The sequence below is a fragment of the Canis lupus genome, chromosome 37 (assembly GCF_011100685.1).
Source record: "Canis lupus familiaris isolate Mischka breed German Shepherd chromosome 37, alternate assembly UU_Cfam_GSD_1.0, whole genome shotgun sequence".
Classification (NCBI taxonomy): Eukaryota; Metazoa; Chordata; class Mammalia; order Carnivora; family Canidae; genus Canis; species Canis lupus.
The window spans coordinates 23,973,778-24,117,956 of record NC_049258.1 but is presented as its reverse complement, the minus strand read 5'-3'; the positions used below and the strand labels follow the sequence as shown (position 1 = coordinate 24,117,956).

Below are 144,179 nucleotides of genomic sequence, written 5' to 3'. Positions count from 1 at the left end.
CTCTATAGAGAGTAAAGGAAAATTTTATTCAATTTCCCATACTAAAAATTGTTTCCATGAAGGAAAACCAGTGTGTGAATATGATTAAACCTTGGACTTGGTATTAAGACATCTGGCCAGGATCTATCAACCAGCCAAGTAGCTTTGTGTTAGGTGTTTCAGCTCTCTGGGTCCCTGTTTCCTCATCTATCTCAGGAGAGGATGGGAACATCTATATGAAATGAACATATGACAGGTCCACAGCGAAAGAATAACCAGTGTCCAGTGGTATGCTTGTCATTATTTACTTATGTTCCTGACTGAGAGAAGTGCAGATTGAGGAATACCTTGAAATAGAAAAAGAGGTCTTGAAACCTCCTGCACCAACACTGATTAAACTGGTCATGGAGGTCTGTTCACCAAATAAAAGTTCCGGTGTTTGTAGCTTGTGCTTCAGACCAGAATAAAGAGAGTGTCCTTGTTTTAAATTCCTAGGAGCCTTGGCTTCTGCACGCTCGGAAGACACTTCCATTTCCATCTATGCTGGAGCTACCAAAACCAAAGTACCACTGATTGAGTGGCTTAAATAACAGAAATTGTTTGGCTCACAGTTCTGGAGGCCAGAATTCCATGATCAAGGTATCTGCAGGATTGGTTTCTTTGAGGGCTATGAGGGCAGAACCTGCTCCAAGCCTCTCTCCTTAGCTTATAGATGGCATCTTCTTTCCATGTCTCTTCACACTGTCTTCCCTCTATATGTGCTTCTGTGTCAAAATTTCCACTTTTTATAAGGATCCCAGTCTTATTGGATTCGGGTCCACCCCAATGACCTCACTTTAACTTGATTACTTCTGTAAACACCTTATCTCCAAATGAGGTCACCTACTGAGATATTGAAGGTCAGGACTTCAACACATGAATTTGGGCGGGGGACATAATTCTCCTTATAACACCATCCATATGATTGCACCCACTCCACTGCAGTTCCTAGGTCATGTCACAGTTGGCAGGATGCGCCTTTGGTAGTGAGTCCAGAAAATGACCACGTTCTCCTTTAGGCTCATCCATCTCATTTAGCCTCAGTCCTCCTCCCCTCCCCCTAGTTCTTTAAACCAGTATTTGTTTCTTTTTTGTTTTTTATTTAAATTCAATTAGCCAACATATAGTACATCACTAATTTCAGATGTAGGTTTCAGTATTTGTTTCTTATATTCACAGTCCCTTTGATTTGGTGAGTGGCACATACGTATGTGCATGTGTTTGTGTGGGGGAGAGAGAAACATTAGCACTCAGTTCCTTCCGTCAGCGCTCCTGCTCTGTAGAGAAGTGGCACATTCACGTGTAGGCTGTATATGTGTCTAATTCCAAATACCTAACTAGCTTTGGGCTCTTGTCTTAGGGTTTCCCTGGGGGCAATCTTGATAAATGAACAGTAAAGCTCTGACTTCCTGGGGTGAAGCAGTAACCTCACATCCACACCTCCCGGAAAACCGTCTCGGTGTAAATCAAGTCTCATCTCAGCAATGATCTCATCACACATTTATTTTGGGTTGGGTCCCAACGCCCTACCATAATAGCCATCATCTCCATTGTGGACTCAAATGACCCACTTTGCAGTTGAGTTCATCCTGGAATCCCATCGGGAGAATGGGGAGAGTGAGGGCCCCAAGGAAAGTCTGCGACTGGTGTCTCTGGTCCTCAAAGGCTGAGGCCACTAGACTTGGTGGTGTTTAGGATGGAGAAACTATCTAATCAATGTCCACCTGTCCAGGGATCTTAGCAGCACATGACTTCCAAACTTGGGCTCCCAGTACATTTTTGACCTTCTTTTGGGTTTAACTACTAAAGTTAATACATGGTCTTGTTCACCCTATGACTAGTTAAGTATTTAAACTAACTGGGCATAAGTATCTTAAGCCCATTCCCCTAAAAATGTTCCAACTTCATGTACTGGGTCTTTGTAAAGCATGAATGAAGCAGAAGCAGGTGATTTGGAAGAGGTAAGAACTCACGCAGGGAAGGCTAACAGCTGGATTCCCATCTTCATTGACTCAGTACATGAAGATGAAGCCTTTAACTCCTGGTGCCCAGTTGAAAGTCCATTCCAGCAGACAACCCCACTGTCTGATGTGATTCAACTCTGTAAAGCTGCTGGATGAACATTCCAAAGCTGATGGATGAGTATTCTGTTATTCACTTCTCAGTTCTGTCAATCATGATGACACTGGACCTTCCCAGTTTCCAGGGTTGGAGAGAGCTTTCTCATTCTAACACAGCACAGGTGGTACTGGGGCATGCTGGCAAATTACAGCATGAGTTCTACTTATCATCTGAAAGTAAGCAAACAACATAAAGCGAATATGGGATGGACAGAGGGAGGGGTAGGGAAGGGGTCAAAAAGCTCAGGATTCTCCATCCTCTGAAGATCATTGAGAGTTGGTAAGAAATGGACCACACTGTCTACCACTTTCAGAGTGAACAGTAATAATAGGTGATATTTATAAGACATATGTTGTGTGCCAGGCTTTGTGCTAGGTGCTTGTGCATTTTCCCATTGAATCCTAACAAAAATCTTTGGTAGGAACCATTTCTAAGAGTAGTGAAGATCAAATGTGCTAATGAGCGTAAAAGTACTTAGAAATGATGAAGTGTTATCAAGCCACAAAGATTCAACACATGCTACTATTTTTTTAAATGACCCCTGAAATACCTTTTAGTCTAAGACTTACATAGTGAAATAATAGATGCCTAAAAGATATGTGATATGGCCCTATCATATACCACAAAGCGTCACCCAAAGAAATGACATCAGCTTGTTAGAGAAGGAGAGAAATGCTGTGTGACCTGCTCAGGGAACCACAATTATGTAGAACCTTCCTTCTAAAACCATGAGGGGACTCCGGTCAGATAAGTTGGTGACCCACTGAGACATGCATGTGGTCACCCCCTAGCCCTGGTGGAAAAGAGGTCAGATTTTGCACTGTCTTTTGTACTCTGATTAGTGACTCTGATCAGGAATATAGAATTTCCAAGGTTTGATCTCTCCTGGACTCAGTCTTCATATTAGTGGAACAGCACTAAATGAGCTGATGTATTTGAAAACATCTATCAAAGCGCTGACATTCGGGAAGTAATAAAAATAATAATTAAACACCCACTGTTCTAGCTTGGTTGGGAAATGAAGACTCAGAACTGGTGGGGTTTATTTAGACTGACACATTCTATAAAATGGGTGGTGTTTAAAGGAAGTGAGTCTAGAGGCATCGGAGCTAGTGGAGTCTAAATGCCCTTTGGGCAAGAATCTTGTTTGTTCCTATTCATACAATGCCACCCACCTTGTCATTTGATCATTTGCTCTTTGTTGGCAATTGTTTTTTCTGGAGTGTAGAGGCCTCTGAGGCAGTTTGTGAGGGGACATTGTAGAGTTGTCTTTAATCTCATTAAGAAATATTTAGTGAGAGGGGCACTTGGGTGGCTCAGTTGGTTAAATGCCTGCCTTTGGCTAAGGTCATGATCTCAGGGTCATAGGATCAAGCCCACATTAGGCTCCCTGCTCAGTGGGGAGTCTGCTTCTCCCTCTCCCTTTACCCCTCCCCCCTTGTGTTCTCTCTCTCTCTCTTAAATAAATGAATACAATCTTTTTTAAAAAAAAATAAAAAGAAAGAAATCATTAGAGAGGCCAGGACTAAAGCTGAGAACATTCAACTGTATGAGGGAACACCTAAAGAAAATATGTTGACGATGTTGAGCAGCAGCATTAAAACAGGGACTTCAGAATTTGGCAGACTGGTGTGTTTGTGGGCAAATTCCTGAACTTCTCTGAACTTCAGCTTCAATAATGAGCTATGGCAATTCATAGAAACCACTTGACCCATGCATAATAGATGTTCCATATTATTATTTTCAACGTACTTTTAAATACATCGTTTTAAATTGTTTTATTTGGAAGTGAGATGAACAGGGTAGGAACTAGACACAGAGATTTTCAGGTCAATGGGCTTCTTAATACCTCCAGCTCTGTATTCTAGTTCTGACCCTGATAACAACCCGATCCAGCAGCTGTTGATCTGCCCTTTGCTATCGGGTGGAATGAGACTAAATCATCTTCATATGATGTCCTTCAAATGACTGTATAATCACATGTGTTCCAGAAGTGGGAGATGAACTCTGTCAATAATTAGAAGTTGAGGTCTGAGGGCAGAGAGGGTGGAGAGGTGAAGGTCAAATCACATGGCTGCCAGTCAATCACAGGTTCTTTTGAAGGACTGGCTGGTGAGTTCTGGAAGATGGATCATCCCTAGCTCTTGGGCTTCAGAGTTGCAGAGGCAGACTCCCAAATGAAGGAATTCTTGGTTCTTTCCTATGGCCTGACTGCTCCACACAAAGTTGGGGTGTTGGGTTTAGGGGAAGGCCTGGCTACACTGAGATGAAGGAGACAGATGGAGAGATGGAGCTTGGCAGATTTGGTGACTGTGGTGACTGACTTCTTAGGGGCTATAGCTCATCACAGCTAACACCCCAGATACCTGTAGGCTGGCTCTGGTCTGAGACGCCTGGAAATTTTCTTATGCACAGTTTCCCCCAGGTAAACTTAGTTGAGGGGGGAGTCTGATTCCACATTGCCACTGCACTCTGAGAGCTTCTGGTCCCAGCCCAAAGCCCGTCTCAGCAATTTAACCATGGAGAGAGAGTGGGCAGCTCACATGGTTTTGGGAGGGGACATCAGCAGCAGTGCCTGGGATAAACTTGCCTGTTGATTGGATCCAGCCTTCCTGTTACACATGTTCTTGAATACGCTGCTTGTCTTGTCCTCCATATGCTCAGTGTTAAAACTCTGAAGTCAAATGTAGCCACTGGAGATGATAGATCACAATTACGCAGCGTAGGAAAGGCAACATGGTCTTCTGGAAGCCCAGCATCTTCCCTCCCAGCGGAGTAGCAGCAGAAAATTGGTGCTGCCTTCTGCCCATTCTCTACACCCAGATCCAACACGCTGACCCAATGCATTGCAGCAGGCTTTTTTATTTTATGTATATGCAGTGTGTGTATTCTGTGTGTCTGTTGTTGGATTACTTGTTTAAGATAGACTGCTGTACCTCAAACAACACTCTTCTAACAGCAAGGACCCTCTCCTTCAGAGTTAGTCTCTAGAGCTTTGAGTCATGGGTAAACAGTCTGCTCTGCCTATTTGGTGGCTTATTACTCAAAATATATCTTTTTTTTTCCTTTGGCAGGGCAAAGAGAACTTGGCTAGAGTGACAAAACCTAACTTCAGGGCCCCTGAAAAACCTTTATTCTTTGTCACAAAATGGTCTCAGATTTTGTCCTAGAAATGGCAACCTGCAGAAATTCTTTTCTTAAGCTTAAGGCTTTGTTCCCAGGCAAGATGCTAGAAAAGCTCTGTATAAGAGGACACATATTGCTCCTATCTCTCAGGATGAGTATCAGCTTTTACAGAAAATTAATTTTGCCAGGGAAGAGATGAGGTTGTTTGACTGGGTTGTCAGGGAGGAAATGGGAGGAGGCTGGGAAGGCTGGGAAGTGGGACTCCCTTTAAGAGGACTGAGGCACAGAAATAACCCTGCAACGATAAAGAAGCAAAGCTTTCATTTTTCATAATTTCGAGGAAAACCTGCCCTGATAGTGAGGATCTGTGAACACCGAGGTGCGCTGTATTCTGTGCTTCTCTTCAGCCAAGCCACTGTTAAAGGGTAAAGCCACAGCATTACAAAATGGACACAGGTCAAAGATTTTCTGTAACTTAATAATTAATGAGGGAACCGGCAAGATGTGACTACTGGTTTGAAGGAGAGTCAAAGAACTGCACAACCACAGACTATGCAGGATGCCCAAATCAGTAATAAATGGTGACATTTCCTGAACTTGCCCCAACTTGAATGAAACACCCTATCACCAAAAGCCTTCAGTGCCCATTTTATTGATTGTGGGACTTGGTGTCATCTCCAGCAGCACTGCTTCTAGTTTTTGAAAGTGATAATAGCAACCTGATTCTGTTGCAGTTAATCGTAGAGGATTGCTGCAAAGAGGGTTTCCCAGGTGTTGACTTGCAAGCCTCTGGACTGCTTTCTGCAGAGGGAAAGGCCCTGTCTTGGAAGGGATGACAGAGATGCAGGGATCTTTCTTCTTCACCGCTGACGTCCTGTGTGATCTAAAGAGATCCACATCTCAGTTTTCTGTTCCCAAAAAGAGGGATGAAAAGAACAGCTTTGACTTAATTTTCCAAAAGTCTTTGCAGGAAAGCCAGGAAAATGCTTGTCGGGTGAATTTAAACCACCACCGGTCCCATATCCCAGGACATAGAAGTTGTTTGATTAAGAGGAAGAACGTCCATGGCCCTGCCCAACCTGGTTGGTGGAATCCTCCTCAACTCACCAACACCCTTGTCATTTCTCCTGGCAGCCTTCTCCATGCTGTTTGTTTGCAGGGACATGACACGCTGGCGCCTGGAGACAGGGCAGGGCGGGGAAGGCTTTGGAATCTGTGCAAGCCATTGCCCTCCCCACCCCCGCAAAGCTTTGTCCTCAAGCTCTGTCTCTGAGGCCCTTGGATCAGATTGCTTGCTTCCAGGTGCCAGAGAGACACTTTTCTGTTTGCTCTCCCACCCAGGCTGCCCTCGGTTTGTCCTTCCCCTAGGTGGGGGTGGCAAGTGACGGAGGCCGTTGAGAAAGGAGTCTTTCTTCTTTTTCCCCTCCCTTTCTTCCCCCTACCCCCTCAAATTGCAAGAGCATTTTGGCTTCTTTCCATCACTTGGGGCTTGTGTTGGAGATTTGAATCTGCTCTTGTTTCCTGTAAATAGCCCAGAAGTTCAGGTACAAGTGCAGTCTTTACAGGTGAGCTGTTTGTGGAACATAAGCAGGCATGCATGGAGCTGGCTGCATTGCTGATAGAGGATCTCTTCTGAGCCCAGTCCAGTGTAGCCTATGGTCTCCCCAATATTTCCAGCCTGGTCTACGTAGCCTTGTCCCTGGCTTATTTGCTAATTCCCTCAGGCATAAAATATCACGGAATTTGAGCACCGTTCATGCCCCCAAACAGCTGGCAAAGATTCCTTGTCCCGCTGTTAACCTCTCTGGCTTATGCCTCTTTCCTAAGCGTATTGTCTTTTTGAAGAGGGGAACTATTGGTTATTTGGATGGCAGACCTTGTACTTTAGGGAGGAAATTTTATGTTGCAAGTGGATAGAAACCCAGCTCGCACTAGTTTAAGCAAAAACAGGAAGGGAAGACTTCACATAGCTGAGAAGTCCAGGGGTGTAGATGAATGCAGAGATCCAAAAGATGTCACAAAGACCAGGCTTCCTGCTGCTTAGGCTGCCATATTTAGCAAAGAAAAATACAGGACACTCAGAAAAGCTGAATGTTGGAGAAATAACAATTATTTTTTTTTAGTACAGGTATGTCCCATATTGCTTCTTATATTTTATCTGGCTACATCTACCTGACACAGCAGACTGTGTCAGCTTTTTCCTCCTGCATATGTTGGGATTACTCTGAGGCAGGCTCTAGCCATGAGGCAACAGAATGGCTACTGGCAGCCCTACACTCATATTTCAGACCTTAGGCACCATGGAAATAGGGCCCTTTCCCCCAAAGAGTTCTAGCAAAAAACCAAGATTTCATCTCCTTGATCTGGCTTGGGTCTTGTGGCCACCTCAGAAGTGACCACTCTGTCCATGGGAATAAAATACTGGCTAGGTCTGGTCATGTTTCTGCTTCTACTGGGATATAGATTTAGCCATGTATGAACCCCTTGGATTAAGAGTTGGTGGGAGAGTCCCCAAAGGGAAACCAGAGTGCTGTTACTAGAAGAAAGATGTTAGCCAGAGGTCAACTCTGTGGTCCAGTGGTTGGCATGCCCTTGAGCAACGTTCCTTGGAACTCCACACATAACACACTGGCTTCTTAGAGTCTGATGCAGATCACAGAGGAGTGGGGCATGGTTTTTTCCCCTATAGGATGAGTTTGGAGGATGGGTGGCAATCTAGGTAGTTCCTGAACCAAACAGCAATGGCAGTACAAAAACATTTCTTTAGTACCTTCTCTCTGTGGCCTGTGCTACCCAGAATGAGTCCTATGTAAAGATAAAAAGGAAGGCATTGCTGATGTCCATGAACTTACCTTCTAGTGAGAGATATCATCATGTTATACTTTGTTCTAGGATCTCATAATACTTTCTTTGTTTCTATATACAGGTAATTCTGAGTATATAAAGAGGGAGTGAATTAATTCCAGATAAGGCTTACTGGAGGCGATGCATTTGAGCTGGGTCTTAAAGGATGGGTAGAGTTTAGACAGGCAGTGATGAAAGAAAGAAAGAGAAAAATCCCAAACAGGGGAACTAGAAGAAGCAAACCTGTTGACTTCATGTTGCTGCTAGCCTGCATAAGATGGCATGGCCTTGACATCACTCAGGGTCAGACAGATGCTTAGAAATCCCAGGCAAATGAATGGTTGGGTACTCTGGCATTCCTTCAAATACTTGTTCATAGTTAATTTAAAAGAGAAGGCTGAGTGATGGGGTGGGGTGCAAAGGAGAGTATTTGGGGGAAGAGGAACCCTAAGTGGGAACACTCAGCTCCTTTTCTACTGCCCTTGGTAATTCCACTCTGGCTCCAGACCAACATAATCCACTCAACAAAGGAAAGAGTTGTGGATAAGTGGACTCGTCTTCCTTATTTAGCAGCTATCAGGGTAACTTATGCCTAACTCTGGGTGGAAGGGGGGCCTTAGCTCCTTGATCTTGGGTTCCTTTTATACCGTCTTCCTGAGGTGTGTTCTAATCCATTCTATTTTCTTATGTTGCCAAGGTATTTCATTTCCCTGGTGATGTGATGGTCTGCCTCTTCCTCCAAATCTGACACTACTCTAAAGGGCTGAATATTGGAAAACATTTTGCCCCTATAGTCCATGGCTGCCTAAGTGTGCTGCTCAGAGAGATCTGAGTGTATGCTGCTGGCCTCCGAGGCAAGGGCCACACAGAGTGTGAACTTTTCTCCTGGAGAGACCATCAAAGGCTGTAGTAAAGTCTGGGAGCATGGACTGTGTCCCATTAGGATGAAATTCCTGGGTCCTCCATTTACCTTACACTGAGTGATCCTAGAAATTCAGGATAAGAATTGAGATGCCATTGTCCATCTGATTATGCTTCTCTGAGGACTCCCACCTTCAAGGATGCACATCTCTTTGGTGGTGGTAGGAAAAGTATCCAGCCCTTGAGCCCACAGCTCTTCCTACTCACAAGCTGCACTAATCCCTAGCCCAGAGATCTCTTTCACTCATGCCTCCAATTGATATTGGCCTGATGAGGATCCTTACACAAAAAATTCTGGATTAAGTTTTGCTCGAAAAATGTTCTTGTTTCAGGTTTGTGTCTTTGAGATTTTTTTAAATGACAGATTCCCGGATGTACTATATGTCAGCTAATTGAACTTAAATTAAAAAAAAAAAAAATGAAGACACATTTCCCTGTGTTATAGTGAGGATCCCCTAAGAAATGAGCTGGGATATGTGACTCTAAAAAAAAGAGCAATGAACAAAAAACTATCCAGAAAAATAATCATTTTGACCCACATAGGGTCAAGTTATACTTTTGAAACAGTGAGTGGAAATTTAATTAAACTAGACAAGAGAAAAACAACATAATGGAATAATATGGAATGCAATGAAATAATAGATCTAAATGAGGTTGTATCATATTCCTGTCCCCAAAAGAAATCGTCCCTACCCTCCTGGGGCAAAACTGAGTTGTATTCTCTACCAGGGAGGAAATGGACCAAACTTCACTTCATTTTAGGGCTTGGCCATCAAGTTAGTCTTTGTGGACAAACTCAAGGTCCCATGGGCCCCCCCGCCCTACCCTCCCATGGTGTGTGTGTTTATTTGTGCCCCTGCTCTTTACCACGTGCATGTGTTGCTCCTTTTATCTTGGGATTTCCTCCTCCAGAGCGACTTTGTCTTTTGTTTTTCAGCTACTGGGTGCCAAAAACAATAGCTCAGCCTAAAATTTGTCTTTCATCTGTTCTCATTCTCCTCATCTCTCTTGAAAGGCTCTCTTTTCTTAATGTTTTAAAAAGGAGTCCTCCTCAAGGAGCCTTAAACGCACATGGCCAAGTGAAAGAAACCAGTCTGAAAAGGCTGCATACCATATGATTCTGACTATATGATGTTCTGAAAAAGGCAAAACTATAGAAACAGTAAAAAGTTCAGTAGTTTGGGGATATGGGAGAGGAAAGTATAAATACGTGGAGTACAGGATATTTTTAGGACAGTGAAAAATATTCTGTATGCTATCATAATGGTGAGTGTACAACATTTACGCATTTGTCAAAACCCATCGAATGTACAATATGAAGAGCAAACCCTAATGTAAACTATGGTCTTTAGTTAATAACAATGTAATACTATATTGTCAGATGTACCACATTGATGCAAAAATAGGGAAACTGTGCATGGTAGGGAGAGAATATATGGCAACTCTCAGTACTTTCTGTTCAGTTTTTTAATAAACTGAACACTACTCTTTAAAAAAGTCCAATTAATTTTTTTTAAATGTCCTTTTATCCCATGTACTTTCCTCCTATTTTTCCTATCTCTGCGTCTCCCTTCAGGAATGTTTGAGTTGAAAGTACTTAGATTTACGGAGAGTCAAATTTAGATCTTCAAACACTCCTGCATCCTCCACACTTCAAATTATTTCATTAAAACAAAACACAAATTTCTGTTTCTGTGCTAATCATAAATAACTGGCACATGTTCACTTAAAACATGAAGCTGAGTCTTGGGCAAACTTCAAGTTAACAAGATGTTCTTGCTGCCTTTAATTCTGTTCTTTCAGATCACAATGTCGTGGTCCTTTTTTTTTTCCCCCTTTGCCTTCTCACTGACATAAACACTGTCCATAAGAAATTAATGCAAGGTGCTTGTAAGCAGGGATCTTGTGCGTAACTTTACAAAGGCCCTTTACTCTTGGCCTGGTTGGGGAGAACTTGATCGCATCTCTTGCTGACCCCTTCTGACCATCCTTACATGCCTCCCAGGAGCTGACCAGGGAATCCAGTGGGTTTGACTTAAGAGTGTGGTTCATTATCTTAAAAACCCTGGTCACACATATCTGGGATGATCCCTGAAGACTCTCCAGATATTTATTTAATGAGAGCAGCAAACCCAAACAGAGAGCTGTGTGGTTACAAAAAGAATTTTAAACAAAGTCCTTGAGTAGTGTTTGACCCCTCTCTTCTATAAACAGGCCCTCTCTGTCATCACGCTGGCTATTCCACAGGGGCCAGAGTTATCTGTCTTAAGACACTGAAATCATGGGGTACTGTGCTTCCTCAAGACAGAGAAAACAGTCCCAGACCTCAGGGATGGAGGCTCACTGGCAGATGTGTTGGCAAGGCTGTCTTAGGAGCCCCAATATTGTTATTTCCCCACTTTCAGTCCTGAAAGTAGGGTTCCAGGCTGAGAAGTAGAGAAGGAAAACTCCTCTTGGGCATTACAATATGTCAGGCACCGTTTGAGGCATTTTAAATGAGCCGCTCTACTTAGCTCTTGGAGGTGGGTATAAGGATTCCCCTCTTTACAGATGAGGAGAATGATGGGCAGAGAAAGAAAGGAACACATACAAGGTGAAAACATTAGGATCGGGCAGCCCTGGTGGCTCAACGGTTTGGCGCCTGCCTTCAGCCCAGGGCGTGATCCTGGGGTCCCAGGATCGAGTCCCACGTAGGGTTCCCTGCATGGAGCCTGCTTCTCCCTCTGCCTGTGTCTCTGCCTCTCTCTCTGTGTGTCTGTCATTAATAAATAAATAAATAAATAAATAAATAAATAAATAAATAAATAAGAAAACATCAGGATCATCCCTCTAGGGTGACACTATCCAATGGTAACGTAACATAATGCACGAATGGGAGCCACATATATAGTTTTAATTTTCCAGTAACCATGTTTTCTTAAAAATTAAAATAAGCAGGTGAAATTAATCTTAGTATTTTATTTAATCCAATACAGCCAAAATATCATTTAATATCATATGATAATTTTGATGAGGTTATTTCCCCCTTTGGGGTTGTATGAAGACTTCAGAATCTGGTGTGTATTTCAGGCTTACAGTTATCTCATTTCAGACCAGTCACATCTCAAGTCACACAGGGATCAGAGCCTCTATATTAGACAGTGTGTTCTGGATCTTTTGCCCTTATCCTTGGTCTGTTTTGCCCTAGCATCACCTATGGTCTGTTTTGCCCTAGCCTTCCACTGAATTGTGTATTAACGTGATGCCCTTGACTTTGAGGGAAGAACACAGCCATATGGAGTGTCAAAGCCTCTGCTGTGGGAGAATTACTGACTATAGATCATTCACTACCCCTTACAGCCTCATGCTGTATCAAGGAAGTGTTTTATTGTTGTTCGTCCAAAATGGTATGTCCCTTTTTTTTTTCCATTTTGTAGCTGATTCTGCGTTTTGTTTTGCATTGGCTACCAGGAGGCTTGGGGCCAAATTGGACACAATTTTCACTAAGGGGGAGCAATACAATAACATAAATATTTTGGACTTTGTGAAGATGCATGATATGCTCACAGTAAAGTTTTCTTTTTGGTAATGGGCTAAACATACGTGTTTCCCTGCCCAGGCAAAAGTTACTATATATAATTTAATATGTGAATAGCCCTGAGGAATCTGCTGCTAAGTTATGAGATATAGCATGAATAATTTTTTAAAATTTTAATATACTTTTGAGGCTTTTAGTAGGCTTTTCTTTCTTGAAAACTTACACTGTGCTTCCAAAATTAAGTAAACCATGAGGTACTATTCTCGCTTTCCTTTTTGTGATATGAAGAAATACAGAAGAAGAAGAAAGAATAATATTTTTCTGAATGATAGCAAGAAGAAGACTTTCCTACTTCTGTAGAAATGATACATAGCTAACGATCTCTTCCTCTGACTTCTGTTAAATTTACAGGGGTTTAGTACTATTCCCTCTATTTCATGAAGCCAAGCCAGAGAGGTCCTCCCAGCTGGTGTTGCTGCATTGTTGGCTCTATCAAAGGTATTTGCAAATCACTGTAGAAGATAAGGTGATCTTTGGGGTCATCCAGTATAACCCCCTTATTTTACAGAGAAGGAAACCTTAGCCACATCACCCACAGGGATCAATAACATTTGTAACGGTGTCATTTAACAGATTTGCAAAGAGTGGGTGCATTAATGGACCCTGCAAGAGGAAAGGAAGGCCATCTCACAGACATGAGAATTCATAGGATGCATCTTCTTATCCAGACTCCAAACCTGATCATTTGAGCTCAAATGCTTTTTAAATCCTCAGTGGTGTCACCCTGCCAACTGAAGCCCAAGCTCTCACCACTTAAAGAAAGTTTGTTTCTGTCTAAAATGCCTTATATTGTTGGTTTATCCCATCTTTGATGGTTTGGGCCACCAGGTGGAATTGGAGTGCTTGTATATGTATGTGTATGTGCCAGGCATCCACCAGAGTGATGCAGAAAAATAAGATAAGCTCACGTTCCTTGCTTTTAGGTATGCAATGGAACCCCTCTTCTGCCTCCTTTTTATACTCCACCACCAAGTCTTTTTCTCTTTTAGTCTCCTCCATCTTACTAAAATTTGCCATACCACAGTGAGGGACACTGGCCCAAACCAGGGGGTCATCCTTGATTCCAAACTCTGCCTTGCCACCAACCAAAACTCTCATCCAGTCATTTACCTGTGTTTCCAACTCTAACTCCAGCTCACCCTCTCCACTCCTCTCTACCTGCACTGCCATCAGGCTGGATTAGATGCCATCACCTCCACGTGAGCTCCTAGACTGTCCTGGCTCTACTCTCCCTCCTCTACAATCCATTCTTCACAAAGTAGCCAGCAAGGACTCTTAGAGATCGAATCAGATTATGTTACCTCCTGCTGAAGGCCCTTCAGCAGTTTGGGTTACATGCAAACTTTCCAAGACGGACTGTAGCGTTTAGCCCCTTCCCACCTCAGCAGCCTCATCTCACTCTGCTCCTGTCTTCACTAACAAAACCCCAGCCACATGGGGCCCCTCACATCCCCTTGGCTGCATTACCTTGAATTAACCTCACTGTATTTCTGTATAAACAGTGTGATGTACCTGTTAGTTGAGTGTGCAAGTTGGCTTCCATCTGAGCTCTAGGGGGGAAGTTAGATAATATTTTAATCACCCTAATAAAGAATCTATGCTCCAGAAATGGCCTCAGCAAGTGCTTTAAATATCAATTTCTAAATCTGTGTTAGAAGACATATTAATTACCATACATAATGCTAAAAATAAATTTTCACTGATGAAATAAGTGGTGTTCAAGATATATGATGGGCTGGAAGATTGTATAACACCTCCACCTTTGCATAAATAAAATGTGAGAAGCTGGAAGGTCCAATGCCTCTGAACTTTCTGAGTGACATCCTTGGTCTAGACCTCCTTTTGGCCTTGGGTGCCGCTACTTACTAGATGGCCCTGACAACACATCCTAGTGTCAGAATATTGTTGCCTTTACCTCAGCATTCACATTTCAGACAAGGTATTGTGGGTGCCCTGAAGACCAGAGCAGGATGTGTGGCTGTCTTTCTATGTGCTCACTAATAAACATTTGAACATCTGGTGGCATTTGCTCTGAGGCTTGCTTCCATTGCAGTGTGCCACCTGGCACATGGTTGTGGAAGGGCCATGTGGCTAACCTCCTACTCTGATTGTCTAAAGAATGTGATAGAAACAGCCAGATTGGCCTTGGATGAGGCCCTGTCACCTCCAAAAAGACAGAGCTCCTTAACACCTCAGGAACTTCCATTTCTTTTGCCAGGAGTGCTCTCCTTCCATGTCTCCCTTGATGGTCATCTGATTTTGCTAGTTTAAACTTAAATTTCAATTTTTCGGAGTGGCTGTACTTGACCACTCTTTCTAAGTAGGTCCTCCTATGTCAGTCACCCACCTGATTACTCCCTGCTCATTTCCATTCCACTGTGAATCACAGGGAATGGGCTCTGGCTAGATTTGGCCAATGGGAGGCACTAGTAGCATCCTGGAGGGTGGGGAGAAGCCAGGGTATTTTTCTCTCTTCTGCTTTATCTGAGTTGGCATCTCCCAGTAGATCGGCCCTCACTTCTAGTTCTTACTTCCACGGAGAAAAAACCCTTCTATGATTGTAGCTTCCAGACAGTACCAGGTTCTGGGCTCTGCTCATATCACCTCTTTCCACTGCCCTCCAGCCCTGGGGGTGGCAGAGGACTTCCTGTGTTACTAAGCTCTGACGGTTCTCATAGCCCTTTTTCTTTCCATCATGTGTACAACATACTTCTTGTATTTAATTTTCTCTGATTATGATACCTGGATGCCTCTGTTTCCTGAGTGGGCACTATTCTAATACGCCCTGTAATAGCAGAGTATGTCACCTTGTTTTGTTTTTTTCTCCATAGCTCCGTTCACAAGTTGTAATTATTTACTTGTTTATTTGCTTATTAACATCTCATCTGTTTCCCACATCAGACTGGTATCTCCATGAGAAGGGACTCTAGGATGTGGTCACAGCACATCTTCAAAGTCTTCAGAAACCTAGGTGCTTGATAATAATTTATTAAGAGGATAAATAAATCTAGTGCCTGCATTTTGAAATCTTGGATCTATGAGCCACTCAGGGGACCCATGGATGAGCTTCAGGAAATAAATAAACCTTTGACATTGAATGAAAATATTTGTATTAATTTGTTTGTATGTTTACCTCTCATTGGCAAGAGTACATGACTTTCACTAGAGGTTCAGCATAGTAAGACTTGAAAATTAAGACAGTGCACCTAGTAGAAGAGATACCCACATGTTACATTGTTATTAGACTTTTATAATATTGATATTAACTAAAGTACAAGAGGAGGATTGAGAGGCCCTCTTTTCAGTTGTTGAAGCCAAAAATGTAGGAGTCATCCCTGACATCTCATTTTCCCTTATTCTTCACATTCAATCCATCAGCAATTATATCAGTTGGCTCTACCTTCAAAACACACCCAGAATTCGACCTCCACCAACATCACTCTGGTCCAAGCCACCATTATCTCTTTTCTGGACAGATGAAAAATGACTCCTGTCTGCTGCTACAGCTCTTCCCCTTAAATAGTCTATTCTCAACACAGCATCTCAGTCTGACAGAAGGCAGATCATGTTAGCGTTTCCTCCAAATTCTTTAACAGCTCCCATCTCACATAGAGTTAAAGCCGAAGGCCTCCTAAAGCCCTCTATCATGCAGCTTCTTGCTCTTTCTCATTCTCTCTTTCTTTCTCATTTCCTACTTAATTCCTCCATGGTCCAAACAATCTGCCTAGTTGGTCTTTCTTTTCCTACCACAAGACCTCTGCTCTTTTCTGCTGGTATGTTCTTCTCCCATACAGCTTAATTTTTGTTCTTTCAGCTCTCCAACCACGCAACAAATAACACCCATACACCCCTATCTCTCTAGTCTGCTCATCATGCTTCACTTGTATTCATAGCATGAATACATACATTCACAGCCATCAAACACAGTAGAGATTACCACCTGACACAATATAGATCACATCTTACACAGCAGGGATCATCATCTAACATTACACAGCTCACCATCTAACACAACAGGACCACAATCTAACACAGCAGGGATCCCCATCTAACATAGTATAGATCGCCATCTAACACATGAAGGTTCCCTACCTAACATGACAGGGATCACCATCTAACACAGCAGGGATGATTATCTGGCACAGCATGGATCGTCATCTAGCAGAGCAGGGATCACTGTCTAACTTAGTATACATCACCGTCTAACACATTGAGGATCACCATTTAACACATGAGGGATCACCATCTAACACAATGAGGATCACCATCTAACACAGCAGGGATCACCATCTAACACAGCAGGGATCACTATCTTACACAGCAGAAATCAACATCTAACATAGCACAGTCACCATGTAACACAACATAGATCACCATCTAATATAGCATGGGTCACCATCTATTTATTTACTTATTTATTTATCATCTCACTTTTCCAGTAATGTATAAGCTCCACCAGGGCAAAGACTATATAATTCAAGTCCAGAAGAGTGCCTGGCACATGGTAAGTTCTCCCTACACATTTGTTGAATGATTGTGATGGTGGCAACAACATTCATAGAATCCTAAAAGATGAGTCTGATTTGAAGGGGCAAAGAAGGTTGGGTGACCGGGAAGGAGAAAGGTAAGTGACAAGCATCTGTCAAGGCTTGCCTGGGATAGAGTTCTCTCTTTCTCAGTCTGTTTTAGTTTCAGAATTTTTCATTCACCCATCACCCATTTTCCCTCCCCAGAAGTCCTGCCTCCTCTGTAGAATTGGCTCCCCCTTTTAAATTTCTCTTAAACTTTAGGGCTTTGGGGAGGAGGGAGGGGGGAGGGTTGGGAGGGAGGGAGGGAGCGTCGTGAGGGCTGGGGGGGGTTCCGGGGCGGGCGAGGTACGGCGGACGTCTAATTCCTTCCTTTCATTCATTCCTTCTTCCTTCCTTCCTTCCTTCCTTCCTTCCCTTTCTTCCTTTCTTTCTTTTTCTTTCTTTCTTCCTCTTTTCTTAGTCCATGGATATAAGTGGCAGAGGTCAACTACTGACTTAAAGGAAGTCAGGCTAGAGAGTTTTTTATGTTCTTGACTTGAACACTATTGCATTCTTGACAGGTGTGTGCCTGGCATACTGATGAATAATGTAGCAGGTGATTGGATTGGGGGGGGCAGAAATTGTTGATGGGGCAGGGGCAGTTAAAGTTAAAGCTTGAGCAAAGTTAAAAGGACATATATGCATCTTACATATATAAGTGAGAGAGAGAGAGAGAGAGAGAGAGAGGCTGAGGCGAAACAAGACCTTCCTGAACAGTGGAGGAGTTTCAGGTCATCCAGTAACTCTCGTCCAACCTCTCCATCTGTCATCCCGAAATGCTGGTGAGATTGACTTCAAGGAACACAGTCAACTTTTGTTTTTGGAGACTGCAGGGTAAATATTACAGATCTGGAAATTGCTGGCTTACAACTTCAAAGCCTTGAATAAAGCTGCTGGACGATTTGGAAGCCACCTGGCAGGAAATTTAACTTTTGCAGTTTTGGATACTTTTTTCCTTCTCATTCCTTAATTCCTACCTGCCTTCTGCCTCCTTCCCAACTCCAAATTAGCTATTTGGATGCTGTAGATGCAGTTTAGACCTGGGTACCAGCCAAGGTCAGGAGGCTCAGTATATGAGAAGTGAATGCCAGCTGTATTTCAGACAGAATCTCCAAGGCTGGAGAGGCAGAGGAAGGCAGACCTTGGTTTCCTGATGCTGGATTTTCTGCTCTTTTCTATACGCACACGCATGCACATGCACACATGCATGCATGCATGCAATGCACTCTATCCCTTTCTACCTTTTCTACCTTTTCTACTTTTAATTTCTTGCTTTTAGAAAGAATGGTGTGGTGACTCTGTCCCTTTTCTGTCTGGATTCAGTCCTCCTCTCTCAGCCCCCTTCTCCATGGAGGCACTAGCTCTATCCTCGAAAGGGTAAAAATAGAGAACAGTCAGTAGGGAATCAAAGAAACAAAAATAATAAATGGACCAGAGGGTTCTCCAAAGTTTAACAAGGGCTTTTGAAACCTAACTTCACACTCCAGAAGGGAATAATAAGCATTATAAACTGTGATAACTCAATTCAAACAAAGATGTGATTATAATTATCAGGAATCATAGAAACATGGCCCCAATTCATGAGTTTGCTAATTATTGACACTGCTGTCAATGTTGAAACTAAGTTCAGGACTTTCCTCTGGATTATTATATATAACAATAAGCTGTATCTATCTACGTACCCATCTATAGCGCTATAAATAAATATAGATATGATCTATTTCTATGATGGCTCAATGTTCGCACTCTGTGGTCAGCGTACACTCTACAAGCATGTGCTTGGTGTGACCCATAGTCAATCTGTCTCTGCCTTCTAAATACTTAAGATCAACCCTGTTTGTTCTTTATGGTGTTGACCCTTGTACTATAGAATTTTGAAAATCTGTCTGATATGAAAACTAAAATAAAAGCAAAGACTAGGTTTAAGATATGCCTCCTCATTAACTTAATGCAGCCCCTCCTTATGTATCATTGTAAACATCATATTTGATTTGCTTTTAGAAAGGTCATATCTTGGTTCCTTCACAACCCCCCAAAATCTGTATTTAAGCAGTGGGTTTATAAATGTGACACATTCACTCAGCAAACTTTTTTTTTTTTTTTTTTTTAAGTATCTGCTATGTACCAGGAATGGTGACAGACTCTAAGGGTACAGAGTAAATGAAATACTGTTTGCCTCAAGGAGTTCACAGTGCCACAAAGATTCATGCAACAATAGTTCAAGGTGACAGGTGTTGTGATACAAGTAGTTGACACAGGATAGGGTAGGAACCACCAGAAAGTATACCTGACCTCCAAGATGCTCTCCAGGGAAGGGATTCTGGGGGAGGTGATGGAGTTTTGAAAGACTAGCAGGAGTTAAGGTGAAGGGGAGGGTGTGGGAGGTTAGAGAGTGTGTTCAGAGAGTGGGTGTGCAAAGGTGCGATCTCCTCAGCAGGTTGTGTGCCACTGAGACTTTGTACCTGGCATCTCCAGAGCAAGGGTGTGGAGAGATTCAAGGCAAGCAGGCTGACAAGATACTGAGTGAGAAATAAGATCTTAATGGTTTAAAAGAAAAAGAAAAAGAAAAAAAAAAAAAAAGAAAAACCCTAGGTACATTGTGATCTAGAGGCCAAATTTACAGTTGAGAAAAATCCTTTCTTCCTTAACTCTACCCCATCATTGTTTCAAGAACTGGGTCCTTGTTTTACCAGTTTTACCAGCAATGAATATAGCTCCTGAGGAAATGACTTTTTATTTTATTTTATTTTATTTTATTTTATTTATTTTATTTTATTTTATTTTATTTATATTTTTAATGTTACAGTATTTCTTTCTTTTTTTAAAGATTTTATTTATTTATTCTTGAGAAACACAGAGAGGAGAGAGAGAGAGGCAGACACACAGGCAGGGGGAGAAGCAGGCTCCATGCAGGGAGCCTGATGTGGGACTCGATCCCGGATCTCCAGGATCACACCCTGGGCTGAAGGCGGCGCTAAACTGCTGAGCCACCTGGGCTGCTCAATAAATGACTTTTAAAATTAGATTCTACAAAATGATGAGCACCAATTACAAGCAGAACCCAGATCAAATAGAACAGTTGAGTATATCCTAATTTTCAGAGATATAGCAAATGTCACTACCAGATGTCTATTATTTGATTAAGGCTGGTAAACTTTTAAGGATTAGCAGGTTTTTAAAACCCTTGGCAATGTAATGCTAAGAGATGGTGGCCTTTAGGGACTCTAAGACAAGTCCTAGAGTGGAAGGTCATCTTGGTTTCTGACCCTTGCTGGCAATATTAGATGAGAGAAAAGGAAGAAACCTTCCCAGCATGACCTCCGTGAGAGACTATGTGTCCAGGTTGGGGATGGAGAATGTAGTTTGGATCCAGACTGGAAGCTTGGCTTGGGGCTAAGGGTGGAATCTTGGCTCCTCTACCTACTTATCAAGACTCCTTCTCTGTGTCTCTGTCTCCCATCTGTAAAATAAGGATACTTACCACAGCCTACCCTTTGGGGCTATGTGAGAATTAAATATAAGTGAGAGTGTGTCCAACATTTGTACCCATGCCTTTTGGGTGAGAGGTATAAAGGAAGGAATATGGTCCAGGAGCCAGGGGACCACATGACCTACTGGTGGTCCACTCGGCCCTCAACTATGGCTCCCTAAGCAGAGCCAGGGTCTTGTCCATGGTGTGTGAATTGTTGGTTGTTAGTCTGCTGAGCCCTCTGCCCTGCTGCGGGGAGACACACAAAGCACAACTTTGCCCCTGGGAAAACTGCATCCTTGCCATGCCTGGGAGAGTGCTCTGTGCCACTCTGTTCCCCGTTGGCTTTGGATTTTCTCCTTCAGTCCAAATGCATTTGCATTGTTCTCTAAGTCTGACTGAGGCTTGAGAGGATTCCATGTAATCCCTGGGCTGGTTTCCTTTGGTTACACACACACACACACACACACACACACACACACGCATGCTCACACTTCATTCTCACCAGGGTCCCAGGAGGTGAAAAGCCCACTTTAAAATGTGCCAGGTTTAGGCTCCGAGGCGCCCTGAGACTTCCCCATGAGCACAATGGGCTGATTGTGCAGGCTTGTCTCAGTCCTGTGGCAGGTCGGCAGGCCAGCTCCAAGCTCATCTTAAACAACTGCCTCCGACCTTAAACCCAAACACCACGGCTGCGCCCCTGGATCCAGGTCTGTTTTCCTAGAATATCTGGTTACAGCATTTTAAAAATGAGCAACCTCATTATCAATAGTGTTTCTGAGAACCCGGCATTCTTTTAGAAAATGTTAGCTCTCCAGGGCTGGCAAGAGCTGCAAAGTAGACACATTCTCTTGCCTGCCACCCCTCCCTCAGGTGACACCCAGCCAAACCTAACAGCCTGGCTTAGCAAAAATGAACACCAGGACTCCATTTCCACCGAGGAGCTGAGGTCCTGGGTGGCAGAGGGAGGGAGTAGGGTCTCCTTCCCCAGAAGTCTTAAAGAAGAAGAGAGACTTTTTACTTGTGCTGAGTCAGCATCACATTACCCTGTGAACACTGGGTTAGAACCTGGGTTTTGTTCCCCATCTATAGCATGTAGCGTTGTGTAATCTCCAACAAAGTATTGCAATTTACCGAGCCTCTGTTCTTCACCTGGGAAATAATACTTATTGTGAGGACCAAGCGACATAATGTACGGAAAAATGCCTTCCAAATTAGAAAGGCTTCAATGTGTAAAATTACCCCATTCCTCCTAATATGATCTTTCCTTGTTTCATACATATATGTGTATGTATGTGAACACATGGGACTTTCTTATTCCCTTCAACCACGTTAGAATTTTGAAGGAGAGAAATTAATTTGAAATAAATTTAATATTAAAATACTGCTCTTGACATGATCCAGGGCAGGGAGCAGACAAAAAATAAATGTATGAAGGAATGATTAAATTATGTTGTTCATCATCTATTTAAGAAGGTAGGGAGCTATGCACTGAGTTCTTTTTAAATTCCAAATTTATCTCTTTCTATCATGGCTTTCTATCGTGTGTGTGTGTGTGTGTGTGTGTGTGTGTGTGTGTGTTTCTTTAGTTTCAAAAAATAACTATCTCCTTCTAGTAGACCAACACCCAAGGGTTTCTTATGTTTGAGGGAACATAGAGCATGGAATCTTTACTGAGAGATACCATTCAAAAGTCTTGCCCTTGGGGCGCCTGGGTGGCTCAGCAGTCGAGCATCTGCCTTTGGCTCAGGGCATGATCCCGGGGTCCAGGATCGAGTCCCGCATCAGACTCCCTGCAGGGAGCCTACTTCTCCCTCTACCCAAGTCTCTGCCTCTCTCTCTCTCTCTCTCTCTCTGTCTCTCATGAATAAACAGATAAAATCTTTAAAAAAAAAGTCTCTCCCTTTGCTAACTGTGACTTTAAGCATGTTACCTAACCTCTCTGAGCCTCAGATAGGACATCGGTAAAATTGGGTCAATGTCTATCTACCTCACCAAGTCGTGGTGACGATGGAATGAGATAGTATATGCAAAGCATCTTTCATGTTGCCTATTCAATCCAAGTCTGACATTTTACCAATGTGGTGAATAGGGGAGGAGGAGGCGGGGCGTGGCAGACATATGATAGGGATAACACATGAAGTAGGAGCCCAAGGCAGAGAGGAAATGCCCTTTGAAGATCTTTCTAAGAATAGAGCCCGGCCCTATACTGCCATAGCCCTCGGAGTACAAAGAGGATGAAATCAGCATTTTGAGACTGAGTGTACACTCCCATTCTGATGAGAAACTTATGGTCACTCAAGACTGACCTCCCAGGAGACCCATTTGAGAGATATCAATGGGCCCATCCAAGGAAACAGTTGAGGTTCTGACTTAGGCATGTGAAGAACTGAGATGAGAAATGGGGACTACATCATGAACATCTTCTCTTTCTCCATTCTCTCCTGAGGTCATACCACCGCGTCTCAAAGCTTTAGACATCACCTATGTGCTGATGACTGCCACTCTGTACTTCCACTTTGGACATGTCTCCCAAACTTGAGGCTTACAAATTTAGTTGTCTACTTTATATCTACTTATAGATAAAAATACAGATATCAACTTAAAAAGTGCAAAACTCAGTTCCTGGTCTTCCTCTCTTTCTGTATAATTATCTCCTAATATCCCTTAGATCTCATGATTGGGTCCATGTTGTATTGTGTAATTTTTTAAAAAGCATTAATTGAACCATGTATCTATATGGTTTGAGGGACTGTGTTCAGCACTGGGGAAATAGAATAAAATAAAGGATGGTTCCTGCCCTCAAAATGTTCCCTAAGTAGTAAGGTTACATGGCACATTGTCCTGAAAGTATTTTATTATAAGTCTCCACATTGCAACATATGCTGTAGATAGAAAGGACAGAGAGATGTCCCCACAGAGTGATACTGAAGGGGTGACATTTTGAGTTCCTTCTTGAAGAATGACAAAGAGGCTACTGTTTGTGGGTACTGTGGTGTTCCTGTTCTCAATTAGTTACTCTTGACCTATTTGAGAGGATTGCACATACCCACACCATAGATCAGCTTTGGCTGTGGGACTTGAATTTGGCAAATGGAATGTGAGCAGAATTGTTGCAGGCTGTGTCTGAGCAGAAACCTTCAAAGGAATCACCCGGTTGTGTTGCTCCTTTCCTTCTTTTGCAAGCACACTCTTTCCCAGGGAGCAGCGTCTCCTTCAGCCTGGGTCTCAGAATGAAGAAGATCCATAAAGAGCTGCAGCCAGTGTAAAGGTCAGTGAGAAATAAAACTTTGTTGTTGTAAGCCACCAAGATTTTTGAATAGCTTATTGCTACAGCATAAATGAGTAAAGCTGACTAATAAAAATATTGGTACCAGAATTGACGTGCAACAGAAAATCCACAATGTGTGCCATTGGCTTTCAGATTAAGCACTCCTGCAGCAAGGAAACTTCTTTTTCTTAAATTTTTATTTAGATATATTTTAATTAACATATACTGTATTGTCAGTTTTAAAAGTAGAGTTTAGTGATTCATCAGTTGCCTACAAGACCCAATGCTCATTACGTTAAGTTCCCTCCTTAATGCCCGTCACTCGGTTACCCCATCCCTCCCCACCTCCACTCTGGCAACTCTCAGTTTGTTCCCTACTGTTAAGAGTCTCTTATGGTTTGCCCCCCTCCCAGTTTTCATCTTATTTTATTTTTCCTTCCCTTCCCCTATGTTCATCTGTTTTTGTTTCTTAAAATTCTTGATGTCTCCCATTATTCAGAGGAGAAACATTTGGTAGACCTGTTGCTTCTAGTATCTTGGAAGGCAGATTATGTACCTGTATAAGAGCTAAATCTATGTAAAAATCTAGTGAAAAACCACCCCAAGGCTCAGGGTACACAGAAGTAAGCAGTTTTTTTTTTTTTTTTAATTCATGTACCTACAAGTTGTCTAGAGTTCAGATGATCTAAAACTGGATCTGGCTGGGCTTGCTGCCAGCAGTATATTGAGCATATCTACCTTATGTGTTTCTGCAAGTCCTTGGATCAGTGGCTAACTGAGGCATTTGCTTCTTGGGATGGAAGGTAGAAGTAGGGATCTACACTCCTCCCATGGAGTGGGTCAGAGAGGCAGTGGATATTTGCTAAACCATGACCTGGTTTCCTATAGTATCTAATGAACTTGGGACTTTAAGTGAGTAAATGGGAAAGAACACAGAGATTGTAGTCATGTGTACTATTTTATTTGTCATCCAACAGTAAGTAGATGCTTGCCTTGGGCAAGCCACAATTTCTCTAAGTCTCATTTAAAAACCATGAAAAGCAAACCAGTAGTTTTTGCAAGGTATGGAAATCCCAGCTAGCTCAAATAAAGGTAGTGATTGGGTAATGGTGTTTCTCATCAGAAACATTTTGTGGAGTCCAAAGGAAGCTTAACTCTAACTGGGACTTAGGACAGAGGAATCAGCAGCCCAGGGGATCTTCAGTGACCTGCGGATCTTCATTGATTGTTCTGCAATTAATTTGACTTAGATGAATCGCATGTATCTGTTTCTGTTCTAGTGAACTTTAGTTATGTGTGCGTTTGTGTATAGACACACATGTATTGCAATCTTATATACACACAACACTCCCAAATCTTTCTGTGATATAGGAATAGAATTCATTTTGCTCCTTGGAAGGATGGGGATATAAAAAGAGAGCTGTTCGACATGCAGGTTTTCAGTAGAGTTAACTAAAAATATGGTGTTTGGTGCAAGAATAGTTTTTCCTAAAAATAAGTCAGGTGGTGGCATTTCAAGTTTGGGTTGGTGTGAGGCAAAGCAGAAATTGTATTCAGCTGGAGATTAAGGGACCATGAATACATACATTCTGAGAAAATAAGAGATGTTATGCATGAAGCTTTGGGTTTAGAGGGAGTTTGAATTAAGTTTGCCTAAGTCTGATTAGCTCTATTCCAGATCCAGGTGACCAAGGTCCTTATTCTGGGCCCTCCACTTCAGAGGATCCCTTCCTGGCTCTCCTGCAACTGGAACATTCCCTTTGGAGTAAGGAGTTTTCAGAGTCAGTGATATGCACATCTGGGACACATGCCCTTCACAGGACTCTGGAATCTCCAGCCCAAATGGTTTCAAGCTGGTTTCCTAGGTCTGCACAGGTCTCTTGCCTAGGACCCTCTGAAGAGAGCATCACCCCACCAGTTATATACTTCTAGGCCAGAGGAGTGGCTAAGGAGATTTGGTAACAGACATGTGGATATAAGCTGAGTGTTGGAGCCTAAGATGTCTACATTCATACATGTGAGGCCCTTCTGGTATTGATGGGATGGGAAGAGTAATGGTGTGGACAGACGCCTCCATTAGTACTCTGACTCCAGACCCTGCAAATCTGAGAGGAAGGGTTGTATCTGAAGGACAGGGAGCCCCAGCTGACATCCCACAGAATATAATTTGAGGAGCATTGCAAAGCCCTGCCTATAATACAGGGAATGCTTTAGGCAAGCATGCCCTGAGAATTAACCACGAATCTCCTTCCTAACTAGTATAGCAATGAGGCAGTAAGAAAAATCCAGCTACAATTTTAATTTTCGAAAGCTCATTATACATTATGATCTTGTAAGAAAAATATCCCATATGCGGCCATCTGTAGAGTGAAATAGGCAAGACTGGGTACTCACACAAGGCAGTAATTTCTCTATTTGGAATGTTAGCAATGTTCTCTCCTTGGAAAGTTTATAGAGCTTATATCCTGCCTGTATGCCTTTAATAAAGAAATGTTAAATATTTTAAAATAAACTTTCTTTAATAGGCTAGAAATACAAATCCTCCAGGTCTTTTGCTTCTTTAAACATCCTGAGAGCTATAAAACCCCCTGGGTTGGACCTAGTGCCACGTCAGAGTGTGCCCACTTCACTTAGTTTTTGGGGTCCTCTCTGGTTTATGGGACTGCAGCTGGGGCAGGGAGAAGATTCTGGACATCGCCGTTCATTTATTTGTGTCCGTCATCTATCTATACTCTTCCTTCTGCTTGACAGAGTGAACTAAATGCTTTCCAGCTTCTGTCCTTACTTTTCTTTGCCCAAAGAGACTTAAACTCCTCATTATGTGTTCCCCATCCACACAGGACTCTTTCTGTACAAAGCAGTGTCTAACCTCTTATCCCCACTATCCCTCATCCTTCTCCAGGATTCCTCTCCTGACTGTAGCGAGGAAAGGGTACTGTGCTTGGAACCAGATGGCCAAGATTGCAAATCTAAGGCTCTTCATTGACTAACTGGGTAATGTTGGGAAAGTCAGTTGAAATACTTCTATTATAAAGAAGCCAGGCATTCATCAATTCCTTCAAAAAATACTTACCCAGGACTACTACATGTTAGCTGGGGAGGCACCAGGAAAGCAAAGATGAAACTCCCAGGTAAACAGGGAGTGAGCAATTTACCTTATTTCGTTATTTACGTTATTTCTTAAAGAGATGAGTAACACCTCCCTTGTCTTTCTCCCAGGCGAGTGGTGAGGGTCAAATGTGGGACTACTCTAACTGGTCTACTGATACAAGTGGTCAAATAGGAGAATGCAAAAAAACAAAACCAAAAACCAAAAAAACCTAATTTCAGAGTTCTGCACATAGTTGACGTGCAGTAGCTGCCCGAGCCAAGTAAATCTACCTTTCCAGTATTTGTAACTATTGTTTATTTTTTGTCATCTCATCCACAACTTCCTTTAAAAATATGCGCAGGAGAGCAAGAAGGTTGAAATGAATTACAATAAAGTTTGTTTTGATGATTTGAAAATGGGATCCCCCTGGGATATTTCAAAACCAGGCTCAGGACCTCAGTCTTGGAATAAGTGGATGGTCTTTCATATTTAGAGAGGAGGAAAACAGTGGGGAATCTCCAGTCTAACAACAGAGATCATTGTACATGGATGGGGCAATGGGGTCAAGACTTAGAATCAGAATAATCTGAATACAAATCATGATATAGAAAAAGGAAATTTTCCATCTCTACAAACTCTATGAGCCATTGATTAGAGTTACAGATATGCTCTTCCCTCAGCAGAGATGTATTAAGACCATATGTGAAGATAAATATTCTGGTTGGAGCAAGATAGGAAAACAAAAAGCGAAGAGCACATCAGTGGGGCACCTCATGGACTGCTGTGTTTCCACCCACACTAAAGAATACTCAGAACCACAGGGGGTTTAGATCCTGTTCGCCCTTTCATTTGCTCATTTATTCAACAAATATTTATTGAGTGCCTGCTGTGGGCTGGGAATTCAGAAGGAAGCAAAATCTGGCGTGGTCCCTGTTTTCATGTGTGTTAGTAAAGGACACTGACATTAGTCAAATAATCACACAAACCATCTTTAGTTGTGGTGGTGATGGTTGCTGGGAAGGTGAAGCACAGGACACAGGAGGCGACCACGCAGAAGAGATTGGTCCTCTCTGTAAGAGAAGACGCAGTAGGGTCTGCTGAGGATACAAGGCTTGACCTCTCCTCTCATTGTCACATCTTTCTCACTGTGCCTCCTGCCCTTACCTGCCATCTTTTAGGGATCCTTGTGACTACATTGGGCCCACTTGGATAACCCAGGATAACCTCCTCATTTCAAGGTCTTTAACTGAATCACATTGACGAAGTCCTCTTTGATACAATAGGTGACATATTCACAGGTTTGGGGGATTAGGATGTGCATGGACTAGCTTTGGGGAGTCATTATTCCGCCCACAACACCACAGCATCCGTATTTAAACGTGAGAAGGCGTGGAACAGTAAGTGAAATATGGAAAGCCATTTTCGGTTTTAAGTAACTGGAGATCATAGCCTAACGGCATCAGGCTCAGTTGAAGAAAAGTACTGCAGGAGCAGTGCTAAGTAAATGAGATGCAGAACCCAGAACTTAATGCCTGAATGAAATGTTTATGGTGTATAAGGCTGGTTCACTCTAAAGGCAAATAAAATTCTTGATAATCCAAGGGATTTGCGAATTGATTTGAAAGTACATGCATTCTGGCCCTTTGCCTTGCCTTGTATATAGCCGGGCTGCCTGCGACAATCCTGGGGTGTTATTCCTCTAAATGCATCACCTTGCCCTTGGAAGGAGTCTGGTTTCCTGCTTCTTTGAAGATTCCAAGTGTGTGCTGTTTATTAGCACCACGATCCACTCCTCACACATACCTCTTTTCAGAAGAATCTATGGTTTAATCATGTTATATGTTTCCCTAGTAGAATTTTTCCAGTTCTAGCTTTCCCAGTTTGCTTTTATGGTAGTATTTTTTTCTTCCCTCCTCACCTTTCTCAGACATAAAAAATGACTGGCTCCCTTGAGCCCCCCCCCCCCCCCCGCCCGGTGAAAAACTCAAGGGCCTTTAGGAGTAGAAATCAAGGGAGCACCGAGAAGAGATTCTACGCTGCACCTACTGTGCCTGGTAGGCTCAGTGGCAGCTGCGGTTGGCAGTGTTTTGCTAATGTTGACTCAAGCCTTCTCTTTGCCTTCCATTTTCAGGGTATAGGGGAGAGACCCCTCACATTCTCCTGACCTGTAAGAGGCAGATAATGACATCCTATCTCAGGGGAGATGATGTGTGATAATGTATGCGAAGTGCTTATAACAGGCCTGGGATCTAATAAGCTTTTTTTTTTTTTTTTTTTTTTATGATAGTCACAGAGAGAGACAGAGAGAGAGGCGGAGACATAGGCAGAGGGAGAAGCAGGCTCCATACAACGGGAGCCCGACGTGGGATTCGATCCCGGGCCTACCAGGATCGCGCCCTGGGCCAAAGGCAGGCGCTAAACCGCTGCGCCACCCAGGGATCCCTAATAAGCTTTTTTTTTAAGATTGTATTTATTATTTATTCATGATAGACATAGGAGAGAGAGAGGCAGAGACACAGGCAGAGGGAGAAGCAGGCTCCATGCCGGGAGCCTGACACGGGACTCGATCCCGGGACTCCAGGATCACGCCCTGGGCCAAAGGCAGGCACTGAACCACTGAGCCACCCAGGGATCCCCTAATAAGCTTTTAATCCAAGGGGCAGGATGATGATGATCATCATCATGATTCCTCAATTACTTTAACCCTTTTCTTTTGGTTGGGTTCTCTAGCTTCAAAGAGGTGGGGATGCTTAAAAAAAAAAAAAAACCTTTTAGTCCTTTTTCATAACTTGCTATACTGATAAATAAAATTCTAGTAACTAACCCTACCCCTTGCTTATTTGGCCTACACTTTTCTCAAATTTAGCTTCAATTCTTTGTTATTTATGCCTTGGTTGGTTTTCATCAGTTATCATCTCTAAGTGACTGCCGTGTGATGTTGCTTGTCAATTATGATCCTCTGGGAGTAACTCTAGAGAGAGAGAGAGAATTCTATCGTTTCTAGTTCTTTAGGTTGCATTCCTCCCAAAGCACTTTTTAAAAAAATGTGAACTGTGAAACATGCTGAGCTGTTCTGGCTTAAATCATTGGGTTACACATTTCCCTTCTCCTTGTAAGTTGGACAGTTCAAAGTGGGTTGTGAAGATGACCTGCTAAATGTTTGTTGCCCCCCTCAAATAACCAAGTTGATTAGAGACAGACCAGTGTCTCAGATTTTCCTGAAGACCCCTTCATGACCCTTCTGCTCTTTCATGTCTTGCCCCCAAGGAGCCCTTTCCCATCTCCCTCAGAGGGTCTAAATGCTTATTTACAAGACTCACAGAGGGAAGGAAGAAAAAGAACACCAAAATGATGGTTCATTGCTCAGTGCAGCCCCTGACAACAGATCCCCCCAGCTTCCCCTCTTTGCAGCCTATAAACTGCTCTGTAAAAATTAAAAAGCGTGAATTTACAGGGCCCAAGAGGAGCTAAGAGGTAAAGACCCATCTCCAACCAATGGGTCAGGCATGCTGATGAAGCAGGAATATGAGGCCTTGCCAATTTCTGGCCAATAAAATATCTTCCCTGCCTTCCCAGATCCTTGACCTTCTCTTTCCCACGCAAAACTAAGTAGAGACACAAATGAAGGGGAAAGGTCAACAAAAAAACCAGCAAAACAAAGCAAAATACCCAGCATTCCCTGGCTTTGAAGCAAAATAGTTGGGTCACAATGGCCTCCCTTCTGAGCCCTTTATTCCTCTGTGGATCCATTGGCCATCCTGCCTGCTTAAGCGCTTCCTGATTTTCCATTTCAGGGAAGTCTGGGTTGGTCACTAGCAAAGATTGTTGCCAAAAGACTTCCAGCTGGAAATAGAAGCCTAAGGTCCTATGGAAATAGGGGTGATCAAGTGAATCCCTTTGAGGTGATAGAAGAGAGACAGGAAGAGGCTTGAGGGACATGGCTGGACTGTGCCGGCTTTGTGATTGGCAGGCCACTTTAAATATGTTTAAGTCTCAGCTTCCTTATCTATAAAAGGAGGACAGTGGGCTGGAATGGATCTTGAGATTTCTTCATCTGATATCCTCTAGTTCTGAAGCAGGTCTGGGACCAGGGCAGAAGGGGTAGCAGGAATTGGCAGGGAACAAATGGGACAATATGGGACTAAAGCTCTGAGCCTTTGGCTTAACCTGTATGACCACTGTCACCTGCATGTGGCCCATTTATCTAACTCTGGCCAAGATTACAGATCTGTGTTCATATGGCTGGAATGTTTCCAATTCTCTGAGTTTGAGACAGAAAATGAGAGCAAGAGTGGGAAAGAGAGAAGAACAAGATTAAGGATGGACAAACCTGGGTTGGGTAAGAGGAATAACTCTTACAGAGGTACCAAATACTGAGACAGACAAAATTATGATAACATTCCTTGGTTTTTCATTTAAGGATAAGAAGTATCTTCTCTGTAACTTGAGGATGCAGCCAGTTACCCACCCCACACAAACTTCCCGGGCAGGCAATGAATTTGAATTACCACCAATCATCTTGTGGCATGTTGTATACAGGGAGCATAGCAGTGGGGATATTCAGATGAGTTACTGTTTGGGTAATGAGTTGCTGCAGAAACCTGAATTTGATGAAAATAGATATGGCATCCCCTTGACTAAAAACCGCTAGAACCCAGAGAAGGCATCAGTTAAGCCGCTGGGTGGGCTTGGGCTAAAACTAAGGGCTAAATGTTCAAGGTTCATCCAGACCAAGATGTATATGTAAAACAGGGATGGTTCAAAATGGACTTTTCAAGGTAAAAGAAGGTCAAGACAGCCTTCCAGAGATGTACCAACTCCAAGATCCTGGATGCAGTGAAAGAAATACCTGAACTAGAAGACAGGCTCTAGTTTCCTCTGTTGAACAAGATAATCGGAGGTTCAGAAAGCAGAAGTAGTTTATTTAAGGCCACACAAATGGTTAACTAATAGGCTGAAATTCATACCCACGTTCATTCACTCCTTCGCCAATAGATATCAAGTATACCTGTTGTGGGCTCTAGGGTCTGCGCTTCAGTCTCCCAACACCTGCCCAATTCTCTTCCTGGTGGATCATGAAAACTTGATTAAATGTAGAAAATTGGCAAAACTGCATACTTCTTTCCTTGCCGAACCTTTCTTCCTTTTGTTGAGATAATGGGTTGGAGAAAAAAAGCATAGATGATAGATGTTTTCCATTTGGACCGAGAGTTGTGATCCTGAGTTAGGGATGACATCTCTATATGTATTCTATAAATACTCCCAAAGTAGCCTGAGCTTCTTTACCTATGGCCCTTTACCAATAAAGCACTCTAAGGGGCTTTGCAGGGAGTTGGGGTATATCTTAGAGCCAGGGAGACATATTCAGAGGGGAGGTGCAAGTTCAAGCCTTGGAGAAGTGACTCAGGAGAGCAAATCTTTGCTAATGCCCACTAAGTCAAAGTTGTTCTATAAATAATATTTATTGCCTCTGTGGTAAGGTCTTGAGTTTAGTGGTTATGTATTTTTTTTCCTTGTTCAGCTTCTTCCTTGGTCGTATATGTCTTCTGCATCCAAAAATGGGCTTTGGAGCTCCCAATGTATACATCTGGGTGTATGTGTGTGTGAGTCTGTCAAAAGAAGGACATCTGAGCCTTGTTATTTAGGGTAGATAGGGCTCAATGAGGTCAGCCGGGGTTTGAAGAGTTCAGGTCAAGACTCCCACTGGCAGGGAACAGTCACATCTTCCAAGCTTACTAGCCAAGTGCACGCTCTCCTGAAAGTCACTGAGCTGAAGATAAACATGGAGCTTGTAACAGCTTTTTCACTTGATGTCCTTTATTACATGTTCCACACTTTAAATTCCTTTGCTTCACTCCTGTATTCTTCTGGCTCTTTCAGAACAAACATTGAAGTGGTGTGTGTATGGAGAGGGGGGGGAGGCAAACTGCTCTTTCCCCTCCATCCTTCCCATCCTTTCTGAGTGACTCACTTCAACTGGAACAATTAATCTTAATCAAGATGGTATGACAGTAGAACGAAGATATCCATAGCAAAGCCCCTCGGTGCCAGAGACTTGGTGAAACAACCAGCTCCTTCCTCGGAGCTGCAGTGGGGGCAGCCTGGAACTATTTGGTTGTTTTAAAAATAACATTTTGCAAAATTAGAGCTGCTCATATCTGCAGGACAGGCAGGAGTTCAGGAGTTGTGAAATGCCTGTGCTTACCACCAAGTGTGAGCAGGCACTTTTAATAGTGTTGGCTGGGAGGTGAAACGGATCACCAGGCCCAAATGATCAGCTCCACCTTCTCTGGGGGAGACGGAGGACAAATCATTCCTCGTGTTTGCACTCGTGTTTTTCTCTGGAGAACTCAGAGCTTCCGTGCATGTGGCCTTAGCCATTATCCTCATTTTCTGACAGGTACAATTACTCATCTCCTCTGCTCTCCTCTGCCCATCTCCTGTTTTGTTTTTCTCGGCATGGGTCACACTTTCCAACAAGCCAGGGCTACACCTGGAACTCTAGAAAGGCTGGGTGAACAGAGTGTACTTCTTGCAGACAGCTTAGCAAGTCCTGGGACAACCAGAAGGAACCACTTCATCACCTTAAGAATGTGGTCACCTCTTGTAATTTGCAATTAACTGGTCAAATCCTCATTAACAGGAAGACTACTATTCCTCTCTTAAGGTCCAAGAACTCCAGGGACACAGTCCAAAGTGTACAATCTTATTTCCAGATACAAAACTGAGGGAAAACTGGAGCATACTGTCTACCCAATTACAGATGTGTTGTTTTAGCTCCTTCCACAGGTGCCTTTCTTAAAAGTTCCCCGGGTACAGACTGATTACCTGCACTCTGTGCCCTTGGGGGCCAAGATATGAGGTTTTGAGGCCACACATGGGCACCAGGGTTCCAGCCGCAATGACTGATGATGTGAGAAAGGCTGTAATTAGAGGTGATGAGGTGGTGGTGGTGTCGAGGGAGAGGTTGGTAGAAGGGGTTTCCAGTTCATTCAGGCAAATTCTCTCCTTAAGAGGCTGTGGATCCTTGACTCCTAGCAGATCTCAGCTGGGACCATCCCAGTCTTCCTAATGTTCTGACTTAGTCTAGTCAGGCCACTGTAACAGAATACTGTGCACTGGGTGGCTCAAACAACAGAAATTTATTTCTTGCAGTTTTGGAGGCTGAGAAATTAAAATAAGGATGCCAGTAGATCCAGGACCAGTGAAAGCTCTCTTCCTGTATTGCAGATGGCCTCTTCTTCCCAACATGGTGGAGAGCAGAGAGACGGGAAGCTTCTTGTGTATCTTCTGATGAAGGTACTCATCTGATTCATGAGAGCTCTACCCTCATAACCTCATTACCTCCTAAAGGCTCCACTGCCTAATACCATCATGGGGAGGGTTAGGATTTCAACATATGAATTTTGAGGGAACACAAACATCCAGTTCATAATATGTCTCAACAAGGTCCCTCCCTCAGGGAGCTCTTCAGCACTTTTCCCCTCTGCATTTTTGTGAAAGGTATCAGGCCATTAAGGTTTCTTTATACTCTTTCCCCAGAGGAATGGGGAAATACACCGGCTGGCCTTAAATTCACAAAACTAAGAAAAATCCAGTTATCTTTCCTATGATCTGCTACCTGTGGCTTGCTACCTTCTCTTCCAGGAGTTTGAACTAATGATTTTCTATATTCTGTCTTATGGTACACACTGTTGTACTGGGAAGAGGAAAAAAAACATCCTTTGGTTGGATTGTGCTCCAGGGCACCCAACAGCCTTCAGTATTATTCACAAGTACTGGGTGCTATATGAACCCAATGAATTATTGAAGTCTAATCTGAAACTAATGATGTACTATATTTTGTCTAATTAAATTAAAACAACAACAACAAGTCATTGGTTGGAGAACAGAAGTCATAATGTAAGATCAGACTCCCCTGGTATCCCTTCATATTGGGTATGTCAGTTCAGGCGCCTATTGATGGAGCATTTTCCAATTTTAGTATATGTGCTGCCGAAGCGAGCACTGCAAAGTCTATTTTCATTCATGATGTAGGCACTTCTTGAGCACTGACAGTATTCCAGGCACTCATTGGGGGATATTGTAGTACAGAGAGAAAACATTGAAGGTACCTGCAATAGTTACGTAGTCTAGTGAGGTGGGGTTGTGTGCATAAGCAATCGTGACATAAAATAAAAAGTAATAGGTTTGAGTAGACTCTTGAGAACAGAACCAGATGCAAAAGCTATCATGCTACTTCTTTAATGGGGAGTGCAGACCTATGAAAGGAGGAATGAGGAGAAAAATGTGTGAGGAAGGAAAGGGGAACAAATGGTAAGAGGATGTTCTACGCAGCAGAGCAGGATACCACTTGGTAACAAGTGTAACTAATGGCTCAGTTGCATAGGACTTTCTTTCTAGAAGCCTATGAACTGAACTGCCAGGACCCAGGAAAGTACATGAGGGATTGGGAAAGGAGAAGGGAGAAATAATTCACTGTTTCCTGTCTCTTATTGGCCAGAATTTCACTGCAGGAGACATTAAGTCCCTGCACTTATAGGTTTGTGAATGTATATGTTTCATGGATTCATGGATCTCCCATTGGGTTGAATGCCGCAGTAGCAACAGGACTTCCACTAAAATGGAAGACTAGGGGTTCCAAAGAGAGACATGAAGGAAGTCACTGTTGGATTGTACTCATATGAAATTGGTCAGAGGCCACACAGGGCTGCTTGGTGACAACTGAGGCAACATTGGCCCCCTGAAGCACCCTAGAACTGGGGAAATCTGAGGTGATGCATAATGGGAACTTATCCAGTAACATAAGTATGGTCTAGATAAAGTACTTTGGGGATTTAGAAAAGGAATTGTTTCTTAGAAGCAGACTGGGAGTTGAGGGAAGATATTGGAAAAGGTGAACCCTGGGTGGTTGCAGATGGTTGGGATTGAGGGGTAGAGTTGTGTGGGGTGGGGCTGGGTGGAGGCATCCTGAAAAGGGCACTATGATTGCAAGGACATAGGAGAGTACTGAGGATGAGTGAAGACCAGGCTCTCTTGGCCAGGGAATGGGAAATGTGAAGGGATGTCGAAGGATAAGGCTGAAAATGTAGTTGGAGCCAGCTGGTAGAGCTGGGGTGAGGAGTTTTGATTGGAATCTTCTGACAATGGGAACCATTGGTGCTGTTGCAATAAAAGTTTTAATTCAAGGATGTGAGTCCCTCTTCTTCGCTAATTCTGTTCTGTGTAGTCAGCCACTTGAGCACATAGTGACATTTTAAGCAAGAATATTATGGACTAGATTTTTAGAATACCAGATGTCTATGGAATATACTTAAAAGTTCAGTATACTGTCTTTTCCATTTGCCAAAAGAATGCATTGAGACTTGCAACACATCATAATTGAGATTCTTACTTTTACTGGTTCTTGTATTAGAGTCCAGCGGAATAGGTCTGGATCAGGCATGGGCTGAAACTGAGCGCAGATGATGTGGTCAGGACTCTACACACTCCACTTTCTAACTGTCCACCCTCCTGTCCTGGCTTCAATCTCAAATAAACACCCCTTGGTGACAAGGGCCATCAGTGGCTCCAGGCTTTAGCAAGTTCCAAAATTAACAGTGACTGGAGGAATAGAATGCCCCATTTAGAGAGAGAGAGAGCGAGAGCAAGAGAGAGAGAGAGAGAGAGAGAGAGAGATTCTGGCTAGAAGTGGAAATGAAAGAGAATGGTTGTTCACCTCCAAGATCAGAAATGTATTGGCTTTACTGAAATTAGAGCTTAGTTCTCAACTGAGCTGTCTCTTGGAATTGGTGATAGAGAACAGGGTGGAAATAGCCATTACTACTTGTTTTTTATTTTTAAAGTTCTTTGGATAAGACAGCTTAGATTAAGGTTCAGACTTGCTGAAAGAAGTCCTATTCAATGTTTTGTTTTGCTGTGTTTTGTTTTAAAAAGGAGACCATAGCCTTACCCTACATGCAGCATTGCTTATTTCAGCCTTTCTTCTCTTGGGGAACTGAAGTGGGAAGCTTTTCCTCTGCATATTCCATGAGGGGGAACAAGGACTGGAATGTGGCCTTTACTACCCAGCCATTCTGGAAAGGAGCTTAGGCCCTTGCATCAGAGGAGTAGACATAAAAATATAATCCTTTTAGAGAATGAAAGATGGCATGTCACCATTTTGGGTTTTTGTTTCTTTCTTTCTCTCCCCTACTTGAATTAACATGAAGTCAAACCAGATCTTAGAGCAGAATTGGCTGCCACATAATTTAGACATGTTTGCATAACATTCCAAAAATAATTCAATAAGAATAGGTTTTTCTTGGAATTTATCACTGCCTGGCAAATTAGAACCCAAACACAACAACTTTGTGCTAAAAAGGCATGAGACCCAGCAAATGGAAATGACAGTGGCAGAGCAAAAGGAAACCCAACAGCCAGTCGACTTTCATTATCTGTGATGGTGTGAAGCAGAAATAGAAAACAAGAGACAGGAGCAGGGACAGACACAGCCTGTACTTCAGGCTCCCCATCTTATCCCAGACCGGGCAGCAGCTGACAGGCCAAAGTGGCAAGAGAAGGGTATCTTAGGTCTCCAGGAATGGTTCTGAGAAATTCCCTCATGCTGTATTTTTCTGCATCTTCAGCTGAACATTTTTTTTTTTCCTTTTGGGTTCTAAAGGAGAGGATCCATATGTCTAGAAAATAATAAACTGACAGAAACATATAGAAGCAATGAAGAGTAATTTCTGAGGACAGGGACAGCGCAGTAAAACCTAAATCAGAAGATCTGGAATGATTTTAGTGTTTTCCATTCTCACCGGGACAAGTAACGTCTCCCCTTTTAAAATGAGAGAGGATGGGATGCCTGGGTGACTCAGTGGTTGAGTGTCTGCCTTTGTCTCGGGTCGTGATCCTGGAATCCCAGGATCAAGTCCTGCATCGGGCTCCCTGCAGGGTGCCTGCTTCTCCCCCTGCCTATGTCTCTGCCTCTCTCTGTGTGTCTCTCATGAATAAATAAATAAAATCTTAAAATAAAATGGGAGAGGATGCTAGGTAGCTGTGATCACAGGGAGAATCACTATTAGTGTAGTACTTCATAGCTGGGGGGCATTTTAAAACCCACAGGATGTATATAGGAAACCTCGGTGTAACTCTGGCCCTTTCATAGACGGGGGTTCCTTAGGTACCACTGCTGATAGGCCACAAGCTAAAGTCCTTGTAAGGCCGATTATATGCTCAGATCACCTGCCTGTGGTTCAGTGTGTGGCCATTGGACTCTTCCTCACTTTGGACCTTAGTAATTGAGTGCTATGGGCAAAGGGAGGTCTCTGCTCCCTTAATGTTGGTATCCCCAGGACTCATCACACTTTCCCCCATCTCCCTGGTCACCTCATACATGCCATGGTGGTATAGTCCTCCAGATGTACTGCCCAGAACCCATATCTTTAGCTTAGACTTCTCTTCTGATCCCCGTTGTCTACTCAACCCCTTGGACTTCTGGCAGCATCCCACCTGCACTTGTTCCTATCTGAAACTGGAATTGTTCTTCCTCTTCTTCTGTGCCACAGGGTCTTAGGTGAGTTCAGGTAACTATAACAGAATACCATAGACTGGGTGACTTAAATAATAGCACTTATTTCTTACAGTTCTGGAGCCTGGGAAGTCTGTGACAATCAAGGTGTCAGCAGATTTGGTGAAGGACTTCTTCGTGGCTTTCAAATGGCCACCTTGTTACTGTGTCCTCACATAGTGGTGAGAGGAAGCTCTGGTGTCTCTTCTTCTTATAAGGCCACTAATCCCATCATGGGGGCTCCACCATCATGACCTCATCTAAACCTATTTGCCTCCCAAAGGCTCCACCCCCTAATACCATCACATGGAGGGCCAAGGACCCAACATATGGATTTTGGGGGAACACAAACAATCAGTCTATAACACATAGTGAATGATTCTATTATCACTTTAGGTGCTCAAGTCAGGCACCTGGAAGGCAGCCTTGCCTTCTCTCTCTCCTTCACCATCTATTTTAAATATATCAAGGTCATTCTGGTTTCTATCAGCCCTCAAATGTGTCTATTTTTCTCTATGATTGCTACCACCACCCTAGCTCAGGTTCCTGTTCTCTTGTTCTGGACTTTGGTCATAGCCATCAGATTGGTCTTACTGTCTCCAATCTGTCCCCTTCTAGTTCCTTCCCCATGCTGTAGCCAAATGATCTTTCTAAAAAGCAAATCCCATCATGTCTCTCTTCTACTTCATGTTCCTCTCTGGCTTCCCCCTGACCTGAGAATAAACTCTAAATTCTTTAGCATTACTTACAGGCTTCACCTCCTCAGCTTGTCCCACCCCTGCCCTCAGCCCTGTTTAGTGCCTTCCATGCACTGTGGTCTCTGTGCTTCAGAGATCCGAATCTTCATACAGGATGAACAATCTCTTCTATGCCTTTGCCGGGCACTTGCCCATTCTTCAGGTAACTTTTACTTCCTAGAGAAAGCCTGCCTGGATTCTCAGTCTTACTTAACTGCAGTGAAAGAGGAATTTCCTAAGTCCAAGGTAGAAACTAATACCAAGTTCTTTTCCTCTACCTAAGTGACTTTTCTACAGAAGGGACAGGCTCATCAAATCTGAACAAAGCAAAAGTAAGTTTTATTGTCATCTCCCGTCTCTAGTGGACCCACTGAAAGGGGAGTGGGAGTCCCTAGCTCGTGGGAAAGAATATTTAGACTTCTGGGCAGAATGCAATCACTCAGTGTTAAGGGCATATGGTGTCTCAGCACTTGCAGGTCACCATAGGGTTTTGGGTCTAACTTGCCTGGTTGGGGGGAAGTTTGGCAGGTTCACCAGTAGCTTCTATCAGCTATAGTAGCAATGACATAAACAATGAGTGCACATCCTCCATGACAGGAGCAGAGAGAGGCCCCTCCCTCTCAGATGCTGAACTCTTCCAGAGCAGCTAGGATTTAGCTAAATCATCTTTTACAGATAATCATAAACATTCTTAAATATTGCCAAAGCCAACTATATTCTAATAAATTCAAAAGTAGTATGCTGGCTACAACACTTTAAGAGAGATATATCATCTTGTCAAAAACTGAAGGCTATAGTTTTAATTGATTTAGAGAACATTCTGGGGACCAGAAGGAGTCTCATTACAAGGTGGCATTTCCCTGAGACAAATGTCCTGAAGGGGGGTATTTTTCTAGGGACTCCTATGAAGCCTCCTTCTTGGGTGGAGCTAAATGCACCTTCCTGTTCTGGGATACCATATATCTGCATACTTTTCCCATCATAACTCTTGATTCTTTGCCAAGGTGGCTTATGTAATACTTCTCCCTCCCATCAGAGCCTAAACTCTGTAAGTGTAGGGACCTGGAGTGGATTTTTTCAGTGCTATTCCCTAGTCCCTGAGATGAACTATGAACTCAGTAAGTTATGGTGAAAGAAGTGCATTTTTTTTTATTTATTTATTTTTTTTGCTGCTCTTGCTCAGGACACTGGTGGGAAGGGGGAATAAGGCCTCTGCAAGTGCACTGGCTTCCTTCTGAACCAGACAGAACAGCACTTTCATTTGAAGACAGAGTATTCTGTAGAGAAGCTACCCTATCCTTGGGTTAAGAGCAACAAACAGAAAGAAGCTTGTCATCGTAGCAACCATAAAATGAGGTGGTGGTGGGGGAACAGACAGAGGTGACATTAGAAGCCCATAAAGCAAGGAGAACCTGGTGTGTAGGGTCAGAGGGGAGGCAAGTAGGGCAGCAGACACTTGATCAGTTTCTCTCGTGTCACCTCAGGTTTCACCAGCAATTAGACTGATGGAATATGTTCCAAATCCAAACACCTCATGTCCCTGAGGCCCTGGTGGTCTTGATGAATAACCTCCATTGTGAGGCAGGCTACAGGCACTGCCCTGTCTACATATAAATCATGCCGTCTCTCCCTTCACCCATTCTACCCACCTCACCCCCAATCCCAACCCTTTTACTCCCTTTTGTGCCACAAACTATTAGGAAGACATTAGGTAAATCATCCCAGCAGGAGTAAGACTGCAGGAGAAACACTTCATTCATAACCACCTCACCACTCCCTTTGTAAAAAGCAGGGTGAAATGAAGACTCTAGTGTCCTTTGGAAAAACTCAACATCTGGGAAACATGTGCTAGGAAATGCTGTTTCTTCTTCTCCAAATCTTAGGTAAGATGGATGACCCCACTGTGAGAGGGCAAGAAAGCCGGGCTGGGGAAGCCATAGATTGCTGTTCTCACTCAGCACCCCTGAATATCTCCAAGATGGACCATGGTGTTTGGGGATAGGGGTGGGCCTGAAAAGGAACCACAGTGAACTAAGGCACACCTTAAGATCTTACTTGTGGACCCAGATCCACACTACCAAAGTTGGAGTCCCACTTGCACTACAGCATAGCTATGCGATCCTGAGTTAAGTTTCTCAACTCCTGTAAGCCTCAGTTTTTTTTCTGTGAAATGAGGATAATAATCATACCTAAGTAAAGGGTAATTTGGCATATTGAATAAACTGATGCAAGAAGAGGACTCAGTAGAAGGAATAGCACCTAAAAAGTCCTCAGTAAGAATAGATATTATTAATATTGATTCTTGGTAAAGCATCTAAAGTGGCATGCTTAAAAAATTAATATGAAGACATTCACAGAAATGTTAAAAGAAAATATGACTTCAAGGAAATTTCCTGACTGTAGCAGGATACCTGAGGTTATACCCATGATACATAATTTACTTATCTTTTCTTTTTAATGGCTTAATTGGAAAGTTTTTGAAGCCTTGAGTCAAATACCCTCCCCATTCTATTTATCTGTGTGTCTCTCTTTATCCATCCATCCTTCTATCTTCTATCAATATTATTTTGTAGTTATTTAGAAAACAGAATTGAAGATCTAAGAGAACATCTTAAGTTGTGAAACCAGAATCAAAACCTAGAACCCAGAGTTTTTGTTCTTTTTTTAAAAATTTTATTTACTTGTTCATGAGAGACACAGAGAGGTAGAGACACAGGCGGAGGGAGAAGCAGGCCCCCTGCAGGGAGCTCAGTGTGGAACTCCACCCGGATCCCAAGATCATGCCCTGAGCCAAAGGCAGACACTCAACAAGTGAGCCACCCAGGCGTCTCCAGAGTTTTTGTTCTTTTATCCATTCCTATTTATGCTGATGCTCACTATTCCCAGTGAGCTTTTGAGGCACACAGGGAGGGCTTTCTACATGCCATTTGTACTCCTCATCCTGAAAAGTGGGCATGGTTATTTCCATTCTGCAACTGAGAAAACAAAAGTTTGGATAAGTAAAATGAGCTGACTTGAAGGTCATGGTGGCATTAGTCTTTGACCAGTTGAGCTTGGATGTATCAGATGCCTGAGAAAGTGCAAGGAACTTTGCATTCTAGCAAGAGAAGGGAGGATGAAAGCAATAAGAGGGGAAAGATGTTTGAAGGTCTGTCCACTGATATATCCTGAACATCTAAGAACAGTGCCTAGCACTTAACAGATAGTCCATAAATATTTACTGGGAAATGCTAAGTGAATAAACGGATATTAAACATAGTAAAAAGCCAATTCAAATGTTTTTTTTTTTTAAATTTTAAAACTCATGAAAGGCATTTGCATTACTAGTTTGCCTCTTACTAGCATGTTAGTCACTTTCTCTTTTTTAAGAAACAAAAAAGAGTTGCTTCTTTTTCTAGAAGCAACAAAAATTGGTAAAACCCAAAAGGTTTAAGAAAAATTACACTCTATACCTCAGAGATCATAGAACATTCACCTTTTCAATCTAGAAAATCTCTCCTCCGCTGAATTTCTGTGTAATGACACTCTCATGCTTCTTCAATAAAATCATCCCTAAATTTCTGACATCCACTGTCATATTCTTCTGTATTCTTTCCATTGACAGATTCATTCATTGTCACAATTTCTACTACATCCTGTGTGGGGAAGACCCTTAAGTCCCTGGTTTTAGTCCCACCCTTTCCTTCAAGCTTACTACATAATTTTGGTGCTTGACTTGTCAGCCTCATTGTCTTTCTTGCTGGTCAGAAATGGAAGAAATTCTCTTCTCTTCTCCTGGCATGCTCATTTCAGTTAAAGACCTCACCATCCTCCCAAGCACTCCATCCAGAAACTTCTGTCATTAGTGACCTTCTCTCTCCCTGACTCAGCACATCCAATTAGTCACCAGATCCTGGGAATTATACTTCCTCATTTCAGTCCCTTTCTGTCCCTTTCTGAGACTAGTGCAAACTTATACACTATTGTTTGACCAAACATCTTGAAACCCAGCCCATTCCACTTCTCTCCATTGTCCATAGTTTCACATCACTGAAAAATAGTTGGAGCACCTCTCAAGACTCTCGTTATTCAACCTGAACAAAATTTTTACTGATTTCCTCCAACTTGCCTTTATATTATAGTACCAGCATTTCCAAGTTTTCAAGATATGCCTAACTCCTCTGGTCCTGTCTTTTGCTTATGTTGATCCCTTAGCCAAGATGTTACCTTTTTGCTCTTTTTCCTCCTGCAATTTCAGAGCTGGGATAGAAAAGGTGAGTACCACATGAAAAGATTGCCTCCCTGTATCCCCAAATACTGTCTGTCCTCTGAGCCTTATAAAATACCATATTTTCATAAGCTTCTTGTCACATCCAAAGATGTGTCACCATTTTAGATGAATATGTTGTGTCCAGCCTACTAGCTGTGAGTCCTTTAAGATCTATACCTGGTAAATGTTGCGGAGGAGCCAAAGACTGACATGATACCTCACACTTGTGCCAGATTATTAGTTTTTACCCCATCTCCTCTTTTCCCTCTTTCTTTACTTCTTTCTTCTTTACTGAAGATGGACTTTGGCAGGATTTAGTAGATGTTAACATAGTAATTCATCAAAATTTTCCTAAGAGGCAGAATTTATCAGTACAAGGACTAGTTCAAGTAGTTCAGCACTGTGAGGGGGACATGAACATGAAGCAAAAGAGAAAATGAAAATTAAGAGGTTCCATGGGAAACAAGGACACCTCAGCTGAGGTCTGGTGTCTGTGATGTCATCAATATAATTTTTAATGATGTGCATTGATGGATGTTTCCCTCAAAGATGATGAAATCACTTACTGATAAGGTATATCTCTTAATTCTCATGAGCTGTACATTAGGCAAGCATCAAACACTAAGTTGCGTGCTGATAAAGCTGGAACTGGGATATCCCCCTCCACACCCCCGAATCATTTAAAAGTGTGTTTACCTAAAAAGTCACAGAAATCCTATGTAGTTTAAAGACGTAATGATTTCCTTTGCTCACACTGCAAGAAATTCAGAAGTAGGCACACTAGAAGTGGGTATGGCAAGAAATGCAGAAGTGGGCACGCTGTGGATCTGAGATGTATCAGGAACCCAGGCTCTTTCTCTTCTTTCTGTTTTGGAGCATTTACCTTCTGCCTTCTTAGTCACATAGTGTCTGCTGCACCTACTAATTCCACATCTGTGTTTTAGGCTTGAAGAAGGCTGAGAGCCAAAAGGCTTTACTTGAGGCTTTAACTATTTATTCAGACATTCATTTATAACATGTTGGCTGGATTTATGTCACATGAATAATCCAGGCTGGATGATGATTAAGAACATCAAGTAGTTGACTATCTAGCCTCTTTTACATAGGAAAGCAAGAGAGAAGTTGGTTAGAAATGATTTTTAATTGAGCCAAACTATTTTGGTTATTATATCCTCTGACTCTCCTCTACCACTATTATGGTCTTTGGAAACAGTAACATGCATCTAGCTTGCATGTTAAAACTGCATAGTAAAAACTGGGTTCTGGGACATGTATGTATGTCAGTATGTATTTGCATCCCTGCTCTAGTGCTAGGTATTTTGCTTATGAATCCATTGGTATGTGTTATGATAACTCTATTTGTATCAAATTTTCTTATACATTAAAAATAGGGACATAAGAACTTGGCTTTCAGTAATCTAACTCTGGAGACACTAAAGGAATCACCCCATTCCACCATGACCCCATAGATGCTGAAAGAACACTGTTGAGGAATCTGAGAGTCCTGTCATGTGAAACTAAGCACCACTATTTTTTTTAACAAGTGGAGAAGATATTATTTAGACTTTAAGAATCTTGTCCTTAAAAAAGAGAATGTTGCCCTTCAATTTCTCTGGGTTATAATGTAAAGGGCAATTTGAATTTTGGGCTTTAATTCTCCCTGGACGTTTAATACTGGGAGGCAGTTAAATTCAGGTTTGAATCACTCTTATTCTACTTACATCATATTTAAGATTGTATTGCCGTTAACTTTTGATGAATTGTGTTAGGCATCTCGGCCAGTGACAACTTGAGGTGGGATATAGGCAGGGAAATGGATTTCAATTCTGGGATATTTAACTGATGTACCATTCATATCCATTTCAGAGCCTTCCAGAACAAAGGTGAAACTGTCTTCCATGATCCAAGGGGTCTACTACACATGGAGGGGAGGTCAAAACAGGGAGAGACTTCACAAAGTGGGAAGTAGAACTGCCCTGAGAGATTCCAAGGGAATAGTCTAACTCCTGGTAGACCATGAGTTCCTTAACAACCAATGGTTTACAAGAACAAAATCTTGAGAGTGTTGGAGGAAATATGCTCCATTCCTCATGTTTTCAAAAAAGGGCGAACATTTCCACCTCATTACTCAGAAAGGAAAAGTAGGGAAACACTCTCCTCTCCTTCTCCACCTTTGTCTTAAGTGTGTGATTGGGTTTTAAGACATAGGAGCCTGTGACTCAGTCCCTTCTGAGTTTTCTTTTTCATGGGCCTTTGCCCTTTCTTTCCTACTGAGCTCATGAGGGTCAGAGGCCAGATGTGACTAATTACTAGAAGTTGTGCAGGGGACACACTTTCTCTTGACTGCTGGGGCCTTAGTGGCTGTGAGGGAGTGAATGTGGGGAAGGGATTATTTTCAGCAGACCCTCACACTCCATTGAGAATAGGTCCTAAGCTCTAGGTCTGAGAACTGAGAAGTATTTAGAAGGTCAGTTGTGGCCATGGATCCAGGCCATAGTTTCCAAAGTAGTTTTATTAGCCATCAGGCTGATGTTTTTCTCTCCCCATCATCTGAGTCCTGCGTCTAAGTTTCAGTTGGTGCCAAAGTGAGGTGGAAGAGATGACATTAACTATCTTCTCTAAATCCCCAACAAATATTAGCAAGAGAAATGTTTGTTGGTTCAGTAGAACATTCTCCCTGAGGGATCTGACCAGCCACACTTCCAGGGTGAAGCCTGCGTGAATTCTGTAGGGGACAGATAGAGTTGCACAAAGACTGACTGGGTCCCTAGGGAAAGGAAGAAGGAGAGATGCCCAAGAAAGATGGGATCTCAGGTTGTCCCCTGGGGGAAGACTCTGTATAGACTGATAAGTAATTCAATGAAAAAGCAGAGAGAGTTTTTTTTGTTTGTTTGTTTTGTTTTGTTTTGTTTTGTTTTTAAACAGTATCTGGAGCTACCTGGTATTTGTGAATGATTCATAATAACATTTTCTTTCTGGTGCTGTATCAGACCTTCATAGCTTTCCAAATATCACAGGAATTGCTAATGGGATGCATATATCTGAGATAGTTAAGAAATATCTATTAAATGCATTAAATGAATATGAGGATTTCTATTTCATAGAATTAATAAGAAATCTAGCATACACACACACATACACACACAAAGACAAAGAAAAAAAAGACAAAAAAAATCTAATAGGAGATGATTGGAAGGAAAAAGAAAAAAGAAAGAAAGAGAAGAAAGAAAAGAGGGAAGAAGGAAGAGGGAAAGAAGGAAAGAAAGAAAAAAAAGATTTTATATATATATATGATATTTAGTGGCAATTATTACACTATCAAGCTGACCTGACACCTTTATATTGAATACTTTCATATTAAAGTCTTTCTTGCAAATTGTTTCATTGTTACTTCAAGCCTGAGGACAATACCCTAGAATGACCCTAGGTGAGACTGCAAATACAGGAACATTCAAAGTATTTCCTTTGTGTTAAATGGAAAATTGTTAGGGTCACAGATGCCAGGATGAAGGATGGAAAAGAGACAAATCTAATCAGGAAATGCGAAAGCTAAGATTTTAGCAAATTAACTCACCCTGATGACTCATCCCAGATGTATTAAGTTTTCACATTTTACAGCCTCTTCATTGAAAATACTAAATACCATCTGTCTCCAACAGAGGAGTTAATGTTAGTCTTAAAGCCTTAAAGTTCACATTTCCTAATTCTTTTGTTTGGAAATAAATAACCTTTATGTTGCAGTGACATGGTCTCGGGAATGTAGTTTCTTTGCCCAATTGGGAGGAAGAAATGCAAAAATTACCAAACTGAAATCTCAGGTTGTGAAATGTTTTGTGGGTCAAAGGTGGTTGGTCCTGTGTACAAGCTGCCTCCACTGGATTCGTCCCTGGGATTCTTTTTAAGATTATGTTCCTTGCCTTTTTAGCCAAATCTCAGTTCTTGCTAAAGTTGAGCCCACGTGCAACACAGGAAACGGGAAATACCTGTCTGGTCCAATCATGATCCTTGGAAAGTGCTTGCAAAGGACAAACAATGGCCCTTGCATTCATCCCGACCCCTATACTCAACAACACTTTTCTTTTTTTTTTTTTTTTAGTAGAAAAATGCTATTTGGTTTGTGTGAAAATATTTGGCTTTGTACACTTTGGGCGCTTCAAGTAGGAATGGGGAAAGTTATAAAGAAAATTCACTGAAAATCTTTTTCACCCAAGGATAAGAAGAATGATAAAGTGTAATTAAAGGGAGAAAAGACTGGCTCTGCTCTTGGGATTCCAGGGACCCAACTACAGACACAAAGCTATACCGTGAATTTGATGGGGATAACGACTGGGTCTCATTCTAAGGTTAGATTCTGGTTCCAAGCTGGTCACCGACTTGCCAGTGACCATGTGCAGGTGACCTCCTGCCCTGGGCCCAGAGTTTTCCTTCTTCAAGTCTGGAAGTAGGACTGAGAGGGCCTACGGCAATCTACAGATCACACTGAAGCAGAATCTTGAGTACAAAGGGAAAAAATTTATGCATGGACACATGGTTTTTGGTAAACTGGATTGGCAGCCCCGAGACAAGTGCTCTGAGAGCATTTATTTCGCTTTGTCCCATGCTCGTACTTCAGTTCTGGTGCTCCAGGCCTCCTGAAATTGGGCTCCAACTTATCTTTCCAATTTCTGTTACCACGTCTTTCCTGCGCCTGGGTTTTTTCTGCAAACACCTTTTATGTTCCTTTCCTGGCTGTTTATGCTACCTTCCTCCTTTGCTCACCCAAATCCCACTTCATCCCCTAATCACAAATGAGGTTTTCAGTACATCCTTCCTGACATCCCCTTGCTTAACCTTTTCTAACAATTTAATACGACTTATCTTCCTATAATCTAGAGTATCTGAGCCTCGGCATTATTGATATTTTGGACCAATACTATTTTGATGTAGGAGACTGTTCTGCTCATGGTAGGACATCAGTAGCATTCCTGGCCTCTACCAACTAGAGTATCCCCCTCTCATCCTACCCCCAAGCTGTGACAGGTGACAATGTCTCCAGAGATTGCCAAATATCTCTCAGGGGCACAAAATCACCTTCAGTTGAGATCACTGCTCTAACCCTTCACCCTCCTCATGATATTAATGGGTTCAAAACCATGCAGACCTAAATTCAAAACCTGGCTCTGTCACTTCTTACTCCGTGACCTTGGGAAAGTTACTTAACCTCTCTGGACTTTCATTTTCTTCTGTGCAATGTGAAGGTAATAGTTTCTGGCCGGCAGAATTGTGAGGATTATATGAGTTTTAGGAGTAATTCAGACATGTTTGGGATTGTGGATTGTCTGTTCCTTGGGAACAGCCCTCCAGAAGCTGGTTTGCAGTGGGTCTGAGGAGTCTTTTGAGAGAGAATCGCTTCTCAAGGAAGCACTTGGACTCTTAGCAACCACCACACAAGAAAATACTTATGTAGTGCATCCATCAGTGGTCTAGGTGCATTGGATACAGTATATAAATTAATCTATAGCAAAACTTAACAGATGGATGGAGAGTAGGAGTGATCCTGAGAACACCTTGGTGATTCGCATGTAAGTGACATTAGGTACTGTCCCTGTCATCCATGCCTGGGTTGCTGACATTGAGGGCAATGTGACTAAATGCTAACACAGAAGTTTAACTAAACACCATGTTATTTGTCACACAAGTGTCACTCATGTGGGACCTGTTTCCTACTCCTCCCCCAACCCCTCACATGAAGAGAAGGGAGTTAAGTCTCTACCTGACCAAATTTCTTAGTATATTTGTCACAAGGAGGGCTCCAGTTGCAAGGGAGCGGCTGAGGGGCAGTGTCTGAGCCATGTCGGTGACTGAGTTCCCTGGGGGAGCTCTGGTGCTCCCTGGAGCAGAAGGGCAGATGGAAGGCATGTGCAGGTGGAGGGCAGTGTCAGCACGTCAAGTGTAGTACTGCCTTGCTTGGGCTGATGGTAGTATGGCCTCCTGAGGGAATGCGCCATGCCCAGTGGAACAGAGTAACTGCAGGCTAAGCCCTTGTGGAAGTATACTGGGGACTCCGAGAATTCTTCAGCAGCTGAAGGGTGCAACAACCCTGGGAGATTGGAGTTACTATAATCACTATAGTGCAGATATTATGCATCTACCTATTACACATCTATTAGAAAATGTGTCTGACACCCAGTATGGTGTTAGCTCTACCCTTCGCCCTTGAACTAGGTGGTGATCTCCTGGAGCGGTTGAAATCATCTACCATCTTCACTTGCTGTAGGGCCAGCCTGGCTTGGGAGGATGTTATTCACCGTTTCCATTGTGTGGAAAGAACTCTAGCAATCAATTTGCCCATCAAGTAGACAGCAAAAACCATATTTACAGAAATGCTCATAAGTGTTTCATCGTAAGCAGGGAAGTAAGTGACCTAGGTACCCTGAGGGCCATTTCATGCTGAGCTTTGGCTTGGTGCAAAATGGCAAGATGGTGTCAATGATGACATCTGTAACTCATGTACATTCCTGGACTTAAGAAGACCTCCTGCAGGCTCTGGTTTTCCATGTTGATGATTGACTTTGGGAAATGTTAGTGCAGACTCAGGCACCAGCACTACCGTATCTTTTACTCATGTAGATTGGTTCAATTTTATTCACATACACAGATGTGTCATTTGATTATCACTAGCACAATTCACCAGACACTTCAGGCTCTCTGCCTTCTGGGTGAATAGTAGGATTGCACTTCCCAGTGATCTGCGGATTGGGATGGCGCCATGTGACCTGTGCTGACCAATGAGCTGAGAGTGTAAGCGATGGGTGTCACTTCTATGCTAAAGTATTTAATTGTTGGTATGAAGCCACTTAGAGTTTTCTTTCCCTCTGCCACAGTGACCAGCAGTGCCCCAGACGGCAATTGCTTCATGGGGCTGGATCCTATTGTGCGGGTGGTATGGGACAGAATGTACAGCCAAAACACAAGGGAGGTGTAGCATGAATAAGAAATAGATATTTGTTTTTTTGTTTTTTAAGACACTGATATTGGAGGAAAGGGAAGGATTATATCATGGAATGACTTGGCTGGTACTGAATGATGCATATCATGTAGCTATAGGTCTAATATTGCCTGAGCACCTTCTTGTGCCATACACCATGTTAAGCTGTCAGAGAAAGGTATGAAGTTATCAAACCTAGAACTTACGACTAAGCCATCTCTTCCATTCCGATGAAAGACCCCAGACAGCTCCAAATTCTGTAAAGCATAATTCAAAATCTTTTATTTTTACTCTCCCATTTACTTCTAATTTCCACTGACCACACTGTAGTTGCCTGGATATTAGAGGGTCTGGAAGACCTTCTATTCTCAGTGTATATCTACCCTAATATATCCTCAGGCAAGAGAGCGTGTGTTTAAAGATGACAGAGACCCTGGAGTGCATCCAGACCACTGGTGTCAGGAACCTCACATTATACCTCTATTTGCATAATGATACCTTACTAGGACACAGTGACTTTTATTTACTTCAAGGCGCTGTCACATAAATTATCTCACTCAATGGGCTGGTAGTTTTAATCTGACTGGCCTGGTTTTCATTACAAAGGGAAAGGTCACACAGCTAGCTGGTAGTGAAGAGCTAGGATCCTTCCAGATCTTTTTATTTTTTCACTCGACATGGTTCCAAGTCCATGCTACAATGCAGGGTGCCGGGCCAAGATGCCAGCTACCACAACCCAGGGCAAATGGAGTATGTGGAAAATATGTACAGATTTCATGCTCTGACACTTACCACCTACCTCTCAACAAATCTTCCTGCTTAACTTTAGCAAAATAGTGTCTTTGAGTGGAAAAAAAAAAAAAAGAAAAAAAAAGTGCGGATCATCATGTCTGAGTATTTGAAGGTCATTCGTTCTAAAGCTGACCTTTAACCCCCTTCTTTTAACCAGATTGATCATCCAATCTGATCTCTTATAAAATTCATGACCAAAGTGCCAATGCCAGTGCTTTTGTCATGAAACCAAAGGGTTCACTTAAGATATATAAAATACTAGACTTTTGACTTATTCTGGTTTGATATTTTGAAATACTGGCCCATGTCTTGCAAAAACAAGTTCTTCTTTCTTCTTGCATTCTCCCTGGCTTCCTTACTCTGTCGCTCTGTTCCTGCTCATCTGTTTCCTCTCCTGCTTCTCTCCTCCCCTTCATTCCTGTCCCCCTTATGAAGGTATATAAATAGTCTCCTGGGCCACAGCAGGATCTGGGTTTCGAAACATGAGCTGAGCCAATCTCCCACTTAGCAACAGGGTCTCTTTCACAGAATTCTTGACAAAAGTATTTGGCCTCTGTTTAAAGTGTTCAGTGCTCCTTCGTTCTCAAAAGAGCTCATTCTAATGATTGATCATTTTAGTAATTACATAGTTCTCCAGTTTTTAATATTAGCGAGATAGGAAAGAGCATACAGGCTGTTTTGCGGGAGACGCTCAGCTGCCTGGTAACTTCGCTATGTTATTTTCCAAGAGTCCTTGGGCAGAGCGAGTAGCTCGCGCATCTCCCCCTCCCAGGCAATGAGTCTCTGATTTTTAGAAACCACAAAGGCTCAGTGTTTGAGACCACTCTTAAGGGCTTTAGTATGCATTTTGAGTTTCAATAAACTAAAGTGAAGTGGGCCCCAAATTAAGTGTGGTATGCAAGAGAGGGCAAGTTTCAAAGCCCTGAGAGAAGGACAGTTGGCAGCTGTTCTCTGAGATTCTCTGCTTCACCCAAGAGGGTACTTTTTGATGACCTATGACCTCCATACACTTCTGCTGGCTGGCTTGCGAATACCCCTGGCCTCTCCCGCATCACTGCTTCTGCTCCTTGCTGTTCCCTTTGCCTACATCTTTCCAAAGCTTCTCGTGAATTACCAACCTGGGCTTTTCTACCCTCTACTAGAACAATTGATATTCTTGCCTCCACTTCCTACCCATCTCACAGTAATAGAAAATTCTTGCCAGTAAGAAGGCAAGAACTAGATATGACTTATGTTTTTAAATCCCTGCCCAGCACCTAGCCCAGTGCCTTGGCTTCAGAATGGGTCTGCAGTCCTAGAAAAGAGAGTCCGTGCCATTTATGGCCTCATTTATTCAAGGTGAGGTCACTCTGATAGGAATTTCACTCCAAGGAAGTAAGTCCAGCCCATCACTCACTGTGAAAAAAACCACAGCTCATAAATCAGCCCGGGCATGTTGTCCTTCCAACGCAGAAGCCTTTAGGCAGAGGACAAGCTGCCTAACCGAGCAGGAGTAGGGGGTGTTACGGAGGAGTGGCAGCGAGGAAGCTGTTGCATGAACTTCCCTGAACCTCTTATGTCACTGACTTGCCAATAAATTGGCTTAAAAGACAAACAAACAAACAAAAAACTAACATGCCCAGGCCTAAATCTGATCCCTCCCCAGAGAGACAGGAACATCAGGCTGCAAGCCATGCCCACACTGCACCCTCTGGTGTGACCTCAGAGGGCAGGGCCAGGAACTGAAATCCTGATTTAGGGGGAAACAGAGCTGTGTAAACTGTGCCTCTCCACTCGTGAGTGATGCCAACATAATTTAAGGGTGACATTTACCTTCTTCTCCTGGCTCTGGTGATAGCCAGGGTGAAAAGCAGAACAGGACAGACAGGAATGAGGGTTAGCATGTCATTGGTGTATGGGATGTTCTCAGGGTGCGTTGGGGTGGATGCAATTTCCAAGACAGTCGAGGCAGCCCTGACAGCTTCCCCACTAGTGACTGAGAAAACTCTGTGGGGCTATGTGCAAAGGTGGAGTGGGTAAGGTAAGAAGCTGTCAACAACATCCCTATGTAGTATCTTCATGCTACTGGAGGAGCTTTCACTTTTTTTTTTTTAAATGATAGTTGTCTGGTAAAATAGAGAAAAAAGGCTGTGCAGGGATATGGAAGCCTCAGAAACCTCACCTGACTGTGCAGGGGGAGGGGCGGCTGTGAGCAAGTCTGCCACTCCCAACACATGGCTCCGAGTCTGGCTCCATCACCCCTCATTCTCTGTAGAGTTCTAAACCCACAAATAGCACTTTATGATATGTTACCTTACAGTAGAACTGTCCGTAATTACATAATTCACATAGTAGCTTAATCTTTTAGTAATTCAAGATAAGCCTTTTTCTCCTTAAATGGTTGTCAATGTCTAGAAAGCTTTCTGATGTTCTCTTTTGTGGGGTTCTTTTGTGCCCCATCATGGTTGACATAATTCTGGGCACTACCCCGTGGGTATTTGTGAACAGGCTCCGTAAACAGCTTTATTACCTGACGTTGATAGAATTGTCTAATTTTTATTCTGCTGTGACATACGAATGAAGTCTTCTTTATTCTTCTGTGACAGTCTTCTGTGACACTTCTGTGACAGTCTTCTAAGGGCTGATAGCCGAAAATAAGAATGAGCATGGACACTAGCCATTATCCTTGTAACCCTCTCTATACAAGTAAATGAAGGGACAAGGTCATGCTGTTAAAAGAGATGCATGTGAGTGGCTTAGAGTCCTGCATTGGTCCAACCCCCAAGTGGGTGGCCTACAGTCAACGGAAGCACAATACTGATAAGAGCTCACACTTATTGGGCACTTAGTATGTGCCAGACATGTCCCAAGCTCTTTTTATGTTTTCACGCATTTGATCCCCACAACAGACCCTGCAATTATAACTGTGTCAGAGAAAGGAAATTCTGAGGGAAGTTAAGCAGCTGGCTTCCATGGACCGGTGGGCCTGTCTCTGAACACAGGGAGCCTGGATTCCAAAACCATGCTTTTAATCACTGAGCTGTACAAGAAAAAAATACGTCTGCTCACATTTATACCCTATCTCTTGATCTGTTTTAAAATAGATATGGAAAAAAATTGTTTTTATTTCATTGCAATATGGGGAAATTTTGTTTTACTTTGCTTTCTCAACTGAAATGTTAGGCCAAGCACAGGGTTGTTGTTGGCCATCAGTTTGGCATATAGAGCTATCGATTGGCAGCTTGGATCCATGCATGCAGAGAACATCTCTGGGAAGGGATGTACTGATTAAAGATAAAATGAGGCTGATGTACTGCTCCTGGGAAAAGATTACATGTGCCTCACAATGGAACAGTAGACATGACCATAATTAATGAAGCAATAATCACTTTTGGGCTTATATAAGATCTGATTCTTTGGTTACAAGTGTTTCCATTTGAAGAGAGCTGGAAGGACCCTTTGGCCTGTGGTACATAATCCATAAAACTGTTTCATCTTCAGGTGGCAGTTATGCTTGATCAATTTATCTGTCATTTCCAAAGAGCTTCTGAGGCTTTCTTCTTCCTGTCTTTGTGCTTTCAATTGGTTTTAATCAGAGGCAAGATGCTGATTCAGCTTCTAGCCTGGATTTATTCAGCTGGTGCAAAGAGTCAGTTGGAGGGTTACATTTACATTTTTATCACTGTCTTTTTAAGCCTGAATAATTTATCTTGTTCTTCCTAACCCCTTCTCCCCCCTCATTTTGCAGAACCAGAGTGAAGTTCTTGCTTTTGGAATCAAACTTATTTTGGATATGCCTGTCATTTCTTGTGGGCTTCGGACACCATCCCTTTTCCATCAAGGCAAAGTTTGGGGAATCGCTTCTTGGCCTCTTGGCTGAGATCAAGTGTAGGGCAAAGTCTGAGAGAAACCTTTTTTTGTTTTCCCCACTGACTGATTCATGTTAGATTTGTCAAGATTTCTTGGGTTCCCCTTTCTTTGCATGGCTTCCCTTTCTAAGCGTGTGGATTCTGCAACAATTAACTGGTTACTAAATGAAGATTGCTGGCTAGGAATATATATTTTTTAGAGATGTTTTAATTTATTCATGAAAGACACAGAGGGGAGAAGCAGAGACACAGGCAGAGGGAGAAGCAGGCTCCCCCTGGGGAGCCCAATGCAGGACTCAATCCCAGGACCCCGGGATCATGTTCTGAGCATGACTGACCCTTAACTACTGAGCCACGCAAGTATCCCGCTGGCTAGGAATCTGATATGTTCCTTATAAATGTATTTTTTTTAAATGAAGAGTTCAAAAAATGACAGTAAACTCTAGGGACATAATCTTATAGAATTCTACACGGGGGCTTCTTTCTTGAATAATTTCACTGTATAAAAGTAGAAATAATAGTCCTGATAGAGTCAACAAATTATGTTCATGGAAATAAATGCTCCCCATTGTGCCAATAACTGAGATATTATAGTTTATATATGCATGAACATGCTCAGGTGCACACTGGTGGAGTAGATCTGAATGAAATGATCACGTACTTTTGTCAGTTAAGAAACAGGGAGGAATAAACACATATCCATGCACACACACAGCTCAAGCCAAGACATTTAGTGTATAATAGAGAGACATGAATGCTAAAAAAATCACTACTTAATTTATTATTTTCTGAAAAAATTCACCTTAGGTTTGTTAAAAAACGAGCTCTTTTGTATATTTAAAATGGGTGTTGAATTACTAAAACCTTAAGAATCTCTTGATCTTTTTCAGGGACCTGCTTTAGGGTGAGAGCTCATTAGGATTTATGACTCCAAGGGAGTACTAATATTCAGCTGAATTTAGCTGATGTGTTTCCTTCCCCACCACCCCTAGGCACAACTTCCCCAGAGGCACTGAAGCCTGGAGCACATGTGGGAAGAGAGATTCTCACTTCTCACCAATCACGGATTTCTGAGTATAAAATTGGAATCCTTTCTGGGGGAGATTAATAAATGACCAACAATGGGTTAATTTCACATGTCAGCTTGGCTAGGCTGTGGTATGTAGCTGTTTGGTCAGACACCAGTTTAGATGTGGATGAGTGTAGTTAACATGAAAATCAGTAGACTTTGAGTAAAACAGACGACCCTCCATACTGTGGGTGGGCCTCATCCAATCAGTTGAAGGCCTTAAGAGCAAAGACTGAGTTTTCCCAAAGAGGAAGCAGTTCTTCCTCAAGACTGCAGAGTAGAAGCTCTGCCTAAGTTTCCCCACCTGTTGATCTGTCTTGAGGAATTCAGATTTTAAGATGGCATTATCAGCTTTCACTTCTAGCTTGCCAGCCCCCACTTCAGATTTTGTATTTGCTAACCACCGTAATCATGTGACTAATTCCTTAACATCTATTTTGCCCTCCTTCCCCACCCTCCTCTCTTTCCCTCTTCTTCTCTCTCCTCTATCTTCTATTGGTTCGGTTTCTTTGAAGGACCTTGACCAATACAGATGGCAGGCAATCCTCCTCCTTGCTCCCCAGGTTGGTGACACCCCAGCTCAACACACTCTACAGTCCTTTTAACAAAAAAATTTTAGTGCACTTTTCCATGGTCAGATCCAAACTGCAATTTATAGCAGTTGATTTGTAATGGTAAAGAGTGAGATTTCTGCCATTCCCAATGATAAATTTCAACTCTGGCTTCCTTGGACTCAGTTCACAGACCACCTCTTCCATAAAGCCTCCCCTGAGGAATCTTCCCCATCCCTAGCCTGTGGCAGGTTCCCCTCTTCTCTGTTCCCATGGCCCCCTCTGCATATATACTACTTCATCATGTTTAGCATGCTGTTTTGGAATTATTTAAATATATCTTTCCTCTCACTAATCTGAGCTCTGTAAGCCTGGGGTTAGAGTTTACTTATCCTTATATCTCTGGTAGATAGCATAGCATTCCCACAGTGTAGGTGTGCATATATTTTACCCTATAAGTGAATAAATGACAGTTTTATTTCATGTCATCCCTAGAAGGTTTGCTCTATATCTCTAGAATGCATGGAAAGAGTATAGACATTGAGTCAGACACTTCTGTCATCTGTTCCAATTCCCTCAGCATCTAATCTTGGACAAGTCTTTCAATGTCTTTGGCATCTTCCCTAATTTTTAAAACAGAAATGATAAATTGTGCCTCCTTTATTGTATTATCATGGGGACTAAATGAGATAAGACGTGTCTTTTCTCTCCCGTATCACCAAGGATTTGTTCCAACACTCATCTAAGTTCTTCGAAGTTGTGTTTTCAGAATGCACAGTGGTCTCTGGCTATCCCCTTCAGTCCCTCATTTCTGGTCCCTTGCTGGAAGGAGGATCTGAGCACTCTAGGCTCTGACTCAGCTCTGGTTCAGGATAATCTCTCACTCTAACTAGAGGTATTTCTTTGGGGTCTTTTGTGGAGGCAGAGGAATTATTTTATATTTACTCTCTGAGATCCACCTCAATTGGTGATTCTTAACTGGCAGTGATTTGGGCTAGCAGGGACATTGGCAATGTCTGGAGATATTTTGCCACAACTGGGGTGGGTGAAATGATACTGGCATCTAGTGGGTAGAGGCCGGAGATACTGGTCAATAACAATGCAAAGGATGTTCCCAGACAACAAAGAATTATCTGGTCCTAAATGCCAATGGTGCTGGAGTTGAGAAACCCAACGGACACTTCCCTCTTCAATACATAAAGGAAGACACAAGTCACAACCATGCGTCAGAAGGTTGTTCTGCATTTTAAATTGTTAACAAATTTCTCCATCCATCTTCCCACTTTGTTTCCAGACTAGATTACTATTTATTTATTCTTATTCTACACTAACATTATTTTCTTAAAGTGTATATTAATATAAATATGAGTTTCAGTTGGATGCTGGGCCATGGCAGAAATTTATTAGCGTCAGATGGTCATATAGGATAGAAATGAAGTGAGGTGCAACAGCACACTCACCAAATCTTCTAGCTTTATTGGTGGTTGGAGATATTCAACAACGTAACATCACTCCACTCAGGCTGCCCTGGTGTCCTTCCCTGCTCTGCCAGCAGAGAATATAAGCTGTGTGATATCGCACAAGTTACCTGACCTCTCTGTACTTTGGTTTCCTCACTACACAATGGGAATAGTGCTTGCCTCAGACTTGTAAAGATAAGTTACATAAAACAAGGAAGAACTGTCTTTACCTTGGCTCTGCAACTTTGTGATTCTGAACCAGTAATTTACCCTTTTCAGGCCTGAAGTGCCTCACCTATAAGATGCGAATATTGATAGTACCTATTTCTCGTGATTGTTGTAAGCATAAAATGGGTTAACATATGGGAAATGCTTTTGTACAAGTGAGCCTTGATAATCTGTAATAGTTTCTCTTCCTTGAACAGCTGCTGCATGGAATCAGCTGGATAAATCATGGTGATTCATTCACTCAGGATGAAAGATAGGGATTGGTCAAGGGGGCCCAATGATCATCCATGAATGTCACTGTCTGGACTTGCTCTCATTCTCTCTGGGACTAACACAGTGAGGAAGGGCCATCTGTAGAAAATGGGATATAGTAAAGCAAGAGTAACTTCAGTACCATATTTCTTGAAGCACTTAAAATATTTCCTTAAAGCTGAGGAGAAACACAGGCTATAGAGAACAGAATCCTTTCTCTGCTTCCCATCACCAGCAACATGTTCACATTCCCTTATTCCCATGATATTCTGCAAGTCCAGCTTGGAAGACTGGCCTAGTAACAGAATTAACATGGTGGTAATTTGGGGAAAAATTTCTTTCTCAATTGGCAATAATCACTTCTAAGCTAACCCCCTGGGGCCATGATCCTGTCACTGAGTGGGGCTGAGTGATGTTGGCCTTGGACTTATGGGTAAAATGTAAACTGCAACATAGGGCATTAATGTGGATTCGGGCTAATTGGTTGGGGGGAAGAGCAGGGGACCATCAATCTGTCTTTGGGTTTAGGCTTGCCCAAGGGCAATTATAGGCAAATTAGAGACTAATTCTGTGAATAAATGACATCAAGAGAATATCCTACTTGCCTGGTAACTTTTGGCAATAAGACCTACCCTGTATCGGGGTAGAAGATGGATGGGAGGAGCTTCAGAATTTTATTTTTATTAAGGGATTATTATTAGTGTTAATAATTCACAGAGAGTCATGCCTTACGTTATGTTTGGGTTATGTGAATTTTCTGTGGGGTGGTGAAAATTAATCAGAAAGCATCTAAAGCACTAGAAAGAAAAGGAGATATTATAAGTAGGTCTTATTTCCAAGCCAAATTATACCCTCCATATCCCATACAAAAGTGGTTTACTTTATTGAACCTTGCAAAGAAAATGAGCAAAGAGATAATAAAGATGACTGGGGAGATTTGAAAAAGATACAAATAGGACATGAAAATTAAGAATAAAGGTGCCAAAATTAAATATTCAGAGTATGGGAAAATAGCATATTATACACAAACTAAGAGATAGTTATTGAATTGGAAGATTGTGTGAGCAAAGTACCCAGAATGTGACACAAGGAGACATGAAAAGTAGGGGAGTGTGAAGAGAGAAGGAGGCAGAGTGAGGATGTGGTGGGAGAGTAGAGGAGAAAAAAAGAAGTATAAAACAAGTGGAGGAAAAAGTATTAAAAAGGAGATGGTAGAAATAAATGCAATTATTCCAATAATCTCAATAATCTGACTGGACTAGACCTAAAATTTAAAGGCAGAGATCCTTTTTATTGGGGTGAAAGAAGTATCAATGATTCTTTTTACAGGAAACATAAGGAGATGGAATGCCTGAAAGTGAAAGTATAAAAAAAGAAAGAATGGGAAAATGCATGGCAGAAAAAATACCAAAAGAAAAGTCTGGTAACTATTGAAAGCAAAAGGTATTATAACTGTTTGAGAAATACATAAAATTTTTACAATGTTGAGTTTATCAATCCATATTTTTGTGTCTTTAATGTATAAAAAGTATAGATACTGAAGGTATACAATTATATATATAGTGAGAAAAAGCACAATCAAGCTAAATAACTTGCCCATTGTATCTGCATAGTTCCTACTGTGTGTGTGTGTGTGTGTGTGTGTGTGTGTGTGTGTGTGTTTGAGAAGATTTAAGGTCTATCTTCTTAGCAAACTTCAAGTACACAACACAATGTTGCTAACTGTCGTCATTATGCTATAATTCGATCTCCAGAAGATACCATTTAAAAAAATATAAGGGACACCTGGGGGGCTCAGGGGTTGAGCATCTGCCTTTGGCTTGGGGCGTGATCCCAGAGTCCCAGGATCAAGTCACCATCTGGCTCCCTGCATGGAGTCTGCTTCTCCCTCTGCCTGTGTCTCTGCCTCTCTCTCTCTTTAGGTCTCTCATGAATAAATAAATAAAATCTTAAAAAAAATAAGACTAGTCACAGACTTGGAGAAAATGATTTGCCACACATATAGCCTCTTTAGAATGAATGGGTATTTTCAGCTTGGGGGACACAGTCCATTGAAACAATAGGAAAAAATCTTATTTTAATATCTCTCTTTATAATGTCCATAAACATATCTGCATGTTTTAAAAATTTATATAAATGACACATTATATTTATTATTTTGCAAATTAAAAAGGTATTTTTAGTAACAGAAAGAGTTACTACATAATAATAAAAGAGTTAATTACATAAGAACTTTTTTAATACCAGGCAGCCTGGGTGGCTCAGTGGTTTAGCACTTGCCTCCAGCCCAGGACGTGATCCTGGAGACCAGGGATCGAGTCCCACGTTGGGCTCCCTACATGGAGCCTGGTTCTCCCTCTGCCTATATCTCTGCCTCTCCCTCTCTGTGTCTTTCATTAATAAATAAATAAAATCTTAAAAAAATAATACCAATTATAAACTTGTAAATAATTGACTATGCTTGAAATAATGAAAAGAAATTAGATGTACAGTGAGAAAAGTATAAATCTACTGTCTTCATGAGAGATTTCAACATATACTTCTCAATTATTGATAGATCAAGTAAAATAATAGTAATAGTAATAGTAATAGTGATGATGGTTAGCATATTAATAAATGAATATTAAACCACAAACCTGGCTTAATAACATATAGAGAAGCCATATCCAAAAAAGCAGTACCATATATCCATTTGAAGTCTATGTGGAACATTTATAAAGACTGGCCTTATTCTACGCTATGTAAGTTTTCACAGATGTCCAACATGTAGATATTTATTTACAGGGCATGTTCTCTGACAAAGTGAAATTAAAATAGAAATCGTTAACAAAAAGATGAATTAAAATATATCGATTTTTGTTAATTGAAGAAGGTCTAAATGTCTAATGTTCAAAAATAATAACATTAAAATAAATCTTTACAACTAAATGAAAATACTACATATATAACTTTTAAAGATTCAGTGAAAATAGTACTAAGAAGGAAAGTTAGAGCACCGTCTAATTATATTTGACAAGATGAAAAGTTTCTCTTTAGTAACTTTAGTAACTGAAAAGTAATGAGCTAACAATCCAAATAAAGACATTAAAAATAAAATAAAAATAAAATAAATCTCAGGAAGTAGAAGAAAGGAAATAATAAAGATAAGAATAGAAATTAACAAGATGGAAAGCAAATGAAATGAACAAATGAAATAGACCAACAAAGCAAAACTTGACTTCCTTAAATGTTTTCAGAGAAACATCTTTTGCCAAGATTGACTGAGAAAGAGATGGCACAAATAAAAATATGGGACATGAAAAAGGAACATAACTATAAACATAAGAGAGGTATACAAAACAAGAAAATAGCATAAAAATTTTGTGACAATACATTTGGAAACCTAGATGAAATAACATCCCTCAAAACATAATAAAACAAAAAAGGAAGAAAAACATCAAAACTGAGTCAATGAAAAATAGAAAGCCCAAAGGGTTCTATAAAAACTAATGAAATTCAATCTGTAGTTGACAATAAGCCTGTGAAGGAAACAATAAGCCCAAATTATTTTACAGGCTGGTGTGTTGTAAGATGTAATTTAAAATCATTAACAATGAGTATAGCGTGTGTCCTAAACAATCATGTTCAATGCCACTCATGAACAGTCGGCATAGGCATGCTGCTACGCATTTAACCGAATGTCAGCACAAAACTTTCAAGAAAATGATCGTTCCAATATTACGAAAATCTCTAGAGATTAGAGAAAGGGAAACTTTCCCTTAAATCATTCTAGGAGGTCAGCGTAATTTTGATTCAAAATCAGGCACGGACAGAAAGAAAAAATAAAAGTACAGGTCAATCTTACTCTAAACATGGATGTAAAATTGTTAAATAAAACATTAGCAAGATAAATTGAATAGTACATAAAACTATGATACATCATAATAAAATTCAGTACATTCCACAAAGCAATAGTGTTTTCACACTAGAAATCTATAAATGCAATTTACTACATGAACTGAACACAGAAAAAACAATATATAATCATCTCAATAGATGCCAAAAAGCATTTGATGAAATCCAACACATATTTTATAGATTTAAATATACACGGATACATGTGCACTTTATAAATACTTATGTGTATACATAATTACATGTTATATGAATATCCTTATATAATTTTATAAGTATAGTCTTAAAAGTATATATAATGCATATATGATCTATACTTATATAAATGTACAGTTAGATATAAATAGCATATATATGATGATAAATGCAAATATTTATATACATATTTACTTATATATGAATAAAGGTATAGATATGTCATTATATATGAGTATAAACATAGATGTATGGTAGGATTAAGTTCAATTGTATGCTTTTATTTTGGGAGTGACTTGGTTATTCATGGCTCTTTTTACTTCTATCTAAATTTTAGAATTCAGTTGCCAAGTTTCTAAAGAATCATTTAGGGCTACTTTAATGGGAATTATACTGAATGTATAAATCACTAAAGATGGAAATAATTCTATCTATGATATTTAGGCTCTCCTTTCATGTAGCTCTTTTTTCAGTTAAAAAACTGAAAATATAAAGGACAATATTTTTATTTTTCTTATCCTTGAGAAAGGAAGAGATCTCTTAAATAAGACACAGAATGGCTAGCCACAAAGAAATGAATAATAGGTATATAATAAAAATGAAAATTTCTCTTTATTAAAAGATATTATAAAGAAAGTGAAAAAGCAAGCCATACGTTATAAGATGTTTTATTGGCCCAAGAATTAACAATGCCCCTGCATATTTGAAAATGAAAAAAAAAGAACTTCTGCAGGTCAGTAAGAAAAAATATTAACAACAGAAAAACAGAAAACATTTGAAACAGCACTTAATAGATGAAAATGTAAATGGCAAATAAAAATATAAAATGTTTGGTCTTATTAATATACAAGAAGACACAATACTAAGATCAAAATGAAATACCCTTTAAAGTTCTTCAATTGGCAGTATCAAGAAGTCTTATAATTCCAAGTGTTGGTGAGAAAGTACGTTAAAGTGAATTCATAAGTTGAGTCTATATTAATACAACTACTGTGCGAAACAATTTTGTCATTCCTTATAAAATTGAATCTTTGCATTCCTCCAGACCCCATGTTTTTTACATTTAGGGGTATACTCCAGAAAAATCCTCACGTATGTGTACTAGGAGACATGTAAGAGTGTTTATGGCAGCATCATTAATGAGAGTAAAACCAGGAAGTGTACACTGATAAAAAAATGAATATTCATTGGTGGCATTTTGCACAAAAGAAGAGTTTGAGTGGAAATGATTGATCTATAACTACAGGAAGGAACAGCAATCAATTTCAAAAACAGAAGTTGTGTGGGAAAAAAGCCAGGTGTGGAAAATTCTGTAGTAGGCCTTGCCATTTTCATACAGTTTTGAATTTAGCAGAAGTACTAAATTGCGGGGGTGGTGGTGGTGGTGGTGGTGGTGGTGGCAGTTAAGTACAAAAAAAGGCAAGGAAATGATCATGACTGAATTTAAGAGAATGATTAAGATAGGTGGTATGGAATAGGAAGTACACATTGAGATAGAATGGAGTGGGTAATGGTCTAGCTCTGAAATCGATATACAGGTACATGAGTTTCTCTTATTATTGTGGGTCAAAAATGTATAAATATTCTTTTGAATGCATCAGACAGACGTATGTAGATAGATCTACACATATGTAGTATAAGCTATGTTCCTGACATTTGGAATCGAGAGAAGTCCTAACTTTCCACTAAATGGGAGCATTGCTCTTCTTTGATTAAATTACATAGACTAGGCTTTAATGTAATACATCAGACAGAAGAATTTTCCAAATATTTAGAATGAGAGTGAGCTCCTGTAATTTGAAGCGAATTATTGAAATGAGAGCTCCTAGAAGTTTCAAAGTAGATGGTGGGTGGAAGATGAACCATAAGGTGACCCCCAGTGAACCACCCTCTGTGGGTAACTCCCTTGAAAGTGGTCAGAGCTGATGACCTGCTTCTAATCAAGAGTAGAGCAAAGGTGATGAGATGTCAGTCCTGTGATTAGGTTACATTATAAGGTGTAAGTGCGAAGAATGTCTCTCCCTCCATTATGTTTTGTTATATAAGCCTTTGTCTTAGAAAATAATAGAGAGAGGGATGCCTGGGTGGCACCGTTGGTTGAGCCTCCAACTCTTGGTTTCAGCTCAGGTCATGATCTCCCCAATCTGGGGTCGAGCCCTAAATAAGGCTCTGTGCTCAATGGGGAGTCAGCTTGACAGTCTTTCTCATGCTCTCCTTTGCTCCTCCATTCTCTCTCTCTCTCTCTCTCTCTCCCCTGTGAATAAATGAATAAATAAAATGAAATGAATAAATGAATAATGAATAAATGAAACCTTAAAAAGGGCAGCCCCAGTGCCTCAGCAGTTTAGCACTGTCTTCAGCCTGGGGTGTGAAGCTGGAGACCTAGGGTCGAGTCCCACATCAGGCTCCCTGCATGGAACCTACTTCTCCCTTCTGCCTGTGTCTCTGCCTCTCTCTCTCTCTCTCCCCCATCAATAAATTAAAATCTTTAAAAAAACAAAATAAAACCTTAAAAAAAGAAAATAATAGAAATTCTCTATGAAAAAAGAAAAAAAAGAAAATGGTAGAGAGAAATTTTCCTTCTGTCCTTGAGGAAGCAAACAGAGAATGCCATGTCACAGAAAACCGTGGGCTGTCTCTAGGATCCCAGGGCTGAGAGCCAGTAAGGAGCTGGGGCTCTCACCCATATGAAGGAAATGAAGCCTTCTAACAGTCTGCTTGAGCTTGGAGTGGATGAGAAAGTGATTGGGCCGATACCGTACATGCAGCCTGGGGACATCTTGAGCAGAAGACCTAAACATGCTGTGCTGGAACTCTGGACCCCAGAAACTGTGAAGTAGTACATGTGTGTTATTTCAAACTGCTAGATGAGTGGGAACTTGCTATGCAGGAATAGAAAACGAATACATGGATGTGTCTGCTTGTTTCGTATTCCTACAACACAACACAGTGCTTAACTCAGAGACAGCAGAGTGTCAGTGTTTTTTTGTGGCAGACGGATGAATGGAAGAAGTAAAACAAGCACTCCCCCTCTCCAAACCCGTCCACCAGGATGCTGAGCAAATGCTCCTGGCAACAGAGAAAGGCTTCCGTCTTGGAAGGTGGGTGGTAGTGAAGCCAGATCCGTGAATTGGTAGGCAGGGAGAAGGGAGTGTCTGGCCCCAGACTGTTTTCTCAAGCTCTTGACACCTGGAGAAACATTCTCAACAGCAGGGACAACTCTAGCGAGAAGCTGAAGAACGTAAGCATCAGGGCCTCTCCCTAATACCAGCTGGGAGAGTACCTCGCAATTTTGTTTTTGTAATTCTGTAATCATTTCATTTAAGAGGGCCTCATAGACTACATACGCAGAAGGCCCCACAAAACCTGGATCCACCCTGAATAAAACAGAAGGGAACAGGTAGCCTCAAGTTTCACCTTTGAACTTGCAGAAGATCAAATATGATGCTTGCAAATAGAGGTATTAAATAAGTAATTCAACAGCATTGCTAAATCCCCAGAGGAAAGATTTCTTTCATTCATTTGTTCCTTCCTTCCTTCATGTATTCTTAAAACTGGAGTTATTGGTTGCTTATTGTTGTTTATAAATTGTTACAGTGTATAATTGTTACTCTTTGATTTGTTACTTTTTTTCCCTTTGACTTCTGCCTCTAGGCTTCCTTGAGCTTGGTCATTTCTTTAGTGATCTAGTCAGGAGGCAGGGACTTAGACCAAATCATCCAGTGAAGTCCTATCCAAGTTCAGAATCTGATTATCTGATCTATCCAACATTTCTCAGCAAATAAATTGTTTTGTGGAAGAACAGTATCTGTTTTAGGTTTTAGGTCACACTGGTCTCATCTGAGGACCTCGTACATGTTCAAGTAAAAGCCACAGTAGAAATCTGAGTCATGAAAAGCAGATACAAGTATTATTAACATTGTACCTCGTCCCTATTTTTATCAGTGGATTTCTTCCTTTCCTTTCTTTGAATTACCAGTTGTTGGATGTCTGTTATTTTGCCAGGTTGGGGTCCTACTATGTGGGTGGACATTCTTTTGGAAGTCTTTATAACTATCTGTCCCCTCAGAAGTGATAGACAATTAAAGCCATGAATCTCCAATAATATAATGAAAGCATTTGAATGAGGTTATTCCATAAAAAACATCCAGCAGTCATCCCTTCCACCTTCTCCTTCAATCTGTCATAACTGGGAAAAAGACAGACTTTCGTAGAATCTCTGGAATGTTCTATCCTCCTTGCTCATCACATCCTCCCCACGTTCTTATGTCTAGAAGTGTCACTAAAACTTAGTGTCTGGGAAGTGAGTCCATGTAAATACCCCATTTTCTTCAATATTTCTCAGAGCCTCTGATTCCCTCTACCCCCTTTCCCACCCCTGCCACTCCTTTGAGCTTCCTGATTGCTGCACAGACTACTTAATGCCTTGCGGGCTTAGCTGGTACTTGCCAGACTCAAGGCAAATCCAAGCTCCATTTTAGTGGAAATCACTCAGGGCCCTAGATTCTTCTGTGTCTGTCCTTTAGGCACCATGTATCAGTTCCTAGAGCCTCAGGACACACATTTCTCTCCCATGGACTCTTTTGCAACCACTCATGTTCTGCAATGCAAATTGATTATACCATTGGCATACAGGGGAGTGATGTCAGTATAACACGGTCAGTGGGAGTGCAGAAGCCCCCAGAACTGCTGCTACATAGCCTTGAGGAACTTTTCAGCGGTATTTGAAGAAAATTAGAATTTTTCCATTGCACTCAGGGTTTTCTCCCCAGGATCTCACCCCAGAGGCCTGTGGCAAGTTGCAAGAGCTCTTTGGCCACCATAAGAGCAACACCAGCTGCCCAGAGCTCTGCAGCAGTCAGCCTGCCCAGCACCCTCATAGGACCTGCTCTAAATAAAGCAGGCCACCCACAGATCCATTTGACAGTCATTGGGCATTTTTAATGTTCAATGACACCATGGTTCTGATGATTTTTGTTCATGTTCTGGTCACTAGGCAGATTTGAGGTAATGTACCCTCTCCCACTTTTCCATTGGCTCCATTGTTTGTAGTATACAAGGGCTTTGAAATGTTCCTTCTCACATTGGGTCAGAAATGCATATTGTTGATGCAGCTCTGCCCCTCCAGAAGTGTGCGCTGAGGTGCCTAGGATCTTGGAGACCTCCCCTAGGTGCCCCATCTGCTATAAGTTTGCCTGTTTCACAGTCATGAGGTATATTACTTCTTTAAAAAAAAAACAAAAAACAAAAACTTTTTTTTTTGTAGATTTTATTTATTTATTTGAGAGAGAGAGATAGCACAGCAGGGGAAGTGGCAGGCAGAAGGGGAGAGAGAAGCAGGCTCCCTGAAGTAGGAGCCTGATGTGGGACTTGATACCAGGACCCTGGGATCATGACCTGAGCCAAAGGTAGATGCTCAACCGCTGAGCCACCCAGGCGTCCCGGTACATCACTTGCCATGTCGTAGCTTCATGCTGGCCATGCTTATTCCCATCATTTGAGCCCAATGAGCAAAGAACTTCTTTCTCTTAATTTCATCAGCTTCTCACCTGTTGCAGGCTTTCTCCCATACCTCTTGGCCAATGGGGTCATCACTGTCTTTCTAGAAATCACACTGTGCCTGAGTGTCTGGGGATCAATGCTGTGTTTGCTTTGCAGGAGGAGGCTGAAAAGCCCAGTGCGACTATATAGTTTGACACTGCCAATTTCCCCCCAAATCTGTTAATGCGCCCTGGAGCTGAAAGTCATAGGCCACAACTGCTCCACATTGAATGGATAAACAAACCATAAATAACTCCAGGGGCACGTCGTAAAACGTGGGGCCAACTTGCCTTTTCCAGTCCATCTGTCTCTAAAAGCTAAAGGGGTAATGCAAGGGAGGGGGCCTCCTTCCCAGAGGCTTTGAGCAACATGAAGGAATCAAAACTTAAACCAGAAGTTCCTCTGGTGGGAGGGGAGCAGCTGGCCTACACCTTTCCTAAAGCCAGGCTGAGAGGAAGGAGGTTGCTGTAATTGAAGGAAGGGGAAAAGGTAGACCGGAGGAAGAATCAAAGAACCAAGACTTGGTTCTAAGGGGGATGGAAGGGTTTTTTTGGAAAATACTTAAAAATAAATCTTTTGCCAATGCATGGACATGCACACATGTGTGTGTTTACGTGCACACACACACACACACACACACACACTTCTTTGTGACTAGAAGACACTTTGATCCTCGCCTGTAAAAAGAAAAAGAGAAAATTGTAACCAGATCTGAAAATAGGCCAAAAGCAGGTTGAAACTGGCCTGTATGTGGGTTCTCTTTAGTTCACAAAGGTTTATAAATACTTGTGAATAAAATGCCTTCAGAAAGTGTATGTATTCTACAAACTGCCATAGTCTCCACCATTCCCTAATGTCACACCAGACACTCTTCACTGTGTCTGTTGCCTCTCTGGCCCCTAGAACAGGATTTCTCAACTTTGATACTAGCAATTCTTTGTAGTGGGGGCTGTTCGTCCATTATTGTGTGCTCAGCAGCATCCCTGACCTCTGGGGATGCCCATTGAACCCACTAGCTCCCTACCACACCAATATTTAGTGACATCTAAAAATTTCCAGAACAGAATTGCCCCCAGTTGAGAATATCACTCTAGAAATATGTGACTTCACCATCCACAGGCTGGAGGTTTTCTGAGACTGAGAGAGGCAAAGGGATGTACTGGCAGTCCTGTAACTACTTAGTGCCAGTCCCAGAGGTAATTCTGTGAGCTCATACTCTTATCACAGTGCTCCCTCTCCCACAATGTGGACAGTGGATCTCCAAGTCCTTATTTTCCTATTATGTTCCCTGAGTCGGATAAACAGTATTAATCAGAGGTAGCATACTTACCAGTTTCAAAATACAGTTTGGAGTGAAATAGTCAGGTGTATAACTTTGCGATGACTTTCCCCATCTCTGAGCTCAGTTTCCTCACCTGTTCAAGGGAGCCATGGTGGTCCCTGATACCAAGCTATTATGTACACGTATGGCCAGAGTGGTGGCTGAGGTGAGCATTTTCTGATTGGCTTGTGGTTCTGGCATATTTGTTGTTAAATATTTCAAATATCTTCCTATTTTATAATTTATTTATTTGCTGTGAGGATTAAGTAAGATGACACAGTTAACATTCTAAGCTCATGACACTGTTACCTATTATTTTCATTGCCCAAAGTCACAATCAGGTAAAAGGAGGAAGCCATCTACCACTTTGACATTATGTCCTACCTCACTCTACTTTTTGAGGATGACCCACTTTTTCAGGACCAGCTGTAAACTAGCACACAGCTTGCCCTCTTTTTTGCTTCTCAAACCAAACCAAACCAAACCAAAACAAAACACCCACCCTGTTCATTGTAAGACTTTCTATCTAAATGTCATGTAAATGTAGACAGGAATAATGTAAGTACTAAACACAGGGAATCTTATGGATGTCTGTGGATCCTGACTCATTTTCTTAGGTGGTACATTCAAGATTCCTTCTCTTTGAAATCAGTCTGGTTGGCTTTCTCTCCTGAGTGCTAAACAGAGGAGCTTTAATTTTATGTTAGCAGGTGGCTGTTTTTATAGGCTCCTCAGCCCTTCCCAGAGCTCACATTCCAATCAACTCTCCATATACATGCTGCTGGAGCTATGCTCGGACTTTTCTTAGAGAGGAGGAGGCTACTCCCTTGCACTCTCAGAGACTCCCCCCTTCGGTGGGCTGTAGACACTTCGGTCATCTTCAGTTCTCACTCCAAAAGTGCACTTTGTCTTTCCAGATGATCTCCATTGGCCCCACTGCCTGCCCAGGTGACTCAAATCTTGGAACATCATTTTGACCAAACACCAGAAGAATATGTGTAGAAAGACAGTACTCTGCAGACCATCTAGGCTTTGTACATGAAGGAGATGGTTACCCATCTAGGGATCTAAACAGCAGGACAGCTGGATGCTTGAATGGAAATTCAACATCAGAGCAAATCTCTCTATAGAGACTCAATTTGCCACCTACAGGAATGGCCACTCTTCCTTTGATGTTATATTTAAGAGCTAATTCTTGTTACTTCACTCTTGCAGCCCAAGCTATTCAGAGTTTAGCAAGTACATCACAAGATTCATGGCTTTCAGAGTACTGGGAACATGAATGCTAATGGGGCACATGAGTTCCTCAGTGGTCAGTCCAGTGTCATATTACTTCAACACCAAGTGAACCCTGATACTGTGCCAATCTGGTCTTTTTTAAGTGAGAATTAGTTGGGGCCCAAAGATAATATTTTTTCTGAGACTATAAGAGGGAAACATGATCAGTAATAACACAGATCATCTGCTTTTGCTCCTGCTTGCTCAGACACAGCTTCCCCAGGTGTTTCTTGGAGTGTACCCTAGAATTCACTCATATGTTCACCACCCAATCTGTCAACTGTGAGTCACTATCAGCTTAGCCTCTGTATATTTTCTCTCTCATGCCCTGGTCTCCTGATCATTGTTTTCAATTTCCAAAGCCATTTAGAGGACTCCTAAGGATGCCAGTGTTTATACCAAGTGGAGCACCTCTCTCAGTTGTCTGTCAAGCATTGTCATGATGGCCTAGGCCAAGGTAGGGACAGTGACACACTCCTCAGTTCTCTGTTGCATATATTTCAATTGAAATACAGCTCTTTTTACTAGAAGTCTGAACAAACACTATTTTTTTCCCTTTTTATCACTGAAAAACTATTTTGAGTGAATGATCCCCATTCCTTTTCCATAATTATGGTCAGGAGCCTGAAGGGATCCTGATTTTCCCCTTTCCTAGGCTCTCTATTGTGGTTAGAATGAAGATTTTCAGAAGTGTGAAGATTGTAGAGATTTTTATGATTCTTTTGTGATAAAGATACCGAAGGGAAACTGGAGAGATGAGTGATATATGACATCATAATATTAATAATTTGATTATATAAAATATGCTCAATGAAGTATGCAGCATGCAATATGTCTGGTTCAAACAAGGGCTGAAAATATTTAAATACAAGCACATTTAAACATTTACTTTTATTCACTTGCATATTAATTTACTTATTGCTCACTTTGTTCTAAAACTGATTTACGACAAGAGATCTAATTTGGATTTGGTTCATGAGATAGAGGCCTACAAGTTCATTTAACCCACAAATTCAATGTGATCCTAAAGTAATAACCTCTTGGTGACCACACAGTGTAGACCCTGTCTGGAGAGAAGGATTCATCCCTGCATACAGCACCTTATGAGGGCAGACACAGATGGAACAGAGAGCAAGATGTATAGGATGGTTAGAATCGTCATCATATGAAGAATTTTTGAAGAGCTCAGGGATTTGAGATTATTCTTGGGAAGTAAAGAATGAGTCTGTGTCTGATAATATATTCAACTATCAAGAACTTTCAAATGGAGCAAGCAGCACTGCTTTCTAAGGCTGCACCAGGATGGATATCCAAAAGTTGTAGTAATGCAGATTCTCATGCAATAAAAGGAATAATTGCTAAACAAAGATTTCTAACAGAGCACATACTGACTTGTGAGGCCGCATGTTTACCTTTACCAATGAGGCTTAGAGGCTCAGTGACCACCTGCAGTAATATCATATGGAGAGTTTGTCCTCTCTGGTCCTCTGTGAGGACATGAGTCAGGGACGCATGGCCTGGATGCTGAGACAGCCCAAGTGGCAACAGTTACTGGAATAATAACACCCTTTACCTCTTTGGTTAGGTTTATTCCTAGGTATCTTATGCTTTTGGGTACAATTATAAATGGGATTGACTCCTTAATTTTTCTTTCTTCAGTCTCATTGCTAGGGTATAAAAATGCCACTGATTTCTGGGCATTGATTTTGTATCCTGCCACACTGCCGAATTGCTGTATGAGTTGAACCAGCCTTGCATCCTGGGGATAAATCTCACTTGGTCATGGTGAATAATCTTCTTAATGTACTCTTGGATCCTACTGGCTAGTATCTTGTTGAGAATTTTTGCATCTGTGTTCATCAGGGATATTTGTCTATAAAAACTACAGAACACTTCTGAAGGAAATTGAGGAAGACACAAAGAGATGGAAAAATATTCCATGCTCATGGATTAGAAGAATTAATATTGTGAAAATGTCAATGCTACCCAGAGCAATTTACACATTTAATGCAATCTCTATCAAAATACCATGGACTTTTTTCAGGGAGTTGGAATAAATCATCTTAAGATTTGTGTGGAATCAGAAAAGATCCTAAATAGCCAGGGGAATATTAAAAAAGAAAACCAGAGCTAAGGGTATCACAATGCCAGATTTCAGATTGTACTACAAAGCTGTGATCATCAAGACAGTGTGGTACTGGCACAAAAACAGACACATAGATCAATGGAACAGAATAGATAATCTAGAAATGGGCCCTCAACTCTATGGTCAATTAATATTCAACAAAGCAGGAAAGACTATCCACTGGAAAAAAAGACAGTCTCTTCAATAAATGGTGCTGGGAAATTTGGACATCCACATGCAGAAGAATGAAACTAGACCATTCTCTTACACCACACACAAAGATAAACTCAAAATGGATGAAAGATCTAAATGTGAGACAAGAATCCATCAAAATCCTAGAGGAGAACACAGGCAACACCCTTTCTGAACTTGGCCTCAGCAACTTCTTGCAAGATACATCCATGAAGGCAAGGGAAACAAATGCAAAAATGAATTATTGGGACTTCATCAAGATAAAAAGCTTCTGCACCACAAAAGAAACAGTCAACAAAACTAAAAGACACCCTACAGAATGGGAGAAGATATTTGCAAATGACATATCAGATAAAGGGCTAGTATCCAAGATCTGTAAAGAACTTATTAACTCAACAGCAAAGAAACAAACAATCCGACCGTGAAATGGGCAAAAGACATGAACAGAAATTTCACCAAAGAAGACATAGACATGGCCAACAAGCACATAAGAAAATGCTCCACATCACTGGCAATCAGGGAAATATAAATCAAAACCACAATGAGATCCCACCTCACACCAGTGAGAATGGGGAAAATTAACAAGACAGGAAACAACAAAAGTTGGAGAGGATGTGGAGAACGGGGAGCCCTCTTGCACTGTTGGTGGGAATGTGAACTGGTACAGCCACTCTGGAAAACTGTGTGGAGGTTCCTCAAAGAGTTAAAAATAGACCTGCCCTACGACCCAGCAATTGCACTGCTGGGGATTTACCCCAAAGGTGCAGATGCAGTGAAACGCCGGAACTCCTGCACCCCAGTGTTTATAGCAGCAATGTCCACAATAGCCAAACTGTGGAAAGAGCCTCAGTGGCCCTTGAAAGATAAATGGATAAAGAAGCTGTGGTCTATGTATACAATGGCATATTCCTCAGCCATCAGAATCGACCCACCATTTACTTCAACATGGATGGAACTGGAGGGTATGATCCTGAATGAAGTAAGTCAATCAGAGAAGGACAAACATTGTATGGTCACATTCATTTGGGGAATATAAAAAATAGTGAAAGGGATCATAGGGGAAAGGAGAGAAAATGAATGGGAAATATCAGAGAGGGAGACAGAACATGAGAGACTCCTAATGCTGGGAGACGAATAAGGGGTGGTGGAAAGGAAGGCAGGCAGGGGGTTGAGGTGACTGGATGATGGGCACCGAGGGGGCACTTGATGGGATGAGCACTGGGTGATATGCTAAATGTTGGCAAATTGAACTCCAATAAAAAAATTAAAAAAAAAAAATAAATGAAAAAAAAAAAAAATAACAGGACCTCTTAAGAGGTCCTGTGCCAATGAAAGGGATGCAGGCAGTAAACCTGGGAATGACATTGAAGGATGGAGAGCCAGGTGTGTCCTGAATAGGTCACTAAACATGAAGGGCAGGACAATTGGAAACAGGATGAATAGGGTAGGGGTGGCTGGAGACAAATGGGATCTGATTTCATGGACTCAATCCACTGGTAGTTGCATTTTACTAACAGGCAAGTTGATTTGTTTCACTGATCCAGGTGGGTATTTTTAAATCAGACACCCACTCCTGACAGATTCCTGCTTTAGTAGGAGGTTAGATTCCTAGGTGATATCCTACAAGCCAAGAAGTCAATATCCGTTTTTGCTTGGCTCTCTTATTTCTGTCAACGGAGTCCCAAGAATAACCCTATGACTTCATGCATACCCATACCCTTCAGGTTCTTGCATCTTCTCAAAAACTTGAGTATTAGGTTAGGGAGCTAAATACCTGACCTTAACTGCCCTGGTCTTCAGATTCCTTATCTGTAAAAAGAAGGACCTGTGAGAAATTCTCTTTTGTCACTTGCATATATTTTTCCTTACCCCAGGCATCATATTCCACGACAAATATTAGCTAATATATTTTTTTTCCTTGGCCTTCAAGTGCATTCCTCTGGTTCCCAAATGATGTTACAATCTGGTGAACCATTTAAAACATGACTGAATTACTTCTCTAAAAGTACTGGCTCTAGATGTCATGGGACTCTGGAATGTGAAGATTAAACAGAGCCCAAACAAGGTGGTAGGAAAGAAGAGTGTCAAAAGTGTCTACATATGGGAATATATCTTCAAGGCCTAGTTTTAAAGAGATTTGTAGAATGAGAGCAATGTCTAAGTCCAAATAACAAATTCTTACTGTGGGTTCTCCCAAAAGCAGAGTCTTATACAAGGCAGCTGTGTGAGTGGTATACTGAGGAGTGTGATCCTAGAGTGTACATGTGAGTGTCAGGGCAAGTGATTTGGGAAGGAGGAAGAGTCCATCAAAAGTGCATCACTGGCTTGGTAACCACTAGGGGTGGCTAGTTCTTTGGCCCGTTGGACTGTCTGAGAAGCCTTATAAAATGAGTCTTAGAATTATTCCCCTGGGGGAGGAGGGGATGAAAGGACATCTATCCATTAGTTCCCATTTCCCATTTTCAAGGATTACCCCCACCCCCACCCCTGGTATTAACCCTGTAACTCCTTAGAGCTATAAATGGAAGTGCTAAGGGATTGCCATGAGTATCCTAAACTGTGACATTAGCGAAGCTTCAGGGCATGAAGCAAGGAGATGAGAGCTATTGGATAATTCATGGCTAAAGCTTGACAAAGTCTTCAGGGAACTGGTCCCCACAGCCACCGGGGAATCGGAGTGAAATAGATAGGTTGTGCAGTAATACACAAGAGTTGCCCAATAAATATGCATAACCCATGTTTCTTTAGATTTTATCCTTTAGGGTATGAAAATTGAGTGACCCCAAATTCCCTGCCTCTCACTGCTACCCCAAAACTGTAGTTCCCAGCTGGTAATTTCACATGTGCTCTTGAATAAGTCTGATCAGCTTCCCAAAGGATCCACTGAGCACTCCTTCTGCTTCTTTGGGGGACCATTGGTCCCTTTGGGGTGCTGTCTCCTCTGCTGGGCATCTCTTTTAGTCCTGCTAAGTATCACCAGCTCTGTTCCTAGATACCATGATATACTTAAAATCCTTTTTCCTCTGCAATTAACCTCAGGGCTTGGTTATCTGGCCAGACTTCTTATTCCTAACTCATTTATTTTGATGTATCCTTTTCCAAGAGATTTCTCAGGCCTTCAAGGAAATAGATTCTGGGCAATGGGTAAGTGTAAACTTACCTAAATACTAGCCTGAACACTTACTGTAGACATAAAACAAATGTCATTTATGAGATCTATTCAGAGGAGTTCAAAACAGATGAAGCAAGGAGTAGAAGATAAAGAGAGATGATGGGGAAGGTGCGGTAGAGAAGGAGAGTTGATGCTCAGCTAGAAAGCAGAAGAAGTGAAGGGCACTTGGGTGGCTCAGTTGGTTAAGCATCTGCCTTTGGCTCAGGTCATGACCTCAGGGTTCTGGGATCGAGGCTCACATTGGTAGTTGGCATCTTTGCTCAGTGGGGAGTCTGCTTCTCCCTCTCTCTCCCTTTGCTCCTCCCTCCTATCCATGCTCTTTCTCTCTCTCTTCTCTCAAATAAATAAATAAAATCTTAAAAATAGAAGAAAACAAAAGAAGTGAGCATTCCAAGCCTCCTGTATTTTGCCCATGCTACTATGACAATTTCACATCACTTGATACATGAAAAGTGATTAATGGTCTTGGTACAAATTGCTATTCTTGTATAGATTCTGTAAGTCATGTCCTCCATGTTCTCAAGTTTCTAAGATTTTCCAGAGAGGGTATTTCCGTAACTTGCATTAGCTACCTAATCCTATTAAACTGTGCTCACTATCTAGAATTCCTTGCAAAAGATTACTCTAAAGCCCACATCATATCCTGAGCTTATTTCTGAGTCAAAACCCAATAGAAATGGAGAATAGCTGCTATATTCTATGTGCCCTGTGGAGTTTATGAATATGCTTTGACCGATTAAACTAGGTAGTTACTCTTTCCTGCATCTCAATTTCTCATATTTTTTGAGAGCCAGGGATGAGTCGCTACTCAGTCATTCCAGTGCTGTTAATTTTGGTTCCAACAGAAAACACAAGGAAAAGCCATCAACAGGGTTTCAGCCTGCAAAGGCTTCTCCTCTGGGCACCCCTTGTTCTCACTCAGAGTGTCCTTAGGGCGCTGAGGCTGAGGCTCTTTTCAAAGTCACATAGGGGCACCTGGGTGGCTTAGTTTGTTAAGTGTCTGCCTTCAGCTTAGATCATGATCTCATGGTCCTGGGATCGAGCCCTGCATTGGGCTCCCTGCTCGGCAGAGAGTCTGCTTCTCCCTCTCCCCTGGCCTGCCCCTCCTCCTGCTTGTGCTCTCTCTTTTTCTGTCAAATAAATAAAATTAAAATCTTAAACAAAATGAAGCACAACACAAAAAACAAAGTCACCTAAATCCTTTTGAAGATTAAGTTAGCTTATCTTCTTATGCTCCTTGTGGAGGGTGTGAGTGAGAGTGAGAACAGGGTAGAGGCAGGGAGCCATGAAGATGCCTCTTTAGGGTCAGCAAGAAACTGTCAGGAAGGGTGACAATATACAAAATATTGGAGGGTGAGACAAGTTTTTTTTTTTTTTTTTCTTTTGAGAAAGAGATAGAGTGCAAGGAGGGGCAGAGAGGGAGAATCTCAAGCAGGCTCCACACAGCATAGAGCCCGATGTGGGGCTCAATCTCACAACCCTAAGATGATGACCTGAGCTGAAATCAAGATTCAGATGGTTAATCGACTGAGGCACCCAGCCACCCGTTGGGGGCTGAGACAAGTTTGCTATACAAAGTCTTTTCCTGTTTCTTTGAGCTCAGCTCAGCTATTTTTGTCTGTTGATCATGGTCGCTGGACTAGTAGACACTGACAGATAGAAATGGACCCATTATCCTTATTTCATATATGAGAAAAGAAAACTAAGGATCAGTATGTCAACATTTTTCCCCCACAATCACACAGCTACTGAGTGGGAGGGTCAGGCTTGCAACCTAGGATTTAAACTAGTTTCTCTCTCTCTCTCTCTTTTTAAGATTTTGTTTTATTTTGAGAGAGTGCATGAGCAGAGGGAGGAGCAGAGGGAGAGAGAGAATCTCCAGCAAATCTATGCTGAGCACAGAGCCTGATGTGGGGCTCTATCCCACGAGCCTGAGATCATGACCTGAACCTAAATCAAGAGTGAACGTTTAACTGACTGAGCTAACCAGCCACCCTAAATCCGTTTTAAAACTGTTTTAGTTAGTTAGTTAGTTTTTTAAAGATTTATTTATTTATTTATTTATTTATTTATTTATTTATTTATTTAATTGAAGTTCAATTTGCCAACATATAGTATAACACCCAGTGCTCATCCCATCAAATACCCACCTCAGGGCTTGTCACCCAGTTATCCCATCTCCTGGCCTTTTTCCCCTTCCACTACCCTTTGTTCATTTCCCAGAGTTAGGAGTGAAGAAAATCAATCAGAGAAGAACAATCATCATATGGTTTCAGTCATATGGGGAATATAAGAAATAGTGAAAGGGATTATAAGGGAAAGGAGGGAAAATGAGTGGGAAAAATTAGAGAGGGTGACAAAATATGAGAGAGAAGATTTTATTTATTTATTTGTGAGAGACACAGAGAGGGAGACAGAGACATAGGCAGAGGGAGAAGCAGGCTCCCTGCAGGAAGCCAGATGTGGGACTTGATCTCAGGACTCCAGGATCATGCCCTGAGCCGAAGGCAGACGCTCAACCACTGAGCCACCCAGGTGTCCCTTAAAACTGTTTTAAATCTGGCTTTATACAGGTGTCTCTGATCCCAGTGGCCCAGTTCTTAGCTACCAACTAAACTGACCTGATATATATACTTTTTCTTGTTTGCTTTGAATTGTAGCAGATACCACTCTGGCCTTTTAAGGCACAGAGGTAAATAGTAAGGCAGATTCCTTCTGGTTTTCTTAGAAGAAAAGACAACAAAATGAATCATTGTAACATGAAGGAAGGGTACTATAGATTCAGATAAACCACTATTGAAATAGAGCAAATGAACAACCATATAAAGCACTGTAAGCACTGTGGGAATAAAGGATTTAATTAGGAATTAGTCCACTGCTTGAGATTTATGGAAAGGACTCTGGGCTCCTCATCCGTTCTCATTTGCCAGAAGGATCCTTGATTTATGCTCTTTGGGGTTGTGAATCCTTCCTTGGCAGTTCTGTCCCTCCCGGGGACCACAGCCTGAGTTTTGCATAACTAGCTATTAGTAGAAGTGTCACCAGAGACTGGCTATGGCTACCTAGCCAGACCACCACATGCTTCCTCTCCCGGGTATCCATGGCACTTCTTACATGTTCCATTTATACTTTGCTTCCTATACAGCTGGTTCAGCGTGCACCCCCTGCTGGTTTGGGCTTAACAACTGGGAAAATGCAGAAACCCACTTCCCTTCAATATATAAAGGTAGCCTGGGATCATTGTCTGCTTTAACCAAAGCACTCAAAGTCTTTATGAGGATGAATAGAATTGTTACTTCAAATAATGCTTAAATCATTCAGTATTGGGGGATTTGAGTGGAGAGGAGGGAAATTAAAGTGCACAATTAAAATGAACAACTAAAATGAAAGAAAGATGGTTTTCAGAAAATATGCATAAGCAGATGAATGAATGAATGAATGAATGAATGTGGTCAGATGTTGAAGGAACCCTCTGACACGGTGGCCACAGGAGAACGTAAGCTCCACTACTGGGTGGGACTTTGTCCTCACAGCCCACGTGCTACTCTGTAGAGATGCTCAAGCGGCAAGGCTTGCTCAGTGAAGGACTCAACCAAATGAGGCTCATATCTTATGAATTATGCAAAATGAAAAGTCAGTAGAGAGTGGGCTTGTCACTGAGTAGGCTGGAGTCTGATTGCTCTTGGCAAAATAGTTCAGCCTCGTCAGAATAATGTAGGACAAAAAAAAAAAAAAAAAAAAAAAAAAAAAAAAAGAATAATGTAGGACAACATTGGCCGATGAAGGACCGACCAGAACCTCACATCCTGATTCCCAGGCCTGGGCCAATTCAGTGTGACCAGAGAAATTTCACTTCTACACTTCTCCGAGCCTCAGTATCCCCCATTGGCCAAATAACATTGGATTAGGTGGTCTCTAAGAATATTTTGAGCCGTGTGATTGGATAGAGTTGGGAAAACACAGAAAAAGCCAGTATCCATGCTGGGAAGGAAGTGGGAGATAGAGGTGGGAAGGAAGGTGTGATACCTTTGAAAGGCCCCCATCTTTCATCTCCATCCTTTCCCCTTCTTCCCCTCCTTTCCACTCTCAAGGTTAATGGGCTCCTTGCCTGGCCTCTACTCTGCCCGGTGCCGATGTTTCCTGGCATCATGCTTGGCAGGCACCCGTTGGAGTAGAACAGAAGGGGCATCACTGAGCAGAGCAGATGAGGATAGAGGTCACAGACCTCGACGTGGTGCTGGGCTGCGCCAGGCCAGACTCAGAGGGCAATGTGTGTCCCGGCCAGAGCCAGGAAGTGGCAGAGGCAAGCCAAACGAACACCCTAGGTCCCTCTGGACTCCAACCAGCACTGGAAATTTTCACGAATGCTAAATCCACTTGCTACTTGACAGGAAAACTGACCCTTGAGCCATCTTTCCTCCAGCAGTCCCAATTTGTTTTTCCAGTGACCACTGCGATCTGCCCTCGGGCTCATGGAGCTAAATTGACCCCCTTGTTGAGCCCCCAGAGGCACTCGCATGCACACAGGAGGGAAATCACGTGATCACAAACACCCACACTCTCCCATAGGCCAAAACACATTTGTGTGCTTCCTGGAGTCACCCCCAAAATAAATTTCTGGTCATTGAAATTTAAAAAGAACCGAGAAAATTCCAAAGCAGAGTTTCCTGCCATTTGAACACCTAAATTCAAGACCCACCCTCATTCTAGTTCATCATCCTTATCATCATTTTGGAGAGCAAACTCATTAAGGTGACGATAAATTTATTTTGGCATTTCAGATTTTATTGTCTAAGAATTTCCATGTAATCCATCCATTTCTGTGATCCAACGAAATCATCTGGCAGAGACTGGGAAGATGTGTACAAGTATGTACCGACTTTCTGGATCGCTGTTACTGCTACTTATGGTTATCAAGAAGGACAGGGCAGCCCAGGTGGCTCAGCTGTTTAACGTCACCTTCAACCCCGGGGAGAGATCCTGGAAACCAGGGATCGAGTCCCACATTGGGCTCCCTGCATGGAGCCTGCTTCTCCCTCTGCCTATGTCTCTGCCTCTCTCTCTCTCTCTCTCATTCTCTCTCTCTCTCTGTCTCTCATGAATAAATAAATAAAATCTTTAAAAAAAATAATGACAAACAGGAGGATTGTGCTTGAACACAAAAAGTGGTAGGGAGAACACCAGGCTTGGATTCAGAAGCCCCAGTTCAAGTCCTCCTTACCAGCTATGTGGTTTAAGCAGTGTAATCCCTTTGAACTTCAGTTACCTCCTTGGGAAAACTGGAATAACAAAATCCAAGTAAAAGATTTAAAATGAAGTTTAAGAGAAACAACAGAGGTGTGAGTACCTGGCACACACAGACATTCGGTCACCTGTAAATCAACTACGATTCAACCACGCTCAGTAGAATTAATTAATCTCAAGGCTTGGAAAACCTAAATAACCATATTTTCCTCCTTGGTCCTGGTGATAAGTATCGTTCAAGATGACATCTGTGAAGCGTTGCAGAATTTTGGTGTGTTCCACGAGTAACCAAATCAAGATGAAAGCATATGGTTTTTATATTGCAGGGATTACTAATTTTTCAAGAAATTAGCAGGCAATAAAATAATTTGGGTATGAGGCAATGCTCAGATTTCAGATAATGAATGCAGCCAATTAACCAGAATAATTCAGTCTCACTGACACAATCATTTCCATGTAAGGAGCCACACCTGCCAAACTCAGAAAAACAGATCCTTTGTGACTTTTTCCTGGAGCTCTAGCATTGAAGAGCTGCCACGGGGAAAGGAAATGCCCTTTTCAATTCTCTTTAATTCCTTTGACCCATATTCATCAAGATACTGAACATTTTCAGAATGGCTGGACTTCCTCCCTCATTCTCTCCCCTAGTCACTCTGCTACCTAGAGGCTACTGAATGGGACACGACAAAGTGCACTTTTCTCTGAGACGCCAACTGGGCTTTCCTTTGAATTCGATGCCCAACAATGTTTGCAGCCTTAATTCTTTAGTCTCCCATTTAAAGTCACAATTAAAAGAATGTTTTGGGATGATTTCACCCTGGTTGCAGAAGCTTCTGACTAGATAGCCATAGAGGCACTCATGGGGCTGCACTCTCCCTGCAGCCAGGCTCCTGGATGGACTGGGCTATGGCCGGACAGGAACAAAGGTCACTGGAGGAATATGTGTGGGGTTTCTTCGTAATTGTCGGGCCCTTCACACCTAGAAAATTGGGGTTGCTCTACCCTTCTGCATCAGCAAGAGGCGTTAAGCCCCTTTTCAACTTCCTTTCTGCCTCTTGGCTCCCTTAGAAAGACAATCCAGTTATTATCCCTTGACAGAGCTGGATCTGATCAGGAAATCATTTTTTAAAGAGACCGATGAAGTGCTGTGAGGGATAGAGATATCTCCTTCAAGGAAACCCTTCAGTCTTCCTGAATACAAAGAGAGATGGGAAATTCTTTTCTCAGTGAAGTTTTCCTTTTTATTTATTTATTTTTTTGAGTTGGCACAGAAGTATCTTTCTTTAATGAACATGCATGTAGTTTAATTTTCCAGAAAGGAGCATAGTTTACCTGAAATTTTTTTTATTTTTGAATTGGTTCTGTGTACAAAACCTAAATATAAACTAGATAGAGGCATCTCAGAACTTTCAAACATTTACTAAACCTCATTGTTCTGAATGATACCATTTTTGGGGACTTGAGTAGATATATGTCACCTCCCAACTTTGTAATCCTAGATCAACTACCTCAAATGTCATAGGACCTAGACCCTCTAATGATGGATGGGATCCAATAAGACTTTTGTTTGTAGTTCTTATAGTTAAAACATACAAACAGAAAACCAACTTGAGAATCCACATGGGGTTATCCAATCTGGCAACCTGTGTCCTTTATTTGGAGAATACAGCTAATATTTAATGTAATTACTGATATAGTTGAGTTTATATCTGCCTTTCTTTTTCTTTTTCTTTTTTTTTTTTTTGCTATTTGGCTCATCTGTTTTCTGTTTTGTTTTTTTTATGGGTTTTACCCTTTCTTGCCTTATCCTAAATTGAAAATATATTATTACTATTCCATTTTTTCTTCTGTGAACATATTTTTCTTTTTTTTAATAAATGTATTTTTTATTGGTTTTCAATTTGCCAACATACAGAATAACACCCAGTGGTCATCCTGTCAAGTGCCCACCTCAGTGCCCGCCACCCAGTCACCCCTACCCCCCACCCACATCCCCTTCCACCACCCCTAGTTTGTTTCCTAGAGTTAGGAGTCTTTCATGTTCTGTCCCCCTTTCTGATATTTCCCACTTATTTTTTCTCCTTTCCCCTTTATTCCCTTTCACTATTTTTTATATTCCCCAAGTGAATGAGACCATATAATGTTTGTCCTTCTCGGATTTTTCTATTATTTTTTAGTAATTATCCTAGGATTACAACATGCAGCCTTGATTTGTTATGGTCAAACAGATTATTACCTCGACCACTTCCTCAACATTGCTAGAACCTTCTGATTTTATCACTTCCCTTGTAAAGCATTATTTTTGTCATTAATTTTAGTTTTATGTATATTTTAAATATAAAATATTGTAATTACTGTTCTGAAGATAATATTATTTTAGTTTTGCCCATATGTTTACATTTTCCAGTGTTCTTGACTTCTCCTAAGGTTCAGTTTTTATCTGAGATGATCTTTCTTTTGCTAAATTAATTTTTTTTTTTTTGTATTTCCTGTACTGCAAATATAGTAATGCAAACTCTGGTATTTTTTTTTCTGGAAAAATGTTTATCTTTCAGTTTACAGTGTATTTCCACTGGTTATAGATTTCTGTTAGATATTTACATTCTTTCAGTACTTTAGCTGTCTCTTATCCCCTTATTGTCTCCTGGCTTTCATTGTTTCTTCTGCAAAGTTAGCTGTCTGTCTTATTGATGCTCTTTAGAAGGTACATATCTTTTTTTTTATTCTGAGTATTATTACGATTTTTCTCTCTGCCTTTGATTTTCAGCAGTTTGGCCATTTTGTGTTGGACATGTTTTGTTTTGTGTTTATCTTGCTTGGGTTTCTTTTTTAAAAATATTTTATTTATTTATTCATGAGAGACATAGAGAAAGAGGCAGACACAGGGAGAAGCAGGCTCCTTGCGGGAAGCCAGATTCAGGACTCAGTCCCAGGACCCCAGGATCATGACCTGAGCCAAAGGCAGATGCCCAACCACTGAGCTGCCCAGGCATCCCTCTTGCTTGGGTTTCGCTGAACTTTTCAAATCTGTGTCCTTTATTAGTTTTTGAAAATTCTTGGCCATTATTTCTTCTAATATTGCTCTTGGCCACTTTCTCTTTTTACTTCTTCAGGAATGTCAATCATACCTATGTTAATCTTTTGGCATATTCCACATGCCTCCTCCAGTCTTTGTATTTTTCCCCCTCCCTCAACCTCAGTTTAGACACAGCAAAACACTTGAATCAAAAACATCTTACCTGTTATTGAGCCCATTTATTGAATTCTTAATTTCAGACATTTGCACCTTTAAATGCCTACCTGACCCCTTTAAGAAAATATAGATTCATATTGCCTATGAAATTTCTGCATACTTCCAACTCTCCTGTCTATCGTTTCCTCTATTTTCTTAAAATATTGTGTTTATAGGCATACCTCATCTTGTCACACTTTGCTTTATTGTGCTTTGCAGGTATTGTTTTTTTTTGTTTTGTTTTGTTTTGTTTTGTTTTACAAATTGGAGATTCATGGTAACCTTGCATCAATTGAATCTATTGGTACCATTTTTCTAACAACATTTGCTTACTTCATGTGTCTGTGTCACATTTTAGTAATTCTCACATTTCTAATATTTTCATTATTATTATTTCTACTTTGGTAATCTGTGATCAATGATTTCAACTCACTGGAAGCTCAGATGATGGGGAGCATTTTTAGTAATAAAATTTTTTTAAATTAAGGTAGGTACTTTTTAAGACACAATGTTATTGCACACTTAATAGACCATAGTAGAAAGTAAACTTAAATTTTATATGTACTGGAAAACCGAAAAATTCATTTGACTTGCTTTATTGTGATATTTGCTTTATTGTGGTGGTATGAAACTAAACACACAAGGTTTTTGAGGTATGCTTGTATTTCAAAGCCCTTAACTGCTAACTCCAACATCTGAATTATCTCTGGATCTGTTTCTATTATAGAATGTAGGTTGTGTATAAAACAACCACAGATGCTCTGAATGAAATTAACTTCTACCCAAGAAAGACCCACCTTTCCTCTATTAGGTAGAAAAGACAAGTCACTGATCTCAGAACAGTCAGGAATGGAGCTTGGTCCGGGATGGGTTGCAGTTATAAAACTCAATTCACTTCTGATTTTCTTTTGTCAGTTATGAATCCAGGCTTTTGATTGAAAGCCTAAGTCCCAGAATACTATGGAGATTTGGTTCTGACCTTCACAGATTTTTAGCCTTGCTCTTTAGCCCTGTCCCCACATAACTTAACAATTTGGTGATATCTTGAGGCAGGGTTCCTCCCTTGTGGTCTTTGTTTCCTCTGCACCATGTGTGAAATTTCACTTGTCCTCTTTAAAGCTTTCTGCTTAGTTCTCCAGGCTTCCTTACAGACTCACAACTTAGTAAATGTTCCATGCAGCCATGCCTTTGAAACCTAAATTTTCTAACAGATAACTTCTGCTCCATACGACTGTCAAAATCTTTTTATTATTATTATTATTATTCTTTTCCCTTTCCTTCTGTAAATGTTCTCTATCTTGGAAAAGGCAACTCTCATCCTACCACTAAACTTGTCAAATGCCCCCTTTGAAAAAAAGTGAATGATGCTGATTGTATCACCTTAAAATAATTTCTTCTCTCTGGCATTTTAGTTGTTCCAGTACTTATTGCTTCCACAGATCATTCATCCTTTAAAACTGTGACTTCTTTGGTAATTTTTCTGGATTTCTCTGTCTGTGGCAGTAGGAACAATGACCTACTGTGATCTACTGCATTCTTCCCAGAAGACTTTTTGGGAGATTTTTTTCCCAAAAAAAATCATAATTTTCTGAACCATGCCCTCATTGGCTGATTCTAACCATTGTCAATTTTTTATTATAATGAAACATGGGTGCAATAGCATATGAATAAACTCAAGACAGAACTTGCCCTTTTTTTAAGTCCTCCAATCTTTCAAAATTATAAATCTGTTATTTTGGTAGGCACCCAATCAAAATTTAATGCCAGTTTTCTTTCTAAGAACCTGAACATCTATTTAATAGCTAATATAAATTGTAAGATAAATTTGGAATTTTAATACTCAACAACTGAATATTTTGCTTCTAACAGCTTGCAAGAAAATCTCTCTAGAATAATGTGACTATCAGCAACTCTTTTGGACTTTTTATCTATATTTGACACCTATAACAGACACCATTAATAGGGAAAACTACATGATATAGATCCTTCTATGATGTTTTTGATATTGAACATATATCCTTACATCTTAACACAACTATAAAAATAAGTGTTGGGTAAAACTATCTGACAGATTATAGAATACATTCGAGGGCTCTAAAGTATATTGTGTTCTGGTTTCTCTTATTTTTAGCCTACTATTTGATTAAATGAAATAATCTTCAGATGAACAAGACACATGTGCTGATGCAATAAAGAGTAGAGAGTAAATTATGATTTTATACACTGATAATATGGTTTCATTGTCACAAATCAGAGATGATCTTGACAGTTGGATCTAGCCCTTAGTATAGAAAGTTAAGTTCAATATCAGCACTGGCCACATTTTTTTCAAATTTCAGTGGGTTTCTATCAACTTACTCCAAATGGAAAACTAAATTATTTAATTTAGAGAGATGTATTTAGCAGTTATTTCAACATAGTAGATTCTCTAGGAGTCCAGGCACCCCAAATTGGTCATTCCTTAGAAGCATTATTGAGGCTTTAATTTTTTTTTTTTTAACAGAGAAGTGGAGCAACTGGTTGGAACTTTTTTCAGTGGTAACTAACCTTGGCAAAAGCTCCAAAATGAAGCACTTTGAGAAATCAATTGAGCTCTTTTGTGTGCTGGAATCTTATCCAAAGTGCCTTTGAGGAGATGGCAGATGGCAGGCAAAAGGCCTAGGGAGGCTGCTCAACCTTCCCATCAAGACTTGGAATATATGCATCTGCTCTCAGATACTTCCACGAACACTAACTATTCAGTCCTCATCAAGTTCAACCTTGAATTGTCTGCTATTTGACATAATGGAAACTTGACGGACAAGAGAGATTTTAAAATCTGTTTGGTTCAAGTTTGACTTATCTGGGAGAATGGGCATTCTAAGGCTTTAAAAATTGTTTGTTTAATTAATAAAAATTATGTCACTTATGCTCTGCGATGCCATAAAGAACTCAGGAGCACATATGAACTCTTTGCTATATTTATGCTAGCGCTTTGGTCTATATATCTGTTTTCTTCCTTGTCGTGGTCTGATTTTTCTACTTTTCCATTTTTCTTTGTTCTTATTTAACCTTTACTTCATTGAGTATATTTGTGCTATAAGCTACATCAAGTCTTTTTGAGCATGAGGCAGCATATAAATACATATATAAGTTGAATGTAAATTTCCTTGAATCTGTGGTATCTTCACAGCTCTGTGACTCTTGTCAGTTTTGACGGATGTTCAAATGATACAAGTATCTACTAACTCTAATCATAACTCTAGTGGGAACTATCTGGATAAATTCTCCCTTTGAATGATTAAGAAGAGGTCATACATTTTTCTGAGCTTTTAGTTCTCCCAGGGCTTCTTTACTTCTGTCAGGATTTGAAATTATGAGCACTATGATTTTGAAATTGCATAATCCTATTTAATATAGTCACCAAATCTATCATCTATCTATCTATCTATCTATCTATCTATCTATCTATCTATCATAATCATCTATCTATTATCCATCTATCATCTATTTATCTATCTATCTATCTATCTATCTATCATCTATCATCATCATCATCCATCTATCTATCATATCAAATCTGGAGCCAAGATAGATCTGGTGAACCAGGAAGCAGAAACTGGGGGATAATCATTCCCTCAGGACTTTATTTGCATGAAGACCCTTCAAAATGACACCGGAAGGGGAATGTAAAATAACAGCAAAACTCTAGAACACTTAGCTGCTACTTCCCTGCACTTCTATGAGATGAGTACTGACCCAGATATAGAAAGAAAGTGTTAGTAGGAATTGAAAGTGCTGTTCTGGTTGAGCCTTTTTTCCATGATGAAATGTGGGATGTTCAAAGTGATCCTTGAAAACTAGATGTTCAGGGATCCCTGGGTGGCGCAGCGGTTTGGCGCCTGCCTTTGGCCCAGGGCGCGATCCTGGAGACCCGGGATCGAATCCCACGTCGGGCTCCCGGTGCATGGAGCCTGCTTCTCCTTCTGCCTATGTCTCTGCCTCTCTCTCTCTCTCTCTCTCTCTCTCTGTGTGACTATCATAAATAAATAAAAATTTAAAAAAAAAAAAGAAAAAGAAAACTAGATGTTCAAATTCACTACAGAATTAAACACTAGGACAAACCTGTGCAAGGTCTACCACTTGGTGAAGGAGAGAGCACAACAGTAGCATAGCAGGGGACTAGAGGAGCAGCGTTTTCACCAGGGCACCCCCACAGCAGCAGAAGTGGGCAAGCACTTCCCTTGCAAGACCTGTGAGTACCACTTTGCCACAAGGAGATAAGAAGAGACAAGAATTTGAGCATAGGTCAAAGCATGGATGAAAGCAATAGGAAATAACTGGTTTCTGAGTGCAGATGAGACTCTACTAATACCTCTTAGAAACTGTTAGGGGAAGACTTCAAGACTCTGCTAATGCCTCATAGAAACTGCTAGGGGAGACCACAGCAGGTGTGAGAAGTCAGTGCAGTGTTACTAATGTCATTGGTGAGAGTTAGAGCAAAGATGTCTGGTGTTCTCTCTGCCCAGGATTTTGGCCAATCAAATATTAACCCTGAGACTTGAGTCAAATGGGATCAGAACAACAGCTTTGCTGTCCAGATGACAAGGCTTCCTGGAAACTATTTTGGGGATGCAGATTAAGTAGGAGGCCAAAAGTGGGATTCCTATTCTCACATTTTAAACTGAACTAATTGGCTTCCACTATGACTGCCTCTCCCCCATTCTCACCCAGCCACTGGTAGAGAAGCAAGAAAAGAGAGAGAAAAAATCTTATCACTTATCTACTTAATGTGTAAATGAGTGCAAGGCAAGCCCACTACAAATGGGAAAGAGAAAGAGCTTCTTGGTTTTGAAGCCAAGTCACCTTACCTAGTAGCTCAGGGAGGGTGATCTACTGGCAATCAGAGCCTCACCAACTAGAGAATGACTCTTCTTCTTTAAGAGGAGAGCTAGTAAGGGCTAAGAAAGACTCAAAAGGTGACAAGAGTTCCTTTCTCTGTGGGTCAAGACAATCACTTGGTTAGAAAAAGAGAAGGCTTCCTTCATGTATGAATGCTACCTCACTGAGCCCATTGGCTGGTGGGACCTGGCCACATCTGGGTTATATGCAGACAAAGGCAGGCCTTTGTCACAGAGTATCTACAGATATGTCTATGGGGACAGTGGTTACAAGACAGGTACAAGATCAAGAAGGCAATGGGTGGCCTAACTGTGAACAATTATCCAGTGGTGCTATAGATCTGTCTGCTATAACCAAGGCCACGTGGCCAGTATTGGAAGGTGTGACCTGTGCTTTTTACCTGTTGCTCCCCTTCATTGAGCTGTAGCCTTTCAGGCTTTTAGTCAGTCTTTTGTGGTGAAGTTGTCTGAACTGTCAATACAACCAATTCACAGAGGCAGTTCTTCAAAGTCATCTTATGGGGATGGTAATGGACAAGAGCCTTTTGAGGACACCCTGTAAGGGCAAAGGCACAGAAGTATATGTAATGAGGTGTAGGTAAGGGAGAGCTACGAGTACAGTACCATATGTTCTGGATGTTTGTGATATACACATGCCTTGAAAAATCCCCAGTCTACGTCAGTGCTTTTGCTTGTAAGTGTCCCCGTCTCTCTTGTAACAAAGCCCTACTGAGAAACATGCACTTCAGATTCAGTTTGAATCACATCAACTGACACTGTGATACAGGGGCAAAGGACAGAGCTAGATAGTGATTCAGATTCATGCCCCCAAAACATTACAGATTATGCTTGTAACTCGTGTCTTTCAGGGTCATTGGCAAATAGACACAACTAGAGACTGTAGGTTGGTAAGTGATGAGAGTTGTTGGAGATGGGAAATGAGTTGGGAGGATGCGATAGCATGTGAGGTCAGCACGGAGGGCAGATATCAGTCCACTCTCTTTCCAGAGGAAAGCCTTATCCTGAGACAATGTGGAGTCAGGAGAGACCTTGAGGCAGAGCCCTGCCAGGACCATGTCCATGAGCTGTGTGAGGTGAGCTCTGAGCCTGGCAAGGTAGAGGATGCATACAATCAAGGCAAAATGTTTCAGTATTTTAATGATTCCAAATTATATATTCCACAGTACTTCTTTCTTTGAAATTATTTACTATTATCTTGTGGACTATTTGCACAACACCATTCACTTGCTAAAATTAGAACAATTGGATAAGGTACTAAGTGTTGTTTTGCCTATTTGAAATCCCAAAAGTAAATCTGGCAAATAATGCCACAAAATGGCCCAGGTGTTTATTTCGTTGCTGCCATCGTCCCTTGTTTTTTATTTTTATTTTATTTTATTTTATTTTATTTTATTTTTTTATTTTATTTTATTTTATTTTATTTTATTTTATTTTATTTTAATTTTTTCCTGTTTATCTTTATTTCTTCCTTGGTTTGGTTTGGCTTAGTGGTGTGATGCTGGTATTCAAATTTATAAAGCTGTTTCATGGCCTTCTACTTTTCACGTGGAATCCATCCAGTGGGCGGCCTGCCCCAGTAGCCAGTGAGGCCCCTGAGTCCTGTCTTCTGCATCTCATAGTATCTATCTTCTGTTCAGGAGAGTTAAGTGTTAACCTTGTCCTGAATGCATTTGCCTTTCAGGAAGATTGATGGGAGTTCAGCCCGCAGCAGATAAACTCATCTGGGAGGGGCAGGCCAGAACTAAGCTGTGTCAACACAGCCTAAGGGCCAAGGAGAACCAAATTGATTACCCGGGTTATGTTCACCCTCCTCCTAGGTCCCCCTGCATTTTCAAATCTAATATAATGTGATGTCTGTATAAAAGTGGAGGGGGAGTTGCTTGTGTGGCTCAGTTGGTTAAGCTTCTGACTTTGGCTTAGGTCATATTCTCAGGGTCCTGGGATGGAGTTCCACGTTGGGCTCTGTGCTCAGTGGGGAATCTGCTTCTTCCTTTCCTTTGCCCTCTGCCTCTCCCCTGCTCGTACTCTCTATCCCTCTCAAATAAAGAAATAAAATCTTTTTTAAAAAGTAGAGAGAGAGAGAGAGCACAAACTTATGGAGGACTGTTTTAAGTGCTAGTCTTATGAAATGCTAAAATGTACCTAGAAATTCAGCAAAATGGACACACTTGAGTTTCCAAGGAAGAACACCTCAAGGCATTGTGAAGGTTGGAGGAGGGATGCAGGTACAGATAGATGATGTCCTTTCCCTCAATTCCTTTCCAAGGAGGGTGAAACTGTTGAGGATGAGATACACTTTTACTAAAAGAGGGTTACACAAACTGTTTTGCAATAGAGGCAGAGGGCCTCCCCAAGGTCACCCATCCTTTCCTCAGTCAGCAAATGACTATCATCTCAAATAAATTATAAAATAAATATTCAAAGGAAGGCACCCAAAGTATTATGCTGCCAGGGACATCTGTATGGAATTGCATCTCCAGGATCTTTTCTGCCTGGAGACCTTCTTCTGGCTTCTGACATGGATGGGGGTGGTGTTCAGATGGATCTGCTTTCACCTTCTGTGTAGTAATGGTCTCTGCAAGGTGATCGTGGCTTTAAAACTCCTCCTCCAAGATGCCCTTAGTTGCCAACATTTGGAAAGTTTCTTCTCAACATTTCCCCTGGGATTTCCTCCTCTCTCTTAAGGGTCTCTCTGTTTAAATGATGCAGTGGTAGGGTCAACACCTTCAGGGAGGTTTCTGGCTCTCCCTGATTTAACAGCAGTGAGAAGAGCCATTCGCTTGCTGTGAGACTTGAAATGAGCCACTTCTTGGGCCTCCATGTTCTCTTTACAGATGCATTACTATCTCAAGCTATCAAATTTAATTCCCTCATTCACCCAGTCTTGCAGGATTGTCATATAAGATACATGATGCTGACCTATTAAGTAAACATTAGCTCTTGTTAACACTACCGTCACTGCTAATGCCAATAATAATGAGGATAATAGTGTTATTTTGCCAGCATTATAGGAATTAGAAAATACTACAGGACTATGACTTAGTAGTCATATACATATATTTGCATCAGAAAATAGTGCTATCTGCCCCCCTTTACACCTCCTGTCAATATAACTTTATGAATCGTTGCTATGGATGAAATGTTTGTGTCCTTCCCAAAATTCATATGTTGAAACCCTAATCCCCAGTATGAAGGTGTTTGGAGATAAGGCATCCAGGAGGAAATCAGGTCATGAGGATGAAACCCTCACGATGAGATGAGTACCCTTATAAGAGATATGAGCTGACTTTGCTTCCCAATCTGCTATCTAACGTGTGAGAACAAAAGGGGAAGATGGTCATCTGCAAACCAGACAAAGTGCCTGCACCAGACACCAGATCTCCACTGGCACTTTGATCTTGGCCTTCCCAGCCTCCTGAACTATGAGAAATAAATGTCTGTTGTCTAAGCTTCCCAGTCCATGATAATAAGCCAAACTGACTAAAATGATGGTCATGTGCTATAGGAGGTCATGCAGTAAGATTTCTGGCTGATCTCAGGGTCCGCAGCACGGATGCCACAGGCAGTCCTTCTCCCCAAGTCCTCCTTCCTTACCCTCTGCTATAGAAGAATTTTCTTCTGTGGTTCAGTGCTCATGGTAGATGGATATGGGTGACCCCTTACCCTCATGTCCATGGATATACAGAGGGAAGATTGTTGTCCCCCCTCACGTCTGCTAGATTGGAGTGTTCCCAGCTGAGGACAAATGACACTACAGGAGAATGAAACTCCTGAGAAAGAACTTGCTCTAAGTGACAGGGCAGTCTGAACTTAACAACTAGACTCAGCCCCGAGGTCTAGATCATGAGAAGGAGGTAGGGAAAAGGGGCACAATGTGCTGCCTGCACTGGAACTTCCAGATCCAAATGGGCACATGTGTCCTATGAACACAGGCCAGGTGAGTGATACAGTTATTTCAGTATAAACACTGCCCCGTGTTGATGCTCAAGCAGCCAAGTGCAACACAAAGGGGCATTGTCCTTCTCATTGCACAAGGTCCATAAGGAGGACTCTAGCTTTGCCATCTCAGGTCATCATCATTTGATACGGCCGGCCTCCTGAGTAACTGCCACCTGGGCCTCTAGTTTCAGAGTCTTGGCTTGAAGGGAGCAGCTATGCTCCTTGCTTATAGGAGATCGGCTAGGATTGATTTGCAGTCATGGAATATTCTCTGGGATAGTAGACCAGAGGAATCTTGGAATGAGCTAGACATTCTAACTAAGAAAGGCTATATGGTTTCAGAGCATGTTAGCTTGGGCATAAAAATGTGTGAGATCTAATTAGTTAGTACTTGCTATTTGAAGAGTTCTATTGCACAAGGTGACCAGTTCCCTAGTTTGACTGAGGGACTGAGGGTTTCTCAGGACCTGAAACTTTCCACTTTAATAAATAAATAAATAAATAAATAAATAAATAAATAAATATCCATGTACATAGATATAAACATAACAATAAAAATAACCAGACTATATGTGAGACGGTGCAACAGTCGCTGTGGGAAGGCTCATCCTCCTTTTCACTTGTCATGTCTTGGACTTCACTCATATTAAGGAAACATTCACCCAGATTTTCAGGTGGCTTAGACCAGAGAGCTAACCTGCAGAGGGAGGTGAGCTATTCAAGAGCCGAGCTGGAGGAAAGAAGGATTCCCAACGGCAAAGAATAGGACTTGTTGTGCAAAGTCTCCACCACCTGGAACTGCCCCCCTACCATGCATCTCCACCGGCACAACTTTCCTTCCTCTCGCCAGGATATGTTAGAATGGATTCTTTCCAAAAAGGAAAAAACAGAGCCCCCAACAGAAACAGATCTCCATTCAGGGAAAGGAATGCTTTCTAAAATTTTCTATATTGCCCCATTCAGAAGCCCTCCAGGAGGCAGGCTGATTCTCTCCCTTGCAGAAACTGTTACTATGAGGCTTTAATGCGGGACCCTAAAAAACTCCCATTTTCAAATTGAACAGTTTATCTTGTAGGTGGGATTTTGTTTTCTTTTCATGCTGGACCTAAATTTGGCATCCTATGGAAGTTTTATTGCACAGCATTACTTGAGACCTCAGCCAAATCTCCCAGTTCAAGAATGGCAGCTGGGAAAAGTTGAATGAATGGGCTATTTTTTCTTTATTTCTTTCCTTCCCTTAACTCCATATGTTTCTCAATTTCTGGCTCATAAATTTAATTAAATAAATATTTTTAAACACAGAAGATGGAGAATGTGAGAACTTGGTAAATATGAAACGAGATTCTAAGTCTATGGGTGTCCATTTGGAAGCTAGTGCTATGTATTTAGGGAGATAGGTATTGCAAAGCCTTCATAGGGAAGATGAATTGGGATCTCTCTGAAAAAGAAAGATTTTGGCATTGAAACATATAGATAGAGAAGACATGGGAATATGGAGAGCTTGAGGAGGTAAACCTCTTACTATAAACTTGCAAATATATTTTTGGGAAAAGGGGTATTTCTATAATCTATTTTTTTGGATTAACTTCTAGGGTGTTTCCTAGAGACATGGGTTAACTCCTGCAGCAGTATCAGAGCCCCAGGAAGAGATTTGAGCTTATTTTGGAGATAATTGAAACAAGGCTTCAGGGCAATGTCTCAAAGGGATACTCAGGAGGGGAAATAAGCCTGTGCTCCAATCTGATGCTAAAGGAAGAACTAATTCAAGTATTCTTTGACTATATGTGCTCAGGCCAAACAATGAAAGAAGTCTAAGCCATTGTTGTGCTTATAGAATGAGATTTGCTTTTCACAGAGGCATGGATTAGCAATTTTGAAACTAATCTGTATGAATTTTAGTAATGATAAAATAAGTAAATGTAGTAAAAATAATGTGACCCAGTGTCCTTATTTCCAGGACAGGAAGTAACATGGTGAGGAGAACAGATGAATGAATCCAGTGGTGTTGGATTGGAATTGGAGCTCTCAGTGGGAACCCATGGCATTTATTACAGAGGGAGATGGAGGCAAAGACAGAGACAGAGACAGAGATGGATGTGGAAATAAATAAATAAATATATATATATATATATATATATATATATATATATATATGGGTGTAGATATGTTTGTGTGTGTGTATATATGCATCTGTTTCCTAGCTCTGTCCTCTTAAGGAGCATAAAGCCAATAAATCCCCGTAGTAATAAGCACATCTCACTTTCAGATCTTGGTTTCTAAATACCATTCTTTACTAAAAGGAATTCAGGTTCTTTGAAGAAATTGCTAATTCCATGGCTAGAAGGAAAGTAAAAGATGAGTCTAGAATATCTTTGTGTTTCATGAAGTAAGAATATGCTCCATGAATGAAGAAGAAAAGTCAAAAAGAATACAGAAGCAGCTTAAAAGAGCTTCCCCTGGGAAGCTTTGGAACAGTTTGGACATCAAAGTAAATTATGATAGTGAAGGATTATGGTCTGTTGAATAAAACAAGAGTCCACTAACTGAACTTAAATGAGCAACAGAAGAGAAAGCTCTTCCTTACATTAGAGAGTCAACTAATAAATATAGAAGGGATGATGAAAATAGAAATCACTATTTGGCAACTATGGCGGACAGAATGGAGAGCATGTCTGTAGACAGTAAGCCCTTTTAAACTTGTTTGTAGGATCTCACTGAGCTTGCTGACTAACCTTTGAGAGGCAAAGTATTTGAATTTTGCAGCACTGACTATATAAATCTAGACAGAGACACGTCTTGCTGTTTAATAAGACTTGTGTTAAAAGCCTACCATTTCGGATGATGTGCTGGGTGTGGAGTCAGGCACCTCCCCTGCCAGGGACACTGGTGATTTTGCCCCATGTTCAGACTGGTTTCAAGTTGAAGACAAGTGCAAAAGGCCCTCCATAGCCTCACCAAGCCTGTTGGGTTGGAGGGACTGTGCTCCACTCACAGGGAGCAAAACACATCTTTGTATCTTTGTATCTCCTATGGGGCTTTGAGCAGTGTGGTGCACATGGAGAGACCTAATAAATGCTTATTTTTTTAATTTTTATTTTTTATTTATGATAGAGAGAGAGAGAGAGGCAGAGACACAGGCAGAGGGAGAAGCAGGCTCTATGCACCAGGAGCCTGATGTGGGATTCGATCCCGGGACTCCAGGATCGTGCCCTGGGCCAAAGGCAGGTGCCAAACCACTGCGCCACCCAGGGATCCCCTATAAATGCTTATTGAGTGAACACATGGACAAATACATAAAATCATGGGTAAAGTCAGAGTTAAGTCTTCAATTAGTTATTGATAAACCTTAAAAAGAAAAAAAAGTTTCAATTTAATTATACTCCAATAGTAAAATTTATTCTTTTGGAGCCTGAAGACATTCACAATCTCTGTATCTCTATTCTTTAAAAATCTAAGTTCCCCTGCATTTATGAATGACAGAGTGTGCTGTGTGAAATACAGCCTTTGTTAATGCTTCCTGAATTTGAACATTATGTCGCTTTTTGATTCCTTTCACTTGGGATTCCAAATGAGCTCAAGTGGATTTGCTGGGGTCCTTGGATAGCTGGGAAGCAAGGCGATAAGGCACACACACACACTGTACACAAGCACACGTAGGCCAACAACATAAACAGACACCTAACTAGAAACAGCTGTTCAGAGCTATTTAGTAAAATGTTGAGTAGCTGGAACCAGCAGGATTGGGTGGGAATGAGTTCAAACTCCCCCCATGAGGCCTTCCTAAGGCTTTGCAGGAGGGCAAGAACAAGGTCTGGGAAGTGGAGAAATGGAATGGCTCATCCTGTCCTCAGTGTCTCAGTCCCTGCTGACTTTCCAGTTCTGCTCACCCTTGCAATATTACACACTTTTATTTATGTAACATTCAGGCAGAAAGCAGCCTGAAGTACTCTGGGGTTATTAATAAAGAAGAAATACAAATCAGATCTGAACAAAGGAGAAAGAAGCCTCAGATATCTGAATGGGGAATAGGAAGGATGTCACATTTGACTTTACCTGGCCTCTTTCTGGCTCAGGAAAGTCGTGGATAGATGGTAAAATTTACAGCGCATGGCTGAGTGGCAAAAATTTCAGCATTTAAGTCTGAGTTCCTGGCATGAGTATAATATTTGCACTCTCCCCAACTCCCTGTTTCCAAAGGAATCTGGTCCATCACTCAATAACATCTCCTCAGGCTCCTCCATGTTCTGAAGTGGGATGGTAGCAAAGTCATGTCTTTATTTCAAAGGTGAGAAATTTAGATTATTTTCAGTTAAAATGCTGTCTTCTGAGGAACAATATATAGTAGAATCACAGCTTTCAAAAATTGGAAGGATCTTGCAAACCGTATAGTCTAAGCTTCTATCACAGAGGAGATAACTGAAACATGGAAGGAGGAAGGAATTTTCCCAAAGTTTCAGAAAGACTAAGCTGACTTGGCATTGTGAACAAGAGCTAAAATCCCAATTCCAACCCTAAAAAGATTAGGTGGCACACATCACCGTCCATCTCTGAACTGAATCCTCTTTCTTTCTCATCTTCTTCAGCTGTCATCCAAAAATATCCAGCTTGATCGCTCATCTTAGTCATCTGTTGCTCCAGAGCCAAATAAAATTCTCGTTTAGCAGCTACAGGAAGCAATTCCTATTCTGTCCAATTGCCTCAGGGTAGTCAAGACTCTGGATCTGACACGAGGGATTCCAGTAAAGTTTTGAACAATGGTGGCATTGTTGGAAAGACGTGTTATTCCCAAAACGCATGAGTTGTAATTGCGTGTTACGGTGGTTAAGTTCGGAGTTTGAATATTGGCTCTGCCACATTATAGAAGGATAAATTTGGACAAGCTCTGTACTGTCTACCTCATAGGATTAAATAATATAATGTGTATAAAGCACTTAGTACTGTTTTTATTATGTTAAAATAATCATCATTTATTTAAAATGTAGTAATACTCCTTTATCACTTACGCTTCTAGAATAAATCTAAGTCAATATTTTGTTAACTTTCAGACACCGATATGCACTGGGAGTTTGTCTTCTGGCATCAAAGCCATGTGAAGAGACCCAAGCTGGCCTGCTGGAGGGCAGGAGACATGGAGTGCTGTGGCCCCATGGCCCTGATGGGCAGCTCAGCAGCTGTCAGATCATGTGAGCAGGACCATCTTCAATCATCCAGCCTGCAGCTGACCCTCCAACTGATTATATATGCATAAGCAAACTCAGGCAAGGTTAACTGACTAGGCCTAGGCCAGAAGAACTGCTCTGCTGACCCAGAGAATTGTGATTTAAATAAATGACTGTTGATTTAAATCAGTAGTTTTTGAGATCATTTGTTATGTGGCCCAAACTAACAGATACAGCGCCTTGATGTGTTCATGCCCCCAAATGAATGAGAGATGATCTATGTAAAGAAGATGCCAAGAAGTCTCCCTAAGGAGAATTCTTTTTTTCAGCAGACAGGGTAGTTTTACGTGGAGTTATCCCCACACTCTCTCTTGGCCCCTCCTTTTCTGGTGAGGAGAGTAGTCTGTGATCCCAGAATGGAGACTGTTGGTTGGGTGTGGTGGGGGACCAGGGTACGACCTGGCCTCATTAACACCAAGCTCTAACCAGCTGAGCCAATCGGCCTGTCCCTGTCCTTCTGGAAACTTTTACCACCCACTGTCTCCCAGACCAGAGCACTCCACCCATTAGTCTTCCCTGAGAAACAAAGATGCGTGCAAGCACGTAGTGGAAATGCCAGGCAATGAAACTTGGCAGACTCTTGTTTCCCAGTACTCTGTGTTGGGGTTCCATGAGGGCAGATTTGCCACATTGGAGTCACAGGTGCCAGGAAGGCCTTGCTCCTGGCTACAACAGTCTCCTGTGGGGGTGTCTCTAGAAAGAGAAATCCACTTACTCAATAAACTCATTCTTACCTTCCCAGTCTTTTTTGGGAAAAAGGTTCTTACTCATGTTGTTATTTTAATCTATTTTATCCTAATCCTAAGCCATTTCAGGTTCCAATTTTATTAGCACTGAATACTTCAAAGAAAAAGATCTGTTGTCTTGAATGTGTCAGTCAAACCCTAAGATCCTCTTCTTTTTACCAGCATGCAAGGGTAAGCGGAGAACTAAAAATTACATCCTCACACAGGTCAGTTTTACATGGTCTAATTCACTATTGCATGGTTCACCTACTTCTACTCTTGTTTCCCTGGGCTCTTAAAGGTAATGGCATATATCAGAGCGTGATTTTGGCAAGAGCTCCAGGACCTACCTTCTCTGCCCTAACACACTCATGCCTTCAACTCTTAGATCCTAGACACTCTGACTGCCATTTGATGAGTTTGCCAACTATCTCAGCTTTCCCACCTGGTTTGGTTTCTATGCATTCATATCTCTGAATTTAGCTTTCCCTGTTCTGTAAGTGAGAAGCCCCTGCTCTTGACCTTAGTCTCATGGAGCATCACTCCATCTTGGCCAGGACCCACCAGTACTCCTCAATCTGTGACAATCTGGGGACAGTCCCTACCATCTTATCCTCAATCAGTCCGCCTTTCCAAAATCAGTATCTCTAAACTATTATGAATGCTTTAACGTCCACCATTAGAGAATCTTTGTTTTAAGTCAATAGCCAGAAAACTTTTTTTTTTTATTCAGGGCATAATAAATATTTTAGGCTTCACATGCCACATTTGGTCTCTTTCTTTTCTTTTTTCAACCATTTAATAAGGCAAACACCATTCTTTGTTTGAGGACTGTAATAAACAGTTGTGAGCTAGGTTTGGCCCATGGTTTGCCTTAACCTTTCGATTCAGGCAAAGTCTACTTTTAAAACACAAATATGACTGGAAATGGTAAGTGAGCAACTAACAGCTCAGTGTGAATTAGTTCATTTTCCTTCTTTCAAGTTCCAACTGGACGAAACAAGTTTTGAAGAGGGGAGGAGGGAGGTAGGGATGCTTCGGCCAATCCTGTTGTACAGTCAACAGGAAGAATAGGAAATCCTGGAGGCTTGAGCAAGGAGGAGGGAAGAAAAGGACACCAAGTCAAAGTATTCTATCATGTGTTGACGGGGCTAGGGGTGGTGTTCAAGGTATGTCAAAACTGGTAAGGTGTGGGCACTGACCACAAGAGTAGGATGTCAGGCAGCCTTTGTGCTGCAACAAGAACTAGAGGTTCCTGCTTCACTGAGCATTAGTGCTCTGGCTGCTAAATCATACACGGAGAGGTCCAGACTCATCTTGGTAGTGGGGCTGGGAGGTGAGAGGGAGTGTGGATTACAAGGCCTAAAATTCTGTGCTGCTTTGACATCTTTGAGCCTCACAGGGCTCCAAAGGCCTACCCATGAGTTCCTCTGTTCTCACCAGATGCTCCACACTCAGGAGGAAAGGCTCCCCACCTGGCTAGTTCCTCTATCAGCTAGACCAAGTGCACTGTGCCAGGTCTCAACCTAATAGGCTTTAGTTCCCTGCCAGTCCACAAAAGTATTCAAGTAAACCAATTGCATCCTCCTGTGGGAACCAGGGGGCACCTGCTCTCTTGTTACTAAAAAGCCTGCTGTGCATAGGTCCTGCTTATTCAGCTTATCCCCAAGAGCAGCTTTCTGGTGGTCATGTAAGGCATGCCTGTCCTTCTCTGGGCTGTGAGTGTATGTGACTAACACACTGCTGTGAATTTTATCTCCCCAGTGTTGGGTGTTATGCGTTCAGCCATCCCAGGCTATTTTGCGTGTTTATTGAGGGAAGAGAGAGGGGGCTTGGGAATGGATCTGTCCCTCACAAGTGGGTGAATAAGAGATGATCAGAACAGGGTGTCACTCTGGATCCTTTGGACAGTGAGTATTTACCAATTTACCAACCAGAAAAGAAGCATTTTAAGTTTAACAACCAGTATTTGAACAACGGATAGGGTTATAATGTATTTGGATCCCTGCTACTCCCCTCCTTTAGATTTTCTTATTGGACAATGTCACTCTCTAATTAAGGAGACTGTGAACTGATCCCAGTACTTTAGAGGTGACCTGGCCAGAATAGATTAGAGAGGCTATCACATTGTGTTCAAAAGTGTACTTTTCTAAACAGCTCTGCAAGGAAGAAACTCTTAGGCTCCCAACTCATTGGGAGTACAATTTTTGTGTTATTAGGACTTGGAGGAAATAAGGTAGAAATGGTGAGTGGGGTCATCATGGAATCTCAGGACCAGAACTGAACTCGCAGTCATCTGGTGCAGTCCCTTCATTATTCAAATAAGGACACTGAAGCTCAGGGAGGGGAAGTGATCTAAACAAAGTCACCATGGAGGTTGGGAGAGGAACAGCAAAGAGGAAACAGGAAGGGAGAAGGCAGGTATGAAACAGCAAGATAGGAATGATGTCGTAGGGATCCCTGGGTGGCGCAGCGGTTTGGCGCCTGCCTTTGGCCCAGGGACCCTGGAGATGCAGGATCGAATTCCACATCGGGCTCCCGGTGCATGGAGCCTGCTTCTCCCTCTGCCTATGTCTCTGCCTCTCTCTCTCTCTCTCTCTCTCTCTCATAAATAAATAAAAATTAAAAAAAAAAAGGAACGATGTTGTATGTAGTTTATGGTTGCCCAAGAATGAGGAAGTGAAATTAGAGCCCCTCAATGAAAAACTTGTCAACTGCTTGCCTTCTAGTACCCAGAAGCAATTGTTTCAAAAAATACAAGTAGAACTTGCAATTAAAAATATTGATACCATTGCCGTTATTAGCCAAATTTCAGACATACTTATGTTAACTTACTTGACACCGTTACCTACACTGTGAGATAGGCAAGATGCAACTCTGATTTTTATCAACATCATACTCCATACTCCAACATCATACATCCTATGACTTTATCTCCAGTCACACAGCAGGGAGATTCTGACTCCAGGTTTCCCATTAAAGCAATTCCCCATTTTATGCAGGGGAAACTTTATCCTTACTGGATGTGTCTCACTCTTTTAAGTCAGTAGGTTGCTCTATTGTAATGAAATCCAGGGGCTTTTACTGAAAGCAGGTCCTAGACTGTAAGTGAAAGCAGGCATCATGAAGAGCTCTCCCAATTAAGAACTAGAAGAGGCAGATTCTTGCCAAGGCTTTGGCACTGACCAGCTGTGTGATCTTGGACACATCATGCCTGTCAACATAAAACAAGGAATCTGGACCAGGTGATGTCTGAGATGCCATCCAGTCCTACCATCCTGAGGCTGTGATGGTCAGATGGATTTTACTTCCCAGTCAGCTGGTGAATGGATCTGGTCCCAGAGGGAAGCACTCACAGAAAGGCTGTAGGTGGAGCTGTCTCGTTAAGGCACTTCGGAACCCAGAAGAGTCTCACTTCCTCTCAGAAGTTGCAGTGAGTGAGCAGGGTGAGCCCTGGAGTATTTTTCTCTAGGGTCATCCAAACAATAGGCCTTTAAGATCTGTGAAAAATCATAACATTTAATTATGATATGGGCAAACCTGGAGGGAAAACAGACATTTCCCATCTGTTATTTATGGAAATGTACGTTGGTGCCACCGCATTGAAAGCCACTTCATAGTGTCCTTCATAGGATCTCAGGCAATATCCATCAAAAGGACAAACACACATCCTTCCTACCCAGCAATTCATCATCCAGGAATTTATCTGACAATCTGCTAACACACACACCATGTTATCTATCACTGTATTGATTTTAATACAAACGACTGAGCTAAGTATCCATTAATAAGAGACTGATTAGTTAAATGGTTGTTCACTAGCATTCTCCATAACTCTAAGTTAAATGAGAAAGATTTTAATAGAGGATAATTTCTAAAATGGATTATTAGATGAAGAAAGCAACGTGCAAATTAAGGAAGTGCTCAGAAGACCACCCAATGATAAGATGGTTTGGTGATGGGCATTACGGAAAGAATGGGTAAAGAAGCTGTGGTCTACGTATATACAATGGAATATTCCTCAGCCATTAGAAACGACAAATACCCACCATTTGCTTCAACGTGGATAGAACTGGAGGGTATGATGCTGAGTGAAGTAAGTCAATCGGAGAAAGACAAACATTATATGGTCTCATTCATTTGGGGAATATAAAAAATAGTGAAACGGAATAAAGGGGAAAGGAGAGAAAAACGAGTGGGAAATATCAGAGAGGGTGACGGAACATGAGAGACTCCTAACTCTGGGAAACGAACAAGGGGTAGTGGAAAGGGAGGTGGGTGGAGGGTTAGGGTGACTGGGTGATGCGCACTGAGGGGGGAACTTGACGGGATGAGCACTGGGTGTTATGCTATATGTTGGCAAGTTAAACTCCAATTTAAAAAAATAAAAAAAATAAAAGCCTCAATTTAAAAAAAGGAAAGTATGTGATGTGATGAGCACTGGGTGTTAACTGATAGATCATTGCACACTAAATCTGAAATCAAGTATGTACTTTATGTTGGCTAATTGAATTTAAACAAGAAATGAAATAAAAATAAAGATTATATCAAAGGAACACAGGTGTCAACTGAAAGAGTTCTCAGTGGTCCAAATTGGAATAATTTGAGGAGCAAAATAAATAAAGTAGTACTAGATTATGTTATGGCCTGAATTATGTCAATTCATAATTTAGCGACCTACCTCTCAGTATACCTGTATTTGGAAATAGGGTCTTTCAGAAGTAATTAAGGTTAGATGGGGCCATACAGGTGGGGCCCTGATCTGATAGGATTTGTGTCTTTAGAAGAACCCTGAAGGAGCTTGTTCTGTCTCTAAAATGAGGACACAGTGAAGGCGGATCTCTGCTAGCCAGGAAGTTTGCTCTCACCAGAACCTGAGCCAGCCAACACCTTGACCTGGGCTTTCCAGCCTCCAGAGCTGTGAGAAAATAAATTTCTGCTGTTTAAGCCACCCAGTGTACTGCATTTTGTTATGGCAGCCTGAGCTGACTAATACAGATTATAATACAAACTATAAAAGAAATATCCATGGGTCTGTACTGCTATAAATAAATGACTGAATAAATAAATAAATGTGGGAAAAGAGATAAATCACCTGTGTAGAATTCCAAGTAATTTATTCAGATACTTGGTCCTCAAGGAGGAGGTATAGAGTGACATCTTTCCAAATAGCACCAGAAGGAAAGGGAGGAAAATGTGTAAATTTATGGCAGAGAAATCTGCCAGGTGATCATCATCAGCCAGGTGATCTGATCAAGGTTAACATCAAGAGTGCTAAGTCATATTGATGGTGTGTACTTTTCATATGAAAATGGCACTTGATCTCCATGATCTGATTTCTGTAGCCTTCCTCCCCAAATTCATATCCCCACCCTAAACATGAGAAGATCTTCAGAGAAGTCCCAGCTGAAGGACATTCTATGAAATACCTGACCGGCACTTTTCTATAAATTTAAAACTATCCTAAAATTAAGAAAAATTATTTAAAAACAACAAAATGCAGAACAATATGTTCTTCTCTGTTCCCATTTGTGTGTTTGTGTGTGTTTAAAGGGCAACTGGAGAAGATTAGAAAGAAGAAAAAAGGGAAAAACAAATGTCTCTGGAAGAAAACTCACAAAACTAGAAAGAAGCTTGGTAGATAAGAGTTTTTACTGTGTTTTCTTTTGCACATTTTTATTTTTACGAGAATATTTTTATCTCTTTTTTAAAGTATTAAATATTTGAAGTAATGAAATATCTTAAATATTTAATATTAAACATCACTAAAACAATGAAACCTCAATAGGAATTACCCTTGGGAGTGGCATAAGAAGAGAGGGATGATCTTGGAGCTCCCTACAAATTTGGATTTGGGAAGCCAACTACAAGGTGGATGTGTCCATATGGCAGGTGCTTCGTGAGAAAGAAAAACAACATGTGGAGCAAGGTGCCATAAAGGTGATGGAGCTGCAGAGACTTAATGAGTTCAAGACATATAGACCTCAGCATCTGGAGAAGGGAGTTGAGGGACCACAGGGGTAGGAGCTAGGTCACTGCAGCTGCCCATATGGTCTTCACTTGTTTTCGGTCTTCTGCACACTCCTTGTCCTCAGGAAGTGATGTGACAGGAGTGCTAATTGGAAGTAAGAACTTGGATGCTGGAAAAGAAAATGCCCCCAACCTTTGCCCAGAGCTTGACCCAGGGCTCTGGGAGCTGCTAAGGAAGTTCCATGAGCTTCTTTTGTTTATTGCTTTAAATATACATAAATATTTTTGTTTTTTTGGCATTATTCTTCCTTTGGTTGAACTAGTGTCCCATCATTTTCTAGGCTCCAGCCCGGAAACTTTGGTTTGGAGAATTCCGTGGACAAAGTCATATTTCTTTCATCATCTGCACCATATATTTGGGCCCTGGTTAATTAAGCACTCAACGCCATCTGTGCACTTCCTTGTATTGTTCTCCAGAGAAAGCAAAGCGTAAGTCTTGTGTCCTATGCATAATCAGCAAACTCCTTGGGGGAATCATGTCTTGTAAGTCTTATATACCCTGCAGGCAACTCCGGGTTGGACTGACTATTTCATGCTTCTAGACCATCCCGTTACTGGTCTATTCCCCAACTTCTGTGTGAGTGTTGTCTTTCTTAGTTGGGGTGGTGGGGGCATTGCATTTATTGTTCTAAACCAGGACACTTTTGAGAGGGAAAATGTGGTGGTATTAGTAAAACTGAGGGACACCAGTCATAAACTGGAACCGTCTTACGGCAAAACTGGGACATGAGTTTAGGCCCTCTCATAGTATTTGCAATGTCAGGGGAAGAGGACAAATGGAGGCTCACATATCACATCTAAGTATCTAAAGCTATGCATGAAGCTAAGAAAGCATTAATAAATATATACTATCTTTCTGTCTCAAAAAATAGGCCTTTGTAATGACAATACTCATACTTACAGCCTTAGCCTCCTTTCCAATTAATTGGGAAATCCATAGGAAAATACCTGTATTCTGTGTGTAAGTTTGTTTACATATGGGTAGAAGGAGGGGACCAGGGGACTCTTTTATCTCTTGTTAGAGGCTTCACTGACCCCTTCCCTACTGTCCCTCTCTAATCCCCACCATCCAGATGCCTTCAGAAGGGCCTGAGAATAGTGGTCTCAAGCTTTTTATTCACCCTACTCAAGTCCAAGACTGGCAAACTCTGTCCACAAGGTATCCTAACCCACCAGCCCCAACAGTACAAGGCCTTTTAAGTTCTTTAAAGAACACTGAAGCTGGAAGGCCAGGTTTGGGTAGAACTCTCAAACTCCTCAGAGGACCTTGCCACAATATGGTGACAAGTAGCCCTCAGCCCCAGATCCTGGATCCTGGCTCCTGGATTACCTGCTTTCTGTTTCCTACCCAGACTCCTTCCCATACCTTGCAGGCATAGGTATGGACACCCCAGCTCAACAGTTCCAAGCTATGTTTCTGTTCCCCACAAAGAGCTGCCCCTTAGCCACTCCCAAGTGAGAGGCATGGCCCTCCCTTGGGAAGGAAATTCTGGGGTCCTATGTCCCCAGAACATGGTATAGAAGGTAGAGAATCAGTTATGGGTGGGCATGATCCCATGATCTTACAGATTTTTCATGCTCTGAAGAGAGGTTCAACCAGAGGAGGCTATGCAGTATTGTCCTCTAAAGTGTGGGACTCCGGGGCAGGATTCCTCTTGTCTGAATTGTATTGAGGACTGAATTGTATCCCTCTAAAATTCATTCAAAATAGGTTGAAATTCTCAGTCTCAGTGTGACTGCATTTGGGGTTAGGTCCTTTAAGGAGACAATGAAGGTGAAATGAGGCAATAAGGGTGGGGCCCTAATCCAATAGACTGGTGTTCTTATAAGAAGGAGGAAAGACACCAGATATATCTCTCTCTGTCTCTGTCTCCATCTCTCTTTCTCTCTGTGCTTGCACAGAAAAGGCTGAACGAGGACACAGTGAAAGTTGGCTATCTACAAGCCTAGGAGAGAGGTGTCACCAGAACCCAGCAACATGAGCCTCTTTACTTTGGACTTTCAGCCTCCAGAACTATGAGAAAATTAATTCTGTTATTTAAGGCATTCAGCCCATGGTATTTTGTTATGGTGCTCCAAGCTCTAAGTAGGCCAATACACTTGGAAATGAGTGCAATCCTGTGCAGAGCCCCTCCACCCCCCACCCCAGTCTTAAACATGCTCTCTGCCTTCCAGATATAATGAGGAGGGAGGCCTTGATTAAGAAAAGGAGAGTGGGAGGTGGAATAAAGAAAGCTGATGGATGCAGAGCATGAACATTTCCAGGAAAATTGTACCCCAAGGGGCATTGTTCCTCTGTTCCCATGTTCACTTAACAAGTACCAAATTCCCACTTTTGCCAGACATGGGTGAGGCAGTGGAAATGCAGTTTGAACAAGATAGAAAAGGTCCCAGTTCTCGATGTGTCTACTTTCTGGTAGGATCACTGGATAGTAGTATCAGGGTGGTCTCTGAAATCCTAAAGAGATGGATGAATAGTATCCTCTTAGAAAACCTCAACCTCATTCTCCATATGTTCTTCATCTGAAAGGGTGACCCAGGAGATGGAAGTGGTGGTGGTGGGGAAATCCCTCTGTTGCCTTGGTGATTATCCCTCCCCTGACACCTCTGGCAATTGGAGAAGGATGGGTGTGATAAACCCTTCCAGCATCTGAGCTCAGCTGGGCTCCAGATGTGGCTCTGGGGAGCCAGGTTAGATGGGGAGGTCACCGAGAGGTGAGCTCAAACAGGTGGTCCAATTCCTGGCTCTATATGAATAGGTGTGGTCAATCCAGTGACTTCAGAGTTCCAATCCCTTACCTGTCAAACAGTCATTGGACTAGAAATTTCCTTGACTCCTGGCTACTTAATCCACCTGGGATTAGCCTCAGTTTTCACCAGCCCAAGATGGGTGCCTCAACGATTTTTTGGTTTTTATTGCTAAAGGAAACAGGAAAATGGGGGTCCCTTCCTCCTCTTGCCCACATTCTCTTTCCCCCTCCCCAAGCAGAATATGGCCCTGACTTTTCAGGCTTTGCTCGGTATTCCACAAATGGCATCATCACTCTGAGCCTGATAATTTGTGATTCTCTAGGCCTTGAAATAAACTTGATCTGATTAGCATTGATCATCTAAATTAAAAAAGAACTAATAAAAGGGATTTGTTTATTTTCCCAGGGAAGAATTTTCTTTATTTCTACATCTCATCTCTTTATTGTCAGCTCTTTTCAAAGCTATAAAAGCACCAGTTGGCTCCATACCAGTACATGCCTGTGGGCTTTCACTATTGTAGAATTGGGAGTGGGGAAGAACCTAAAATTTGTTAGCTGTAACTTCCCAGTGACAGAATTAAAGAATACCAGGTTGCACTCATACCTGGACCATGAGACCAGCCTTCAAAATTTTTTGAATACTATTTTGAATTTCTCCAGTTATCTTTCTGGACACTTTAAGCAAGCAAATCTTCATACTGAAATGATTTGGAAGAAGAAAAATTCACCTCCAAAATGCTGAAAGAAAGATGAAATCCCATTTTTAAAGCCAGTTTTACCTAGAGGAGCAAGTGATGCCTATGGTTCTGAATGGTATGGTCCGTCACTTATGTCCCTTTTTATTGGGTCTGTCTTCCTCAATTCTTAGGGTCTATCAAGTCACCTTGCAGTACTAAAAGGATCTGTGTAAAAGCATTATGCAAACAGGGAAATTCTGCTTCGATTTGAAGGAAGAGATTGGAGGGAGTAAATATGTGAATTTGCTAAACTGGAAAGATCTATTCTGTTTTTCCCAGATGTTCATACGCCTGTGCCTATCACCACTGCCCCTAGTTATGCCTGTCTCATGGGACCTATAAAGTCTCCCACTTATATATTCCTAGAGCACCTTAGGCCCCAGTGTTTAGCCTTGAATCTTCAGGGGCTCCCCTCCCAGATCCCCACACCCTCACATATCATCCCCACCCAGTTTCTGAATCTAAAATTATCCCATTTCCCAGAGTGCTCAGCCTCATCTCTTTGGCTCTTCTTTGGGTTGGGTTCCTGGCTAGCAATAGGGCAGAGAAGTCAATAGGCTTCTATTCTTCTCTAGGTCCCCAAGGAGGCCATAGCACAAGTATCTAGTGACCAGGAGCTGCTGTTACCAACATGTTACTGTATCCTACTTGTCTGGTTGATCCTGGCCCCGTGCCCCCTCTCCAGTCCTTCTACAACTCCTAAGATTTCTCCTCCTCCTCAGAGCCCTCTCAGGAAAACCAAAGGGAAAATGAGAGTGTGGGGCCCTCGCTAGTGAAATGTGCTCACCCTCAAAATATACGGCATAGGTCATCGTGGGTTATCTACTCAATTGGCAAGATAGAACATTCACTATAGGCATCAGCTAAGCATGAAATAGCCAAAAAATAAACAAGTTCACCTCTGATAACCTTTCAAGAATTTTGCAATCAAAACATCTAAGGTAAAAAACTTTTATTGCAGTAAAACTTCTAAGTCTTGTCTTTTTAAGTTGGTGTTCTTTATTTTGGAAGTCTCGTTAATTATTTTTCCATGCCTAGGGTCTTTTAGTATCTTTTCTGACCCCCACATATCACAGAAACAGCACATGGTCAGGAGTCATTGTAGGGGAAGAACTAGCATCTAGGTACCCTAGTTGGATGTATGAACTTGTTCAAGTCGTGTAACTTCTCTGGACTGTCCTTTCTTAATGTGTGAAACAAAAATCGATCTCAATGTTTAAAATCACTTTCAGTTCTAAAAGTCTGTGATGCTACAACTTTACATTCCTTTACATGAGCCAGCTAAGGCTTAAAAATTTTAATTAACTTATTACTCTCATCTTGGCTGGAAGCCTCAGATGCCATAGTTGTGTGTAGGGCATAAACGAAGCTTTAGCACGTGCTTTTGAATGGCTGCTCCTTTGGGACATGGCACATGACTCTGTGGCTTGAAGTGGGATGGAGAATACACCGCCCCTGAAACAAAGGACTCTGTAGGGTCTGGATGTTCAATACAAACTATAAACTGGAAATGACCTCCATGTTCTAACGAAAGAGGCTGATGAAAAACAGGTCCTCGGACCATGGTTGCACAGTTCCTGGGGACAACTCAGCTCCTGCTCAGCCTATCGCTCTGCTTTGTCAGTAACGGAGAAAATGGAAAGGACATTTCCTGGCCCCATATCCAGACCCAATCCATGCACCCCCAGGGGGAATCTTGATTAGAATCTCCGTGGGCAGTGACCTCTTGGGGAATGTAGTAAATCCTATCCAGTAGGTAATCTTTAAGGAGCCTTTAGGTTTTGGTGTCTTGTGACTCAAAACCTGGGGCCTTAGGAATAGGAGGTCCATTTCCAGGGAATTAGCCAAAGCTAATTCTGCGACTCCAATGTCTCTCGGTCATCAGCTCTGCCTCGGGTGGGGAGGGCGGGCCACCCAAAGTTGGAGCAAGCAACCATACAAGAACAGAAACTTCATAGCACTGACGTGTTGTTTGTGGTCTGGAAGGAGGCACGTGCAGTTTCTGCTTGAGAGAATCCAGGAAGTCTTCCTAGAGGAAGTGGGAGCCTGGGAGTGTTTTAAAGAGGGAGGAAGAAGGCAGATTGATTGATTTGAGATTAAGAAGGAAGGAGGCTTTCCACAGGCAAACCCAAGCTGATTAGCTGCCTGAATGCTAGAGGCTGTGAACTCTGGGTACCCACTCAGTGGGTGGTCTGTGCTATTGTGAGAATTACCCATGCACCCCCAGAAAGTTGTGGGCTGCGCTGCTGGGGTTGGGCTGCTGTTACTTCTCCCTTGAGCCTGGGGCAGGAGGCAGCCACAGGCCTCAGCCTGACAAGGACACGAAGTAGAGGTGAAGGGGAAGAAGTGACGGACCTGGAGGACTGTAGCAGGCCCGTGGTCCGGAAGCCTTCACCTCCCACCCAGCCGCCCTTCTTCTCACCCTCCTCCCCTTCCAAGGCCCTCTAGAACAAGCGCTTTTCCCGCCAGATGTTTTGAATCTCCTTTCCCATCCTAATTAAAGACAGCTTTTCTTTCAGCTTGGGAAGGAAGGGGAGGAATATGCCCTGCAGCCCTATCCCTTGGCTCTTCCCTCCTTCCTCTGGGGTGAGATGCTCTCCATTTCCAAGCAAAAGGTGGAGTCAGATGGTTCAACCAGCCCCTTCCCAGCAGAGAGCAAGTCTCAGAAGGGCTCCAGCCCCTTTTCCTGGAAGGAGGAATGTGGTCCTTCACCACATCTCACCCATCCTCTCCCCTATAGGCACTCACCTCAGTAAGATGGCTGCAAACCCCTTATCCCCAGAGAAGCTGCACTTTCCAGCTGTCAGTGGGGAAACAATGCCTCTGCCTTAGAACAGACATCTTTCCCAGGAGAGAACTGTGGCTAGTTAGAGAAATTATTCACTTTTCTGGCCAAGTACCACTGGAACCACTCAATTAGGGATAACTGTAGTTCAGCACCAGCTATTCCCAAAGGCAGCCATGTAGAACAGAAATCCTGTCAAGATGCACCCGTGGGCCTGCACAGTCTTCAGCCAGCCCCAGTACTTGGGTCCATCCGGTTTGATATTCGGTAATTCTGGGCATCATAAGGCAAAAGTGCAAAGACCTCTATAGAGCAATGTGGAGGGCCACCCTCTCATTGGATCAGTAACCTACATTTTTCAGACCACCCAAGCCTGAGGATGAAAATAGGATCCCAAGAGCAAATACAGAACTTCTCCAGAAAACTACACTTGTGTTCTGCGGGACTTCCAGCTCCCTCTCAAATTTCTTTAAAGCAGCCTTGAGTGTCTGTCTCCCTTGGTGTCTCATCAGTAGCCTCAGAGCAGAGAGTGTCCATTATGTGATCTGCAAGGCAGTCCTCAGGGCTACCGTGTGACATCTGGTGCTTTTATCTTTTCCCACTCTGGCTCATTTGGGGTAATGACTCCCATTGCTACTGAAACTCTGTCACTGATGTCTGCTGGAGGCATTTAATTCTTGCCAGTATCCAATGTCAAAGTCATTGCTGTCTATGGTGGGGCATCCTCCTCATCCGTTACAAATGAAGACCCTGGCACCAATTCTACAGATGCCCTGCATGCTAATATTCCAGCCTTTTTGTTTTGTTTTGTTTTGTTTTGTTTGCTCTTTTACTGGTCCCACAAAATCACAGTGACTTCCATCAAGGAAAGGGAATCTTCTGGGGCGAGACATTCTTTCCTCTAGAACTGGTGAGTCTGTGTCCTGAAAGCAAACACATGTGACCTGACACTAACTCCACTCCATGGTTCCTTGTATAAATAACTGGCAGACTTATCCCATCAGCCCTCCACGTATGGCATGTCTTCTAAATCCTAGCACTCAGATAGTTCTAATTTATGATTAGATGGATTCAGAGTTACTATGACTGTGGTAGTTAATAGCTTGGATTTGAATCCTGGTTCCACCACTTACCTGCTCTGAGCTTTAGTTTCCTCACCTGTAAAATAGGGAAGATAATAATTCTCCCGTCACAAAGCTGTGTTAAGGTCAACACATGCAACTTAACATACTGTTTAAATGTGGTCAATAAATATTGACTATTATAATTTTTATTAAAATTTTCTTAATGAAGAAGGGGTTGAGGTCAAGATGAGTGAGATGACTTATCTACTACACAGCCAGTGAGTGGCAAGGGTAAGTCGATATACCTCTAGGCATCTGGCTTAAAGTTCAGTCTTCTTGAGTAACATCATCTTTCCACAGTTCCACAGGTATGTATTTACTTAGCAGTTTTTTTCCATTTAATGTCACTGATGAGCCCATGCCGAAAAGACTTAATATGCAGACAGAGTTAAGGGAAGGCAGGAAGAAGATGAAGGAAAGCAGACTACAAATTCTGGTAAAGCAGAGAGAATCATCCATGAGTCATTTAACGGTAGCCAGCATCTTCAGGCTTCTTGTTTTATGGAGGAATTCACAAGACAAGTCACCTTCACAGGAAAATTATGAGGTTTGGAGACTAGTCAAACTATGCTCAATTCCTGGCACACTGGCCAACTATTGGCTGGGGTCTTTTAATAATGCATTAACTAGCCAATATGAGGGAACAAGAAGGGACCTTAATAATTGTTCCTTTATTGAGAAAGCTCAAACTTGAGAATTACAAAGGGAAAAGAATTTTGCTAAGGTGACACATCCAAGATCTGGGTGGAGCTCGAACTAAAATTCAGGTCTTATGAATATTTTAATGTGGTCTAAATCTAAAATATTTTCCCAAAGTCTCCAGAGTGAGGCCCTGAGAAGGGTTACCTTTCTTGACTTGTCAGTCACGTGCAGGGTTGCTCTGATAAAACGACCAGGGTTATTAAGCTGCAGACCAGACACAGGTAGTCAGTGGGAAGCCAGAAAGCCCTTACTTTTGTATCTTCTTCTTGTTGAATCTCAAGTGCTCAGGTCTTGGTAGAAAGAATGTTCTCCAATAGGCTAGGTTTACCCTTTAATAAAATAGGTAGCTGTTTTCATGACGATAATTTAAGGCGGGGGGCAGGTTAATGCTCAGTACTACCTGCCTATTGTATGACACATTAAACTTAGTGGCTTAAAACGCAAAACTTTTATCAGAATTTCTGTGTGTTGGGAATTTGAGACGGACTTGGCTGGATGGTTCTGGCTTGAGATCCTTTATGAAGTTGTGGTCAAGATAGGAGCTGGGGCTGCAGTCATCTGAAGGCTTGACCAAAGCTGGGGAATCTGATTCCAAGATGGCGCACTCACACAGTTATGGATTGGAGGCCTCAGGTCCTCATCACATGGAGGTAGAGGGCCAGTCTTGGCAGGTGATGCCCCCAGAGGGAGTGGTCAAGGCAGAATAAGGAGGATGCTGCTTCACTTATGATCGAGTCTCAGGAGCCATAGACTGTCATTTCTGCCATATTCTGGTCTGTAGGCATGAGTTACTAAATCCAGTTCACACAAATAGAAGGGGAAATATCAAGAATTTGTGGATATATTTTAAAATCAACACATGCTTTATCTACCTGAGCATTATCCATTTGTTGGAAATTTCACCATCGGTAAATTCAAGAGAAATTAAAAACAAAACAAAACTCATTTTCAATTTTCAAATGATTTAAATTTATGTTAATTGTGAGTGTATGGGATGGCACTAATGAGCAGTTGGATGCTTAGGTTCTTTTTTACATTGCCTCTGGCATGCCATAGGCCTTGGACATGTCACTTCTTCTGGACCTGTTTCTTCCTTTGTAAAATAAGGTGCATGGACTACATTTTTACAGAGTCCCTTTTGACTCTGCTATTCTCTCTCCCAATATTATCTATCATGTTTCAAAGTCCATTTATGACAATATCTCCTGTGTATGCTATCTACCCATCCATCCACGCATGTATGTATGAATATATATGTATATATTTAACATGTTTTATATGTGTCTCTATATGTCAAAAGCCTGTTTAAATAAATCTTTTATGGCCCTTTAGTTTTAGAAGTAAGGTGAGGCTGTTTATGTTACAAGAACATATTTTATTTGCCCACAGCAGCCAAAACACAGCATGCTATTTCTATAAATGGGGCATGATGATGTTTTGTTATGAAATGCCTTTTGATGTAGGACAGCCACAGTCCGATGACTTCCAAATATATTTCAGCCTACTCTAAAGAATAAAATGATAGATCTTCTCTTGGCCACAGGGTCTCTGCACACATTTCCAGGAACTTGAGACCATTTACTAAATCTAAACAGAGAAACATTGTTTTAATGGTTATAGATGTGTCCACTCAGCTTTGAACGAGCCCTCCCTCCTACTCCTAGACCCTCATGTCTGAAGCCCAGCATGAATTAGTCAGCCTGGGTCACAAAAGGAGCAACATACCTGAGTGTCTTTTTAAGACAAAACACCAGCAGTCCAGGTTTTTCCACAGACTACTGTGACTCTTCCTTGACCCATCATTCCACGTGTAAAATATCCATTAATCAGGGTGTGTGCATGTGGCGGGGGGGTCTCTTTATTTTCCCCAAGGACTATACACCTATAGAACAAAATGTTTCAGGGAAAAAATATCTTAAAACTATGCAAAATAATTTAGGAATTGAAGAAATTGAAAGTATTGCTCTAAAGATTTTTCTAGTCTCTGGGTCTTTCCTAGTAGCCCTACTGTGCATATACCTCCCAAGGAACTACTCATACAGGTACAGAAGAGGATCTTGCTCCAGATTTTCATAGTGGTAGTGTTTGTAATAATGGGAATTAGATTCAGTTAGATGTCCATCTTTAGGAAATGGACAAGTTCGTGTGGTAGAAGCATAGTATGGATACTGAGCAATGATTAGAAGTGTATCAGCTATCTATTGCTGGGTAACAAATTACTCAAAATTTAGGATCTTAAAGCAACAAATATTTATTATTTTGTAGTCTCTATGGGTCCAGGGCCAGTATAGCCAAGTTGGGTTCTTTGGCTTAGGACCTCTCATAAAAGGGCAATAAAGTGAAATCCAGAGCTTTAGTCATCTCAAGGCTTGACTGGACTGGGGGAAAGTTTACTTCCAAAGTCACTCACAAGCTGTTGGCAAGATTCAGTTTTTTGTGCTATTGAACTGAGGACCTCAATTCTTTGCTAGTTGTTAGCAGGAAAGAGGCTTCCATTTGGGCCTCTGTAGAAGGCAGCTCTCAACATTTCAGCTGGCTTCCATCAGAGTGAACAAAATAAGAAAGCAAGAGAGGAAGATGGAGCTGTAACAATCTTGTAAGTGATATCCATCACTTTTGCCACATTCTGTTTATTAGGATCAGGTCACTAGGTCTGGCTCACATGTCAGATGAGGTGATTGCACAGGGCATGAGTACCAACAGGCTAGAGCCACTTTAGGAGCTGCTCACCAGAGGAAGTGACAAAGTAAAGGACCACACGGTATTAAATACAGTACTTAACAAAAAAGGGTAAGAATTGGGATGAAGTCTGTAGTTTAATTTGCAATTTGTGCAAATTAAAATACAGAGGAAGCCTTAAAAAAAGCATACATGTTTTTTAAGGATACAACAAACTCAAGGGTATATACCAATTCATGGCAATGTGTGCCTACTGGGCATGGAGAGTGGAGGAAAAGTGAGTATAAATAACTGCATAAATCCAGAGTGGGGCCTTGCAGACACAGAAGAAAATGGTTAACTGAGAACTCATGACCAAGCTCAACTCTCAGCAACTGAGGTTCAAAAGAAAGGGCAAGTAGTGAAACAAACCCTGTAGGTCTCCTCATACTCATGCCTTCACAGAGGTTTCTCACCAAGATCCCACACTCCAATATCACAGTGGATTAAAGCCACCTCAAGGGCTCAGAGACTTCTACCAAGTAAAAGTAGCAACTGTGTCATCATGGCTTACCTTGCAGTCAGTAAGAAGCTTAAAAATTCAGTGTGCAAAAGATGCGCCCACAGGGTGACCAACTGTCCCAGGGCCAAAAAAGTTCATGGGATTGTGAACACTAAGATTAGAACAGTCCTGGGAAAACTGGGATGAATTGGTCACCTTAACAATGTGGAGCTCATAAAAAATGCAAATGGCAGAACCTTCACGGGAGACTGTGATTCAGTGTGCTGAGCTGGACCAGAAATCTGCATTTTAAGCAGCACCAGAAGCCCTTCTAGTATAGTTGGTCCACGGATCACCCTTTGAGAAACACTACTGTAAAAGGATACTTTTGAAAGGTATTGCTGGTAGCGTGAAGGCTCTAGCAATTCCCAAGTTCATGATCACAAATCTTATGAAGCCTTCTGAGAGTAATTCTTCTTTACTTGTTGATAATCTGAGAGCTCTAGTTCACAGTTCACTGATTCCTAGAATTTGTCTTCCACATAACACAAACCCCAAGATCTAGGAGGCAGAGTTCAGGAAGGGGTCAAGACAGAAGTTTAGGAAAGAAGATTTCCCTGACTGGCTGTTAATAGAAACCACACCCCATGGCTGGATTAGTCAGCTACAGAAAAGTCTCCTGAAAGTCACCCACCCCACAGTGAGATCTGAGGAATGTGCTAATAAGATTAGAGTGAGAATTTATAGGTCTTCAGGAAGGAGCCTGCCTAAAATGTAATCCCTATAAAATATTTTCCATATTTGGAAAATTAAAAGGTTACGCAAGTACATTGGGAGGAGAAAATGCGATGAGGTAATGATGAGGGCCCAATAGGATCTAGCTGAAGGAGGGTGGGGAGTCCTGACCTCACGGGGAGAAGTAGAGAGATGTGGATCATGAGTGGCTGCAGTTGTACTCAGGTAGGTCCATCCTTATGAGGAAGGGTGTGTCAGACCACAAAAGTTTGTCAAACACTTGTAGTGACCATCAGTTGTTCTTGTTCTATTTTTATATTCATTAAACAACTTCTGAATCTCCCTTTATTCTTTGTTCTCCAAATGTAGACTGAAATAACTTCTGTGTGAAGGGTGCATGGGAATTTAGAGTTGTTTGCACCCTCCTTAATTTTTTGATTGGATTCCAGGTCTAATGAAGGTAAATTCTAATGACCAGAAGACCAAAGCAAACAAAGTTCATTGGTGGGTTCAGAAGTCATCTCCAATGGTAAGAGCTGTCATGGTTTTAGATTCCTCCTGAAGCTGACCCTGAGATAAGAATTCAAGTGTCCTTTAGGTTTATTTGGGAGAGGATCCCAGGAAACAAATGTGGAACAGTAGAGAGTAAGACAAAGAAGGAAGAAAACTGTTAAAGGTACATATAAGCTAGCTACCATTAAGGGCAACTGGCATTACAGTCTGGTTGGGAACTCTGAGGCAATATAGACACCATACTCTCTCTATCTAGAATATGCTTCAGAGTTATTCTAAACAAGGCATATTCATCTACTAATTCTCCATCTGTCATCGGTTGAGAGCTGCTTCTCAGGGGATTAGATCTCAGATACTTCTATTCCATCCTATGTGAGGGCTGAGCATGTTCTCATGACTACACAGAGTCACAGATGTTTTCCATAAACAGCCTTGAGACTGTAGAGATGAATACCAGGGGGTTATGGGTGGGCTATCAACAGCATCTGCTATAATAGCTCAGATTTGCTGCATGCTTATAGGATTCCATGTGCCAGATTAAATATGTATCATCTCATTTAATATCTGATTAATATTCCCCATTTCCCAGATCAGGAAACAGATGTAGAGTGCAAAGTGACTTGCTTGTGGTCACACAGTCAGCTAATAGTATAGTTGGGATTTGAACGGTACAGTTCATTTTTAGAATTCAAGCGTTTGGCCCCTTCATTCTACTGGATCCTAGAGTAGTTTATGTCTAGCTCAGGGAATAGAAATAGATTTCAAGATGTGGGTGTAAAAACCACCTGCTTCATGAAGTGTGGATTGGATTTCAGTTTGGGACTCAGCACTGGTCTCAAGTATGGACATGTGGATGAAGTTTAAGAATCACCAAGGGTCCTGTTTGGCTGGAATATAAATCACAGGTAGTTGAGAGTAAGTAATATTGGGGAAGATTTTGAATGCCAAGGTGAAGAGTTTACATAAAGAGATTGGGCAATAAGGAACTCTTGAGGCTTTTAGAACAAGGGCATGACAGGAGGTGGGCTTGAGTAACATCAAAGAGTGTCACTAATATAAAACAATGTTAATCAGGTAACACTGAGAGGAAACAGGGAATTTGTTGAGTTGACCAAAGGAGAGGGGAAAATGGAAAAACAGGTTGGAGTCATGACAATAATTCAGGAATTTGAAGATACTTCTTTCAGAGGCCCAGAACCAGTGTGGATTGGCATGGTTGAACAGGTGAGAAGAGCAGTTCTGATAAAGACTTCTAGGCCAGATGATGGACCCTGAATGTTAAAGGACTCTAACATTCCAGGCATCAAGGTCATTAGTGGAGCACACTGGAGAGAGGTGACCAGACTAGCTACCTTGGACTTGAGTATTGCTGGACTTTCTAGCTCCACTTCAGCATCTGGTCCTAAGCTTTCCTATTTATTTATTTTTTTAAATTTATTTATTTATGATAGTCACAGAGAGAGAGAGGCAGAGACACAGGCAGAGGGAGAAGCAGGCTCCATGCACCGGGAGCCCGATGTGGGATTCGATCCCAGGTCTCCAGGATCGCGCCCTGGGCCAAAGGCAGGCTCCAAACTGCTGTGCCACCCAGGGATCCCTTTAAGCTTTCCTATTTAGAGACAATTTGTTTGTTTGTTTGTTTGTTTATTTAAATATGCATATTTTATATTGAAGTTCAATTTGCCAACATATAGTGTAACACCTGGTGCTCATCCTGTCAAGTGCCCCCTCAGTGCCTGTCACCCAGTCACCCCATCCTCCCACCTGCCTCCCCTTCCACTACCACTTATTCATTTCCCAGAGTTAGGAGTCTCCATGTTTTGTCACCCTCTCTAATTTTTCATACTCATTTTCTCTCCTTTCCCCTATAATCCCTTTCACTATTTCCTATATTCCCCGTATGAGTGACACCATATGATGATTGTCCTTCTCTGATTGACTTACTTCACTCAGCATAATACCATCCAGTTCCATCCACGTTGAAGCAAATGGTGGGTATTCGTCCTTTCTAGAGACAGTTTAATCTTCTCACTCTGGGTTGACCAGACTTCATGTGAATTGATGTGATTCATTTCACTGAAGAGAAAAATCAACGAATGATGGTTTAATAAATCAATTCACCATGACATTCATAATAGCTTCTGAGATACTTAGGTTGATAGGCTAGTTGATGCATTGTCTTTGAAGAAAGGGACTCTTCTCTCTCCTTTTGATAGCTACAGAATGACAAGTGACCAGAACCCTACATGCACACCTAGTCTAAGATTTTATATTCACCTTTTGTCTGGGCATCTTAATCCAAGCTCTCAGCTATGCCTCTTTGCTGATGACTTTTAAGTTTGTATCTCCAAAATTCATCTTTTCCCTTGAATGTAATTTCCAGCTGCCAGGTAGGTGTCCCAATCAGGACGTTCTGATAGCACCTCAAACTCAGCATGGTAAGCATCAAGTTTGTCACACTCTTCCACAAACAAGTTTGTCTTTCTGACTTCCTAATTAATAGTAATGATCCTATCATTCCAACTTGCCAAGACTCAACCCTGGGGATTGGCTTTCACTCCTTTTCAACTGTCTATTCTATCTAATGGGTGTCAAAACCTGTTGATTTTACTACTACAATATCTCTTTAAGTTGGTGGGCCTCTCTCTCTTCACATTACTATAGTATATATACATATATATAATAGCTCAGATTTATTATTTATTTATTACTATATTACTATATACTATAGTAATATAGTATATGTATAGTATACTATAGTAAATATATATGTATATGTATATTTTTTAAGATTTTATTTATTTATTCATGAGAGACACAGAGAGAGAGAGAGAGAGAAGCAGAGACACAGGTGGGGGGAGAAGCAGTCTCCATGCAGGGAGCCTGATGTGGGACTCGATCCTGGGACTCCAGGATCAGGCCTTGGGCCAAAGGCAGGAGCTAAACCGCTGAGCCACCCGGGCTGCCCACTATAGTATATTAATAGTAATAGTTTTGTAATTAATATAGTATAGAAACAGTATAGTATAGTAATAGTATAGTAATTTGTATGGCATAGGAATTAGTATAGTAATAATAGTAGTATAGTAATTATTATTATTTTTTAAAAGATTTTATTTATTTATTTATTCATGAGAGACAGAGAGACAGAGAGAGAGAGAGAGAGAGAGAGGCAGAGGGAGAAGCAGGCTCCACGCTGGGAGCCTGATGCGGGACTTGATCCGGGGACTCCAGGATCATGCCCTGAGCCTATGGCAGGCGCTAAACCGCTGAGCCACCCAGGGATCCCCAGTAGTATAGTAATTAATGTAGTATAGTAATAGTACAGTAATAGTAATTATATAGTTCAGGTTTTCATTGCCTATTATTACTTAGCTTCCTACCTATATATGATATAGGTATATCCCCATTCCTTATACATCTGTCAGAATAAATGGGGCCTCATCTTCATAGTATTTTTCTGTATATTGTCAATTATATTGACAATTAATGATTATCAGTCACATTTCAGATGAGAAAACTGAGATATAGAGAGGTTAAGTGACTTTCTCAAGATAGCCCGGTAAGTGACAGGATCTGAGTTTGAATCCAGATCTCTGCCTCATCTATGAACAAAAGGCCACATTGAGCTTCTTGGCGTCTTTTCTAGATTTTGAGCTCCTCAAGGTGGGGTTGTTTTGTATAACCATGGGACTCTCGCACAATGCCTTACTAATAGTAGCTGCTGCTGGATTTTTTTTTCACTGAATGAAGATTCTGCTTGATGGTAACATTCAGGGGAACGTGAAGCTGGAGGTCACTTGGTCCTGCTGTTCTATAGAAGGGAGATTGTTCCTAATCCAGTCTGATGACAGACTTTAACCATCCCAGATCATTTAATGAGTATCTGGCTAGGGTAGAAGGGACCCAAGAGAAATCAGGCTGCAGTCTACATGAAACCAGGCATTCAGCTCAAAAGCATGTGCTAAGCTGGACTTTCTTTGTTGCATACTTGGAAACTCATACTCTTAACCTAACAAAAGAGTCAGAATTGGAGACTTAAAAACACAAAATGCATGTAAGAGAGTGTTTGCAAATGTAGGTGGAGCAGCTGCTCTCTGGGAGACCCAGTAAAATTACTTTCTGGCTGAATGAGCTTGCAAACCCTTTCTTGAGGCTGAGCAGTGCTATTTCATGCCTCTACCGCAGGCATTTCTCTCTGAAAAATCAACGACCCAAGAAAGCGGTTGGTGGTGGGAGGAGGGGGAGTCCCTGAGCTAATCCTTGAGGCTGAGACAGAAACACGACTGCTTTGGATTCAGCCTGGGGAGATCAAGGGAAAGCATGACTGCTCTGTTTGGAGAGGCCCGTCTTCAGCTGGCACCATTCTGAGCACTCAAGTTCTCTGTCAATAAGCACTTTACAGGGGGAGATAAATGGATTTGAAGCTGAGGATGGGAGGAGGGTGTCTGGGAAAGAATAAACACATTATCTGAGCCCTTCCACCAAGCCCCTTCTCTGACATGCTCAAGGACTTAGACCATGTGGTTAGCAGAGGCTGGGTGGGAGAGAGGGACTCTATACCCCTGTGTTAGCAGAGGTCTGGTCCAATAATAATAGAGAGTATTTGAGACCAGGCTCTGTACTCTGCTTCACCCACAGCGGTGCCAGGTACTGTGCTATGGGATCGAATATCAAATACCAATTTAGCTACCATCTTGACAGCAAAACTAGAAATAATTGACTTTTTGCAAAAAGAGAGCATGAATATTCATTCTAGGCAGGTAGGTGGGTGGCAATATTCTGCAAACACAGAACCTGAAATCAAACACCTGGGCAGATTCAGGAAAATTTGACTATGTCTATGTATTTTTTTTTCTTAAGTGACATCCCTACCCTACATATTTTTAAATGCAAGAAAATTCCTTACCAAGGGAGTATGAGTTTAGGAAAGGGTAGATTCAGGCACACTCGGGTCTTGAGATACTAAATCGATCAGTACTGGCTTTATTTTTATTAAACATGACCTCCCCTGCTGAATCCAGGGGAATCAGGCACCAGTATTCAGCATTGAAGAATGCAGTTTTGAAAAATGATATACTTAGTTAGATTCCCTCACAGTGTTACTTGGGTGTTCTTAAAACCCTTAGAAGAGGCTTGTCCTTTTAGTAACATCACTAAGTACATCCTTATCAGATAGAAGTGGCTTCTTAGTTCTAGTACATTCCTTGCCCCACCACATTTGTTGATATGGTGCATACACACTCCTTTTGTTGCCTTTATCCTATGTCACCCTACTTCTATGCACTTTGTGATCTGGCAGCTACTTTTAGCTCTGGTTTTAATATATGCAACCTCATCTAGGGTCAAGGGTTAAGAATTTCTTCCCTTTACTTCCCATTACTTCCTGTCTCTCCTCACTTTCCTAGTTCTTGTTCCCACCATCTCTGAGCTGGACAATGGCTAGAACATGCTTCTATCTATTTTCTACATTACCTCCAAGTAGATGCTATGAAACAGGAACTTTCCCTGTCATCTCACTTCTAGCCCACTTACCTCCAATATCTCAACACTCCTCCCTTTCCCCTTTTGGCCCCAAATCTATATAAGACAAGGGAGAAGTCAAGGGAGGAATCATCATTTCAGTGACTTATCAACTGGATGGGGACTGGCCTCTTTCCTAGGCCAAGTGACAGAGCTACCAAGACAACATCTCTTTGAGACTCTGGATGCTCCAAGAAATAAAGCCTGGGATTCCAGTCTCTCATTAGAGGTTTCTTGGGTAGCACACTTGATGAAGTTGACAAACTTCCTTGCATGCATCTCTCTTCAACCCCCACCTTCACCTCCAGCAGGGAAAAAGAAGACTGGATGGAGAAGAAGAGAATCTGCCCTCCTTCCTTTTATGTTGCCATGGAGACATGAGATTTCTTTTTTTTTTTTTTAATTTTTTTTTTAATTTTTATTTATTTATGATAGTCACACACACAGAGAGAGAGAGAGGCAGAGACAGAGGCAGAGGGAGAAGCAGGCTCCATGCACTGGGAGCCCGACGTGGGATTCGATCCTGGGTCTCCAGGATCGCGCCCCGGGGCCAAAGGCAGGCGCTAAACCGCTGAGCCACCCAGGGTTCCCGAGACATGAGATTTCTTTGGGTCAAGTGTCCACCACAGAATGGAGCTACATACCTGCTGTTTGGCTGTCTTTTCTGCTCTCTTCCACTCAGGGAGGGTGACCAATGTGCCCTGGCTCCCAGCAGCAATAGGTGGTGACATCGAGCAGGTAAGGGAAAGTGCTGTTTGGAAATAAGAAGCTGGAGACCAATCTCTCTAAACTGGACAACTGATATGAATCTCCTTCCTCTGAAGGGGTGAAGAGGAAGTACTGGAGTGTCAGCCGACGGAAGGCATCAACTATCAGCCACATTGGTGAGAAAGGCACAAATGGCCATGGGAAAGACAACTACAACAGAGACTACTACTTAAACAAGATGCTCTTATTTTCTCTGTCTTCCGACATCTGGCACAGGCTAGAGCCTTGGATAGGAAGAGGGATAGGTTGGCCTGGGGCAGGAACCCCTCTTCTGGTTCCTTTAATCACAAAGAGGAGAGAGGAAATCCTTAAATGGAATATGAGATTATAGCTTTAAATTGGAGCATTTCAATAACTGAAAATGACCCCAAACTGGCCACCAGGAAATTATGCTCAAGATGTCATTACTAAGGCCAGAAGGCATGGTGGAAGACCTGGGGGAAACTCATCCAAACTACTTCTTGTTTGCAGCCACTGAGCAGACAATATACAATGACTGACTTCTCATCATGACCCGCAAGTCTCATCATGTCACCCTGCTGATGAAGAGTTCCCAAAGACTCCTATTCTTTCCCCTACAGGATAAAAATGTGTTCTTTGCATGACTCACAAGGCCATTGGTGATCAAGTCCCTTTATGCCTCCATGGTGTTATTTACCTCTTAATTCCAGGTTTGACACTTAAACAATTATCTCAGGGTATCAGATTCTCTGCCCTTCTGCGTCATTGCACACAGCGTCCTCTACCAGTAGAGCCCCTTTCCCAGGGGAAGTTCCATCAAGTCTTGGTTTAAGTGTGATCTTGTCTGTTAAGCCTTTCCTAATGTTTGGAGGCAGAATTACTTATTTCTTCTGCCATTTAACCTGTATGTACATACAGCTCAATTATTTTATCAAGCTACTCCTTGTGGCAGTATTTATATATCTGTTTTCTCACTAGACTCTAAGTTCCTTGAAGGCATCAGCTGTGTACTCTCCCTCATAACCCCATGTGTGGGTGGGGTTATGAAAAATAGTTTGAAGAATGAATCTGGAGCCTATGCCAAGAACATGAAATTTTCTTCAAAGAGGCTGCCTTAACTCTGAGATGATATGGCCTTTGGGCTAAAGAAAGAAAAAAAATCTGATTTTATCTGTCAGGGTTCTTTCTATTTGATATATGCTCCTCTCAAAGTCTCTCAATTTGATGATATATCATGTTATTTCTAGTCGTCTCTCCCTGGGTGGAAATCCAGTTTTATTTAGATTATGAAATTCTAGAAGGCAGGCCTTATCTTGCTATGCTTTCCACATGGCAGAGACATGTTCGATTCTATAAAAGATTTCCTAAAGTCTTACCTGTGCCAGACACAATGCTGGAGTAGCAGACATTAAGTGAAGCAGTCATGGCCTCTGTTCTTCAGGCCTCCAAAGCCTAGTCCTTCTCTGTCTTGAAAGGTTGTCCTCTTTGACCTTGAGAGAGGTTCCTAAGAGGGCCTATAGAGCAGTGAGGACAGAGAGGGGTGCCAAAGCAGTTGGGCCAAGCCATCAAGAGATTCACTTTACAAAGACTGAGATGACAAAAGTCTCATCCAAATTATCCTCCCAACCTTTCTTGGTTCTAGCCCTAGAGACCTTTGCATCTGTCATACTCAGTGTTGACTGCATAGTAGTTGCCACTAGAATATGAAATAGTGGAAAGAGATGGTTCTTAGAATAAAAAATGATTGAATTCAAATTCAATTTAACCTAGACTGAGCTGGTTGGATTTGTCACTTATTTGTCCTGTTAAATCTTAGCTAGGTTGATCGACCTTTTGTAGATCTGATATAAATATAGGAGGGTTGTTGGGGCTGAGGCATAATGTTCCAGACATTTCCTTGCCTTTCCCATTCCTTCATTGGCTGCTGCCCCATTATAAGTGTGTCCAACACACACGCGCACGCACACACACATACATGCACTCACTCCTAATGCACCCATCTCTCACTTTTCAACTAACTCCTCTCCTTTTCCCTGCTATTATTCCTTTACTGTCACCATCTCTCAAAAATCTTGCTAAATTGCAACAATTATCTTTATTCTGTTCCCATAAATGAAGTATTTCCTGCCTTCCAGGCTTTTCACCTCAATAATTAACATATGTTTCTGAAATTCTAAATATACATAAGTCTGCCTTGACATTTCTTTAGTTTTAGAGAAAGATGTGTATACATCTAGTCTACATACAGAGAGACCGGGTATGCGATGTGCGTGTGTATCATACACATACGTGTGTATGTAACAAGCAGACACATGATACATGTAATAAACGTAAAGTGGAAGTATACTTTCTACTTCAAGGCCTTCACTCTCTCTCTGGTCTTATTTCAAGGACAAAAGCTTTGCCTCCCCCCAAGTCACAGAGCCGCACCCCCTTCATTTCTTAAACCAAGTTTTCTCTGGTCCTCTGAATTGCACTCTGATTGGCCGAGTGCAGAGGCCCAGCCTCCAGGCTAAACTCTGGTGTGTCTTTTAGTTACTAAGGCCATAAATCCTCCCCTTAGCTCTCTCTCAGGCATTATTTAAATTGGTCAGATCGAGAATCCATCCATTTCTTTCAAGCCCAACCCATGAATAGCTGTTAACACAATGTGAGAGTTTAAGGCCTTAAGCATGTACCTGCCTGCACTTCTCAGTTCTTCCTCCTTCCCTCCAGGAGCACTTGCCTGTAGTCAGGGGGAGAGGGGAGAAAGCAGAGCCTAAATAAGCTGATTTCTCAGGAAAAGCATTCCTCTCCATCTTTGCCATTTTAATAAAGCTTAGCTCGGGGAGAGATTTGGAGTCCTTCAAGAGCAGACCCGTTAAAACAATCGGGGAGTGTGTAAAACAGAGCTCAAGCCCTGCCTGCTGGTCTCTGAACTGACGTCACCTCATAAATCCACAGGCTCCGTTCCCGGCCCCCGATCTGCAAGGCACAGCCTGGACCCATCAGTGAGCTGCTTTTTCTGGAGATTAATTATATGTTCAGACAGAGGTCAGGTGGAGAGTCTTTAAAAGATTGCTTCAGTGTTTCGGCCCACCCCCTCTCGTTTGGGTGAAAAAAAAAAAAAAAAGTTTCCCTATGCAGCCAAGCTGCAGAAAGGAACATCATGTGCCTAGAAACCAATCCACCGAATGAGAAGGGGTGGACCCATCATTTGACCCACACTGCCCAGCAACAGGGGAGGGCCTGAGAGCCAGGGTTGTGAGGGGGCTGTCCCTTGGTTCTTCTTGCCTGCTGCCCCAAGGTCATAGGTCTCTGATTGGTCCCCAGGGCAGTCTGTGGTCAGAACTTGCATGCAACGAATTGAGAAAGGCATAGGGGTAGGAGCAGCCAGCTGACAGAGGGACAGCGTTGGGAAGTGTCTGCATCCAGGGGGCCATGGATGCTGTTGGAGGCTTTGGAGCTGTCCTGCCAAGACAAGGTGGGGTTTGCACATCATCCGCCTTGATGTCTCTCTGGGGAATCACACACACACACACACACGCACACACACACACACACACACACACACACACACTTGAAGAAAGGGCAGCAATCATTTAACAGAAAACAGAAAAGAGAAAGGGTGAGGTATAGCAGTTCAATGTCGGAGTGTTTCCAGAAGGAAGATAGTCCACACTGCGTGCTCTGAGGATGCTGGGGAATGGATTTTTTTTTTTTCCTGAGAAATTGAAGGGATTGATTAAGCCCTGGTGAATCAAAAACTTTCTTCAATTTTGTTCACAGTTTAGGGGGTTGGCTAGTAGGGATTTGTTGATAAATGTTGATAAATCTAACAATGATCTCTCCAGGGGACAGAAGTCCTGGTTTCTGTGGTGTAAACACTTTCATCTTTGGTGCTGACTTCAAGTCCCAGTGCGAGGACTCTGAATGCGGAGATGGGAGCTCTGTACGCTCTCCCGAGCTGGTGGGAGCTGCCTCTGGCTCAGGCTGGTGGTAATGGCCACACGAATAAGTTACTAAGCTATATTCTCCATTCTTGTGCTAAAAGAGGCTGCACAGGGCAGCTGAAAAAGTCAGAGCCCAGTGCAAGCGTTGATTCTGGCCTGGCCACCCACTCCCAGCTCTGCCTTTAAACTTTGCACACTTCTCTGTGTAGGTTATACTTCAAAAAAAAGTTGAAACATTAAACAGCTTAAAATGAAGAAGCCTTCCCATCCCTTGCAACTGTGGATACGTAAGATTTGGTGCCACCATTTCTCATTGTTCCATAGTTTCCATCTTTGATAAGGCACGGGATTGTGCTCCATTGTCAGTGAGTGAAAAGAATTCCAGGCTGCAGCTAGTGTGTGGTCCCCTTTTTGAGGAATTGTAAGAGAAAGCCTAGCTTCCTTCCAGGTAAAGGGCCTGATTGACATAGCCTGATGGGAATCATCGAGAGTTCTGGAATGTAGCTCCATTCATAGCCCTTGGCTCCTGTGCATGCCCCAAATAAACACAGACTGTTGATGGTGGTTTCAGATGAATCCCCCTGCAAGTGCTGGCATAACTGTACGGCCACGGGGCCTTACCCTCCAGGGAGGGAGCCCTGAGCACAACTGCATGGGGGATGGTGTTGGAAGGGGCTGATGAGGGGTGAGGGAGAGAAAGGGTCCCTGAAAGCCAATCACGGTGTCCTGTGGTTTGGCAGTTGGCCTAGGAGCCCTGGGGCCTTCTGGGGAAAAGCCAGAAAGAAAGGACAGGGTGAGGCAGCGAGGGAGAGGGTGGGAGGAACATGCTTTCACAAGGCAGGGCTGGCTGTGTGTGCCTGCCAGGGTCAGAATTGCTGGCTCTTTCCTAGAGTGGCTTTCTAGAAGGAAACTAATGTGCACTGGACAGGGCATGTTCACCATTTCTTTTCGACCTTGCAAGGCAGATTTTATCACCATTTCTTGATGGAGAAACTGAGGTACAGATTAAAAGGCTTGGCCCTGTGCCATGCAAATTTTAAATGTTAAAGGAGATTTGATCCCACCTGTGCCCAGGGCCCTGCTTGCCTTGGTCTTATGCATCTTTTTGGCACCTCTGGATCACACCTTTGGATCTGTCAACCAATCTAGTCCAACACCTGTTTGTCTGATTTTCCTTCGTTTCCTTCTCTCTCTTGCAAACAACCCTTTGGTTGTTGGAGTGATTGACCAGACTGATTGTGGTGGCCTCTGGTGATGACAGGGAAGGGGCACTCAGCCTGCAGCTTCTCTGTAGGTGCAGGTTCAAAGCATACCCGGCATTGGCATGAGAGATCTTAGGTGGGTTGGCACAGCCAGGCCTCCAATGCAGCCTTCTGCCAGAAAACTGTTAATGACACCAAGGATTTCTTTAAATTCTGACTTTGGGGCCCAGCAACCTGTGTTGAATCAACCATGTGTCCTCACCAGAGTATTGACACTTGTCAGCAGCTCGCTCAGGATCCAGGCACGGCTATCTCTCTGTCCATCGGCCTCTGTGGCCTCCAAACTCTCCCTGCACAAACACGAAACTCAACCACAGACTCCTTGCAAAGGCGCTCAACCCTTGGCACTCATTCAGAATAAGCAGGCAAGTCTCTGGACCCTACCACCCTGCTCCAAAGTGAAACAAAGCCGGTACGGCCTGCCACCTCTCTTCCTGCATCTATCCCATCTTCTGTGTCCCTTCTGTGTCCCACTGCCATTCTGTACTTCTCCACTGAAAGGGAAACACTAAAACCCCTAATTGCTTTCTTTGAAGAACTTTTGTTGAGTTTTTATGGTTTGATGTTCGTTTTTCCCTGGTGGTAAGGTGGTAGTTTTGCTGGCTGCGCATAACAACAAGAGATTTTACTGTGGTCCAAGTAGGTCTCCTTTATTGTTTTGGAAACAAGACTACATATATTAGAGCTTTGTAGATGCTAGTGATAACAGTGCCCAGCATTAGTGGTCATGGCAGCTATCATTTATTGAGCATATACTATGTGCTGGGCAATCCTTTAAGTGCTTTTGAAAAGTATTAAAGAATCGTCATGACAGCTCCATGAAGTATTATTTATATTTTCATATGAAGAAAACGAAGCTCAGATGAGGTAAGTTAAAATTTACTTACATTTTTGGAACTACTAAAAAATAAGTCTGGCACTAGAAACTGTGTCCTTAACAAATGTTCCATGTTGAGATGAACCCCAGAATCTGTATGTGTGTGCATCAAGAATATTAAGCTTAATTGTAGAAAGTGGCCATTTGTAGGTCAGAAACTAACATAGGCCACCTTATGAGGTTCAACGTAAGACAGCAAACCCAGAATCTCCAATGTGTGGTCATCAGACTCAATTTTCTTTGTATTTTGGTGCCCTCCACAGAACAAGCCCTCAATCTGCAAATGTTTTCCAAGCGTAAGAGTGAGAGATTGAATGCCTGTGTAAGTGGGAACGAGATAGGAATTACCAGAAGCAAAGGCAGGCTTCAATCTCAGGGAGAAAGAGTTTGTAAAGGCAAAGGACGTGTGTACACATACTTGCATCCGGGCCACTGATGCTTGGGAGTCCAAGTCTCTTAAGGAAGCCCCACCTTGTCTCTACCTTCACCTCTGTGCAACTGACTGACCACCATGTTTCCATCCCATATTTCTCACTGTGTATCCTAGTGTCAACCTAGTACCTCCAAAAGAAATGACTGACGAGATGGTCTTTTGAAGAAAGAATTCCCAAACTCCTTTCTAGCGCCAGTAGTCTGAATTGAGAAAGTACTGGTTTCAGTTGGATGGAAACTGAGAGAGAATCATCCCATGGTCCAAGCCTCGGGATCAATCCATCTTCTTCACTTTTACTTTCTCCCTCTTCTCATCACCAATAGGACCCAAGTGATCTAATGCCAGTTCTTTGTAACCTTCGAAGCCCTAGGAGGACCTCATAGGGAAGGCCTCTGAGGAGGTTCTGGAGGGGTGGCTGAGGGAGGTCCATCTGCCTTAGGGTGAGAACTAGACCATCAGAGAAGAAGGTGGGAAAGGTCAGAGGCAGCTCAACCTTGCTAGAGGGAAGGGTATCGGGAGGAACAGAAGTCCTAGGGAATGTGTGCCTGCAGTCAAGGCTGAGAACTATAGAATAATTATGCTGATCTGCCATTGTCCACTGTGAGAGCTGTTATGTTCCAGTTCCTTTAGCTAGTCAGCCCTAACTTACTCATATGTAGTTCGGAGTAATGTGATCCCACTCAAAAAAAATTATACGTAAGTACATAAATGTATGAGTGTAATAAAGATGTGTGCAAATACACAACAAACAGTAAATGTTGGTCACTGCGGGGACAGGATATTGAAGAACAGTGAGTAGTAGATTATTAAAATTTTCTTTATACGTGTCTTATGCAGCTTGAATTATCGAAATGCACATTTCTTTTAAAAATAATTTTAAATGACAACAATTTTTTTACAAGGGCATATATTTTTTATTGAGAGGACAGTCTTAATAAAATTTTTTCATCATCAAGACCTGGACTTGCCCATAGAGTCACTGTGTTCCTCTTAATGAACAAGAATATCTTTTTTTGGAGAGAAGGTTGGAAGAGGGATGTTGATTTAGGGTAGCCAGATAAAATACAGGATGCCCAGTTAAATTTGAACTTCAGATAAACAGTGATTAATTTTTTAGAATAAGGAGGTCCCATGAAATATTTCCATGCATGATCCAGAGAGAACCTTGTTGTTTACATGGGACATATATATTTATACTAAAAAATTATTCATTGTTTACCTGAAATTCAGATTTAACTATATTTATATTTACCAAATCTAGTAACCCATTCGGGCTGCCATTACCACAAATGAGCAGCGCTGGTCTTAAGGAGCTGCTTTGATCTGCACCTGGGGCAGGAGGGGAGTGGAAATGTGCTGTTTCCCAGGGGATTATTTTCATCAGTGGCTCCCAGCTGGTATGCAGTGGGGAGATGCTTCTAATTCATCCTGCTATGATACAACAATTATGAAAGTAGATTCATCTCTCAGTATCTCATCCTCTTGCCCTACTTTTCCAAGACCTTAAGTTTCCTAAATTTGAATTCCTCTTCTAGAGGTATTTTTAGAAAGTTGACTGGAGAGAGATACAATTCTTCAATGTCCCAAATAAGCACATTATTAACCATGAAAGGCAAAGACTTGTTTTAGTCTTTGCCCTCAAAGAATTGGTAATATGATAGATTGATAGTATGGTACTCCACTATTTTTATTATATCTCTACATGCAGCACAGTGCTGGGACCATGGCAAGCCATGTGTGTGCACAGGTGTGCCTGTATGTCTCCATAAGTGCATGCATGTGTATAGTCAGAAATCCTCCCCTTATATACACAGCCTTTCAACTCCTTGTCCCTAATTGCTGGTGTTCAGATGGACACTTACTTACATGGGGCTTGCAAAGAACCAAAGCACACGAAGCATCACACAGCTCTATTCATTGAGTTCGAGTTTTAGATTCACCAACAAAGGTTTTGTTCTTTTCTTTGGATGATCCAGGGATAACTTCAGTTTCAAACCATTTTTGTAAAATCTGCCCCAAAATGCAAATCTTTGAGAGATTAGCCTGGGCACCTGCCTCAGGAAGCTACAGTATGCTTCCCTGGGGAGTTTAATGATGTGGAATCCTTTGATCCAGAGCTTTCTAATGTCTAATCCATTAACAAAATTGCTTTTTTCCATCACATCTCTCTTCACCAGACTCAATTAGTTCTGCCTATAGAGTTCATAGCACAGATAGAAAGGCAGATGCTTATCCTAGTTTCCAAGCACTCCTATATGCGTCTTGAATGTGAACCAGGCTAGTGTGACAGTCGCATTGGCTCTTCTGAACTCATGCCTTCATCCTACCCTGTCTCTAGCTTCTCAAGTACACAGTAGCTATGGGCCAGAGGACTCGACTGATTAAAATTTCTAGAGATATGTCACATGGGAAGGAAATCTTCATTCGATACCTGGAATGGTCCAGCAAAGTCATGTTGTTTATCCTCCCATTCCTGGAAACAAGCAGCAATCTTTATAAAGGCAAATTCTTGGATAAAAGTAAACCTACTAAAAGTGTCTGAGTGAGAGTCTACAAAACCTGAAATTGTAATAAATAAGGTAAATACACCAAAAAGGGCAAGAAAAACAACATATGCACTTCTTGAGAATCTTGGAAGGAAAAGAATGCTGTTATTTTGAATAATTAGGATTAAATGAGTCTAACTGCAAAGAAGAGACCCTCTCGATTTCCAAGTCATAAGGAATACCATCCCCATCTCCACTCCAGGCACTTCTCTCCTTGTCTTGCACCCTTCCTTTTATACCCTCCATTCAACTTCTTATACTGACTCTTTTGCTTATCTTGTCTTGCTTTGTCTTTGGATTGATTTATCTGTTGTTCTGGAGACAAGGAGCTAGGGAATCGGGCCCCTTAAGAACTGTGCTTGCCCTGTGGGTCTGGGTTCCAGCACACCACAAAAGCTAAAGTTTTGCTGTGAACTCATCTGGCAGAAAGGTTTCCATTTGTACACAGAACATTCTCAGTAAAGACAAATCTAGCTTCCTCTAAATAGAAATAGGTAAAAAAAAATCTGAATTCTTTAAAATACTGACCACGTTGGGGTGCCTGGGTGGCTCAGCTGGTTAAGGGTCTGCCTTTGGCTTAGGTCATGATCCCAGGGTCCTGAGACTGAGCCCCACATCAGACTCCCTGTTCAGTGGGGAGTCTGCTTCTCCTTTTCCTGCTACCTACCACTCCTGCTCCCCCTTCTTGTGTGCTCTCTCTTTGTGCGTCAGATAAATAAAAAAAATCTTTAAAAAATAAAATAAAACACTGGCCATGTTGCTAATGCATCTGAACCCACATAACACTCCTTCCCATGCAAGTTTCTGTATCTAGGGAGGATTTGTTAGAGGTCTTTTTTTCCCCTTTAATTTCTCTAAGAGACCAGACAGTAGTAAGTCATCTTTTACAAATATATGCAAGACAGTAAGCTAAACTCAGTTGATGATACTTCAGTAAGGAGCTGTTGAAGGATGAAAGAATGATGGATTTGCATATACTTTGTGTTCTGCTAGAAGGAGATTAAGTCCAGGTTACAGAATAAGGTGGTGGCAGAGAGACAGCCAGAGAACAGAACATTGCTGGATGGCAGTTAGGTTTCCTTCAAGATGCAAAGACACATACATAGTATCTCTTCCGCTACACAAGAAAGCAGCCAGGAACCCTCCTGCGCCTTCAGCTATACCTGAAATTTATGCCATAGAAAGTAGTTATTCCTCAGGCAGAAAATAACATAGAGTCTAGATTCAAAACAATCTGTTTTCCATTTGGTAAAGGAAAGAAGAACACTCATAGAGGAAAAAGAAATATATTAGTAAGTGTAAAACAACAAATGAAGTATTGAAGTATATTATGAAAAGTATATTTCTATGTAATAAAGATATGTGAATGTCACTCAAAAGGATAAGGATATTCCCTTCTCTTTGATTGAAGGATGATGTAAAATGATCTTTACCAATAAACATTGGTATACCAGTCATGCACAATTGTGGACGTTTAATCTTGAAGTTTTACAGTGGCTAATTCAGCCTGTAGTTGTAAATTCCCTGGGGCTGGAGTCAATGTTTCCTTATCCTACGATAACAATTATGCCTATGATTAATATGAGTAAATGCTAATATAATTAATGATATTCAATAAATAGTTGCCAAGTTAATGAATCATTCAAAATAGTTATTCAACTAATAGTTGTGGGTTGCTTATCTTGAAAACATGGGCGTCGGAAAGGGGGGGACTCTATACTCAGCACTCAGCACAGTAAATTTTTCTCCTGTACTCATGGGTGGCATAAACACACAAGTATAATTTAAATCATGCACACACATGCATGCAAAATAAGTAATCCCAGAAGTGAGGGCAGTAGGGAATCAATAACTATTAGTTAATGAGCAGCTAGGAGAGTCACATACTGAACTAAGAGAGAATAGTACTCCAGAAATAAGAGTTAAATTAAAATCATATATTTTAGGGATACATACATTTGGCTCCAGCCTTGGTATTCTCAAAAACATCAGCCCTTCAACTTTAGCTTCTTTCTTCTTCAACATTAATCCTGCCACTTCTCAACTTTTGTGTAATTAAAATCATGTGATCTAATAGGGTCCTATCAGAAATAGTCGGCATAACAACACTAGTAATATGAACGATGCATATTTATACACAGAATCAGGTAAGTATAATAAGTGTAGCTTTCAATGATGAGTTCCCTCTGTGCTAAGTGTTGAAAATCTTTGTCCTTTGAGGTAGACATGTATGTAACTTATTGAAAGAGTGATGGAATAATTATAACAATTATGAAAGCTGTTAATCTCATGAACATAAAACAATTGCTAAGAATCTTCAATTAGCAAAATAAATGGGAAAAATGCATTTCCAGTTAATATTAAAATTGAAAGAATATATTAGCTCGATAAATTTAGAAAGAGCATGCTTTTTGAGGTAATATACTTATAGACATTTCAATAATAATGAGTCAGAATAATAAGATATCTTCCTGGATAGACATATTTTGGTCATAATTTTGATCTTTGTGAATTTTTTGGTATACTTGCATTTATAAAATAAAATTAACATGAAGCAAAATACAAAATAAACTTCAAGCACCATATTTAATTTTTAATTATTTAATTAGATTCAGGTCATGAATCACTCAAGACAATACAAACTTTATTAACTTTCTAAGTATAAAAGCAGAAGGCTTACTTTGTCATCTCAAAATTTATTAAAGACAAAAGATCAACATCCTTGATATATTCCATATTGACATAATAAAGAATATAAGGGTGCCTGGGTGGCTCAATCGGTTGAACGTCAGACTGTTTTGGCTCAGGTCATAATCTCATGGGTCAGAGGATCAAGCCCTGTGTGGAGCTCTCCACTCAGCAAGGAGTCTGCTTGATGATTCTCTCTTTCTGCCTCTCCTCTCAGCCCACTCTCTCTAAAGTGAATGGATATCTTCTCTCATTCTGTAGGTTGTCTTTTAGTTTTGTTGACTGTATCCTTTGCTGTGCAAAAGCTTCTTATCTTGATGAAGTCCCAAACCTACAGAATGGGAGAAGATATTTGCAAATGACCTATCAGATAAAGGGCTAGTAACCAAGATCTATAAAGAACTTATTAAACTCAACACCAAAGAAACAAACAATCCAGTCACGAAATGGGCAAAAGACATGAACAGAAATCTCACAGAGGAAGACATAGACATGGCCAACAAGTGCACATGAGAAAATGCTCTGCATCACTTGCCATCAGGGAAATACAAATCAAAACCACAATGAGATACTACCTCACACCAGTGAGAATGTGGAAAATTAACAAGGCAGGAAACCACAAATGCTGGAGAGGATGTGGAGAAAAGGGAACCCTCTTGCACTGTTGGTGGGAATGTGAACTGGTGCAGCCACTCTGGAAAACTGTGTGGAGGTTCCTCAAAGAGTTAAAAATAGACCTGCCCTACGACCCAGCAATTGCACTACTGGGGATTTACCCCAAAGATACAGATGCAGTGAAACGCCGGGACACCTGCACCCCGATGTTTCTAGAAGCAATGGCCACAACAGCCACACTGTGGAAGGAGCCTCGGTGTCCATCGAAAGATGAATGGATAAAGAAGATGTGGTTTATGTATACACTGGAATATTCCTCAGCCATTAGAAATGACAAATACCTACCATTTGCTTCGACGTGGATGGAACTGGAGGGTATTATGTTGAGTGAAATAAGTCAATTGGAGAAGGACAAACATTATATGGTCTCATTCATTTGGGGAATATAAGAAATAGTGAAAGGGAATAGAGGGGAAGGGAGAAGAAATGGGTAGGGAATATCAGAAAGGGAGACAGAACATGGAAGACTCCTAACTCTGGGAAATGAACTAGGGGTGGTGGAAGGGGAGGAGGGCGGAGGGTGGAGGTGACTGGGTGGCGGGCACTGAGGGGGGCACTTGATGGGATGAGCACTGGGTGTTATTCTGTATGTTGGCAAATTGAACATCAATAAAAAATAAATTTATTATTAAAAAAATAAAGGGAATGGATAAATCTTTAAAAAATAAATAAATAAAATGTGAAGAAAGAAAATGTTAGAAAAAAAAAATCACTACTCCCAAAGTACCTTACTTCACCACCGATCACAAATGAAAGAGATCCTATTTAATATTACATTCAGTGTTCAGTAATGAACGCATGAGCAATATGACACCTGACTGTTCTGAGAAAATACTATTCTAGCACTGTAATTCAAAGTTTAAAAACTTAAATATTTCACAGTAAAACTTATCATTATAACTGAATTTTTAAGCAAAATTCCAGAATATTTTTATATCCCCATGCTTTATTTTACAATAATGGTAATATTTACCTTCACCTTTTATTTCAAACAAGTATGATTTTAACATTCTCTCATTTCTTATTTGGTCAAAACGTTTATTCAGTGTTGCCTAATTACACTTTTTTAAAAGATTAAAATCAGTTCCTTCCTACAGGCTCTCACATATACTGTTGGGAGAATATAGAACAATTTTTCTGGAAAGTTATTTGTCAACATTTATGAAAAAGAAAAAAAATCCTCTGAAATATTTAATAGATTGGAGCTTAGGTATGGCTGCTTGTGTACATCTGATGTTCCCATTAAAATTCCCAAAAAAATACCCAAGGGAGAAAAATAAACTATACAAAACACATTCATCAACATAACTCCATTGCTGGCAGGAATGTCATCATGGTACAAGCCTTATGAGAGAAATGTGGCAATATTGAATAAAATCATGTGTACATGTGTACTTTTGGCCTGGAAGTATCACGTCTAGAAATTTCCTTGAGGATGGGAAGAGGTTATACATTGCAGCACTATTTACAATCGCAAACTATGGGAAACAGCTTATATAACCAGACATAAGAAAGTTGTTTCATAAACTGTGTTATAATCACACAGTCAAGTACTCTGTTACAGGAAGAAGCAATGAAGAAAGAATTCTCTGAACTAAGGTTGAGGGATTTTCAGAATATATATATATATATATATATATATATATATATATATATTTAAGATTTTATTTATTTATTCATGAAAGACACAGAGGGAGAGAGGCAGAGACATAGGCAGAGGGAAAAGCAGGTTCCATGCTGGAATCTGATGTGGGACTAGATCCTGGGACTCCAGTACCAAAGGCAGGGACTAAACCACTGAACCATCCAGGGATCCCAATTTTCAGGATATATTAAGTGAAAAAAGCAAACTACAATGGAGTATAAATGGTATGCTTACCTTTGTTTAAGGGAGAAGGATAAAAAAGCCAATGACATGTGTCTACTCACAAAAATAATAATAATACCATAAGGATAAACTAGAAACTAAATTGACCGGTTGCTATGTTATTGTGTATTACTGCAGTGGCTGAAGACAAAACCCATCTATTAACTCACTGTTCTGTAGGCCAGAAGTCTGGGTGGGCTTGACTGGGGTTTTGCTGAGAGTCTCATGCAGACGAAATCAAGGTGTCCGCCAGTCTGAATTCTTATCTGGAGATTCTGGGGAAGAACCCACTTCCAAGTGTATGCAGATTGCTGGTAGAAATCAGTTTCTTGATGTTGCAGGATTCAGGGTCCACGTTTTCTTGCTGGCTCTTAGCCAGAGGCTGCTCAGATTCTTGGCTCTGCCTCTACTCCTTGCCACACGATCCTCCCATCTTCAAGACAGCAATGATGTGTCAAATCTTTTGAGTGGCTCTGACTTCTGATTCCAGACTGAGAAAATTCTGCTTTGAAAGAACTCATGTGATTAGACAAATCTCTCTTTTGCCTTATAACATAATCATGAGAGTGATAACTCACCATATGTACAAGTTCCATGCACACTCGAAGGGGTGGGCCTTTAAAATGGCCAAAGTCATTGAGGGTCATTTTAGAATTCTGTCCACCACTGTTACTTATAAAGGGTGAGTGAGAAGGAGGTTGAAAGGATAGATGAAACTGGGAGAATCTCATGTTTTGACACATATCTGTTGTGCACTTCAGACTTGGGCTATTGTATTAACATTTCACATAGACTTTTTTTTTAATTCAGCGAGGAGAGGAGGAAAAAAATCCTAAAATGTGATTCAAACAAAAGCAAGTGGACCAAGCCAAAAATCAAATAAATAATATAACCAGGCTAAAGTGGGAAAGAAAATCTAGCCTGTATAGCTTCTGAACATAGTATTTACACTGTATGCCCTAAGGCTCAAGGGAAAACACCAACAATTTTTAAATAAACATTGAACTTTAGTTAGTAGGTTCTTTTTATTCAAAGAAACACGGGTTAGCAATTTTTAAAATACTTTTAATGTACTGAGCAAATAAGTGCATATATTGTAGAGAATAGATGCCATATTTCTCACTGTTAGATAAGGAAGTTCCAGCTAGATACGGGAAAGAATGGAAAGAATCCTATGCCACTGAACTTGCGTGGGGGGATCCATGGAAACTCATAGTTTCAAGCATGTAGATATTATATTTGCACACACATGAACTTGTATGTATGAGTGTATATGCATGCATACATCCGTTTTTTTATATTTGCTGATAGGATTTAGAAGCAATCATGCCCATAGCATTGATCTAAATGCCATTTGCCACTAAAAGGAACCAAGACGTTTTTGAGAAATGGTGGATTCCGGGGCTAGAGTAGGGAAAAATACAAAACAAGATGAAAAAAGTCTCCACCCCAAGATTGCTAGAACTCATACAGCAATTCGGTAGCGTGGCAGGACACAAAATCAATGCCTAGAAATCAGTGGCATTTCTATACACTAAAAATGAGACTGAAGAAAGAGAAATTAAGGAGTCAATCCCATTTACAATTGCACCCAAAAGCATCAGATACCTAGGAATAAACCTAACCAAAGAGGTAAAGGATCTATACCCTAAAAACTATAGAACGCTTCTGAAAGAAATGGAGGAAGACACAAAGAGATGGAAAAATATTCCATGCTCATGGATTGACAAAATTAATATTGTGAAAATGTCAATGTTACCCAGGGCAATATACACGTTTAATGCAATCCCTATCAAAATACCATGGACTTTCTTCAGAGAGTTAGAACAAATTATTTTAAGATTTGTGTGGAATCAGAAAAGACCCCGAATAGCCAGGGGAATTTTAAAAAAGAAAACCATATCTGGGGGCATCACAATGCCAGATTTCAGGTTGTACTACAAAGCTGTGGTCATCAAGACAGTGTGGTACTGGCACAAAAACAGACACATAGATCAATGGAACAGAATAGAGAACCCAGAAGTGGACCCTGAACTTTATGGTCAACTAATATTCGATAAAGGAGGAAAGACTATCCATTGGAAGAAAGACAGTCTCTTCAATAAATGGTGCTGGGAACATTGGACATCCACATGCAGAAGAATGAAACTAGACCACTCTCTTGCACCATACACAAAGATAAACTCAAAATGGATGAAAGATCTAAATGTGAGACAAGATTCCATCAAAATCCTAGAGGAGAACACAGGCAACACCCTTTTTGAACTCGGCCACAGTAACTTCTTGCAAGATACATCCACGAAGGCAAAAGAAACAAAAGCAAAAATGAACTATTGGGACTTCATCAAGATAAGAAGCTTTTGCACAGCAAAGGATACAGTCAACAAAACTAAAAGACAACCTACAGAATGGGAGAAGATATTTGCAAATGACATATCAGATAAAGGGCTAGTTTCCAAGATCTATAAAGAACTTATTAAACTCAACACCAAAGAAACAAACAATCCAATCATGAAATGGGCAAAAGACATGAACAGAAATCTCACAGAGGAAGACATAGACATGGCCAACATGCACATGAGAAAATGCTCTGCATCACTTGCCATCAGGGAAATACAAATCAAAACCACAATGAGATACCACCTCACGCCAGTGAGAATGGGGCAAATTAACAAGGCAGGAAACCACAAATGTTGGAGAGTATGCGGAGAAAAGGGAACCCTCTTGCACTGTTGGTGGGAATGTGAACTGGTGCAGCCACTCTGGAAAACTGTGTGGAGGTTCCTCAAAGAGTTAAAAATAGACCTGTCCTACGACCCAGCAATTGCACTACTGGGGATTTACCCCAAAGATACAGATGCAATGAAACGCCGGGACACCTGCACCCCGATGTTTATAGCAGCAATGGCCACGATAGCCAAACTGTGGAAGGAGCCTCGGTGTCCAACGAAAGATGAATGGATAAAGAAGATGTGGTCTATGTATACAATGGAATATTACTCAGCTATTAGAAATGACAAATACCCACCATTTGCTTCAATGTGGATGGAACTGGAGGGTATTATGCTGAGTGAAGTAAGTCAATCGAAAAAGGACAAACATTATATGTTCTCATTCATTTGGGGAATATAAATAATAGTGAAAGGGAATATAAGGGAAGGGAGAAGAAATGTGTGGGAAATATCAGAAAGGGAAACAGAACGTAAAGACTGCTAACTCTGGGAAACGAACTAAGGGTGGTAGAAGGGGAGGAGGGCGGGGGGTGGGAGTGAATGGGTGACGGGCACTGGGGGTTATTCTGTATGTTAGTAAATTGAACACAAATAAAAAATAAATTAAAAAAAAAAGAAAGGCAAAAAAAAAAAAAGAAAATATTTTGTGCCAAAAAGAAAGGAAGTGCACAAAGGATGATGCAGATATGTCAGATGGACATAGAAGCCAGTATGAAAGAGCTTGGATTGGCAAAATCTGGGACAATCTGAGCTCCAAATAATCAGAGCAAAGGAATGCAATCCACTGAAGAGAAGAAAATCCATTAGTCTACACTGACCCAAATGGGTGAATGAATTAATAAACAAAATAGATAAGAAGGGGATGCTTTTCTCACAGAAGAAAAGCAACAAATAATCATAGAAAGAATGATGGAATTAGAACATTACTCTTAGGTAACCAGTATAATAATAATTGATTTAAACAAAATCCCCAATGAATGCTAAAACTAACACGTGGGAATTTAAGCAGTACCAGGATACTTCTATAATCTCACTGTCCCCTCCCACCTCAAGGTAGTTATCTATTACAAGCAAGAAAATAGTGACTTTTTAGTGGAGGAACTGGGTAGACACCATCTTAACCAAAAGATCAAGAAAAGCACCTCCAGATATGAGACACATAGATGCCAGGTGCCTCCTCATCTAATGCGTTGAGAAGAAAACAGCATCACATCTGTGGGTTTTTTGCCAAAGTCATGTAACCTAAATCTAACCGAGAAGAAACATCAGGCAAACCCAGCTTGAGAAACCTTCTACCAAATAACTGGGGTTTGCATCCTCCTCAATTGTCACTTTCATCAATGGCAAAGACTGAGGGACTGCTAAATTAAAGCAGCTTCGAGGGACATGGCAATCAAAAGCCAAGCATGATCCAGAATTTTCTTCCGTTATTAAAAACATCACTGGAACATTTGGCAAAATATAAATAAGGCCTGTAGATTAGATCCTATCTACACTGCATCAATATTAATTTCCTGGTTTTGATCATTGTTTCGTGTTTATATAAGAGAATGTCATCATTTTCAGGAAGTACACGCTGTGGCATAGTAGTGTTTAGGAATAAAGTAGAAAGTCTGTAACTGACTTTCAAATGATTCAAAAATATGTATATGAATATTTGTGTTTGTAATATATATATATATATATATATATATATATATATATATATATAGATATAGCAGCCCCAAATATAATTCCTCAGTGTCCACCTCTAGAAATGGTTGGAATGGAGGAAGCAAAGTATATGTCCAAAGTGGGGCTTCTGGTTATTTCCTGCTGAATAAAGACATCTCATCTACACAGCAGGGTCAGCTAGAGGCAGATACATTGGAAAATGGCATGTTCCCCACTGCAGGGAGGCAGTGTCCTGGGGAGTTACTACATGAAGTTCAAGTACATTACCAAATACAATAAGCTTGCTCCATCTGTTCCCTTGGGGAAGCAGAAAAAAGAAGCAAGAGCCTTGCTAGGACTGTGATCTTCAAAGCATTAATCAATGAAGAAATATAGTCCCCACAACTTCAGGCTCCCACAAACACCCAGGTTATGTCTACCTCGATTGATAAAGAGTCAGGATTTCCCTTTACATTATGTTGGGAGAAAGTTCTACCTCTCTAGACTCAGAGGGGCAAAGTGTAAAAGGTTCCTCCCTACACCCCCCAAAAGGCTGGCACTTCTTCAGTCCCTGCCACAGACAGAGCAGGACGGAGAACAGAATACTTGTGAATGCCTAGCCATCAAAAATGTTATACTGCCCAGGACAACCCAAACCTCAAAGACCATGATAATGCTTGTGATATAAGCAGTTCTGACAGCAGTCCTGTCCTGTCTGGATACATTTGGAAGTTGGAGAGAAGTGGAGCTTCTTCAGGACTCTTGGGGAGACCAAAAAAACCCCTCCTCTGACCTCTTGAATAGAAATAACCATTCCCATCAATATCAGATATGTACTCCTTCCAGTTGTCTTTTCCCAGTTGAGTCCCTATTTTTGTTAAACCTGGTGATCACTGTCAATACTGCTAAAATAAACAGATATACTAGCTACTTAAAAAAACAACTAAGACTCATGGCTGCTAAAGCTAGCCCCCCACAACTTATCCTGTCAATTACAGCTATACCCTAAATAAATCTCCTTCTCTGTGATCTAAT

General features: G+C 41.6%; 3 long non-coding RNA genes across 3 annotated transcripts; 1 reads left to right on the top strand and 2 right to left on the bottom strand.

The window, feature by feature from the left end:
* Positions 1-45: 45 nt before the first annotated feature.
* LOC111094390 lies at positions 46-8,757 on the bottom strand. Its single transcript, XR_005385389.1, has 3 exons — positions 8,353-8,757; positions 8,118-8,197; positions 46-2,309 (listed from the first exon to the last, which is right to left on the bottom strand). It is a non-coding gene; the product is annotated as an uncharacterized LOC111094390 (long non-coding RNA).
* Positions 8,758-23,695: 14,938 nt separating this feature from the next.
* LOC102156106 lies at positions 23,696-99,092 on the top strand. Its single transcript, XR_005385388.1, has 2 exons — positions 23,696-23,915; positions 98,793-99,092. It is a non-coding gene; the product is annotated as an uncharacterized LOC102156106 (long non-coding RNA).
* Positions 99,093-115,096: 16,004 nt separating this feature from the next.
* LOC111094379 lies at positions 115,097-127,412 on the bottom strand. Its single transcript, XR_005384984.1, has 6 exons — positions 127,158-127,412; positions 125,856-125,993; positions 124,395-124,501; positions 120,172-120,303; positions 115,545-115,701; positions 115,097-115,406 (listed from the first exon to the last, which is right to left on the bottom strand). It is a non-coding gene; the product is annotated as an uncharacterized LOC111094379 (long non-coding RNA).
* Between the last annotated feature and the right edge of the window lie 16,767 nt (positions 127,413-144,179).